The 144,179-nt window shown below is 43.1% G+C and overlaps 1 protein-coding gene across 1 annotated transcript; it reads right to left on the bottom strand.

The window, feature by feature from the left end:
- Positions 1–17,875: 17,875 nt before the first annotated feature.
- Positions 17,876–20,698, bottom strand: LOC121545099 (transcription factor SOX-11). The gene has a single exon (XM_041855490.2). It carries the CDS (start codon positions 20,555–20,557, stop codon positions 19,490–19,492), a length of 1,068 nt encoding a protein of 355 aa, XP_041711424.1. The 5' UTR covers positions 20,558–20,698; the 3' UTR covers positions 17,876–19,489.
- Between the last annotated feature and the right edge of the window lie 123,481 nt (positions 20,699–144,179).

The raw sequence follows: 144,179 nt of genomic DNA, 5'->3' as shown, positions 1-144,179 counted from the left end.
ACACCATACCTACTGTGAAGCATGGGGGTGGAAACATCATGCTTTGGGGCTGTTTTTTCTGCAAAGGGACCAGGACGACTGATCCGTGTAAAGGAAAGAATGAATGGGGCCATGTATCGTGAGATTTTGAGTGAAAACCTCCTTCCATCAGCAAGGGCATTGAAGATGAAACGTGGCTGGGTCTTTCAGCATGACAATGATCCCAAACACACCGCCCGGGCAACGAAGGAGTGGCTTCGTAAGAAGCATTTCAAGGTCCTGGAGTGGCCTAGCCAGTCTCCAGATCTCAACCCCATAGAAAATCTTTGGAGGGAGTTGAAAGTCTGTGTTGCCCAGCGACAGCCCCAAAACATCACTGCTCTAGAGGAGATCTGCATGGAGGAATGGGCCAAAATACCAGTAACAGTGTGTGAAAACCTTGTGAAGACTTACAGAAAACGTTTGACCTTTGTCATTGCCAACAAAGGGTATATAACAAAGTATTGAGAAACTTTTGTTATTGACCAAATACTTATTTTCCACCATAATTTGCAAATAAATTCATTACAAATTACAGGCCTCTCTCATCTTTTTAAGTGGGAGAACTTGCACAATTGGTGGCTGACTAAATACTTTTTTCCCCACTGTATGTGCCCACTGATACCCCAAACACCTTGTGTGTTGAAATCAATGGTCATCCCATGATACAAGATGCCCTCATAAATCATGGTTTGTTGGTCTTTTGTCAGGAGGCAGGGGCCTTTTGGTAGCCTAATTATTTCAGCACTCTGTCGCTGAAAAGAAGACAGGGCAAATCAAGACAGGGGTTCTACTACTGAAAAGCAGTCATGAATGTGGTCTGATTTGGACTGGGGGAGGGTTGAGCAGGTGGGTGGTTCCAGGGTCACTGGAGTAGGGTTTGTGGTACACAATATCCCCACAATACAATATACCCATGTGGCATTAAAATGCAACAGAGGATGCATTTAAAAGGGACAAGTCTGCTTCCTGAAATGTCTCAAAGGCAACTGTATTTGCTAATGTGATCAGTCTATGACTTCTAGCTCGCTAGCATTCAGTCTTGTATTCAAGCAACAACTTCAGCACACTGTGAATGTCTTCCCTACCATATCACTGCTCCAACCCTCATGTGCAGTGTGTCTAAACAATCAGTACAAGTTAGGGCACAGTGCACTGATTACCAGATCTCAGACTGAGTATGCAGGCCTTTGTGTTCAACTGAAGGTTCCCCATTACCCTTACATTCCACCCGAAGTGACCTCACATCTGGAGGAAAAGCCCAAACAAGAGGTAGGTGAACTGTACGATGCATGCAGGGCGAGGAAGAGGAAACTTTGCAAAATGGAGCGTCTCTCTAAGTGCTCGGTGTATAGTATTGGCTTTCAGTGTCATTAACTTTTCAGCAGTAAGCAGGTTTCTGTCGCCACTGACCAAATTGCTTTAAATGCATAGCAATTACACGGTCCAGGCTGGTGCTTAAAGGATAAGGAAAGTATAGTTTCTGTAGTACAAACCTTTGTAATGGGATTAATGGTGAGTAGCGTTGATGAAGGAGCTCTCTCTGTTACTGGGAGGTGGATTAGTTTCCCAATGATATACTGTACCTAACCAGTTGGCCCACATGATAATGACTAGATTACCCTTTTCTAATTAACCAATCTGAAAGGGTATGTTAATAATGCATAGAATCACAGTGGTAGGCTCCATTTTTTTTATTACATTCTCCGCCTTCCCATTTTTCGGCTGGGGCCGAAGGTGAACGCACCTTCTCGTTATTCATTTTAAGAGTTAAAATATGTTAGCTGGAGGCTTAAACATGTTTAAGTCATGCTGGGCTTGTCAGGGAAGGCATGTTGGTCCTTGCCTTTGATATATATTTGCGGCATAATGTGGTCGGGTTTGAAAACCAATGAGCGGTCTTCGTTTGATCCCAGTTGCTTCCCTCCGTCGTCTCGCCACACACTAAAAATAGCTGCCGAGCATCCTGTCACTGAGGTGAGGGAGCCAGAGCCATGTAACGTGAAGTAGACACAGTCCACTGGCCTTATAAATAGGTTTAAAATTGACTCTTTCACTTGTACTTCCTCCTCATAGACGGGACAATTCCAACTGAGCTTGATAACAAAAACACAATCCAAAGCTCAAAAGTCTATAGCCTATATGCTTACTACGATATGATAAACACTGCAATATGAGAAGATATATTCTTATTCCTTTAGTGGTGTTTCTGTAAAACAGTTTTGGAAAGTGCTAGACAAAATAAGGCATTCAAAACACTATCTAGCGGTGGTGTCCATTTCTTGCTGTAGTGGGGGTTTGGGGCCTGTGAGTATTCGTAATGACACCTCAGCGAGGTGCTCAACCAAGCAAATGAACAACCCAGCCCAGCTGGGTCCATGCAGCATGTCTCAACTTTACAGGCCCTAGAAGAACACCAGTCCCCACAGGCCCAAGACAATCTAAAAAACACCCCTGAATCACCTCCAAGCCTGCAGCTGCCCCTGAGTACTGCACCACTACATTTGTGCCAGTGTTGCGTTTACTCCTGTCTACTGTCAGTATGACCAGACTGCATGTTATTCTAGTCTAGTCTGTAAAGCTGAAAAAGTTATAGGAACTCGGGGGAGCCAATAAAAATCATCTTGCAAATCCTGTTAAGAGGAGATGGGAGCCGCCGACTGAGCTCTGAACTCCCCGAGATACCGAAAGATCTGCTTGTTTGTTTTCCTGCTTCTCTTGAAGGTGTAGCTCGTGGGCTGCAATGTATATTTGATTAATATTACATTTCTTCCATAATGGATATAGATTTGCCATACTACATATGAATTGTTCATCTGCAACCCGTGCGTTAGTTAGTGACACATTTATTTAAATTTCCCTCCCAAAAAGCAATGTTGGGGATGTGTTTGGGGTTCAAGGAGGGAGTGGGGAGACACAGAGAGAGATTTAGAGAAGGAATATGGTATTTTCTACTTATACTGTGTCTTGGCAGTTTCATCGTTTTCCCATCATTTTAAAATAACATTGGAAGTTATATATGCATCACTTGATGCACAATGAACATTAGGTTTTAATTGACTTTTTGGCAACCATTGTCATCACTTTGATGATGCAATGGTGAGAGAGGGTATTATCATGTACAGTGAGCTCCAAAAGTGATGGGACAGTGACACATTTTTTGTTTGTTTTGGCTCTACTCCAGCACTTTGGATTTGAAATGATACAATGTGCAGACTGTCAGCTTTAATTTTAGGGTATTTTCATCCATATCGGGTGAACCATTTAGAAGCACTTTTTGTACGTAGCCCCCCGATTTCAGGGGACCAAAAGTATTGGGACAAATCCACTTATATGTGTATAAAAGTAGTCAAAGGTTTAGTATTTCGTCCCATATTCCTAGCACGCAATGATTACATCAAGCTTGTGACTCTAGAAACGTGTTGGATGCATTTGCTGTTTGTTTTGGTTGTGTTTCAGATTATTTTGTGCACAATAGAAATGAATGGTAAATAATGTATTGCATCATTTTGGAGTCACTTTGATTGTAAATAATAATAAAATATGTTTCTAATCACTTCTACATTAATTTGGATGCTACCATGATTACAGATAATCCTGAATGACTCGTTAATAATGATGAGTGAGAAAGTTACAGACTCACAAATATCATACCCCCCAAAAAATGCTAACCTCCCTTATATTGCAATGGTGAGAGTCTTGGGGGTATGATATTTGTGCATCCAACAAGTTTGTAGAGTTACAAGTTTGAAGTAATCATTGCGTGCTAGGAATATGGGACCAAATACTAAACTTTTGACTACTTTAATACACATATAAGGGAATTTGTCCCAATACTTCTGGTCCCAAAAAATGCTGTAATTTCTAAACTGTTCACACAATATGGATGAAAATTCCCTCAAATTAAAGCTGACAGTATTCACTTTAACCTCATAGTCATTGTATCAATTCAAATCCAAAGTGCTGGAATACAGAGCCAAAACAACATAAAATGTGTCACTGTCCCAATACTTTTGGAGCTCTCTGTATAAAAGTGGTTGGCTTTTCCTTAGCTAATGACAGAGAGGCAGATGGGGAGGCCCTTTTCACCTGTTTAGTGGAAATGTGATTACTTTAACAAAAGGACACATTGGTATAATTGGTGACAAATGACTATCTGCATGTGGCATCCCTTAAAATAGCTTGGCTCGCTCAATATCCTTTTAAATGATGCAAATGACAGAAAAATGGCTAGCTATTTTGATTGTATGTGTTTTAATACCGCTCTCTTTCAATTATAGAACGCCACGTGAAATCAGAAGCATAAACCTACCATGAGGAGTCTGCTGATCCAGCAATAGCCTTACAGACCGACAGCATAAAATGCTAACAAGAGAGTGGGAGAGAAAAACATGTCCATTTTTAGCTCCCTCTCTCAACATTCAATATTAAACGACGTGTTTTTTTTTTGGAGACATGGGGGGTGCTATCAAAAACCGTGTAGCGTTGCATTCATTAAAAAACCCAGCCCCTCTAGTAACCAATGCTTCCTGTAAAGTGCCCTGGGGGATTCAGTGTGCTAATTATTTACTGAAGCAGCTGAGACGTTTCCAATGAGACCCCGTTCTGATGCTCACTGTGAAGGAGGTGCCCTAATGGGGTAACCTGGGTAACACATGAATTGAAGGAGAAAGAAGAGGGACACTGGGGATTACAATGGTCACTATGCAGAGAGGGGTGTCCGGAGAGAGGGCTTGTGTGGTGGTGAACATGGAGGGGAGGGGCCACCAGGGGCCCGACAGGGGCCACAACACAGTATTAGATTACAGATGAATATGAATGGCTAACTGGCTGAAGGCTTCGGGCAAAAACTGCATAGCCTTAAGCTTTTTGTCCTAGTCTACATGACTTAAGCCTGAGTGAGAGGGAGGAGAGCCGGGGTCCTGGATGTTTTTAGCCGTTATCACTAGTTAGAGATAGAAGAGCCTCTAAATCAGGGAGGAAAGGAGGTGAATACCATGAGAGGGGATTTTCAAAACATAGGCCTACAATCGCAAGCTTGGCTGTGGGTGCTGTGATCATCTTTGCTGAACTAGCAGAATTGTGAAGAAGCACTTAAAACATTCACTCAGGAATCTAACTGAAACGAGGTCTTCTGTCCAAGCTATAGTCTGTCACTTTAGCTGAGTAATACAAGTTCCTTCCCTCCTCACCTTTCATATCCTCCCTCCCACCCAAAAGGGGGGCATGGGTGGGGGGGGGGGGGGTGGCATGTGGAATCTGGGCAACCAGCCAAACAGACTTTCCTGCAGCAAGCAGATAAACACATACAAGAGTAGTCTAGTGAGCTCTAAAATACTAATATTCCACTCAATTTGATTTGAGAGGGCCAGCATTATCTGTGGATTTTAGCTGTTGAGTTTTAGATCTATTTTTAGTTCAATGGTTAACATACTGCTGAAATACCTAAAGCTATTCGCGACCCAACAAAATGTAACTCAATAAGATTCTAATCTGGATTAAAATACAACATTAAATCTGAGTTATATACCATATATAACATTCTAACTGGGATATTGGACTAATATTGGGGATTAATGTGTGTTTTATGGAGATTAAAGTATACACAGCGTCATGTTGGAAAGTGCAAAAGGCTGTGGGGGTTGCTGTAAAGCTGTAAAATAAACATAGAGCACAGTTTTACAATTCCAAACAAGGTTCCACAAACCCCAAACTGACCACAATCAAGTCAACCAACTTGTGTTATTGCTTCCCAAACAAAACTAGATTACATTGTAAGCTTGGAGGTTAATCAGTATGTAGTTAACATTAATGACTCCGATGCTTTTTTCTCTTTTTATGGGGAGTTAAAAATCTCCTTCTCAGCAAACCTTATCACACACCGTGCAGCTAACTTCCACATAGCCAAGTCCCAGATTCTATGTAAAGGGACATGTCTGTTTGGGACTTGATTAAATCTAACGGAGAACTATGGTGAAAAGAAGCAGGTGTGCTGTAGTCATTACAGGGAGCTCCTGTCTTATCGATAGATAATTCAAATGACTGATGCATGACCTCTGCAAAAATATATGTGACCTTTACCAATGACATTTCACCACCTGTCAAAGTGGATTCTTACAGCTGTGATTGAACTGTTACTGGTGTGTCCTGTATGACAATTGGACTGTCACCTCAACCACCCAACACAGCCTATTTCCTTCCTGCTACTTCTTTATAACGGTCAGTTAGCACAAGATGGCGCCGGAGGAGAAGGCTGCCGTTTTACGGCCCCCTAACCAATTGTGCTTTTATGTGTGTTTTTTCGCGTTATTTGTAATTTATTCTGTACATAATGTTTCTGCCACTGTCTCTTATGACCAACAAGAGCTTCTGGATATCAGGACAGCGATTAATCACCTCGTATTGGACAAATATTATTTCTTCAACGAGTCGGACGCAAAGAAAATTCTACAGACACCGGACAAGGCCCAAATCCCAGTAATTCGCATGAGAAAGAGACAGAGATATCGTGGAGGTAGCTCGGGCGCCAAGGAAAGGATCCGACAGCGAGCGAGTAAGCTGCCTCTTCCATCAGTCATATTAGCCAACTTACAATAATTTGAAAACAAAATGGACGACCTAAGATCAAGGATATCCTACCAACGGAACATTAAAAACTGTAATATCTTATGTTTCACAGAGTCGTGGCTGATCGACGACATGGATAACATACAGCTGGCGTGATATACGCTACATCGGCAGGATAGAACGGCTGACTGCGGTAAGACAAGGGGTGGCGATCTGAGTATATTTGTAAACAACAGCTGGTGCACAAAATCTAATACTAAGGAAGTCTTGAGGTTTTGCTCGCCTGAGGTAGAGTATCTCATGATAAGCTGTAGACCACACTATTTTCCAAGAGAGTTTTATTCTATATTTTTCGTAGCTGTCTATTTACCACCACAAACCGATGCTGGCACTAAGATTGCACTCAATGAGCTGTATAAGGCCATAAGCAAACAGGAAAATGCTCATCCAGAGGCAGCGCTCCTAGTGGCCGGGGACTTTAATGCAGGGAAACTTACATCTGTTTTACCTCATTTCTACCAGCATGTTAAATGTGCAACCAGAGGAAAGAAAACTCTAGACCACCTTTACTCCACACACAGAGATGCGTACAAAGCTGTCCCTCGCCCTCCATTTGGCAAATCTGACCATAATTATATTCTCCTGATTCCTGCTTATAAGCAAAAACTAAAGCAGGAAGCACCAGTGACTCGGTTAATAAGGAAGTGGTCAGATGACTCAGATGCTAAGCTACAGGACTGTTTGCTAGCACAATATAACATAATATAATATAATAATAATATGCCATTTAGCAGACGCTTTTATCCAAAGCGACTTACAGTCGTGCGTGCATACATTTTTGTTTATGGGTGGTCCCGGGGATCGAACCCACTACCTTGGCGTTACAAGCGCCGTGCTCTACCATCTGAGCTACAGAGGACCACGGACAGACTGGAATATGTTCCGGGATTCTTCCGATGGCATTGAGGAGTACACCACATCAGTCACTGGCTTCATCAATAAGTGCATCGATGACGTCGTCCCCACAGTGACCGTACGTACATACCCCAACCAGAAGCCATGGATTACAGGCAACATCCGCACTGAGCTAAAGGGTAGAGCTGCCGCTTTCAAGGAGCGGGACTCTAACCCAGACGTTTATAAGAAATCCCGCTATGCCCTCAAACGAACCATCAAACAGGCAAAGAGTCATGTGATCATACTCTCCATAGCCGATGTGAGTAAGACTTTTAAGCAGGTCAACATTCACAAGGCTGCAGTGCCAGATGTGACCAAGACAAAGGAGATGATTGTGGACTACAGGAAAAAAAAGAGGACTGAGCACGCCCCCATTCTCATCGACGGGGCTGTAGAGGAACAGGTTGAGAGCTTCAAGTTCCTTGGTGTCCACATCACCAACGAACTATCATGGTCCAAACACACCAAGACTGTCATGAAGAGGGCACGACAAAGCCTATTCCCCCTCAGGAGACTGAAAAGATTTGGCATGGGTCCTCAGATCCTCAAAAAATTCTACAGCTGCACCATCGAGAGCATCCTGACTGGTTGCATCACCGCCTGGTATGGCAGCTGCTTGGCCTCCAACCGCAAGGCACTACAGAGGGTAGTGCGTACAGCCCAGTACATCACTGGGGCCAAGCTTCCTGCCATCCAGGACCTCTATACCAGGCGGTGTCAGAGGAAGGCCCTCAAAATTGTCAAAGACTCCAGCCACCCTAGTCATAGACTGTTCTCCCTGCTACCGCACGGCAAGCGGTACCGGAGTGCCAAGTCTAGGTCCAAAAGACTTCTCAACAGCTTCTACCCCCAAGCCATAAGACTCCTGAACAGCTAATCATGGCTACCCGGACTATTTGCTCTGCCCCCCCCACCCCATCTTTTTATGCTGCTGCTACTCTGTTAATTATTTATGCATAGTCTCTACCCACATGTACATATTACTTCAACCACCTCAACTAGCCGGTGCCCCCGCACATTGACTCTGCACCGGTACCCCCCTGTATATATAGCCTCCCTACTGTTATTTTATTTTACTTCTGCTCTTTTTTTCTCAACACTTTTTTGTTGTTTTATTCTACTTTTTTATTAAAAATAAATATACTGTTGGTTAAGGGCTGTAAGTAAGCATTTCACTGTAATGTCTGCACCTGTTGTATTCGGCGCATGTGGCCAATAAATTTGATTTGATTTGATTACCAGGACGTGTACTCCGAGCATGCGCTGACCAACTGGCAAGTGTCTTCACTGACATTTTCAACATGTCCCTGACTGAGTCTGTAATACCAACATGTTTCAAGCAGACCACCATAGTCTCTGTGCCCAAGAACACTAAGATAACTTGCCTAAATGACTACCGACCCGTAGCACTCACGTCTGTAGCCATGAAGTGCTTTGAAAGGCTGGTCATGGCTCACATCAACACCATTATCCCAGAAATCCTAGACCCACTCCAATTTGCATACCGCCCCAACAGATCCACAGATGATGCAATCTCTATTGCACTCCACACTGCCCTTTCCCACCTGGACAAGAGGAACACCTATGTGAGAATGCTATTCATTGACTATGGCTCAGCATTCAACACCATTGTGCCCTCAAAGCTCATCACTAAGCTAAGGACACTGGGACTAAACACCTCCCTCTGCAACTGGATCCTGGACTTCCTGACGGGCCGCCCCCAGGTGGTAAGGGTAGATTACAACACATCTGCCACACTGATCCTCAACACGGGGGCCCCTCAGGGGTGCGTGCTCAGTCCCCTCCTGTACTCACTGTTCACCCATGACTGCATGGCCAGGCACGACTCCAACACCATCATTAAGTTTGCCGACAACACAACAGTGGTAGTCCTGATCACAGACAACGATGAGACAGCCTATAGGGAGGAGGTCAGAGACCTGGCAGTGTGGTGCCAGGATAATAACCTCTCCCTCAACGTGATCAAGACAAAGGAGATGATTGTGGACTACAGGAAAAAAAGAGGACTAAGCACGCCCCCATTCTCATCGACGGGGCTGTAGAGGAACAGGTTGAGAGCGTCAAGTTCCTTGGTGTCCACATCACCAACAAACTCTCATGGTCCAAACACACCAAGACAGTCATAAGAGGGCACGACAAAGCCTATTCCCCCTCAAAATATTTGGCATGGGTCCTCAGATCCTCATAAAGTTATACAGCTGCACCATTGGGAGCATCTTGACTGGTTGCATCACCGCCTGGTATGGCAACTGCTCGGCCTCCGACCGCAAGGCACTACAGAGGGTATTGCGTACGGCCCAGTACATCACTGGGGCCAAGCTTCCTACCATCCAGGACCTCTATACCAGGCGGTGTCAGAGGAAAGCCCTAAAAATTGTCAAAGACTCCAGCCACCCTAGTCATAGACTGTTCTCTCTGCTATCGCACGGCAAGCTGTACCGGAGCACCAAGTCTAGGTCCAAAAGGCTTCTTAACAACTTCTACCCCCAAGCCATAAGACTCTTGAACAGCTAATCATGGCTACCCGGACTATTTGCATTGTCCCCACCACCACACCCCACCCCCTCTTTTACGCTGCTGCTACTCTGTTTATTATCTATGCATAGTCACTTTAACTCTACCCACATGTACATATTACCTCAATTACCTCAACTAACCGGTGCCCCCACACATTGACTCTGTACCGGGACCCCCTGTATATAGCCTCCCTACTGTTATTTTATTTTACTGCTGCTCTATTTTTTACATATCAATTTTTTACTTAACACTTTTTTTTCTTAAAACGGCATTGTTGGTTAAGGGCTTGTAAGTAAGCATTTCACTGTAAGGTCTACACCTGTTGTATTCGGCAGATAAAAATTCATTTGATTTGATTTGAATAACCCAACACTGCTAATAGAAAAACAAGGGAGGACACAAATGTCATGCAAAGTGTGATGTATATTCACAAATGAATCTGCTGGCATATAGAATCAAACCCAAATTCCCCCAAAATGAAGAATAATGTATAGGCCCCGTCTCTGAATCACAAAGTACAATTTTTGCCAACAAGAAATACAAAAATGATGAGAAATTCAAATAATCAAGCCGCAAGTGATCAAATAAGGATTCATCTTACCAGCTGCCACCATCCTGACACACCTCACTCAAACCAGGAAGTGTCTATGGGTGTAGCTAGGGAAAGAACATGGCACCTTCTGGGTTACATCTTCAACAAGATGCAAGACATAATAAAAAATTGTGACTGGATACTGCTGCTGCCTACAGCCCAGGTGGGTTGCCCAGTAACTCCTCTGCTTTATTTCTTTGGCCCGTCAAATCCAAATACAGCGTAGCCCTTTCCTGCAATCGCATGACCAAATCTCCCTCTAGTGGCCTCATGGGTGGAATGTGATTAATATTTTTCATAATTTCATAATTAATAACAAATAATGGTTTTAACCAGACGACAATCCGGTGCTTCTATGTCAAACGGTTTTGTTATATTTCAGTCTTCTGTGTGTATTATTGAGATTATAAAGTGTAATATTGGGTGGCAAACTCAAAATGTAATACATTTCAACACTATATCTGACATGGTACAGGTGTCTTCTTTTTTTAAGCCCATAACCATGTGTATGAGGTGTATATTCTTTTGTTTCAAAGTAGATTTGTTTAAGACTACCAAGAAACCCTCTGTGTGACCCTGATTTAGTCCACTGCAGTAAAAGGTTAACCCGTTTATATTGAGAGTGCATTTCTGTCTGCGTTGTGCTGGCTTGGGGAATGGGTCTTCACCTTCCTACTCACAAATGTGAAGAGATGGCGATGGTAAATATCACTGCTACAGATGGGACTGATGCTCTCTCTCTCTCTCTCTCTCTCTCTCTCTCTCTCTCTCTCTCTCTGCTCTCTCTCGCTCTCCCTATTTCCTCTCTTTCCACCTATCCCCTCGCTCTCGCTCACTTCCTGCCTCCCACATGTCTCTCTCTCCCTCGCTCCCTCCATCTCTTTCCCTCTCTCTCTCTGCCTCTCTCTCCCCCCCTCTCTCTCATCGTCTCCCATGCAGAGAGAGAGGGAGCAGCAGAAAATGGATACCCATCAACAGAAGGAAAGGCCTGGGGCCAAGATGAGAGCAGTGGACACTGGCCTGTTATACAGCCATTTCCACAGACAAATTCTCTAGGACTATTTACGGGGGACATTAAAGGTACAGATATGAGCTCGTATATAAGGTTACACAATAAATTAGCGTCCAAATGCATATTCTCTATACTAAAAATGGATCCTGGAAAAATCATGAACTACCTGGGACAATAGGGATCAGTTGCCTCTGTTGTTGTTGTTGCATCATCGCAGTTAACTGTCAGGCTCGGCTGCAGGGAAAGGAAATGCAAAGTATTGACTGTATATAGCAGCATGGTGAGCCTAAATACCATCATGTAGAGAGGCCTGGAGGGGTGTCATCCTCATTAAAACACAGATTTGAAGAGGGCACAAATCCTGCCCATTCGTCAATTCTACCGACACCAAACATATTTATCTTTAGGCAAACAGCGCTGTGTGTTGTTCTGAGACCTTTAGCTGTGGAGGCTACGCTACTGTAGCTATTCCCACAGCCATGTTTTATTGGACCATCCCCGCTGAGAGAAGGGGACATGTGAAGCCACAGCACAACAGGGGTCCTCCTGGGTCTCTCTGAGCTAGCCAGATAGGTGACGTAATGCACTTTTCTGCTACAGCACAGTGCATAGCAAAAATGGGAGGGGAAAGACTCAGAGATCTGTGCAAATCATCAAATATACCTTAAAATGACCTGATTCAACAGCAACAGAGTATGACAGAGATGAGCCACCTAGGGTTTGACTGAGCCTCTGGGCCGAGACAGTGATGAAATTGTTCAGATGTCCGCTTTAAGTAACTTGGCAAATCAGAAAATCACCCATCAGCCCCTCAGTTCTTTGGCAGAGGGTTTTGTATAGGTGTCACGTACAGCGTTTGGCCATGACATACAGGGTTATATGAATGATTTAAGAGCTCAAGGGATTGGAAATTACTTTCTTTTGTCACAGCCATTTCTCCCTGCCTGGAGTTTGCCTCGGATGGTATCTCATTCAATGTCTCCTGAGCATTCTAGATTTCCATTTATTTATTTAAGGAGGAAATAGAAGGGAAATTTCAACGGGTCACTAATTTCATTTCACCGTGTACCAATGGCATTAGCCCAGAGCAGATATTTCAGAGAAACACAAAATCAATGTTCAGATTCTATTGGGAATTGCCCGGGAATCCATTAGTACCTTTGACCAATAGGTCAGGTAAAGTAATAGCTAGATAAATGTTTTATTACAGATTTGCAAACTGACTTAATGGGAGGGCTAAACCTGAGCAGTCACGCATGGCAAATATTCATCATTAGATTCCATTGGTGTGATTTGCACAGATCAGTTTTAGCCTTGCAGGGCTCTTCCTGACTTCTGATAGGTTACTGGTGAGGTTTTGTACCCACCTGTTCTCAGTGGTGACAAAGGCAGCATCTCCATGGATTTATAGTCATCCATGTCAGACACCAGTACTCCACACTATGAAAAGTGAAAACCAACAAATGTCATCACAAATTAGTTTTGATATTTCAAAATGTTGATAATTTATTTTAGCATTCATAAAATGTTGTGTGCTATGTGTATGGATTATTGCTGAGCTATACACTCAGTGACCAGCTCATTAGGTACACCCATCCATTCCGGGTAGGACCCCCCTTTGCCTCCAGAACAGCCTGAATTCTTCGGGGCATGTAAACGTTGCTCAATTTTTATGAAGGGACTTAACGTGTGCCAGGAAAACATTTCCCACACCACTACATCACCGCCACCAGCCTATACCTTTGACATCAGGCAGGATGGGGCCATGGACTCATGCTGCTTACGCCAAATCCTTACTCTACCATCAGCATGACGCAACAGGAACCGGGATTCGTCAGACCAGACTCTGTTTTTCTACTCCTCAATTGCCCCAGTGTTGGTGATCGCGTGCCCACTGCAGCCACTTTGTCTTGTTTTTAGCTGATAGGAGTGGATCCCGGTGTGGTCGTCTGCTGCAATAGCCCATCCGTGACAAGGACCGACGAGTTGTGCTTTCCGAGATGCCGTTCTGCACACCACTGTTGTACTGCGCCGTTATTTGCCTGTTTGTGGCCCGCCTAGCGGCTGTTTGCTTGCTGTTTTCGCCCACAGGACTGCCGCTGACTGGATGTTTTTTGTTTGTCGCACCATTCTCTGTAAACCCTAGACATTGTCGTGCATGACAAGCCCAAGAAGCCGGCCGTTTCTGAGATACTGGAACCAGCGTGCCTTGCACCAACGATCATACCATGCTCAAAGTCGCTTAGGTCACTAGTTTTGCCCATTTCAACGTTCAATCGAACAGTCACTGAATGCCTCGATGCCTGTCTGTCCCCTTTATATAGCAAGCCACGGCCACATAACTCACTGAGCTAACCATTTTCATGAACAGGGTGGTGTACCTAATAAACTGAGTGTACATTGCATAAACAGTTTTGAGCGAGAAGGCCTTATTTCCCTTGGCTTCAATTAAAGTAACCTAAGCAGTAAAGCAACAGTCGTGCTATTACAGTGCCTTCAGAAAGTATTCACACCCCTTGACTTTTTCCACATTTTGTTGTGTTACAGCCTGAATTTTAAATGGATTAAATTGAGATTTTGTGTCTCTGGCCTACACACAATACCCCATATTGTCAAAGTGGAATTATGTTTTTAGAAATGTGTACAAATAAATTAAAAATTAAAAGCTGAAATGTCTTGAGTCAAGTATTCAACCCCTTTGTTATGGCAAGCCTAAATAAGTTCAGGAGTACAAATGTGCTTAAGAAGTCACATAATAAGTTGCATGGACTCTGTGTGCAATAATAGTTTTTAACATGATTTTTGAATGACTAACTCATCTCTGTAACCCATACAATTATCTGTAAGGTTCCTCAGTCGATCGGTGAATTTCAAACAGAAAGACCCGAAAGGTTTTCCAATGCCTCGCAAAGAAGGACACCTATTGGTAGATGGATAAAAATACAAAAAGCAGACATTGAATATCCCTTTGAGCATGGTGAAATTATGAATTACACATTGAATGGTTTATCAATACACCCAGCCACTACAAAGATACAGGCGTCCTTCCTAACTCAGTTGCCGGAGAAGAAGGAAACCGCTCAGGGATTTCACCATGAGGCCAATGGTGACTTTAAAACAGTTACAGAGTTGAATGGCTGTGATAGGAGGAAACTGAGGATGGATCAACAACATTGTAGTTACTCCACAATACTAAACAAAATGACAGAGAAAAGGAAGGAAGCCTGTACAGAATAAAAATATTCCAAAACATGCATTCTGTTTGCAATAATGCACTAAAGAAAAACTGCAAAAAGAATTGCACAGAAAAATTAATTTATGTCCTGAATATAAAAGTGTTATGTTTGGGGAAAATCCAACACAACACATCACTGAGTCCCACTCTTCATATTTTCAAGCATGGTGGTGTCTGCAACATGTTATGGGTATGCTTGTCATCGACAAGGACTAGGACGTTTTTTAGGATAAAAAGAAACGGAATAGAGCTAAGCATAGGCAAATCCTAGAAGAAAACCTGGTTCAGTCTGCATTCCAACAGACACTGGGAGACAAATTCCCCTTTCAGCAGGGAAATAACATAAAACACAAGGCCAAATATACACTGGAGTTGCTTACCAAAACAGCACTGAATGTTCCTGAGTAACCTAGTTACAGTTTTGACCTAAATCGGCTTGAAAACCTATAGCAAGACATGAAAATGGCTGTCTAGCAATGATCAACAACCAACTTAACAGAGCTTGAAGAATTGTTTTATGAATAATGTGTAAATGTTGTACAATCCAGGTGTGCAAAGCTCTTAGAGACACCCAAAAAGACTTTCAGCTGTAATCGCTGCCAAAGTTGATTCTAACATGTATTAACTCAGGGGTGTGAATGCTTATGTAAATGAGATATTTCTGTATTACATTTTCAATAAGTTTGCTAAAAATGTCTAAAATCATGTTTTCACTTTGTGATTATGGGGTATTGTGTGTAGATGGGTCTTCAGTATACCCCCCTACCTTGTCACAACACAACTGATTGGCTCAAATGCATTAAGAAGGAAAGAAATTCCACAAATTAACTTTTAACAAGGCACACCTGTTAATTGAAATGCATTCCAGGTGACTACCTCATGAAGCTGGTTGAGAGAATCCCAAGAGTGTGCAAAGCTGTCATCAAGGCAAAGGGTGGCTATTTGAAGAATCTCAAATCTCAAATATATTTTGATTTGTTTAATACTTTTTTGGTTACTACATGATTCCATATGTGTTATTTCATAGTTTTGATGTCTTCACTATTATTCTACAATGTAGAATATAGTAAAAATAAAGAAAAACCCTTGAATGAGTAGGTGTTCTAAAACCTTTGGCCGGTAGTGTATATTTAATCAATTTTGAATTCAGGCTGCAACACAACAAAATGTGGAATAAGTCAAGGGAATCGTTTCTGAAGGCACTGTATATATATTCTCCCTATTCATCAACCAGCAGAGCAATCAAGTTATGTATTTGACAGTACATGTTTGTGTTTATACTGAAGTAATCCTACATAGTATATTTCATGTGGGTTTTTAGTTGAATGAGAACTTTATTCTCAACCTCTGTTGCTGCCAACAGCCTTTCTACATGTATGTTATTGATCATACTGCTCAACCGTCAAATCATGTGTATTTCTGAATAGTCTTACTTTTCTCCCTATGGATCTGGAGTCATGAGTGATGCTTATGTTGTTGTTATTATTACGCACACATAAATCCATATCAGATTTGACATAGGCCTATCAATAACTGACATAGGCCTATCAATAACTGACGTAGGCCTATCAATAACTGACGTAGAACTATCAATAACTGACATAGGCCTATCAATAACTGACATAGGCCTATCAATAACTGATAGGACGCTTTCCCCCATGCTTCAATATTTGTTTACAAATGAAATTGTGAAGACAACTTGACATTTTTATAACATAAATGCCAATGCTTTTGAACATATTTCAGTTTGCCCGGTAAACAGCAATGCTAAACAACTGTTGAATTGATGCATGCAGCGTTGAGCGTTCTATTCGTTTACCTCTTGCAATGTAATAATTTATATTCTAGGATGAGATGTTGTGTTTTAGCTCAGATGGGGAATTCTGAATCAGGCATTGAGAGGGAGCGAACTGGCCAGTAGGCACTAGGCAGGCACACATGTTGAGAGGGCCTTCTCTGGTTACCAACACCATTTCAAAGAGGACACACAATCTCACCAATCACATTGCACAGCATGCTGGAGAGTGATTTTCAATTTCTTAAAGCTACGGTGTCCTTATAGGCACAGTATGCATGTAACAGGAGAACTAGGTTAGGAAGAACATATATGCTGAGTGTTCAAAACATTAGGAACACCTGCTATTTCCATGACAGACTAACCAGGTGAATCCAGGTGAGAGCTATGATCCCTTATTTATTTCACCTGTTAAATCCACTTCAATCGGTGTAGATGAAGGGCAGGAGACAGGTTAAAGGTTTGAGACATGGATTGTGTATGTGTTCCATTCAGAGGGTGAATGGGCAAGACAAAAGATGTAAGTGCCTTTGAACGGGGTATGGTAGTGGGTGCCAGGCGCAACGGTTTGAGTGTGTCAAGAACTGCAATGCTGCTGGGTTTTTCACGCTCAAGAGTTTCCCATGTGTATCAATAATTGACCACCCAAAGGACATCCAGCCAACTTTACACAACTGTGGGGAGCATTGGAGTCAACATGGGCCAGCATCCCTGTGGAATGCTTTCGACACCTTGTAGAGTCCATGCCCCGGCAAATTGAGGCTGTCCTGACGGCAAAAGGGGGTGCAATTCAATATTAGGAAGGCATTCCTAATGTTTTGTACACTCAGTGTAGATTGCAACATATTTCAAGACTGTAGTTTGCATGTATACCTTTTCATTTTATTCAATGTGATTTTACAGTTTGAGTCCATTTCAGTTGAGTTTGGCCAATATGCAATGTTGTTATGTACTCCTCATTACTATTCCTATGGAATATGCATATACCAAACAAAATTGTTGTTGTTCCCATGCAATACAATGTATATGTTTTCTATGGCCATAAGGCTGTCTGTTCTGACAAAAATATGCATCTAACATTTTCTGTCATGACACCTTTTCATGATCAGCAAAGTAGCACGTGTACATAATTTATTATTCACAAACTGAAAGGACAGTTGATGGTGGTATGTACTTGTTTATTAAAAGATGTGTCAAAGAGAGATTCACACTTGGAACGTGAAATAACTACTGCCATGAACCTTTTAACATTTTCCTGGCATATAATTAGGTCATATTCCAAACATTGTATTCAAACAGACTTCATATGTAAGACCCACATAAAAATAAACAATATCTTTCTGAAGTGCAAAAAAAATACAGGTTTATGGTTAATGTTTAAGAAAAGAAGGCAGTCTTCAGTTTAAAATAAAACGTTTCATTTCATGAAACAGGACTATGGAATGTTATTTTTTGCTTGCTTGTTTGACTTTTGCCAGACCACCCACATAAAAGTCCCTTGCAGTACTTCTCTTTTTTTTCCTTCCAGAAGTTTGGGGTTTTACACAGTTTGGTTGAGATATGTTTTGGATATGCCCAATATGCACACTAGTGGGTCAAATAACATTCAAATTGGTATCTTTGTTTTGTCTTTTAAATGTATCACACCACACGGCCATATTAAGTCATTTTGTATCAGTTCCAGCTGATTTATTTATTTTCTGTCAAGGCAGACTTCCGCATCATGACAGGTAATGATGTTGACAGTGCACAAGGCTGTTTTTTCATCACTTGCTACAAAAATGCAGATGGTCTGTATTTTAAGAGTATATATTGCACAAAAAATGAGGGGGGAAAAACAGTATGTGCCATAAAAAATACCAAAATCCAGTTTCACACCTGCGATTTGGGACCCATCCACATATCACGAGTATGATATACATAAACTCCTAACTTTACTATATTACAGTACATATACAATCTTGAAACTAGTCCCAGCACTGAGGTATGTTGTCCCCATGATGCCATTGTATTGTCTACAAATACTGAACAAATCTGCTCTACAACTGTACAAAACCTTAAAATCCACAAGGCATTTTGATGCAAGTTTTAATTTAACTTAATCCTTAAAACCAGGACTCCCTTGCATGCTAAAACAAATGATAAAGGGAAGAAGTGCCTGAAACTCACTGAAAGCACAGTAAGAACGTTCCCTTTTAACTGTACAAAAATATGCCTGAAAATATCTTACTTTTCTTTTAAAAAGATGAGGTCTGTTATGTATCAAAATGTTTCCTCCACACCTGTATTCTGAAGAGGTTTAGGCTGCTTAAATTTCAAATCAGGAGGTAAACTGAATCAGTTACAAAAAAAAAAACGTTTGCGGCATATAGAAATTACATAAAACCGTTGTAAAGTAACATCCTGAACATTGTCAGTTCACAGATTTGCTTTAGGTCAGTCCACAGTCCTACGTGTTCAGCTCCCTGCAGTTTTAAGAGGATAAGATGCATAGAAGTTCACAGATTTTTCCCTTTGTGGTCCGTTTTAGTTGAATAGTAATTGTAGACCTACAGAAAAATCCATAAAACCCTGTCATGCTGTCAGAAAAACGTCTGCAGACTTTTTTTTGCTACAGTAGGCTACCAGCTTCATAAGCATCTCATTCCTCAAACCTCACCTCGTCTCCTCCCCCGGACCCCTAGAAACCACAGAGGAGGCAGGGCTATAGGAACAACTTGAACAGGACATATAATTTCATTTGTCATTCTCTGTTATTACTCGGATCTTTTAAATTTAGTATGTGAACACCAAGTCAGAAAAGTTCGCCTCCAACCAGTCCCCTGCTATCATTTCACTGAGCTCTGGTGTGCAATAGTCTGGAAATTCAAAGTGAGAGCCCAGACTGCCCTCGCTGAAAGAGTCCAAATCTTTATCCACAAGAGAGAGGGAGAGATTTCCTGAATTCGTGTTGCCCAGCTCCTGCCCGTGAGCGCTGGGGGCGAAATTTAAACTGAAGTCAAAAAGCAAGTCGTCCGCGTCCTCACTGGAAGATGTGGAAACAGACCTAGAAGATGCTGGTGAGACGGAAGCAGGGTACATTGTGCTCTGCTTAGTAATGTTTTTGAAATTGTAAAACAGTCTGTTCGGTGCCGCATTCCGCACTTCTTCATACATGCTGGTCCCCTCGGACTCAGCGGAGGAGCTCAAAGTTGGGCTCGCGGGAACTTTTGCTACATTATATGGCCTCATCTGCTCCTCGTCCTCCTGTTTAATCCGCATACGATAGGCCTCCTCGTATTCATCATCGTCATCATCATCTGTGAGTTCAGTTTTAACCGTCTTTGTAACTTTTGGGAACACACAGTCATCTCCGTAGCTGTGAGACGATTTAGAATGGGTCTTAGCCTTTATTTTGGAGCATTTCTTACCGGGAGTCTTTGCCATTTTGCTGCAAGATTTCTCAGGAGATGGTGCTGATGGTTTTGAACTGTCGAGCTTTGGCTTTTTCTTGGGTCTATACTTGTAATCGGGATAATCAGCCATGTGTTTTAACCGGAGCCTCTCTGCTTCCCTGATGAAGGGAATCTTTTCACTGTCCTTTAGCATCTTCCATCGCTTTCCCAGCCTTTTGGAAATCTCTGCGTTATGCATGTCCGGAGACTGCTCCATGATCTTTCTTCTTTCAATTTTGGACCAAACCATAAATGCATTCATAGGTCTCTTTATATGACCGGTTGCTGTCTTGCACCAGTCTGGGTTTATCGGCACCGGGCTGCAAGCCATAAATTCGCTCTCCTCTGAATCTGTAGCCTCCCTTGACATGCTGCCCTCCGTCTCGCTGTTGTCGGTGTGCTGCACCATGGTCTCTTTTTAAAGTTATCTTCCCCCAGACGTTGCAGTTTCTAACACCCCACTGCCAAGTCTCTGTATTCGCTTAACCAATGTGTCCACGTCCTCTGTGTCTCAAGCTCTGCTCTCTTTTCCAGAGTTACAAACTGCCTTCTTAACTAGTTATTAGCTTTTTCATGTCCATTACGTCATTGATAAGTATCCAATCACGTCCCCTCCATTCCGCCCAACAGACTCCATACAGTCCCTTAACCCTTTAGAACGCCCTTCCTAGCTCTCATTGGAGGTGGGATTTGGAGGTAGGTAGTGTGGTACAGTGTCTGGACCCATGCTGCGCGAGACATGCATATTAAACATACACTTAGCTCACAGTGCTCCGAACATGAACAAGCAATAAGGAGCGCAAATGATAAAACTCTCCGCGTGTATGGCTTTAGTTGTGCTGAAAGAAATTCAGTCAGATTGTCAGCAAGGAAAGAGTAGGAGATATGCACAGCAGCCTAGTAATAATGTATCCGACTCACGCGCCTAGAAAATGTATCCATTTACAGTTGTTGTTTCTTTTTTTCTCCTAAATTGAATACACTGAAGGTGGCGCTTGGACACTGTTGCAGCGCGCGGACTGGATACATTGTAACATCAGTGGCGCGTGGACCTCAGTAGCCTTTATCAGCGATAGTGTAATTCACAGTTATTAGGCTACATGGCAATAACAGAATCACACGTTTTCAGGCCTTGTTAATTGCATGCTGCTGTTTATTAAATTTAATTAATTAACAGAAATCTCATTAGTTCACCTGTTTTATGATAATTTGTTCTAATAATTCACACTATGATGAGCAATGCACTTTTTGTTGATTTTATAATAATAATACTTTTGTAAATACTGTTTAGTAATCTAATATTAATCAATTGATACCCACTCTAAAAAAAAAAGTAAGATAATATTTCAATCAACCAACTGTATCTAATAAATTGTTATAAAGAGCGTCATGTTGACGCTATTGCTCTTTAGCATAACGTTGACGTGGTCTGACGCCCGTCTAGGTGCATGCATGCACTAAACACCCTGCTCCGACACCAACGTCTGTGCTCCCTCTCTCCCTCCTTGTTGAGTTTGCTGTGTCAAGAGGCAACAGTACAGTGTCGGTCTCCCTCCCTGCTAGTGCTCGGCTCAGGCTGCACCCCCGTTGTCGGGCTCTGGGTGGCAGCCAGCAGTGCTATTGGAGGTTGGGGCCTGTTTTTTTCCCTCGTCCCCTAGAGGGCAATCACTTACCCTTTTGAAACCCTCCCCCACCCTGCACCTTTCCATGAGCTGGGTCTTATGAAGTGTCACCACTGAGAGAGAGAGAGAGAGTATATATACACTGTATATATACATAATATGACATTTGAAATGTCTTTATTCTTTTGAAACTTCTGAGTGTAATGTTTACTGTTAATATTTATTGTTTATTTCACTTTTGTTTACTATCTACTTCACTTGCTTTGGCAATGTTAACACACGTTTCCCATGCCAATAAAGCCCTTAAATTGAAATTGAAATTGAATTGAGAGAGAGAGAGAGAGAGAGAGAGAGAGAGAGAGAGAGAGAGAGAGAGAGAGAGAGAGAGAGAGAGAGAGAGAGAGAGAGAGAGAGAGAGAGAGAGAGAGATATGTTAACATACGTTTCCCATGCCAATAAAGCCCTTCAATTGAAATTGAATTGAGAGATGCTTTATCATGACCACCATGTTTTTCCACATTTTGTCTGTAAGGTTACTCCGTCGAGCAGTGCATTTCAAACATAGATTCAACCACAAAGACCAGGGAGGTTTTCCATTGCCTGGCAAAGAAGGGCACCTATTGGTAGATGGGTAAAACAAAACATAAAAGCAGACATTGAATATCACTTTGAGCATGGTGAAGTTATTCATTACACTTTTGATAGTGTATCAATACACCCAGTCACAACAACAGGCGTCCTTCCTAACTCAGTTACCGGAGAGGAAGGAAACCGCTCAGCTGATTTCACCATGAGGCCAATGTTAACTTTAAAATAGTTACATAGTTTAATGGCTGTGATAGGAGAAAACTGAGGATGGATCAACAACATTGTAGTTACTCCACTATGGCAAGACTTGAAAATGGTTGTCTAGCAATGATTAACAACCAATTTGACAGAGCTTGAACATTTTTGAAAATAATATTGTACAATCCAAAGATTCACAGCTGTAATCGCTGCCAAGGTGATTCTAACATGTATTGATTCAGGGGTGTGAATTATATATTTTTGTATTTCATTTTCAATACATTTGCAAACCTTTCTAAAAACATGTTTTCACTTTGTCATGATGGGGTATTGTGTGTACATGGGCGAGATGTTTTTTTAAAATTCACACTGTAACACAACAAAATGTGTATAACAAATGTGCACACTATACACTCTTAGCAAAAAGGGTTCCAAAGGGGTTCTTTGGCTGTCCCCATAGGAGAACCCTAATTGGTTCCAGGTAGAACCCCTTTGGGTATAAATGCTTGGTTACACAGTTTCTTTGAATAACAGTCTCCAGTATCAACATTTCCAAGGAAACAAAGACAGGGAGATAGGAGAATCTGTAGAAATGCTGAGATAAAAGGACATACTCTTTGCCAGAATTCAGCCAGCCTTCACAAGACCATAACATATGCAAATATGTCCCCTTTTGTGTTTCACTAGCATATTGTATGTTCTATGGATGGTCTTAAACTGCAGTAATTTATGTCTGAGATTATATGAACATGACTAGGCATTCAAACATACAGTGCATTCGGAAAGTATTCAGACCCCTTGACTTTTTCCACATTTTGTTACGTTAGAGCCTTATTCTAAAATTGTTTTTTTTTTTTTATCCTCATCAATCTACACACAATATCCCAGACAAAGTGAAAACAGGTTTGTGCAAATGTATATATCTAAAATAAACAATAAAAACATTATTTCATATGCATTCATAACCTTTGCTATGAGACTCAAAATTGAGCTCAGGTGCATCCTGTTTCCATTGATCATCCTTGAGATATTTCTACAACTTGATTGGAGTCCACCTGTGGTAAATTCATTTGATTGGACATGATTTGGAAAGGCACACATCTGTCTATATAAGGTCCCACAGTTGACAGTGTATGTCAGAGAAAAAACCAAGCCATGAGGTCGAAGGAATTGTCCGTAGAGCTCTGAGACAGGATTGTGTCGAGGCACAGATCTGGGGAAGGGTACCAAACATGTCTGCGGCATTGAAGGTCCCCAAGAACACAGTGGCCTCCATCATTCTTAAATGGAAGAAGTTTGGAACCACCAAGACTCTTCCTAGAGCTGGCCGCCCAGCCAAACTGAGCAATCGGGGGAGAAGGGCCTTGGTCAGGGAGGTGACCAAGAACCCGATGGTCACTCTGACAGAGCTCCAGAGTTCCTCTGTTGAGATGGGAGAACCTTCCAGAAGTACAACCATCTCTGCAGCACTCCACCAATCAGGCCTTTATGGAGCGTGGCCAGACAGATCCCACTCCTCAGTAAAAGGCACATGTCAGCCCACTTGGAGTTTTCCAAAAGGCAGCTAAAGACTCTCAGACCATGAGAAACCAAGATTGAACTCTTTGGCCTGAATGCCAAGCGTCACGTCTGGAGGAAACCTGGCACCATCCCTATGGTGAAGCATGGTTGTGGCAGCATCATACTGTGGGGATTATTTTCAGCGGCAGGGATTGAGAGACTAGTCAGGATCGAGGGAAAGATGAACAGAGCAAAGTACAGAGAGATCCTTGATGAACACCTGCTCCAGAGGGCTCTGGAACTCAGACTGGGGCGAAGGTTCACCTTCCAACAGGACAACGACCCTAAGCACACAGCCAAGACAACGCAGGAGTGGCTTCGGGACAAGTCTCTGAATTGCCCAGCCAGAGCCCGGACTTGAACCCGACCGAACATCTCTGGAGAGACCTGAGAATAGCTGTGCAGCGACGCTCCCCATCCAACCTGACAGAGCTTGAGAGGATCTGCAGAGAAGAATGGGAGAAACTCCCCAATTACAGGTGTGCCAAGCTTGTAGCGTCATACCCAAGAAGACTTGAGGCTGTAATCACTGCCAAAGGTGCTTGAACAAAGTACTGAGTAAATGGTCTGAATACTTATGTAAATGTCATATTTCAAAAATTTCTAAAAACCTGTTTTTGCTTTGTCATTATGGGGTATTGTGTGTAGATTGATGAGGAAAAAATAACATTTGATCAATTTTAGAATAAGGCTGTAACGTAACAAAATGTGGGAAAAGTCAAGGGGTCTGAATACTTTCTGAATATCTGTATCCATTCATCATGATCAATATTTTCTACCAGGTCTTCCTCAAGACCCCTGTCACCATCTGATCCTCCTAAAATGAGGCATGACAAAGAATGACCTTGGTGTACATTTATACATTATATTATCCAAAAATAGAATCAATGGATGACCATTATTCCCAGATCCCGGACTGTAGCTTTAAGCTTAGGCTGTAGGTCTACCCATCAATTCAAGATGGAACTTTGTATCATTCACTGATATTGTTAATATACTGCAAAATTAAACTGAGCTCCGTAGACTGGTCTTCCCTGGCTGTCTGATCCTGCTGGGTCCCCTGTCACCATCTGATCCTGCTAAGATATGATGAGCGTAGTGTTGTGTACTGACTGCACTAGAAGCCTGCATTGCCACAGGATGCCTGCGGGACCTGCGGGTCCCGACAGAGATCATTGCGGCGCGGTCTGCATTTTTCACGCTGCAGGTGGGAGCGGGCGGTCAGACAGACAATGAAAATATTTTTGGGATGGAAATATTTTTGTTGTCCCACAGATTATTTGGAAACTGTCCTCTTTCTACTTTGTATGCTTTAGCCTGCCTATTGTTTTAAAAGCACATATTTTTCGCATTATTCACAATTCACTGCTTCAACTTCAGTAGCCTACCTCTCCTAGTTGGGTGTGAGAGTTCAAGTGCCCCTAGTACGTGTGTTCTCAATGAAATAGAGTAGGCTGCCTACATGGGCAGAGAATCACGTGGCAGTTAACTTTAATATGAATTAACTTAAATATGATTAGACTGTAGTTTACTACAGTGTCTGTAAATAAATATTGATAATGGAAAGAAGTGGAGGGCGCTCAACCAACGTGAGTCGAAGTACAATCCAAAAAATGTAATCATCATTGAAAAGGAAAAGGCACATCGCGCACATAGGTTAGGCTACTATTGTGAGCGAACGTTGTGCCTTTTCATTTTCAATGAGTATTGATTACCCATTTATTTGTCTCTGCCTGCAAATCGTCCTCCTAAAATGTAGGCTATATCCTATAGGCCTATGCAAAATGTAGGAAGTGTCACTGTCATCATTCTTGCTGCTTCCAGTTCAGTAGCCATACCTGCGAGATCAGGTGCACATGTGGTCTCAATTAAATAGAGTAGGCTACTGTATAGCCTATGCATGGGCGGAGAAGCAAGGGGCAGTTATCTTTCCAAGGAAATGTACTTCCTAAATAGGCCTATGATTAGGCTATAGTTTAGCACATTGCCTAGAAATAGGCCTAAATATTGATCACCCATATTTCTCAGTCTGAAAATCTTCCCACTCCTAAAAGGTAGGCTATAAAAATAGCTCAAGAGAAAGTGCAAGTCTCTCCAACTCTGCTCTCTTCAAACTACATCTAGCAAATTGGCTGATATAGCCCAGTAATACAATATTGTGCCATGTGATAATCTCTGGTAATTTCTTAAGTTATTTTTGCGCATTTGATATTGCCTATAGGGCGCAACATTGCTGGGACCATGGCTGGCAAGTGAGCTCCATCACATACACCTAAAATAACATTGCGGGACTGTGGTTGGGTTTTGGACCAGTTCTTGCGGTAGTCGGACAGAAAGCCAGCGGGTGTGGGCGGGATAAAGAAATCGGTCTTGTCCAGACCTCAACTGTGCACCATAACAGTGATGCCTGTAATGTTAAAGCTGTTATTACTGTCAGAATGAAAAGTAGGGAATTAGTTAGGGAAACTGACAGATCAATAATGTTACATTGCCATACTGACTTATAAAACTCATATTGCACTGAAAACACGTCAGAATATCAATATTCAATCATTTGGCAGATGGTTTCATCGTTTGATTCAGGTCTAGTGTGATTGAGCAAAAATAATAGCTAACATTAGCCAACTTTTGGCCAGCTCTCTTTAACGGTACATCAACTGGCAAAAGCTAGCCAAGTTAATTTACTTCTGAAACTGGACAAAACAAAGGCTACAAAACATTTCCATACAAACAACAACTGTTAGATAGTAATAATAGCTGCCTCATATCGCTATCTGACAGATAACTAGAGGCTAGAGCTGACCTGGCTGTGGTAGCTACAGTGGTTTGCGGAAGTATTCACCCCCTTGGCATTTTTCCTATTTTTAAGCCTTACAACCTGGAATTAAAATTGATTTTGGGGGTGGGGTTTGTATCATTTGATTTACACAACATGCCTACCAGTTTGAAGATGCAAAATATATTTAGGTGTGAAACAAACAAGAAATGAGACAGAAAAACTGAAAACTTGAGCGTGCATAACTATTCACCCCCCCCCCCCCCCCAAAGTCAATACTTTGTAGAGCCACCTTTTGCAGCAATTACAGCTGCAAGTCTCTTGGGGTATGTCTCTATAAGCTTGGCACATCTAGCCACTGGGATTGGTGTACAGCAATCTTTAAGTCATACCACAGATTCTCAATTGGATTGGATTGCACACAGGTGGACTTTATTTACATTAAATTACATTTAAGTCATTTAGCAGACGCTCTTATCCAGAGCGACTTACAGTTAGAGTGCATACATTATTTTATATATATATATATATATATATATATATATATATATATATTATTATTTATTTTTTTCATACTGGCCCCCCGTGGGAATCAAACCCACAACCCTGGCGTTGCAAACACCATGCTCTACCAACTGAGCTACATCCCTGCCGGCCATTCCCTCCCCTACCCTGGACGACGCTGGGCCAATTGTGTGCCGCCCCATGGGTATTTAACTAATTATGTGACTTCTGAAGGTAATTGGTTGCACCAGATCTTATTTAGGGGCTTCATAGCAAAGGGGGTGAATGCATATGCGCGCACGACTTTTCCGTTATAAATGTTTTTGATTTTTTTTTAACAAGTAATTTTTTTCATTTCACTTCACCAATTTGGACTATTTTGTGTATATCCATTACAAGAAATCCAAATAAAAATCAATTTAAATTACAGGTTGAAATGCAACAAAATAGGAAAAACGCCATGGGGGATTAATACTTTTGCAAGGCACTGTACTAGCTAGCATAGCTTATTCATTCACCTCAGTCTAGAGGGGATGAAACATTAGCTAACGTTACATGTCAGTTACTAGCTCAGCACTGCGGATAAACACTAGTTTAGTTTTTTTTCTATTAAGTTAAACAGCAGTTACCTTTCCAGCTACATCAGTCAACTAAATAGTAGCCAGTTTGTGCTCTGCTTGCTTTTACAACTCGGTGAAAAAGCGCAACACATACTCACTGAACTATGCTCAACTCTCCCTTGCTTCTCCAGCCAGCCTTCCAGAAGCTTTGCCGTCACACAGCCTGTCAGCCTGCTCTATTGTGTCCGAGCAGTCCTAAATCCAGCCGGCTGAACACTCCAAACTGCCTATCCGACAGCTTGGAGGCGTTCGCATGGTCCTAAAGCACACTGTTGCCGCTTTTTGTCACATTGCAATGGTAAAACTGGGGGGTGGGGGCAAAAAGGCAATTTTAGAATGTGGAGGGGACATGAACCCCCGGTCCCCAGTAAAAGTTGCACCCCTGGTGAAAACCCATACTAAAACAAGGTTTTCAATATAACATGTTCAATATTAATTCAAGTAGACCACATGTATTTTACATTGCATGAAGCCAATATTGAATCCATTCACATGCACACCAAAAGCAGGTGCTCTCTGATTTCCTACACCACATGGCCGAAAAATAAGAAACATAGATCAAATATAATCACCCTGATACTATAGAAAGACTTCATCATGCAGTTAATCTCTGGACTCACAATGCACCAGGCCTGATGATGTTTTCCTACAGAACAGAGCATGAATCATAGCACTGCATAATGGCTAGCATGTAGGGCGGCCGGCCTTCTCATTAGCATGTCTCATTATTGGCTGTGAATGAGGTGCTGGTGTCAGCCCAGGCAGGGGCTATGACTCATCCCTGGGAGGGTCTCAGCGCCATTCATGGCTCAGTGAGATACCATAGGCTGGGAGACCCGGTGGTGGTGACTTACCCGGTAACAGTGACAAATACCATAATGATCAGTGAAGCTATAAGGAAAGGACAGATATACATCATAAACTGTGCTGCTAGTGTTTTTTTTACCCATAAGAATGATTACTTTTCAATTATGATTTAAAATGTATAGAAATAAAAAAGGGGGGGGGTAGTAGTTAGAGTAAAACATCGATAAAGCTGTTTTCTCACTTCATGATTTCCAGCGCCTGAAGTTGAACGCTAATGTTTATTTGTCGCTTTCGTGTTCAGGAGGGAGACAACTACAACCTTTTTAATTCCAAAAGCAACGGAGTGTTGAATAAATTGAACGTTTTCCTGTAGTTCAGTTGGTAGAGCATGGCGCTTGCAACGCCAGGGTTGTGGGTTCGTTTCCCACGGGGGGCCAGTATGAAAATGTATGCACTCACTAACTGTAAGTCGCTCTGGATAAGAGCGTCTGTTAAATGACTAAAATGTAAAATGTAAATGGAACACTGAAAGCGTCTTTTTTTTTCAAGAGAAAAAATTATTCCCCCATGCTTATCTAAAAGGCCCCTGAAGCAGCTGCTGCTCTCACAAAGGAGCGGTGGAGCATTGGATCAATACTAACCCTGACAAGGGGCTATCTGATGCTCAAAATGCACAAGATCCATCTCCTCTGCATAGCGTCCAGATAGGTATGTGCTTCTGTGAGCCTCTATCTGATGGGTTCACAATGGACGTGGTGGAGGTGGGTGGAAGAGAGTTGTTTTGGTGCAGTATACAGATGCAAATTAACTTCGCACTTGACAGACTCATTCTTTAATATCGCATCTCATTCAAAGGGTAGAGTATTTATTGCTGTGTGTGGTGTGAATTGTTTGTTTTCAGGACAATACAGTGGAGTCACTTAATGGTAATCTGATGGTATGCATAAATCTCATGAAGATAGTCCTCTGAGGGTATTAATGTCTATGAAAACTGCTGATACACATCTGTAAGGACAATGTTAATTACTGTAGTAAGTTACCCCTACTGCCTCGGTTCACACTGGAATTCAGATCTTTTTCATGGTGTTTGTGGCAATGTATTTTATTAATTGACGCTGTATACACAACTACTAAACAAAATGCCTTACTTTCACTGAAAGAAGGGGTTCTTCACATTACTTTGACCTGTCTAGTTGTTTCAAGATGTAAGATGATACTAAAACTAAAAGCTGCCAAACATTAATTCCAGTGTCTGTCACTGTGGTTGGTTGAATTACTTACAAGCCAGTACACAATGTTTTCCTCAGTCTCACTCCAGATAATAGAGAAACCGCTCACTATGAGAAGGATTTCAGTGAAGTTTTGGTTATTTTTGAAATAATTGTTTCGATGTCTCACAATGAGATTTGCTCAGCGGATCACTGACGGCTCGAAGAACCAATCACACAACGTCTGTTGGAGACAAACAGGTAGAGTGGTAAATGAGGTGAGTCTAGGGCTGTGGCGGTCATTACATTTTCTCAGCCGGTTATTGTCATGCAAAAGTATGCCGGTCTCATGGTAATTGACCGTTAATGAACATAAACACATTTAGCATCTCCAGGCCTCCACACATACAAGCCCTTTAGAACATCTACATTTAAAAAAGTATAATAATTAAATTTAATATACACCATCACAATAAATCCATGATTTATTTTAGTCAGGTCTAAAGACACATTATGATATGAAGAAAATGGATTTCAGAAGAACAGAATATGAGTTGGCCTACTGTAGGCCTATGTTATCTGGCTATGCTCCATGCCATAGCCTGTAGGCTTGTTCATTTAGCTGACAAGATATGCTTAGTGATGTGCCATTATTTTATTTTATCTGATGTTATAGCAAGAAGAATATAATTGAACATAGCTGAATAAAATAGAATGGATAGTTTTCCCATTACAGAGTGAGTTGCTATGTTGAGTTAAAAGTCATCATTTGAAACAGGTCCTACTGTATATGCTAGATTTAGAGTTACTTGGCAATTTAAGTTGCGAATGATACAAACCTTAGAATGTCTTAGAAACCAAAACATATATGGGCTGCATGGTCCGACTGTAGGCTATTGATGATTTGAGAAAGTAGCAAAAAAAGCTTGCGCTCTGTTCCTTGCCTTTGGCTGCACAGCTGTTCTCTCATCAAGTGATCATATTTTCACCCATCAGACTATTCTCAATTTAATATTAGTCTTTACTAATATGGAACATTTGTTTTGATTTAGAATGGCCCATTTTCAAATGGGCAGGAACAGGGGCATGTGAAAAAATACATGTCATCTGTATGCACTCAAATAGTGAATGGAGGCCGTACCCTTTCCTGCCAGTCCGTTTTGTAGGCTACTTCGGTTTTATAGCGGAGCATGCGCTTAATATGAGCAGCTGAGAAATAAATATACATTTAAGAACACTTATTTCACTCCACGCATCAACCACTGTTTCAGGAGCATACTCATGCTGCCCGACAGATGATATTCTGCCCAAACTCTGTATGCCATAGGCTCTCAAACCTTGTTCCTGTAGCTACCCAGTGCTTAATTTGGGAAACCAAGTGAAAACTGTTTGGGAAAATCAATAGTAACATGTTTTCGCAATAAAATATACACTATATATACAAAAGTATGTGGACACACCTTCAAACTAGTGGATTCTGCTATTTCAGCCACAAACATTGCTGACAGAGCACACAGCCATGCAATCTCCATAGACAAACATTGGCAGTAGAATGGCCTTACTGAAGAGCTCAGTGACTTTCAACGTGGCACCGTCATAGGATGCCACCTTTCCAACAAGTCAGTTCGTAAAATTTATGCCCTGCTAGAACTGCCCCGGTCAACTGTAAGTGCTGTTATTGTGAAGTGGAAACGTCTAGGAGCAACAACGACTCAGCCGCGAAGTGGTAGGCCACACAAGCTCACAGAATGGGACTGCCGAGTGCTGAAGCACGTAGCGCATAAAAATCATCTGTCCTCGATTGCAACACTCACTACCGAGTTCCAAACTGCCTCTGGAAGCAGCGTTAGCACAAGAACTGTTCGTTGGGAGCTTCATGAAATGGGTTTCCAAGGCCAAGCAGCCGCACACAAGCCTAAGATCACTATGCACAATGCCAAGTGTTGGCTGGAGTGGTGTAAAGCTCGCCGCCATTGGACTCTGGAGCAGTGGAAACGCGTTCTCTGGAGTGATGAATCACGCTGGCAGTCCGACGGACGAATCTGGGTTTGGCGAATGCCAGGAGAATGCTACCTGCCCAAATGCATAGTGCCAACTGTAAAGTTTGGTGGAGGAGGAATAATGGTCTGGGGCTGTTTTTCATGGTTCAGGCTAGGCCCCTTAGATCCAGTGAAGGGAAATGTTAACGCTACAGCGTACAATGACATTCTAGACGATTCTGTGCTTCGAACTTTGTGGCAACAGTTTGGGGAAGGCTCTTTCTTGTTTCAGCATGACAATGCGCCCGTGCACAAAGCAAGGTCCATACAGAAATGGTTTGTCAAGACCGGTGTGGCAGAACTTGACTGGCCTACACAGAGCCCTGACCCATCGAACACATTTGGGATGAATTGGAACGCCAACTGTGAGCCAGGCCTAATCGCCCAACATCAGTACCTGACCTCACTAATGTGCTTGTGGCTGAATGTCATAACTGGCTTCCAGTTGAAGCTCGCATCTGCTACAAGACCATGGTGCTTGCCTACGGAGCTGTGAGGGGAACGGCACCTCCGTACCTTCAGGCTCTGATCAGTCCCTACACCCAAACGAGGGCATTGCGTTCATCCACCTCTGGCCTGCTGGCTCCCCTACCTCTGCGGAAGCATAGTTCCCGCTCAGCCCAGTCAAAACTGTTCGCTGCTCTGGCACCCCAATGGTGGAACAATCTCCCTCACGACGCCAGGACAGCGGAGTCACACCACCTTCCGGAGACACTTAAAACCCCACCTCTTTAAGGAATACCTGGGATAGGATAAAGTAATCCTTCTACCCCCCTTACCCCACCCCCGCAAAAAAATAAAAAATAAATGATTGTAAAGTGGTTGTCCCACTGGCTATCATAAGGTGAATGCACCAATTTGTAAGTCGCTCTGGATAAGAGCGTCTGCTAAATGACGAAAATGTAATGTAAAATGAATGGAAGCAAGTCCCTGCAGCACTGTTCCAACATCTAGTGGAAAGCCTTCCCAGAAGAGTGGAGGCTGTTATAGCAGCAAAGGGGGTACCAACTCCATATTAATACCCATGATTTTGGAATGAGATGTTCATTCTTTTGCAGCTGTCCACATACTTTTGGTCATGTAGTGTAATTAGTGTATTTCACTAAACTGTTGACAGCCCATCTGCGAGCTCAAGAAAGGAATAAAGGAGAGAGAGGGGAGATGGAAATGCATGGTGGTGAGATATTCTGTATTTATTTTTATTTATTTTATTTTACCTTTATTTAACCAGGTAAACCAGTTGAGAACAAGTTCTCATTTACAACTGCGACCTGGCCAAGATATAGCTGAAGGTAATATGTCACTCAATTAATTATGAAAATATAAAAAATGCCCTGTTACTAGGCTATTCAAAATCAAATACAAATTCACTAATTGTATTCTAACTGTAAGCCGCCCTCCACAAACAATGAACCAACAGCATCGCCTAGGGATATACATTCTCTCCCAGACTCATGGATAGACATTTTGGAGCATAGCATAAGGTAACCAGTCCATCCAGTATGCATAATAATATAGTCCACACTCAAAGGCAATTACTCGAATTTGTTTAACTTTGGAGTATAGGCTAGTCGCTAGATCAATTATGTACCAAATCAGTTTTATGTTTTTTCTGCCATGCATAATATGCAGTAGGCTATGTATTGTATAACGGCAAAATCATAATTTAAATTGTAAACAAATTGTCGGGCTTGGGCTCATAAGCCTATGCATATGCATAGGCTCTAATATGCATATGAGTGATTTTAATTAATCATCACCTCAGAAAGGCCATCCATTTTGTTGTGTTAGTCTTTGAAACAACATACACAACTACCATGTTTTGCACTGTTTCAAACTGCTGTTGAACTTCTTTCTTCAAATTGATCATCACAGTCATGTGAGTTGATAGGCCTACTGTTTTGATGATAAGTATTTGATATGATATTTGGTTAGAGGGACAATAGAGCCCTGAGAGGCCATTAGGACCTGATGGTAGTTAGCAAGTTGGGTACAACCAAATCATGTCCAGAGTGAACAAAAGGAGATTACTGTGACTCAACGGTCACATGGAATTTTACTGCGGTCCTGACTCATGTGGTGTTAATATGGTCACCGCAACAGCCCCTCTAATCCTTATAATGCTTCACTTGCCCGCCCACTGGTCATTATCGCCTCTCTTCCTTGTGGAAGAAATCACTGAAGCTCTCCTCAGCACAACTAAACCCCTGTCTTCCTACTGAACTGTTCTCAGGCGAGCCGTGAGGTTAAAGTTGCCGAACGTAAGACCTCAGCTCCCGTCGACAGTGTTGAGTACTGAAAAGTTTTTGCTTCGAGTATAATTTTTTTTCTACTCCTCAGTCTCTGGTGGTAGCTAGCATCACATGGGTAGCTATCGAGACGCCGCAAGGCTTTAGTTATATATAGTTATTTTATATTTTATATTTTTTATTATTCTCCCCTAATTGAATTAAAATCATGGACAACAACACTTAGGCTTCTACTTCCAGCTTATACATACTATATACATTTTACGTACACAGTATATTTTACATAAGTTATCTTTTGTTTGATTTTAGTCCCACCCTTTAGCTACCCTCAAACCCTCCCATCTAGCTCTGAGCACCATCCAGTTTTGATTTCTATTTGCCATATATTTTTCAACTGTGCTGTGACTTCTCAGATCACCTAGCAGTGCTATTTGCAGAGTTAACTCCAGGTAAATGTTACAATTCTTCAGCCATTCCTGAACCTGCGACCAAAAACAAACTAAATATGGACAGTACCAAAACAAATGATCTAATGATTCTGTCTCTTCACAGCAAAATCTGCAGAGCTGGGATGATTGTATCCCCCATATATACTGTATATAACATTCTATTGGTTGCAAGAATTTTGTACAATAATTTAAATTGAAAAACTCTAAGTTTTGAATCCGGCGACGTTTTGTGTATCAGTTCCTAAACCATGTGCCATAGAATCAGTACACTGAAAATCTCTTCCCAACTAATTTGCAATCTGTATGGCACACAGAGGAAGGGGAGGACCATCCTCCTTAGTGAATTTCATAAAAATGGAAATTGTAAAACATAAAAAAAGTTATCCTTTTTAGATAAAACTATAAATATAATCACATCTCCAAATAACTGATTAAAACACACTATTTTGCAAAGAAGGTCTACAGTAGCCTTAACAGCATTCTGTAGGGTAGCACCATGGTGTAGTCGGAGGACAGCTAGCTTCCGTCCTACTCTGGGTATATTGACTTCAATACAAAACCTAGGAGGCTCATGGTCCTCACCCCCTTCCATAGACTTACACAGTAATTATGACAACTTCCGTAGGACGCCCTCCAGCCTATCAGAGCTCTTGCAGCATGAACTGACATGTTGAACTGACATGTTGTCCACCCAAGGATCAGATAATTAATCTAGTACTGAAAGCATAAGCTACAGCTAGCTAGCACTGCAGTGTATAACTTGTGGTGAGTAGTTTACTCAAAGAGAGAAAGACAATACTTGAACAGATTTGAACAAATTCATTCATTCCAAAATGAAGGAGAACCAACAGAGAAATAGAGAGATTTTGTAATTTCTTTCACGTTCAGTTTAACTTACTTAGCTAGCAAATGCAGCTAGCTAGTTTAGCCTACTGAAACACCCTGCTCAAAGAGAGGGATGCTATGTTAGCTAGCTGGCAATGACTTTCCAACACAACACTGGAACTCTTCCAAGTCAAGGTAAGCTTTTGGTATTACAAATATATCGCCACCGGGGCTCGCCAGTGTAACTGCTTACTGACTGTACACTAACATTACTGCATGATTGTAGCGGGTTTACTAACGCGTTAGTTCTATTAGCTATGCTGACTATGACGTTACTAAAGCTAATATGGTGGCAACGATGTAGGCTGTGTGCAGCGGTTTGGCTTGAAAATGTTTTTTCGCCAGGTCACATACAGCTGATGTGTTGTACATTGAAGTCCACAAGCGAAGGGAAGAGGTGAGAGGAGGAGTGTGCATAGACATGAAAAGGAATACAACGTGGCTGCTATGAAAGTGAATTGTATTTACGCGTGATCAGGGATGTATTCCTTCCGACGATTCTGTTGAAAAACGTTTCTTAAACGGAAGCAAACGGAACAAAACGGGAATAAACATACCTGAATTTGTCCAATAGAAACTCTCGTTTGCAACTGTTGGACTAATTGTTGGATTACACCCTATATCAGCTAGATGTGTGCAAGGCAGTATTGAATGTCACTGTCTATCCATGTGTCACTGTTTTTGTGTCACCTCAAATTTGTCTCTCGACCTGTGTGCACCTACGCTGTAAACTTTCATTCATAGGCTAGGTTGCAGCAACCTCATGATGGGTAAAGGGAAACATTTAGTATCATGTAGGAGCCTAAACCTATCACTTTTACATTGAACTGGGTGAATGGAATATAAATGAGAATCATCCAATATGCTGTAATATTAATAAAGCCATGCTCATGAAAAAGAAAAATCCTACCTCATTTTATATGGCACTGACCGCCACTGATGGCACAGCTGTCATTTTTTGGTCATTAAATGAAACTGGTATACTTCTTTATTGATCACAATTTTCTTTAACCAATTTTGGTCTTTAATGCAGTGCCGGCAGACAAGTTCCTTACTTTCTTCCCCTTTCACTTGCCTCTTCCATTTTTGCGGTAATGTTGCAATTAGTTGGTTGTAATTTTGGATAGAGCAGACATTTCCATATATTTTGGTTAGCTGCATGTGTGACATAACTCCACCAGTCCTATTTATGATATAATTTGCAAAGATTATAACGTAAAAAAAATTATAATCTGAAAATAATGTTTTTTTATCAATTAGTATATTTGAGTTTAACGATAATATTTGTTGTAATATTTATTCTGTCTTTAAAAATAGCAATATTGTTTAGATTATTTCATTTTCAAATACCCGAAAGGGAGAGATTGTAATCTGAATAAAGGGAAAAAGGACATTCTTGAACACAGGGTGAGACATTCTTACTAATCTGCTAGAGAACCAATCCAGATTTAAGAATAGCTTTTGTATGACTGAAGCCTTTAGTGAGAGGTCTAATGCTTTAATATTTAATAATTTCTGCCCTCCGAATTCATATTCATTATACAAATAGGCCCGTTTAAATTTGTCTGGCTTGCCATTCCAAATAAAACGGATAATCTTTTGCTCATATTATTTATAAAATCAAGTTGTTAGGTGTAGGCAGGGCCATAAACAAATAGGTAAACTGGGTTATGATTAAAGTGTTAATCGTTGTGATTTTTCCACAAATAGACTGGTATTTCCCTTTCCATGTTAGCAAAATCTATTTTTGCTAACTTTCTATTAAAATGTATTGTAGTGAGATTATTTATTTATTTCGGGATATGAATACCTAGTATGTCCACTTCACCGTCAGACCATTTTATTGGTAAACTACAGTGTAATGTAAAAGTTGTATTTTTTAGTGAAACAATACGTTATATAGTGCACTTATCATAATTTGGTTGTAATCCAGAAAGGTTAGGAAAAGTATCTAGACCCTCTATGAGGCTATGGAGGGATCCAAATTGTGGATTTAAAAGAAAACGTTAATCATCAGCATACAATGACACCTTTGTTTTTAAACCCTGGATTTCTAGCCCCTTGATATTATTGTTGGATCTGATTTTAATAGCTAACATTTTGATGGCCATAATAAATATATATGCCAATAGTGGACAACCTTGTTTTACTCCTCTTGACAGTTTAATCGTTTCTGAGAAGTATCCATTATTTACTATTTTACACCAAAATTGAAATATTCCAGGCATTTATATATAAATTCCAGTCGTACTTTATCAAAAGCCTTTTCAAAGTCAGCTATGAATACCAGGCCTGGTTTCCCAGATTTTTCATACTGTTCTATTGTTTCCAGTACTTCTCTTATATTACCTCCAATGTATCATCCATGTAAAAAACCTGTCTGATTATGATGAAAAATATCCGACAATACCTTTTTAATTCTATGCGCTATGCATTTTGCAAGAATTTACGTGTCACGTCACTGAAGTGTAAGGGGCCCCCAATTTTTTTTATGGACTGGATCTTTATATTTACCACTTGGGTCCTGTTTCAGTAATAGTGAAATCAGACCTTTTTGTTCAGTATCTGATAATCTACCATTTTTATAGGAGTGATTAAAACATGCTAATAACAGTCCTCTGAGTACATAAAAAAAAGGTTTGATATACCTCAACTGGTATCCCATTCAGCCCTGGAGCGTTCCAGAATTTAAAGGCTTTAATTGCATCAAGAAGTTCCTCCTCTGTCATTTGACCTTCACATGAGTCTTTCTGTGAAGCTGTTAATTTTACATTATTAATAGAAAACAAATCCTTACAATTCACTTTGGTTAGTGGAGATGGAGGAGACTGAAACGAAAACATATGCTTAAAGTACTTTGCTTCCTCTTTCAAAATATAGTTAGGTGAATCATGGGTGACGCCTTCATTTGCAACAAGTTTCAGTAAATTATATTTGGTAGCATTTCTATGTTGAAGATAAAAAATATATCTGGTGCATTTTCCCCCATATTCCATCCAGTTCGCTTTATTTTTTATAATATATTACACATTTTTCTTGAATAAGTTCCTCCAGTTCTTTTTGTTTTTCCTCTAACTTATTCTTTGCCTCTATGGTACAGTTTTTATTGCAGTTTTTATTGTACTGTAAGTCCCTCGATTTATTTTGTTAATATTAACTATTTTGACCTAAATAGTTTTTGTTTTAAAGATGAGTATTGAATTACATGGCCTCTAAAGGCACATTTAAAAGTGTCCCATAAAATAAGGGGATCTGCTCTACCTTTAGTGCATTCGAAAAGTATTCAGACCTCTTGACTTTTTCCACATTTTGTTACATTACAGCCTTATTCTCAAATTGATAAAATTATTATTTTTTTCCTCACAATACCCCATAATGACAAAGGCGAAAACAGGTTTTTAGAAATGTTTGCACATTTATTAAAAATAAAAAACAGAAATACCTTATTTACAGTATTCAGACCCTTTGCTATGAGACTCAAAATTGAGCTCAGGTGCATGCTGTTTCCATTGATCATCCTTGAGATGTTTCTACAACTTGATAGGAGTCCATCTGTGGTAAATTCAATTAATTGGACATGATTTGGAAAGGCACACGCCTGTCTATACAAGGTCCCACAGTTGACAGTGCATGTCAGAGCAAAAACCAAGCAATGAAATCGAAGGAATTGTCCGTAGAGCTCAGAGACAGGGTTGTGTCGGGGCACAGATCTGGGGAAGGGTACCAAAAAATGTCTGCAGCATTGAAGGTCCCCAAGAACACAATGGCCTCCTTCATTCTTAAATGGAAGAAGTTTGGAACCACCAAGATTCTTCCTAGAGCTGTCCACCCGGCCAAACTGAGCAATCGGGGGAGAAGGGCCTTGGTCAGGGAGGTGACCAAGAACCCGATGGTCACTCTGACAGAGCTCCAGAGTTCCTCTGTGGAGATGGGAGAACCTTCCAGAAGGACAACCATCTCTGCAGCACTCTACCAATCAGGCCTTTATGGTAGAGTGGCCAGACAGAAGCCACTCCTCAGTAAAAGGCACATGACAGCCCACTTGGAGTTTGCCAAATGGCACCTAAAGGACTATCAGACCATGAGATACAAGATTCTCTGGTCTGATGAAACCACGATTGAACTCTTTGGCCTGAATGCCAAGCGTCACGTCTGGAGGAAACCTTGCACCATCCCTACGGTGAAGCATAGTGGTGGCAGCATCATGCTGTGGGATGTTTTTCAGTGGCAGGGACTGGGAGACTAGTCAGTATCGAGGGAAAGATGAATGGAGCAAAGTACAGCGAGGTCCTTGATGAAAACCTGCTCCATAGTGCTCAGGACCTCAGACTGGGGCGAAGGTTCACCTTCCAACAGGACAACAACCCTAAGCACACAGCCAAGACAACAGAGGCCAACAGGGGGGGGAGCGGTCCTTCACTGCTGCTGCATCGAGGTCCCTCCCACCTAATTCCTCTGGGGGAAAGAAAGGGTATCCGACCTAGGGGTACGTTCCCAGCGACAGATAGAGGCAGCCAACAGTTCATTCCATGTCCTGGCCTGCCTTCTCTCAGGTGGAGCACAGACTTTGCTCCCAGAGACACAATTGTGCTCCTAAACCCTGCCCCTCATGCAGTGCCTAATCTCTATGCATCCGTTCACAGGAAGGGGGAGGGGGGTCTCACTCAAACCCAGAGTGCCCCCCATGCCACAGCTCTCCCCTCAGTGCTTTCACAAGTGCCCGAGGTAGGAAGACAAATGACCAGTTGCCACCAAGCCCTGTCTCCAAATCCCAGTGTTTTAACAGTTGCCTTTGTAATAAAAAATGATCTGGCGCATCCAGGCATCTTGCCAAGTGCACAGAGCAAAGAATATGACAAAGGGGCAACTCGCTCTAATGCCACCAGACACCACTGGTGAGCAAGATTCAGAAGACTTGTAGGCGATTCGCCAGCCCTGGGTCTTGTCCACAGTCACAAAGGGGTACACACCGCAGTTCGCTATGAAGCTACCCAGTCTCAACAGAGTTCTGGTTTCAATAGCGACTGGCGACTCGGCTTGCACACTAGAGCAGGAAATCTCCTCTCTATTAAGCAAAGGGGCTATCAGAGTAATACCACGCTGCAGAGAGCCAAACCTTGGCTTCTACTCCCGATACTTAATGGTTCCGAAAAGGGGGGGGTGTGCCCCATTCTGGACCTACGGGTCTTAAACAGCTTCCTGAGAAAAACCCACCTCACCGAGTTAGGTTACAAGATCAACCAGAAAAATAGCTGTTTGTTGCCCACACAGAAAATGGAATACCTAGGCATCAAGCTGGATTCTCTCTCTTATCGGGCTACACTATCGGACAGCCACATCACATCGTTCTGACAGTGCCGCTCCCTGTTCAATAAGGGGCACTTGGTTACACTCAGAACATGTCTCAGAGTGCTAGGGTTGATTGTGTCCACCATCTCAGTTGTACCGCTAGGACTACTGAGAATGAGAGACTTCCAGCACTGGATATCTACCCATCGCCTATGTCCACAACGGCACCTCTATCGAAAGATAACGGGGACCACAGACTGTCTCTCTGCTCTCTGTTACTGGAAGAGCCCCTTGAGCTTAGTTTCAGGCATTCCCGTAGTAATAGTGTCATCGAGGAGGGTGATGACGACAGATGCGTCACTCACAGGCCGGACACTGAAGGAGCTGCAAAGCTCACAGCGGAGATTGGAGTATCTGTCCATAGGACCACTTCAAGCCGTACACTCCACAGAGCTGGGCTTTATAGAAGAGTGGCCACAAAAAAGCCATTACTTAAAGGAAAAGTAAGCAAACACGTTTGGTGTTCACCAAAAGCCATGTGGGAGACTCCCCAAACATATGGAAGAAGGTACTCTGGTCAGATGAGACTATAATTGAGCTTTTTGGCCATCAAGGAAAATGCTATGTCTGGCGCAAACCCAACACCTCTCATCACCCCGAGAACACCATGGTCTAGTCAAAGCCCAGACCTCAATCCAATTGAGAATCTGTGGTATGACTTAAAGATTGCTGTACACCAGCAGAACCCATCCAACTTGAAGGAGCTGGAGCAGTTTTGCCTTAAAGAATGCCAAAAATCCCAGTGGCTAGATGTGCCAAGCTTATAGAGACATACCCCAAGAGACTTGCAGCTGTAATTGCTGCAAAAGGTGGCTCTACAAAGTATTGACTTTGGGGGGTTAATAGTTATGCAAGCTCAGGTTTTCAGTTTTTTTGTCTTATTCCTTGTTTGTTTCACAAAAAAAAATATTTTGCATCTTCAAACTGGTAGGCATGTTGTGTAAATCAAATGATACAAACCCCCCCCAAAAAATCAATTTTAATTCCAGGTTGTAAGGCAACAAAATAGGAAAAATGCCAAGGGGGGTGAATACTTTCGCAAGCCACTGTATCTGTATGGAAACAAATGGTTTGTTTTTGAGAAGTGGTGTGACTGGAAACAGATAATTCCTTACCAATGCTCTGTATCCAAGGTTTTATGCTTCTTGCAGGACCTTTTTGACAGTTCTCCACTGTTAAGGTCTATTAAGCCGCTATCTCCCAACACAGTAGGGAAACACCCTCTGTACACCCAGTTTCCAAGCTTTTAGCCCCATCTTGGGATCTGTCTATTGTGAGTGAGGTGATTTCCAACAACCTTTTGAGCCACTGGAAAGCTTTGCTGATTTCCCTTACATCCGCAAAGCGAGTGAGTGAACTGCACTCACTGTCAGTCCACCATTCGTGCCTACGTTTTCTCCGGGGTTGTCCAAGATAACATTGTTAACCAACCCCGCATTTATGCCTAAGGTCAGCGACAATTACAATTGTCTCGCCTTAGAGCTTAAGTCTTTCCACCCGCCGCCCTTCACTTCTGTGGATGAAGAGTACCTCCACCATTTATGTCTGTATGCGTTTGTACATCTACTTGGATAGAATGAGAACATGGCGTAACAGGGACCAACTCTGCGTGTCTTGGGCGCCACCCTACAAGAGTGGGCCCCTCTCTCCTCAATGGCTATCCCATTGGATATTATATTGGCTTAAAATAGCAAGGGTTTCAGTCCCCGGAGGGCCTGAGGGCTCATTCCACCAGAGGTATGGCCACCTCTTGGGCACTGTTCAAAGGCATCTCTTTTCAAAAGATTTGCGAGGCAGCATGTTGGGTCACCCTTCATACATTTATGAGGTTTTACCGACTGGATGTCACTGCACCTTCATTGGAGCATATTGTCCTCAGTGTCAGAGCCTCTGTGGGGTGATGCTGTTGGGACGACCTCTGGCTTCGGAGAGCATGTCTGTGATACCGGAGTTGGCCATATCCCATTGTGAGACATCAAAACAAGTATTTGAAATATAACTTAGTGTTACTTGCATAACCCTGATTCTATGATAATATGAGTGAGCTGTCTCACCGCATTTCCATGCTCCCAAGAGCTCAATGAAGAAAGGCTTGTTTGAGAATGACCAGTGGGCGGGTGAGTGGCACCTTATAAGGACTGGGGCTCACCTCATTCGCCACTCGACCTGTCTGTCTCCAACAGACGTGAAGTGCTTGGCTCTTCGAGCCGTCAGTGATCCGCTGAGCGAATCCGATTGTGAGACATCTCACTCATATTATCATAGAACCGGGGTTACGCAAGTAACACTAAGTTTGACCACTTTAAGTGTTGGGCTCAAGGACAGAGACCTATTTTGCCATGTTGTTGTCTAACATTCTCGAGTCAATGCAAATGTATCTCTTTAGGTTGTCAGATTCTTTGTTGTTCTCCTTGATGTCTCCCCTCTCTCAAGGTCCTGATGCTTAGCAGATACTTGACACTGGAGTATATTTTCATGAATGTAAACTGCTGACGCTAAGCACTCCCTGGAATGTTTGTTGCACAAAGCACACAAACACAATCAAGGGCCAACCGCGGCCTGAATCCTGTGTGCACTTGCCCTTGCAAAACACTCCCTCAGCTCAGAGGTCAGCCACTCAGGAGTGCCCCATGCATTTCTTTATTTATAATTTAGAGGTAACCTACACTGTTAAATGTAAAATCACAATGATAAAACACACCCAAACACTTGAAGGAATTGCTCTAGAGTAGTAGGCCTGCATCGTACAGTTAGCCACAGTGAGCCACTTTTGGAATTCACTAAGAAAACATATTGAGGTTCCTTTTTCAGCATAAAGCCTTTCTTGACGTTACACCAGCTCAACTCTAACCAGGCTAGTGGAATCCAGAGAGGCTGTGGGAGGTGGTGAGATCATTGCAGAGCAGTCATGGCTTAAGTTCCTAAGCACATTGTCACGTCACCTGTTGTCATCCCCCTAAGCTGTGCTTGCTGAGGTCCTTAATTATAAATCAGCATAAAAAATGGTGTTTACTGTATTGTACAGCCAACGATTTGTGTACACTGTCTTGGGCTAATAAACATTATTGAGAATCCCTTCAGGGCCCCTAGCGCTGTGTAAGGCTGTGTGTAATGAGAGTGTGTTTAGTCTAGAGACTGGGACAAATGCTGATGGATTGTATGGCTGCAGGTCAGACTCCCTTCTCTCTCTTCGTAAGGACATTTGGGGAAACTTTTTTTCACTTGCAAGTTTTACTTGTGTGGAGAGTATGCATAAAACTACTCCTTGTTACGTTATTTTACAAATGTAATGCATTTTAGTTGATTTTCAGTTAGGGAAGTTTGTTTGAATTCCCTATAAGAAGATTGTGGCATAAGATTTAACCGACCAATACTGAGAGTGTGTGATTTGTGATTTGTTTATAACATTTTTACCAGGCGGCTGCAAATCATGATTTCTAAGAAGTGCAGAACTGTTTCTAGTCAAACCGTGAGCCTCACCAGCCCATGCATGTCCTCTTCAGCTAGATAAGATTGTGTTCAATACAGGCCAGTCAGTGTGGAGAGGAGAAGAGCGCAGAGGGGCCTCCAATGTGGTTAGTCACTCTCAGACATATCCTGTATTTAATGTTTTACTGGTTTATGATCTTTGCACCACAAGCCCAATTGTGACAGTTCAAAGCAGCCCCTCAGAATCGACGGCCTTCAAGCTAAGCTCAGGCAACACTATGTTCGGTCCTCTACCCCCTGTCATTAGTGGTTCTAAATAACCCCAAATTAGACTCAACATTTGGTAGCAATATATATTTATGTATTTTTTTAAATAATGAATAATGATATGGTGTACGTAAGACATTGCATTGTTTTATCACACTTTTTTGATTATACGCAGATGCTGCAGGTTCTTGAAATATTGTGTATAATTTCTTGTTAGCCATTGTTAATCTTCATATCATGTTACTGTATATGTGTTGATTTAGTTTTGTAGGCTACACAAGCAATGATAAAATATTGGGGTCACATGACTACTGTTGGCCCCCATGATGCAATGGGCTATCTGACTGCCTGCATCTAAGGCCTAGCATACACATTCTGTTCCACCCACAATGTAATCCATTTCACCCATGTACTGGCATTGTACGTGAACCATTTGATCAAATTTTATATGAGCCTACAATGACCACAGTATGTAAATAAAAACGTAACTATCCGAATGCAGTTTTTATAGGCTAGTGTTGTTATTGCTTGGTGCTATAAGAGTTGTTGTAGAAACCAAACAAACAATAAAATGTAAAACATGAAATATAGAAACTACTTCATGGGACTTCGATCAAATGCTCAACTCCAGCATCAAAACATGAGAGATGTGCTTATAATCAGTTTATGAAACAATTTACTTATTTATTGGATTATTTAATGAGTAATGTTACACCACATGATTGAACATACAGCAACAACATGCATTTTAGGTATATCCCCACACATTAATAATTGACAAAACTGGAAATATATAATCATTTTGCTATTAAAAATCTTAATACCGAGAGAGCCGCATCTAAAGCGGGTGTCTTTAATAAGAATGAAAATCAGAAGGAAATTACAACAAAATAATGACATGGGATTAGAATAAGGATAAACAATCAAAAACACAAAAACATACTTTAGTAACTATTCAGGGAGCAGGCTGGAACCTTGAGAACAACAAAAACAAAACAGACCTAAAATAGAGACAAACACCTGAAAAGACAATCTGAGCATTCAGTCTTGTTTGAGCATTGACCAGATAAGATTGCTCAAAGTTATCAGCACAAGATGAATTCCCAGGGGAGCTCCAAAGAGGACTTTCATCAATATGCTGAGAGGGAAAGAGAATCAATGGCTCCGTCCCCTGCCAAGACATACAACCCACCAACAGCTCAATTCAAATGAGTGACATCACTAAAAGGGTCCTATTTAAATGAAAACCAATAACTGGATTCTCAGAATATCAGTCAAAAGTTGATATCTGTTTTACACTCTAAAGATGTTACTGTAAACAGAATAGGGTGCAGAAATCTATATTTTTCACAGTAGATGGTCTCCTTCTAGACACCATTTGTATAAGGCTCTCCTAGTGGTTTTGCTTTTAATGCTGGATGTCATTTGATGTCAAATAATATGGCCTGTTTTTCCTGCGTGGTATGTAACATTTTACCCAAGATACATGCGCAATATGCTACTATTTTAAAGAGAACATTACCACTTTTTTTATATATATTTTTTATGGTTATAGGGTCAGTTCCATTCGACTAAGTATTATATATGCACATATAGACTGGTATTTTCCACCTTTCCATATCAGAGGTCCTCACTCAACGTGTCCTCTCCATAGGACGATCCACTGCCCTTTCCTTCATGTCTCTTAAGGATTTCTCAGGCAGGCTTCAAGGCGGATTTTCATAAATGTCCTCTTTTGCAAATCCATTCGCAGTTCCACACAATATGTTATGACAGCTATCTTTATCTGAAAAGTAAAGGTCATTGGAGGAGAGTTAAGGAAGGGAAAGGATCATCTGTCTCCATGCGACAGCACTTAAAAACGATCAAAAAAAAATCTATATACAGTTTGATAATGAGTGTTTCAGACCAAAGAAATGTATCCAGTTGCACGACCTCATTCTGGGTCATTTTATCGAGTGGATGAGGTCAGGTAGGCAGGAAAGATGTGTAGAGGGTGAATTTTGAGTATGTCACAGGTGAACAGTTTTATGATAACACAGACGACATGTAGCATAATATAGATAGTCAATTGCTAGATAGTTGTTGTTAGCTGATGTGACGACATCATCCCTGTTCAAAGGCAATAATTGTTCAATTCTACCTGAAATCAGAAATCCCCCTTTCCTAAACTCAATTCCCACTTCTGGGACATTTCAAGAAAGTTTTGGTGTCGATGGAAATGCTGGAGATTACAAGAAAAGTGTTACAAAGTCTGATGATGCTAATGAAGAAGGAATGCATCGTTTTTGAGAAAGCCAAGAGATGGAGATTTGTAATTAAAGTGCGAGCAGATTACCAACTTCTCTTATTCCAGAGACTTCCTCTTTGATATCTGCATGCTAATCTCAAAACTCACAAGAGGGTTTTGTGAAAAGTCCATATTCGAATAAGGGAAAAAAAGGGGATTAGCTTCATCCACATTTTAATCATTTAAACTCCTGACAACGGAAATTGTTTAAATGTGAATAGGTTTTCCTAGCAAATGTGTTCAATGTGACCACAGCACTGTTTAATGGTGTAATGACCCAAGAGGCTCGTAGTTGGTGCTCGGGGCTTTCCTCATGAAAAGTAGCAATAAACATCTGTGTTCAATAAATATTCACATTTTGAGTTGATTCTTTTCCAGGGTTAAACATATGATTATTTCCAGTGAAGTCATGTTATGAGTCCCAGTTGATGATGCTGAGGCCCAAACAAGTCCACAAACCCCCGCACTTAGGAATTAATATCCCCTGAAGTTTAATACAATTGTTGTGGTGAAATATGTCTATTTATCACTTTGATGCAAATACATTATTTCATTTAGCCTTGAAGATACTTTCAGGGATAAAATTCACAGAACATCTAGCCCTCCTGTTGAACCTGAAGAGGACCCACGCATAATTGACACCTCATTAACAAAGGTTATCAATAATGCTGCACTTTGTGTGGTACACTAAATCGTTAGCCCGAAATAAAATTATTTTCACATTCTAATTACGCTTTATACAAACAGGTTGGAGCAGAAGAACTTGACAAATATCCACAGGAATCGTTCCTGAACTGTTTGATATAACAAGCTGATTGCATAAATATTACATTGGCTCTTAGACTCAACACACAGTCTCACTGACTGAGAGGCTGGCGATCTATAACTTTCAACACCATGCTTGGGAATCAACCACCAACCACCTCACAGCAGGAGAGGTAGCTACATTTAGAGCTTTTAACAGCTTCTCACACTGTCATATATACAGATATCTACAGTATGTGACCTGGATGATCCCTATCTGTCTGTCACTGGGTATAGCCTAATCTTACTTTTGAGACTAAATGCTGGGAGATCTTAAAGCCAGTGGACCACTGATACCTTAATCATGCATAATCTCACTAGTCACAGCTTGGGGGGGACATGTGGATGGATACATCACCCCAATTAGTGGTAGCCCTAGTTTTAAAACCTGTCATTAGACCATGTAACTAAACTGTCAGTCATCAGATCACATCCAATGTGCTGCTGTCTCCTCTCGCTGGCAGCCTTAAGCCTGTACAGAGGTCACATATAAGCACACAAACACATTCAGGCTGGTAGACACACAAATACACACATAAACACATAAACACACACCCACACAGTGAAAACTGTGACATTTTAATGTAATATCTATATAGCATTTTCAGTCAAGCAAATTGGGTGTAAGCCACAGTGCTCAGGGCTGTATACTTCTAATACGCTGACACACTGTGTGCATGGCACTCCTCTAAGCATTCCTCTCCAAGCAGAGGGAGAGTTGCCTCAGCCACAAAGTACCATTCATGTTATACAGCAGAGCACTCAGAGATATATTTTGGGATTTCTTACAGAAATATTAATAATAAGTTATTGGAGCCTATCCTTTCTTAAAGAACGAGGTATGTACTTGTAGTTAAATGTAAGTATATCTATCAATACGGTATGCTGATGTCATCCCGCTGGTCTTTTAAAGACGATGTGGTCTTTGCTGGTCGACAGAAGAGCATTAAGCGTTATCTTCGCTAGGTGCATACCATTAAGCCCGGAACAATAAGACAGGGTCAAGGATGAACTTGAATGACAGGCCAGGATGAATATAATTTTCAGGGGAAACGATAAAGAGGTGTCTTGTTCGGCGCACTCAAAACAGAATCATAATTTTTCTAGTGGGGTCATAGGCTCAACATATTTTCATTCTTCATCTCCATAGTAAGGCGAAGAGGGGTCACATAAAGGAGGACATTGACCACAGCTGAGAGATTGATGGTCGGAATGGACAGGCCAAGAGGACCTCCGCTAAGTTAAGGCACCCATTCAACGTTAATGAAAAAGAGGTACAGTAAATCATCTTACGGACTAATCTATTAGCGATAATGAATTCACGCTGGCACGTTTAACCTTAGTTTTGCAATTCATTATATCTGAGATTAACAAGGAATGGAACTTAAGTGAACTGTCGGCTGGGAATTATGTCGAAGGGGCTCGTTGTCAATCACTGTATTGTGTTCCAATGGCTCCCCATTTAGAAAGAGAGGAATTAAATAAGATTTTCTGCAAAACGGCTTGCCCATTGACTGCTTCTCCTCGCTCTGACAAGATGGTTAACTCTTCATTACCTGAATTAAAGGCATCCATCTCTTCTGGCTTCTGCCATATTGCAGTGACCTCTACCTGTCAAAACTTTAATGTACGCCGCTTGAGCGATGGATGATACCCCGAACCCCATTGTCAAAATTATCAAGTGACTGTCCAACCCACTCCAATTCATCTCTATCTCCAGGGCCGACGCCACTGGCCATTATTTAACAATTGCATCACACGTACTAATTTAATCTCATAGAAATTAGAAACAACCTCTTAATTAAATGCCTGGAAGTGTTGGGAGAGTTCACAGGGCTCACCCCCAAAGATTTTAACGTGGCTTCGTTAATATTCCTATATGACATGTTGTTTCAGGGCTCCTCCAAGGCTCCAACAGACACTGGAGCGGGGGTATAGGATCCATATACTGTATGATCCATCAGGAAGAGGTGAGAAGAAAAACATGTTGATCTGGTTAACCTCTATGGGATCGGTGTCCCGTATACGGGACGGTTGAGCTAACGTGTGCTAATGTGATTAGCATGACTGTTGTAAGTACCAGCAAACTTTCCAGGACATAGACATGTCTTATATGGGCAGAAAGCTTAATTCTTGTTAATCTAACTGCACTGTCCAATTTACAGTGGCTAGTACAGTGAAAAAAGACTATGCTATTGTTTGAGGAGAGTGCACAACAACAAAAACGTATCACGGCAACTGGTTTGATACATTCACCTCTGAAGGTAAATAATGTACTTACATTCAGTAATCTTGCTCTGATTTGGCATCCTGAGGGTCCATTTTTATATTAAAATGTAGGAACTGGGTTCTACAGTTTGAACCCTTGCTCTCTCTGGCTCCACACCCACCCCGCCCAGCCATCTAGTGAAAGTTAGTGTATAAGCTAATGATCCATCATTTATGACATTCCTGGGAGTGTGTAAACTTACATTTTGTATTACCATATAATTGTTGTATGTTCTCTATAGTAATGTACTTGAAAATGTAACAATTGACCAATTCGGCACATTTGGGCAGACTTGATACAAAATAGTCCAGTATTGCAATGCTTCACTGGATCAATCTGAATCTTTGCACACACACTGCTGCATTTAGTGGCCAAAATCTAAATTGCACCTAAACTGCAATATTATATTGTGGCCTTTCTCTTGCATTTCAAAGATGATGGAACAAAAAAATAAATAGAAAACACATGTTTTTTTGTTTGTATTATCTTTTACCAGATCTAATGTGTTATATTCTCCTACATTAATTTCTCATTTCCACAAACTTCAAAGTGTTTCCTTTCAAATGGTATCAAGAATATGCATATCCTTGCTTCAGGTCCTGAGCTACAGGCAGTTAGATTTGGGTATGTCATTTTAGGCGAAAAATTGAAAAAAAGGGTCAGATCCTTAAGAGGTTAAAAAGCAGAAGGTTATAATAGTACAGTGAAGGATAAAGCATCCTGGTGTTTGTAGTCATAGTATGAATACACTTATTACATCATTTTGGTTCTTGATTAAATCAATGCTTCCATGCAAATTATTAACTAAGGTGTACTAATCATGATTCTTTGTATGTTCAAGATTGGCACAATGCATACCTGTTTGTGAGGGAGCCTTTGTTGACAGAAAAACACAGCCCTCTCTCAGGCTCAACCTAGTTTTTTCCCTATTTGCATCACCTTTACACAAATGTAAATATTCAAGCACATGCCACCCGTCATCCATAATGCATGGTAGAAGTGGTCCCAGGCTTGTCTGACCTCTTGTTCCCCCGTTTCTCTCCCAGACAGATGCAGAGAGCACTCCATGCACAGTTCACTTCCTGAAAAGGAGAGTTATGGCTTCCTGGGAGAGGCATGCTGGAGGCAGAGACGTCCCCAGGAGCCAGCAGGAATCAGGAGGAGTAGACAGGTACCTATGGAGAGGGCCCGTCCCGGATCTCTCCTCTCTCTCAGAGTTCCACCGTGTACCTGTCAAGGGGTCAGGAGGGCAGAGGAGGTTCAGATGGTGTGTCACCCCGGTGACAGGTTCCGGAATGTGTGTGGCTGGGGAGGGTGTGTGTGTGTCGGTGTGTGTATGTGTATATCTGTGTATGTGTCTGTGTGAGTGTCTGTGTCTGTGTTTGAGTCAAGTAAGATCTTGTAGAGGAGGTATGAACAACAACACTGCAACCCAAAACTGCAGACCCAGAAACCAGAGCAGACAGATGGATAGAGAGAGAGCAGCTCTTGCCTGCCTGGCATAAAAATGATGAGCTTATCATACCCAAGGAGGTGACCGTTGCATGTAACAGCCCATTCAGGCTTATGACTCAATCAGAGCGGCTTATGGCGCTTAGGTAACTATTTAATCAGAGAGTGGATGTGTCAATAGAAGTCGACAAGAGATTAATTATAAGTCTGAGGATGACTTTAGCTCACTTTTTACTGGTCCTCCCACCCAGTGGCTTGCGGCAGCAGCAGCAGTGGCTGATGGGATGACTGCGGTGGGAGAGTGACAGCTCTGGCGGAGCAGGAAGAATCACGAGAGGGCTAACACTCTCTCCCCAGCCAGTGATTGGTATTAATACCGATGCATTCCTTGATTAAAACGTTTAATTAGCCGTATTAAGGCCACGTGGCACTTAGCGTGAAGAGAGATAGAGGAGAAAACATCACCACCAACCACCCTTTCCCCATACGGGATCTAGGGCCATCATAGATATCACTGGTGGCTGACTGGGGGTGTCTTTAGCGGTAACTCCTGTAGCTCTGGCGGCGCGCTAGGACAGCTATAAGGGAAGTTAGGCCAGTCGCAGCACAGAGAGTGTGCATGAGTCAGTCGTCAGTCAGCCCATACTTGGTAACCTGCTATTATTTATAGCAGCTTTTGGGGAGGATGAAAGGAGGACTGGAGGACTCTCGCTGAACGTTATCACCTCACGGCTGATTAGTGATACCTGACAGGGGCTGACGTTGACTTTTACATTGAGATCTGTTCCGATTAAAGAGGGCAATAAAACTAACGCAGTGCCATATTCGTTTTGGCCGCTGCTCATCCATTCATGTTGCTTGTTTTGGCTGGGAAGAAACAGGATGTATGATTTATAAACTGGGGCGGAGAGTAGAATGAGGGGCGAGTTGAGACGGATGCCCAATTCCAAAGTTGTTGTTAACTACCAAAAACAGGTTACGAGCCCAGATAGAGAGAGATAAATGGCAACAAAAAAAAACAAGCGAGGGGAAGCTAAGTATCTTTGTAAATGCTAACGTGGAGAGGAAGTTACTAATTATCACCCCAGTGAGACTTGTGACCTCTTCTGGGTTCTTTCCCCTCCTTTCTGAACAGGAACTAAATTACACACCGGGAGAAAATATGTCTCCCCTCAATGATTGTAAAAGCTTTGTGATCTCTCATTACTTTGACATCCCTAAGAAATACAGTGAGCCTTCACACTACTGTGTTCCTGTCATTAAAGAAGAAGAGCAAAGCAAAGCAGAGAGAAGCGGTAGCAGGGGGATAGGGAGGGGAGTGGCTTGGTACAGGGCTGTCAGAGAGCTGGCTATGTGGAGGCGAAGCCAGAGACAGGCAGCCCTAGGCAGCACTAGGCAGGCAGATGGAGGGGGTGGGCAGTGGTGGTGGTGGGGCAAGGGCCCCCTATCCCTAATTCTCAGCTGTACTATGTATGCTATGTATAAAATGCATTGGCAGGGATCCATGTCCTTCAACTCCCTGTGTACCCACTCTCAGCTCCACCCTGGCCAGCTGTGTCTGTGCTAGCTCACTGGGCCCCAACAGTGGGGATCAAAACAACATGTGAACCAGTCGTGACACGGACCCTCCTTGTCAAAACATGTGAACAGCTCGCGACATGTCTTCTCAATATCACTGGGGGCGAGGTGTGTGTGCGTGTGTGGGTGCACTCAAATGTATGTGTGTGTGGGTGCACACATGCCTGTGTGTACGTGCCTGAGCACAGACGCTGTGGCGACTGTCCTATCAACCAAGCGATGGCTAACGTGTTAGTCAGCCATCATATTACACTGTGATTGCACCACACAAGTATCGCTTTCACTCATGATAGAAACACAACGTGAACCAACATGAGACGTCCAGCCTTCTGTATGGATCAAGAGAGAACTCAGAGGATTATATATATATAGGCCCTGTTGGAATACTCATAAAATGCATACTGTCCTCCCTTCCTGATCCCCTTCCTGATCACTGATCTGACATTAAATCATTGGTGAAAGCATTGCAGTGGAAAGGTTGCTTACACCTATCTAGTCATGTCAGATCAGTGATTACTTCAAGGAAGGGAGTAGTTTATGAGTATTCAAACAGGACCATAGACTGTGGACTTCACATAGGCTACAGAGGTTTGAGACTCATGCATAAGGATATTGGATATTGCTGGTTACCTTCCCACCCATGGGAACTATAGGCAGGAAATGTAGCGCACTCAGTTTGATTGTCTTGGAACAGAGAATGTGCAGGGACGCTGATGGAATGGTAGAACCATCAGATAGCATAGACCTGCTTGTTTTCTCAGTCTATACAGGTGTTTTCAATGAAGGATCCCATTGTATGGGACAGTATTTAAGATGTAAGGATATAAGTAGAGAGAAAGGGGAAAGATAAATAAGGAGAGAAAAGGATGAGAAAAACATCAAAGCTGAGACAGATGAAGTCTCAATAAATTCTTAAATGTTTTGATACTTCTAAATGGATTGAAGCAACAGTCTTTTGATGGAAATATTGTCATGAATATCCCTATTATAACGACTTGATGTCACGCCCTGACTCAGGGGACGCTTATATGTTGAGTCAGGGTGTGTATATTCCTTGTTGTGCTTTTTCTATGTGTGGGATCTAGCATGTATAGATCTATGTTGGCCGGTGTGGTTCCCAATCAGAGGCAGCTGTCGCTCGTTGTCTCTGATTGGGGACCATACTTAGGCAGCCTATTGGCACTGTCTAGTTGTGGGATCTTGTTCTGGTTAAGGTATGTTGTGTGGTCTACCTTGGACTTCACGTTTCGTTTCCGTTGTTGTTTTGTCGTGTGTTTAACAGTTAAAATAAACATGTACGCATATCACGCTGCGCCTTGGTCTGACCCGTCATTCAACGAACGTGACACTTGACCACATCAACACACCATGTATTTCTGAGAAACTTCGGTGTCCATCAAATTTTAATTCAAAGCTTTATATGGATGTAAATATAATAATAAAACTTGGACAGTACACCGGTATTTGTAATTTCTATTCATTCATATACAGTGGGGTCCAAAATGATTGGCACCCTTGATAAAGATAAGCAAAAAAGACTGTATAAAATAAATACAAATACTGAGCTATATTGTATGCAAAAATTAGGAAATTATATTATTTTATACTAACATAATTTAGATTTTGTTTAACAAGTAAATAAAAAATTAAAAAGGGGTCCGAATTATTGGCACCGTTGTTTTCAGTACTCCGGTACCCTCACCTATCGAGGATAACGACACTGAGCCTTTCTCTAAAATGTTTTATGAGATTGGAGAACACATTGGGAGGGGTTTTAGACCATTCCTCCATGCAGAATCTTTCCAGATCCTTGATATCCTTTGTCTGCGCTTATGGACTGCCCTCTTCAATTCAAACCACAGGTTTTCTATGGGGTTCAAGTCTGGAGACTGAGATGGACATTGCAAAATGTTGATTTTGTGGTCAATTAACCCTTGTCTTGCTGGAAGATCCACTTGAGGCCAAGTGTCAGCCTCCAGGCAGAGGCAACCAAGTTTTGAAGAAAATGTCCTGGTACTTGGTAAAGTTCATGATACCATTGACCTTAACAAGGCCCCAGGACCAGTGGAAACAAAATAGCCCATAACATCAAGGATCCACCACCATATCTTACCATAGGTATGAGATACTTTTCTGTATATGCTTCTGTTTTCAAACGCCAAACCCACCACTGGTGTGCATGACCAAAGAGCTCTATCTTCATGTCATCTGACCATAGCACCGATTCCAATCCAAGTGCCAGTGCGTTATTCAAACTCCAGGCGGTCCTATGGTCAGATTACATGAAAATAGAGCTTTTTGGCCACGCACACCAGTGGTGGGTTTGGAGTTGAAAAAAAATAAGCATATGCAGAAAAGTACCTCATACCTACTGTAAAATATGGTGGTGGATATTATTACAGCCTTATTCTAAAATGGCTGCCAAAGGTGCTTCAAGTACTGAGTAAAGGGTCTGAATACTTTTGTAAATCTGATATTTTAGTTTCTTATTTTTAATACATTTGCAAAAATGTCTAAAAATATGTTTTCGCTTTGTCATAATGGGGTATTGTGTGTAGATTGATGAGTAAAAATAATTTCATCCATTTTAGAATAAGGCTGGAATGTAACACCATTTGTAAAAAGGGTAGGGGTCTGAATACTTTCCGAATGCACTGTTTGTGTATGTATATATATATATATATATATATATATATATATATATATATATATATATATATATACAGTGAGGGAAAAAAGTATTTGATCCCCTGCTGATTTTGTACGTTTGCCCACTGACAAAGACATGATCAGTCTATAATTTTAATGGTAGGTTCATTTGAACAGTGAGAGACAGAATAACAACAAAAAAATCCAGAAAAACGCATGTCAAAAATGTTATAAATTGATTTGCATTTTAATGAGGGAAATAAGTATTTGACCCCTCTGCAAAACATGACTTAGTACTTGGTGGCAAAACCCTTGTTGGCAATCACAGAGGTCAGACGTTTCTTGTAGTTGGCCACCAGGTTTGCACACATCTCAGGAGGGATTTTGTTCCACTCCTCTTTGCAGATCTTCTTCAAGTCATTAAGGTATCGAGGCTGACGTTTGGCAACTCGAACCTTCAGCTCCCTCCACAGATTTTCTATGGGATTAAGGTCTGGAGACTGGCTAGGCCACTCCAGGACCTTAATGTGCTTCTTCTTGAGCCACTCCTATGTTGCCTTGGCCGTGTGTTTTGGGTCATTGTCATGCTGGAATACCTATCCACGACCCATTTTCAATGCCCTTGCTGAGGGAAGGAGGTTCTCACCCAAGATTTGACGGTACATGGCCCCGTCCATCGTCCCTTTGATGCGGTGAAGTTGTCCTGTCCCCTTAGCAGAAAAACACCCCCAAAGCATAATGTTTCCACCTCCATGTTTGACGGTGGGGATGGTGTTCTTGGGGTCATAGGCAGCATTCCTCCTCCTCCAAACACGGCGAGTTGAGTTGATGCCAAAGAGCTTCACCCAGTTCTCCTCTGAATCATTCAGATGTTCATTGGCAAACTTCATACGGCCCTGTATGTGTGCTTTCTTGAGCAGGGGGACCTTGCGGGCGCAGCAGGATTTCAGTCCTTCACGGCGTTGTGTGTTACCAATTGTTTTCTTGGTGACTATGGTCCCAGCTGCCTAGAGATCATTGACAAGATCCTCCCGTGTAGTTCTGGGCTGATTCCTCACCGTTCTCATGATCATTGCAACTCCACGAGGTGAGATCTTGCATGGAGCCCCAGGCCAAGGGAGATTGACAGTTCTTTTGTATTTCTTCCATTTGCCAATAATCGCACCAACTGTTGTCACCTTCTCACCAAGCTGCTTGGTGATGGTCTTGTAGCCCATTCCAGCCTTGTGTAGGTCTACAATCTTGTCCCTGACATCCTTGGAGAGCTATTTGGTCTTGGCCATGGTGGAGAGTTTGGAATCTGATTGATTGAGTGCTTCTGTGGACAGGTGTCTTTTATACAGGTAACAGGCTGAGATTAGGAGCACTCCCTTTAAGAGTGTGCTCCTAATCTCAGCTCGTTACCCGTATAAAAGACACCAGGGAGCCAGAAATCTTTCTGATTGAGAGGGGGTCAAATACTTATTTCCCTCATTAAAATGCAAATCAATTTATAACATTTTTTACATGTGATTTTTTTGTTGTTATTCTGTCTCTCACTGTTCAAATAAACCTACCATTACAATTATAGACACATAATTTCTTTGTCAGTGGGCAAACGTACAAAATCAGCAGGGGATCAAATACTTTTTCCCCCCACTGTATATATATATATATATATATATATATATATATATATATATATATATATATATCACTACCAGTCAAAAGTTTGGACACACCTACTCATTCAAGAAGGAAAGAAATTCCACAAATTACAGTGGCTTGCGAAAGTATTCACCTCCCTTGACATTTTTCCTATTTTGTTGCCTTACAACCTGGAATAAAAATTTAGGGTTTGTATCATTTGATTTACACAACATGCCTACCACTTTGAAGATGCAACATATGTTTTATTGTGAAACAAACAAGAAATAAGACAAAAAAACTGAAAACTTGAGCGTGCATAACTATTCACCCCCCAAAGTCAATACTTTGTGGAGCCACCTTTTGCAGCAATTACAGCTGCAAGTCTCTTGGGGTATGTCTCTATAATCATAAGCATCTTCACAAGGTCCTTTGCTGTTGTTCTGGGATTGATTTGCACTTTTCGCACCAACGTACGTTCATCTCTAGGAGACAGAAAGCGTCTTCCTTCCTGAGCGGTATGACGGCTGCGTGGTCCCATGGTGTTTATACTTGCATACTATTGTTTGTACAGATGAACATGGTACCTTCAGGCTTTTGGAAATTGCTCCCAAGGATGAACCAGACTTGTGGAGGTCTACAATTCTTTTTCTGAGGTCTTGGCTGATTTCTTTTGATTTTTCCATGATGTCAAGCAAAGAGGCAATGAGTTTGAAGGTAGGCCTTGGAATCCATCCACAGGTACACCTCCAATTGACTCAAATGATGTCAATTAGCCTATCAGAAGCTTCTAAAGCCATGACATCATTTCCTGGAATTTTCCAAGCTGTTTAAAGGCACAGTCAACTTAGTGTATGTAAACTTCTGACCCACTGGAATTGTAATGCAGTGAATTATAAGTGAAATTATTTGTCTGTAAACAATTGTTGGAAAAATTACTTGTGTCATGCACAAAGTAGATGTCCTAACCGTCTTGCCAAAACTATAGTTTGTTAACAAGAAATTAGTGGAGTGGTTGAAAAACGAGTTTTAATGACTCCAACCTAACTGTATGTAAACTTCCGACTTCAACTGTATATATATATAGTTTTGTGACTTTTTCTTAACTCTCTAATAATAAAGTCTTGCTTTTTCTTTGGCTTTCACTTCCTTTTCAAGTGGAAATGTTCTCAATTGTGTGTGAACCAAATGTGAATAGAAATTACAATACAGTGCTATAATGTCCCCATAGGAAGAAGATGAGTTGACAGCTGAGGGTGGGTTTCAGTGTTCCAAACAGGGTCAGGTCTTGGTGGTGTGCCGCTGCACCTTGGTGTATAACCACGACAGACGGAGACCATGTGAGTGACAGGTACAGGCAGAGGAAGCTCCCAAGGTTACGTCATCTACTGTAAATAAATTTGACTTACAGCTAAATCATATCAGATCTGAAGCATTTCTTGTTTATCGTGCTGGTGTTTCTCCAATTGTGTTATAGTCCTATTTCTTGAATCCAGTAATAGATGTAAATAGGATTCAGAATGCATCAGAGTAGCCATTCTTGTGTGTTATAATGTAGGTTAGGCTCTGGCCCTAGATCTATGCCGACAATTGTATACCACCTAAACAATGATGTCAGGCACTTTTTGCTTGTACATGTTCATATCAAATCAAAGTTTATTGGTCGCGTTTAATATAGTGTTCAGTATTTGCTCTACTGGTATGTCACGTGCATTTCATAAAACCAATATGTTGTTATAGTCACATAATACAGTAAGTAATATGTCACCAAAAGTGACATACTGTAAATAATATGTCATCTTAAGCGACATAACTACAATGGTTTTATGCAATTACAGTATTTTTGACATATTGTAATGAGACCGGGAAAAAAAACTATGATACTCAATCACCTCATATTGCATCACCTTCTATAATTATATTAGCGTAAATTTAAACACTAGTCCTATAGACATAACTAAATCAACATTTGATTGTCCATTCTACGTAAAGGTCATGAATGCCTAGATAAACATTGAAAGGGCTATTCCAAGAAGTCTTTGTGAGTGATGGAGATTCCCATCTATTATATTCTATGGTTATGAGAAAACATTGCCTGAATGACCTGTCTATTATTATTTGTACTAATGAATAATAATTACAATAATTTCTTTACCTAAGCCATAAACCTTGACATTTGAGGCTATATTCTCAAAATATTGCACTGAATAGGACTCCACTGACCATATGTCACATGGAAAATGATTATTACGTTTGATTCATGTGTAGCATTTACAATTAGAGCGATATAATTGAATACAGTGGCCATTTTGGCAGAGCATACATGGTGAGCAAAAGGCCAGCTGCATGCAGGCTCATGACTCCTGCTTTCGTAGGCTTGGACCAAAAACGTAATGCATGTTGAAAGTCTTTTCCCTCCCATTGTTTACCTTGAATTCCCCAGATGTTCTAAACATGTGGAAGTTTTATATGGTAGTTAATGGGCGGTCACGTTTGAACTGCCTCTCCCTCAGAAACAATTAATAAACCATAAACAGCCTAATCTCTTCTCAACAGTGTATTTGTTTCATACCATTTCCACGCTGAGAAGAAAGGCTCTCGTTCCCGGGAGTTTATTTAACTTACAACTCTACACTGTGGTTGAGCAAATAACCCTTCAGCCTCTTGACCAACACGAGAGAGCGTTATGGCAGCTGACCGTAACTGGACCATGGTAACCTCATGTCCTCGACTCCTGTTATTTGCTACAGTACATGAACACCTAATCCACGCCATAACAATAGGTTTTTTCAAGTGGAAACTTGTCCAAACGTGATAGAAGTAAATATAGCTATAGCCGACTGAAGGGCAGTGGGTGAGAAGATGTCTGGTTCAGTGTGCCATTAAAGGATCCATTGAGCACAGGAATTCAGCTCATGTAACCCACAGCCAATTGTAAATGTATGATTAGATCACAACCTTGCGGACTACTTTAAAGTTCAGGGTTCACATGCTCTATTTAACTTCATTGGCAAGGAACAATGTGGGTGCTGTACCAATTCTATTCCTTGAATAGGCCGTTATTTTTTGTATAGCTTTTCATTGCAAATTAAAGGGAAATAAATGTTTCACAACACTTTTCCCTTGTTGTAGGGAAAAGGTAATGAAATAATACAATATTATGACATATCATGTTATATCACGATGATGAATAATTTGCCTTTTGAAATTTAGAATAAAGAGTATATAACATTGTAATTTATGATAACACAAGTCCTCGCCTTTCAGGTAAGTACCTTAAAGGGGCAATCTGCAGTTGCTACATACATTTCTTGTCTTAAATTCTTGAAGAATATAATTTATAAATTCCTCAAGAGCTTAGTTCAACTGTCAAAATCAGAACCCAAAATATAAGCTTGTTTTACTTCTATGTTGGTAAATGTAAACAAACAATATATATACCCAGCAAACCAAAATTGGTTCTGTGAAGGTTAAATGTGTTCAGAAACGTTCTTGCAACATCAGGAAAATGTTTTATACAAACATTCTATAATCATCAGCACGACTGGACAAATGTGTTATCAAAAACATTATTTGAATGTTTTTGGGATGTTATCGTCCTAATGTTAGATAAAACCCTAACTAGAACTTAATGGACATCTTAGCTAATGTTCTGAGAATGCTCCCGGTTTGCTGGGTAGCCTCAAAACTTGCTTAAAACTATCATTTGTATATCTTGGATGGTCAGTCATTGCATCCATAGCTCTGTCTATTACTTTTCTCCAGGCCCATCCCTAAGCTTTTTTTACCAAATCAGAGGTGGGGTGACTGTTTCAACTAAGGATTGCCCCTTTAAGCCTTGTCTCACCCCTCAGAGCTATTATTTGTACTTCTATTACACTTGGTTTACCCTACCATGTTGCTCTAGTGGGGGTCAAAGGGCACCCATCCATTAGAAAGACGTCAGCCATCACTGAGTATCTGTGACCCTTCGTCTGGGCCTCACCTTTCATCTGTCTCTCTGATTAGTTTGGCCTTATGAAAGGGACTTAAAAAATGAAACGCCAACAGACCAATCCCCCAGGACAGGACTCTCTGCTCCTCTTCAACAACATATACATTCTAGGTCTGCAGTGCACAGGCTAGCCCAGCACAGGCTAGCCCACAGCAATCCCACATCAGCCCAACTTGGTCAAGCCCAGCACTGGCTAGGCCACACCAGCCCAACACAGGCTATCCCACAACAAGCCCACATCAGCCCAACACGGGCTAGCCTACACCCGCCCTCAACAAGCCCACACGAGCCTCACATGGTCTAGCCTACACCAGCCCAACACAGGCTAGCCCACACCAGCCCAACACGGGCCAGCCCACACCAAGCCCAACATGGGCTAGCCCACACCAAGCCCAACACAGGCCAGCCCAACACAGGCTAGCCTACAGCAGCCCAACACAGGCTAGCTTACACCAGCCCAAAGTGTGTGCCCCCAGGCCTGGAGGGAAGCAAAAGTAATTCCGCTACCTATGAATAGTAAAGCCCCCTTTACTGGCTCAAATAGCCGACCAATCAGCCTGTTACCAACCCTTAGTAAACTCTTAGGGAAAATGTAGCCAACCAGATACAATGCTATTTTACAGTAAACAAATTGTCAACAGACTTTCAGCACGCTTATAGGGAAGGACATTCAACAAGCACAGCACTTACACAAATGACTGATGATTGGCTGAGCGAAATTGATGATAAACATATTGTGGGGATAGTTTTGTTAAACTTTTGACATTATCGATCATAGTCTGCTGCTGGAAAAACGTATTTGTTTTGGCTTTACACCCCCTGCTATAATGTGGATAAAGATTTACCTGTCTGAACAGAATTCAGAGGGTGTTCTTTAACAGCACTATCAAAAAGGCAGGTCCTACAGGCCCTAGTTTTTTCGCAGCTGGACTACTGTTCAGTCGTGTGGTCAGGTGCCACAAAAAGGGACTTAGGAAAATTGCAATTGGCTCAGAACAGGGCAGCACGACTGGCCCTTGGATGTACACAGAGAGCTAACAATAATATGTCAATCTCTCCTGGCTCAAAGTGGAGGAGAGATTGACTTCATCACTACTTGTATTTGTGAGAAGTATTGACATGTTGAATGCACCGAGCTGTCTGTTTGAACTACTGGCGCACAGCTCGGACACCCATGCATACCCCACAAGACATGCCACAAGAGGTCTCTTCACAGTCCCCAAGTCCAGAACAGACTATGGGAGGCGCACAGTACTCCATAGAGCCATGACTACATGGAACTCTATTTCACATCAAGTAACTCATGCAAGCAGTAAAATTAGATTAAAAAAAACTGATACAAATACACCTTATGGAACAGCGGGGACTGTGAAGCAACACAAACATAGGCACAGACACATGCGTACTCACACACGATAACATACGCACTATACACACACATACACATAGATTTTGTATTGTAGATATGTGGTAGTGGTGGAGTAGGGGCCTGAGGGCACACAGTGTGTTGTGAAATATGTGAATGTATTGTAATGTTTTTGAAATTGTATAACTGCCTTAATTTTGCTGGACCCCAGGAAGAGTTGCTGCTGCCTTGGAAGCATCTAATGGGGATCCATAATAAATACAAATACAACATGTGCCAGCCAAACACCAAGCCCAGCAAGGGCTAGCCCACACCAAGTCCAGATACTTCATAATGTAGAGGTGAGGGCTCATTAAAATATTTGGGGGTGTGGTTTGCAAATACCCCAAATCATGTTAAGTAAAATAATTATACAATATAATAATTGCTGACACCATTCAAACCAATGAGGGTTCGGAACTTTAAAGCAAATTATTCTGGAATCCTCTTTTTTCAGATCCTTATAGTTATAGTTATTTTTGTGAAACCGTTACTGAGAGTGTTGTTCCAGTTTAAGTGTTTGTTGTGTGACAGCCAATGATTAAGTAATTAAAAATATTTAGATAAGTGCATGTGACATATGAGAAACTGAAGTTTCTCCGGTAAAAATCAATATATGATAGTAAAAACTTTGTCTTTCTGATACAATGTAATAGACAGCCGATCCAAAAGGGTGGGCTTATTTCAGGCAAAATGAGGGCTGCCCTTGGGGCCACCTACCTTGGGGCCAATGTGGAGCCGATGAGCAGAGGTGCATCGACCCAATGTGGGCAGCTTGCATGGATGTGGAAGTATTCAAGATGTTAATAATTGTGCAGGTAGTGGTAATGAGAAGTAAGTCCAATCAATATTACATAATAGATGGAATGGTTCAGAAATAGTCCTCACTGACTCACTCTCTGCATCTATTTCAGAGCACTGAAGTGGCCAGTCTTTATTAATAGAGAAGTGTGAGTACATATTTTAGTTGATCTATCAACAATGTCAATCCTTTAACACTAGATTCTGACTTAATACTTTGACTTAGGATATGTTGAATTCATTAAATAATATGTTTTCCTGAATTGTGAAGTATGAAATATATACAGTGTGGAAAGAAAGTATTTAGTCAGCCACCAATTGTGCAAGTTCTCCCACTTAAAAAGACGAGAGAGGCCTGTAATTCGCATCATAGGTACACGTCAACTATGACAGACACAATGAGAATTTTTTTCTCCAGAAAATCACATTGTAGGATTTTTAATGAATTTATTTGCAAATTATGGTGGAAAATAAGTATTTGGTCAATAACAAAAGTTTCTCAATACTTTGTTATATACCCTTTGTTGACAATGACACAGGTCAAACGTTTTCTGTAAGTCTTCACAAGGTTTTCACACACTGTTGCTGGTATTTTGGCCCATTCCTCCATGCAGATCTCCTCTAGAGCAGTGATGTTTTGGGGCTGTCGCTGGGCAACACGGACTTTCAACTCCCTCCAAAGATGTTCTATTTGGTTGAGATCTGGAGACTGGCTAGGCCACTCCAGGACCTTGAAATGCTTCTTACGAAGCCACTCCTTCGTTGCCCGGGCGGTGTGTTTGGGATCATTGTCATGCTGAAAGACCCAGCCACGTTTAATCTTCAATGCCCTTGCTGATGGAAGGAGGTTTTCACTCAAAATCTCACAATACATGGCCCCATGTTTCCACCCCCATGCTTCACAGTAGGTATGGTGTTCTTTGGATGCAACTCAGCATTCTTTGTCCTCCAAACACGACGAGTTGAGTTTTTACCAAAAAGTTCTATTTTGATTTCATCTGACCATATGACATTCTCCCAATCCTCTTATGGATCATCGAAATGCACTCTAGCAAACTTCAGATGGGCCTGGACATGTACTGGCTTAAGCAGGGGGACATGTCTGGCACTGCAGGATTTGAGTCCCTGGCGGCGTAGTGTGTTACTGATGGTAGGCTTTGTTACTTTGGTCCCAGCTCTCTGCAGGTCATTCACTAGGTCCCCCCGTGTGGTTCTGGGATTTTTGCTCACCGTTCTTGTGATAATTTTGACCCCACGGGGTGAGATCTTGCGTGGAGCCCCAAATCGAGGGAGATTATCAGTGGTCTTGTATGTCTTCCATTTCCTAATAATTGCTCCCACAGTTGATTTCTTCAAACCAAGCTGCTTACCTATTGCAGATTCACTCTTCCCAGCCTGGTGCAGGTCTACAATTTTGTTTCTGGTGTCCTTTGACAGCTCTTTGGTCTTGGCCATAGTGGAGTTTGGAGTGTGACTGTTTGAGGTTGTGGACAGCTGTCTTTTATACTGATAACAAGTTCAAACAGGTGCCATTAATACAGGTAACGAGTGGAGGACAGAGGAGCCTCTTAAAGAAGAAGTTACAGGTCTGTGAGAGCCAGAAATCTTGCTTGTTTGTAGGTGACCAAATACTTATTTTCCACCATAATTTGCAAATAAATTCATAAAAAATCCTACAATGTGATTTTCTGGAATTTTTTTTTCTCAATTTGTCTGTCATAGTTGACGTGTACCTATGATGAAAATTACAGGCCTCTCTCTAACTAAATACTTTTTTTCCCCACTGTATGTGCTTTAACAATTCCTCTGTGAGTTTGGCATATGTACAGTACCTGTACTCAATCCCCAAAGTTTCCACACAGAAAAAATGTTATGCATACTATAGTCTACAGTACAGTATATGCCATCTTGAAGGGTTGACAGGACTCATATGCAAATAAAAGAATGCTCATCAGAAAGCTATCTGTCATGCTGCTTGAATCATATGCAAGCTAGCTGGGTTAATTGGTCACAGGCCTGCGAGGTCAATGGAGTTTGATTGGGACACGGTATGGTGCCTCTGTTTTCCAGAGAGCTGAGTGCTCTCACTCGCTCTTCCTGATTTCGCTTTCCTCTTTTTTCTCCCTCTTTCCTTTTTTTCTCTCAAACCTTTCTGTCTGGAGAGACAACTCTCCTCTCTCCCCTAATTTATTTCTCTCCCTCTCTGAATTTCTCTCTCCTACCTCCCTCCCTCTCTTTCAATCTTGCTCCCTCTCTCTCCCTCTTTCTCTCTCTCCCCTCCCTTCCTCCCTCCCCCTCCTCCTCCCGCCCTCTCTCCCTGTCCTCTCTCCCTGTCCTCTCTTTGGCCTCAGCCTGGGGCCTTCTGCTTGTTGAAAGGTAACAGAATCTACTAGAATGACCTGCTGAAAAACGTGGAGTTGATTCACTGACGTCCTATCAGGGAGAAGCAGCACAGAGGATAGGCCTGTGTTTCCTTCCCATGCTGAAGGTGTCCATTACTGACTCCAGTGTCTGTAAAATGGGCATAGAGGCAGTGAGCCAGAGAGGCCTGTCTTATAAAGGAAGAGACAGAAGAGAGATGACAATTGTTCAGTATTTAAACATTTCCAAACAGTTAGCAAGAACCGAGGCACCTGCTCCTTGTGCTCTTCAGTTGAACGTTTGAAACATATGGCGTTGTTAGAGAGAATATACTTGAATATACAAGTTCAGCTGGTGCACTGTAGATTTTAACACTTCTCAGTGAAATCAAAGGGTTGGCGTTCCTCATCTGAGTAACTCGGTTCCCCTCCGTTTCCCTTCCAAGGTGAAAGATGTGAGCCTGAATTCCGTCTCAGAACAGAAACGAGAATGGCAAAATACCTGCAGCAAGTTTCCCACCAGAAACATCTTTCATCTAAGTGTTTTGGCACTGTGGTGGGGGAACCACATTGTTTGACCATAACTTAGGTATGCATAATCCTCTTTCATCGACACCATCAAACAAAAGGAGGATCTGTCCAAGTCGAGGGGGAGAGTTGGAGACTTTGCCGACATAAAAGGATGGCGGCGGAGCGGTGCGTGTTTGTACCAACATTTGTCACCGTCCGTATTATCCATAGCTTCGAGTCAAAACAAGACAGCTTTCCTGAGAAGGGCTGCTGTGCACGACACGCTGCCCTCCACTGTTGTTCTACTGTAGAAGCCAGGCAGGCGTGCTGTTGAGACGGCCCTCCTCCTCTCTCTCTCTTTCTATAGGGGCTTTCACACTTTTACTGGGCTCGCCAGCACTCATCCATCCCCCTGTAAAAGGAGTGAGTTTGGTGCTGGTACCCCTCTCTCTTTCTCCCTCGCTCTCTCTTTCTTTCTAGGTTTCTCTCTCTTTCACTCTATCTCACTCGGTGCAACGGGTTTGAGTGCTTCCAGCTGCTGACATTGAATACTGCCTCCCACACACACTCTTTGAGAAACATGCATGCACGTCGCGCACACACACACACACACACAGACACACACACACACACACACACAGACACACACACACACACAGTAGGACATACATTAATGGAAGCAGGGGCACACGCACACACTCATGGACAGGCACACGCACTCTCACAGACACAGGCACAGTAGGATACGTGCATATACACACACACACTTCTCTCAGTGAAACGCCTGCCAGTTGTTCCTTTCTGCCTCTATGGGCCCCTCGCCCGCCTCTCCCATACCCACCTCCACCCAGCCCCCCATCGACCCTCCACTCTCTTTACCTCCAGACTTAAAGGATGTGAGTGATGATTTATAGAGCATGTCCAATTGGTTGTGTTTGTCAGAGCCTGGCATCCATTTTTTCCCCCTCTCCCTCAGACGATGAGGGTCGCAGGCGTGTTTGGTAGGTAGCCAGCCAACGAAAACACCTCGCAGCATGCAGACCCCCGAAAAATCGCCAGCTAAGCAAAACAGGGAGGAGGAATGCAGTCCTTGTCAAAGAGCGGTTTTTGCCATGGGCCGGGCTCTGTGTATTTCACTCTAATTAAAGACTGGCTGTGTGTGGATATGGACCGGACCGGGCCTCGTGAAACACTAGAGCCTTCAGTCTTCAGTAACAGCCAGCAGCATGGGCTGTCAGGTCTTTCATCATATTATGAAATCAAGAGGAAACGGCCAGAGCAGAGAAGACCTGTTGTTGTGTATAAGATTGAAGTAGCCTAGGGAAAAAATGGTAATGCAACGCATGGGGGGCGGTGGAGGGCAGTGGAGGGGAGTGGGGGTCTGGAGGGGTGTAACTATAGCTGCTAAACTTGCATTCAGGCCTTTTTGAGGGCTCAGATCGGGGGAATGGCGGCTACTTAGGGCTGGAGACAGAGAGGGCTTTAAGCCTCTTTGTCAAACTCCTTAGATCTCAGTGGACTGCTGTGAAGGGAACGAGCGCTACAGCTGTCTAGCAACCAGAAACCCTGATACCCATGATACTGGGGATAGGGTTTGCTTTAGGTGTTTGTCTGTGTGTACACACATACTGTTCCAGGTGGTGTTACATACACACGCTGTCTGCAAGCGTATTGGATCTGTAAAAAAAATATATATATATACAGTATATTGTCATGGTAGCACTGACATTTTTTGCCAATAAGTACACACACTTGTCAGGATATTTCCATATGTAGGGATATACAGTCCCAGTCAAAATTTTGGACACACCTACTCATTCAAGGGTTTTTCTTTATTTTTTACTATTTTCTACATTGTAGAATAATAGTGAAGACATCCAAACTATGAAATAACAAATATGGAATCATGTAGTAACCAAAAAAGTATTTAAAAAATACAAAAAATACATATACAGTGGGGGAAAAAAGTATTTAGTCAGCCACCAATTGTGCAAGTTCTCCCACTTAAAAAGATGAGAGAGGCCTGTAATTTTCATCATAGGTACACGTCAACTATGACAGACAAATTGAGTATTTTCTTTCAAGAAAATCACATTGTAGGATTTTTTATGAATTTATTTGCAAATTATGGTGGAAAATAAGTATTTGGTCACCTACAAACAAGCAAGATTTCTGGCTCTCACAGACCTGTAACTTCTTCTTTAAGAGGCTCCTCTGTCCTCCACTCGTTACCTGTATTAATGGCACCTGTTTGAACTTGTTATCAGTATAAAAGACACCTGTCCACAACCTCAAACAGTCACACTCCAAACTCCTCTATGGCCAAGACCAAAGAGCTGTCAAAGGACACCAGAAACAAAATTGTAGACCTGCACCAAGCTGGGAAGACTGAATCTGCAATAGGTAAGCAGCTTGGTTTGAAGAAATCAACTGTGGGAGCAATAATTAGGAAATGGAAGACATGCAAGACCACTGATAATCTCCCTCGATCTGGGGCTCCACGCAAGATCTCACCCCGTGGGGTCAAAATGATCACAAGAACGGTGAGCAAAATCCCAGAACCACACGGGGGGACCTAGTGAATGACCTGCAGAGAGCTGGGACCAAAGTAACAAAGCCTACCATCAGTAACACACTACGCCGCCAGGGACTCAAATCCTGCAGTGCCAGAGGTGTCCCCCTGCTTAAGCCAGTACATGTCCAGGCCCGTCTGAAGTTTGCTAGAGTGCATTTGGATGATCCAGAAGAGGATTGGGAGAATGTCATATGGTCAGATGAAACCAAAATGTAACTTTTTGGTAAAAACTCAACTCGTCGTATTTGGAGGACAAAGAATGCTGAGTTGCATCCAAAGAACACCATACCTACTGTGAAGCATTGGGGTGGAAACATCATGCTTTGGGGCTGTTTTTCTGCAAAGGGACCAGGACGACTGATCCGTGTAAAGGAAAGAATGAATGGGGCCATGTATCGTGAGATTTTGAGTGAAAACCTCCTTCCATCAGCAAGGACATTGAAGATGAAACGTGGCTGGGTCTTTCAGCATGACAATGATCCCAAACACACCGCCCGGGCAACGAAGGAGTGGCTTCGTAAGAAGCATTTCAAGGTCCTGGAGTGGCCTAGCCAGTCTCCAGACCTGAACCCAATAGAAAATCTTTGGAGGGAGTTGAAAGTCCGTGTTGCCCAGCGACAGCCCCAAAACATCACTGCTCTAGAGGAGATCTGCATGGAGGAATGGGCCAAAATACCAGCAACAGTGTGTGAAAACCTTGTGAAGACTTACAGAAAACGTTTGACCTGTGTCGTTGCCAACAAAGGGTATATAACAAAGTATTGAGAAACTTTTGTTATTGACCAAATACATATTTTCCACCATAATTTGCTAATAAATTCATTAAAAATCCTACAATGTGATTTTCTGGAATAGTTTTTCTCATTTTGTCTGTCATAGTTGACGTGTACCTATGATGAAAATTACAGGCCTCTCTCATCTTTTTAAGTGGGAGAACTTGCACAATTGGTGGCTGACTAAATACTTTTTTCCCCCACTGTATTTGAGATTCTTCAAATAGCCACCCTTTCCCTTGATGACAGCTTTGCACACTCTTGGCATTCTCTCAACCAGCTTCACCTGGAATGCTTTTCCAACCGTCTTGAAGGAGTTCCCACATATGCTAAGCACTTTTTGGCTGCTTTTCCTTCACTCTGCGGTCCGACTCATCCCAAACCATCTCAATTAGGTGGAGGTCAGGGGATTGTGGAGGCCAGGTCATCTGATGCAGCACTCCATCACTCTCCTTTTTTTATTTATTTTTATTTTTGTATTCTTGTTTTTTTAGGGGTATATCAGCTTAATATTGCAGATAGATTGTAACTTCCATAAATGTAATTGTCTGCATCACTTCCAATCCCCCATGTTATATATATATATATATATATATATATATATATATACACACACACATGTACATACATATACACACATGTACATACATACATACATACATACATACATACATACATACATACATACATACATACATACATACATACATACATACACATACATATCCTTTAAAAAAAAAATATATTCCCCTTTATTACTTTCCAACCCCACCACCCTTTCCCTAATTGGAATAAACTAGTGAACAACAATGATTAGGCCTCTACTTCCAGCTTATACTTACTATATACATTTTATGGACACAGTCAATTTTACAATAATTATATTTTGTTTGTTTTTTCTCCTGAACTTCTTCTACTCTCAACCTCTCCGATCATTTTCATGATGTCCATCCGGTTTGCTTCTATATGCCACATCTTTCTAACTGTGCTCTTTCACAAAAGCTCTCAACCTATAACCTTATTATTACATTATTTATTTTATGTCATTTAGCAGACGCTCTTATCCAGAGTGACTTACAGTTAGTGAGTGCATACATTTTCATACTGGCCCCCGTGGGAAACGAACCCACAACCCTGGCATTGCAAGCGCCATGCTCTACCAACTGAGCTTCAGGGGACCCAGTATGCTTACAGTATTAGTTATCTTGTTATTAGTTGTTGTTAGTTGTTAGTTGTTATTAGTCCCATCCTTCCACTCCATTCAATACCACCCATCTATCTCTTAACACCATTCATATAGGATTTCTATTTGCCATATATTTGTAAACTGTACTGTGATGTTTTACAAAAGTTCTGAACCTTTCTATTGTCATTGTTTATACAGATTGTAAATTGAAAATAAATATTTTTGCTAAAAGTATTATTATATTATTGATCGATTGACTATGACTTTTCAGATCACCCAGTAATGGTATCTGCAAGGTTAGCGCCAGGTAAATATTGCAATCCTTTAGCCATTCCTGGACCTGTGTCCAAAAACAAGCTACAAATGGACAGTACCAAAACAAATTATCTAATGATTCTGTCTCTTCGCAGCAAAATCTGCAGAGCTGGGAAGATTGTATCCCCCATATAAATAACATTCTATTGGTAGCAAGAATTTATATAATAATTTAAATTGAAAGATTCTAAGTTTTGAATCCGGTGTCGTTTTGCGTATCAGTTCATAAACAGTATGCCATGGGATCGGTACGGCAAAAATCTCTTCCCAACTATTTTGTAATCTATATGGGACGGCTGTCAATCCTTTGGTTCTTAAATGAAACTGGTATACTTTTTTATTTATCACAGTTTTCTTTAACCAATTATGTTCTTTAATGCAAGGCCAACAGACAAGTTCCTTACTTTCTCCCCCTTCCACTTTCCTCTTCCATTTTTGCGGTAAGTCTGCAATTATTTGGTTGTAATTTTGGGTAGAGCAGACATTTCCATATGTTTTTGTTAGCTGCATGTGCGACATAACTCCACCAGTCCTACAGATGATATCATTTACGAAGATTATACCTTTTTTAAACATTTTGACAAAAAAAAATAGTTTTTTTGTCAATTAGTATATTTGAGTTTAAACACAATATTTGTTGCATTATTTGTTCTATCATTTCTGGAGGATTAAATTGAAATTGCAACCAACTTTCTATGGCTTGTTTTAGAAATAGTGATATTTGGGAGATGATTTCCTTTTCAAATAACTGAAAGTGAGAGGTTGTAATCTGAATAAAGGGAAAAAGGCCATTCTTGAACATTTGGTGAGACAATCTTACTAATTTGCTAGAGAACCAGTTCGGATTTAAATATAACTTTTGTATGACTGAAGCTTTTAGTGATAGGTCTAATGCTTTAATATTTAATCATTTCTGTCCTCCGAATTCATACTCATTATATAAATAGGCCCGTTTAATTTTGTCTGGCTTGCCGTTCCAAATAAAATTGAATATTTTTTTTCATATAATTAAAAAACTGTTCGCTAGGCGTAGGCAATACCATAAGCAAATAGGTAAACTGTGATAATACTAAAGAGTTAATTAGGGTGATTTTTCCACAAATTGACAGGTATTTACCTTTCCAAGGTAGCAAGATCTTATCTATTTTTGCTAACTTTCTATTAAAATGTATTGGAGTGATATAATTTATTTCCTTTGGGATATGTATTCCGAGTATATCCACATCACCATCAGACCATTTTATTGGTAAACTACATGGTAATGTAAATTTTTTATTTTTTAGTGATCCAATAAGTAATATAGTACATTTGTCATAATTTGGTTGTAATCCAGAGAGGTTAGAACATTTATCTAGATCCTCTATGAGGCTGTGGAGGGATTCTAGTTGTGGATTTAAAAGAAAACATTAATCATCAGCGTACAATGACACCTTTGTTTTTAAGCCCTGGATTTTTAATCCCTTGATATTGTTGTTGGATCTGATTTTAATAGCTAACATCTCGATGGCCATAATAAATAGATATGCCGATAGTGGATAACCTTGTTTCGCTCCTCTTGACAGTTTAAAACTTTCTAAGAAATAGCCATTATTTACTATTTTACACCTAGGAGGCCAGGTCATCTGATGCAGCACTCCATCACTCTCCTTCTTGGTAAAATAGCTCTTACACAGCCTGGAGGTGTGTTGGGTCACTGTCCTGTTCAAAAACAAATTATAGTCCCACTAAGCCCAAACCAGATGGGATGGTGTATCGGTGTAGAATGCTGTGGTAGCCATGCTGGTTAAATGTGCCGTGAATTCTAAATAACTCACAGACAGTGTCACCAGCAAAGCACCCCCACACCATAACACCTCCTCCTCCATGCTTTACGGTGGGAACTACACATGCGGAGATCCTCTGTTCACCCACACTGAATCTCACAATGACATGACGGTTGGTACCAAAAATCTCCAATTTGGACTCCAAACCAAAGGACACATTTCCATTTCCATTCCGGTCTAATGCCCATTGCTCGTGTTTCTTGCCCCAAGCAGGTCTCTTCTTATTATTGGTGTCCTTTAGTAGTGGTTTCTTTGCAGCAATTCGACCATGAAGGCCTGATTCACACAGTCCCCTCTGAACAGTTGATGTTGAGATGTGTCTGTTACTTGAACTCTGTGAAGCATTTATTTGGGCTGCAATTCCTGAGGCTGGTAACTCTAATGAACTTATCCTCTGAATCAGAGGTAACTCTGGGTCTTCCATTCCTGTGGCGGTCCTCATGAGAGCCAGTTTCATCATAGCGCTTGATGGTTTTTGCAACTGCACTTGAAGAAACTTTCAAAGTTCTTGAAATGGTCCGTATTGACTGACCTTCATGTCTTAAAGTAAGGATGGACTGTCGTTTCTCTTTGCTTATTTGAGCTGTTCTTGCCATAATATGGACTTGGTCTTTTACCAAATAGGGCTATCTTCTGTATACCCCCCCTACCTTGTCACTACACAACTGATTGACTCATACGCATTAAGAAGGAAAGAAATTCCACAAATTAACTTTTAAGAAGGCACACCTGTTAATTGAAAAGAATTCCAGGTGACTACCTTATGAAGCTGGTTGAGAGAATGCCAAGGGTGTGCAAAGCTGTCATCAAGGCAAAGGGTGGCTATTTGAAGAATTTGTTTAACACTTCTTTGGTTACCACATGATTCCATATGTGTTTTTTCATAGTTTTGATGTCTTCACTATTATTCTACAATGTAGAAAATAGTAAAAATAAAGAAAAGCCCTTGAATCAGTAGGTGTCTCCAAACTTTTCACTGGTACTGTATATTGATATAAAAGGATACACATAGAGTCCACCACATTTGCCTACAAAACATCATCATGAATCACTCTGAGATTTCTCATAGAATGTGCACCAAAAATATGCAAAATTTTCACATTCCCTTCATCTGTCCCCGAAATGATACACCATCGTCTGTCTTATAAGCCTACTCATCACAAGGGTACTCCAGACAGAGCTGCAGACATTCTAGACTCTGCCAAAGAACCGTAGCTCTTTCTATGAAAGTCACACCTTAGCTGGAATGCTGCTGCGGCAGAAGCCTGGAGACACAGAGGAGTTTTATGAACTCATCCCACACTGCTCCAAATGAGCCATGGTAAATTCCTCCCTGCCAGTCAATCCCCGGGGAGGCAGTAAAAAAAAAACTACTATATTTCGGGGTAGACAGCGCTCAAACTGACAGCAACTGCTGCGACAGCAAAGTCAGAGGGCTGCCGAGAGAGAGAGAGAGAGAGAGAGAGAGAGAGAGAGAGAGAGAGAGAGAGAGAGAGAGAGAGAGAGAGAGAGACGAGAGAGAGAGGCCATGTCCAAATATCCATACTTGCGTCCTAGATAGTAGGCCGTTTGAGTATGTGAAAAAATAATGTTTAATAGTATGTGACATTTCGAAAAAAAATCTATTATACTTTAAATGCCCGGATGTCATATGGGGATGCACTACCGAAATCAACGAATAGCAGGAAACAACGCATTCGCACATGACGCGTTCTCAGAATGCGAAAATAGAAAGTGTTATAGTATGTGAATTTTTGAAAATCTAGTATGCTTTATATGCTAGGATGTTATACTCATTTTGGCTTTTCATCTAGTGGAATTCGCTGCACACGTTTCAGGAATTTCACAACCACAATGCTTTGGAACAGGGGGGCTGCAGGTTTTGATCTCTTTAAGTAAACAACAAACCAACTTGGAAGATGGAGAATAGTGAAGCTTCTGTGATGGTGTTTTTTTTTGTTCTCCTTAAAATGATGACGACTATTTCATCGTAATGTTACATCTTTGAAAACAGATCTGCAGCCTGCTGCCTGCCGTGCCTTTAGCCAGCTATGTGCTTTAAGAGGACTGGAAGTTATAGCTGTTCGAACAGTAACGTTAGTTACAGGGTTACTTGCTTGCTGTTGAGTGAAAACTTCATATTAAACATTAGCCTAGTTAGCTAGATAGCTAGCTAGCTACTTGTTGTAAATACAGGGCTTGTGTTCAAACTGTTACAGGGTCTGATGACAATACCAGGCATTTAATTCAGTGGCAAATACGGCAGGTGAAATGCCGCAAAAAAAAGGTTTTGAGTAAGTCATGTGGCCATTGTTAGCGATCTTGCCACTGCTCTAAGCACTGCCACTAGCTATAGCATATGTTAGTAACGTGGTAGCCTTCATTCCTATATTCCACAGCGGTGCTGGTCCCTACACTTCTCTTTTCTTCTAGTTCTCCGGATTTGTCCTGTCGGTTTATCTGTGTTAAATTGATTGTAATGTTCATGCTATGCAATATTAGTTTCTAGCTGAACTGGTACAGCCTGAATTGGTCTAGCTAGTTTCATTACACATAATCTGTTATGGTGAAAGTAATGGTAAACTGCACTTGTTACTGTTTCACCTTGGCACTCCAATTTTATAAGGTATGTGGCAGTCTAGCTAAATACAGAAAGTTCACACAACTGTACTTTGCTCATGTTTTGATTAATGTTGTACTTCATCTTATGTCTTTTCAGGATCTACAGTGGGGAAAAAAAGTATTTAGTCAGCCACCAATTGTGCAAGTTCTCCCACTTAAAAAGATGAGAGAGGCCTGTAATTTTCATCATAGGTACACGTCAACTATGACAGACAAAATGAGAAAAATATTCCAGAAAATCACATTGTAGGATTTTTTATGAATTAATTTGCAAACTATGGTGGAAAATAAGTATTTGGTCAATAACAAAAGTTTCTCAATACTTTGTTATATACCCTTTGTTGGCAATGACACAGGTCAAACGTTTTCTGTAAGTCTTCACAAGGTTTTCACACACTGTTGCTGGTATTTTGGCCCATTCCTCCATGCAGATCTCCTCTAGAGCAGTGATATTTTGGGGCTGTCGCTGGGCAACACAGACTTTCAACTCCCTCCAAAGATTTTCTATGGGGTTGAGATCTGGAGACTGGCTAGGCCACTCCAGGACCTTGAAATGCTTCTTACGAAGCCACTCCTTCGTTGCCCGGGCGGTGTGTTTGGGATCATTGTCATGCTGAAAGACCCAGCCACGTTTCATCTTCAATGCCCTTGCTGATGGAAGGAGGTTTTCACTCAAAATCTCACGATACATGGCCCCATTCATTCTTTCCTTTACACGGATCAGTCGTCCTGGTCCCTTTGCAGAAAAACAGCCCCAAAGCATGATGTTTCCACCCCCATGCTTCACAGTAGGTATGGTGTTGGATGCAACTCAGCATTCTTTGTCCTCCAAACATGACGAGTTGAGTTTTTACCAAAAAGTTCTATTTTGGTTTCATCTGACCATATGACATTCTCCCAATCCTCTTCTGGATCATCCAAATGCACTCTAGCAAACTTCAGACGGGCCTGGACATGTACTGGCTTAAGCAGGGGGACACGTCTGGCACTGCAGGATTTGAGTCCCTGGCAGCATAGTGTGTTACTGATGGTAGGCTTTGTTACTTTGGTCCCAGCTCTCTGCAGGTCATTCACTAGGTTCCCCCGTGTGGTTCTGGGATTTTTGCTCACCGTTCTTGTGATCATTTTGATCCCACGGGTTGAGATCTTGCGTGGAGCCCCAGATCGAGGGAGATTATCAGTGTCTTGTTTGTCTTCCATTTCCTAATAATTGCTCCCACAGTTGATTTCTTCAAACCAAGCTGCTTACCTATTGCAGATTCAGTCTTCCCAGCCTGGTGCAGGTCTACAATTTTGTTTCTGGTGTCCTTTGACAGCTCTTTGGTCTTGGCCATAGTGTAGTTTGCAGTGTGACTGTTTGAGGTTGTGGACAGGTGTCTTTTATACTGATAACAAGTTCAAACAGGTGCCATTAATACAGGTAACGAGTGGAGGACAGAGGAGCCTCTTAAAGAAGAAGTTACAGGTCTGTGAGAGCCAGAAATCTTGCTTGTTTGTAGGTGACCAAATACTGTTTTTCCACCATAATTTGCAAATAAATTCATAAAAAATCCTACAATGTGATTTTCTGGATTTTCTTTTCTCAATTTGTCTGTCATAGTTGACGTGTACCTATGATGAAAATTACAGGCCTCTCTCATCTTTTTAAGTGGCAGAACTTGCACAATTGGTGGCTGACTAAATACTTTTTTCCCCACTGTACATGGAGTGTGAGCTGGAGGGGCAGCTGTCACCTGCATGGGTGAAAAAGAAGTGGGAGAATCATAAGCAAAATACATGGTACGCTACTGTATGTTAGCTTGACATTTATTGTACTTGGCTAATAAAGTTATTAAGTTTGCCGATGACACGACAGTGGTAGGCCTGATCACCGACAACGACGAGACAGCCTATAGAGGGGAGGTCAGAGACCTGGCCGTGTGATGCCAGGACAACAACCTCTACAAAGGAGATGATTGTGGACTACAGGAAAAAGAAGAGGACTGAGCACGGGAGGGATTTTGTCCCACTCCTCTTTGCAGATCTTCTCCAAGTCATTAAGGTTTCGAGCCTGACGTTTGGCAACTTGAACCTTCAGCTCCCTCCACAGATTTTCTATGGGATTAAGGTCTGGAGACTGGCTAGGCCACTCCGGGACCTCAATGTGCCTCTTCTTGAGCCACTCCTTTGTTGCCTTGGCCGTGTGTTCTGGGTAATTGTCATGCTAGAATACCCATCCACGACCCATTTTCAATGCCCTGGCTGAGGGAAGGAGGTTCTCACCCAAGATTTGACGGTACATGGCCCTGTCCATCGTCCCTTTGATGCAGTGAAGTTGTCCTGTCCCCTTAGCAGAAACCCCCCCCCCAAAGCTTAATGTTTCCACCTCCATGATTGACGGTTGGGATGGTGTTCTTGGGGTCATAGGCAGCATTCCTCCTGCTCCAAACACGGCGAGTTGAGTTGATGCCAAAGAGCTCCATTTTGGTCTCATCTGACCACAACACTTTCACCCAGTTCTCCTCTGAATCATTCAGATGTTCATTGGCAAACTTCAGACGGGCCTGTATATGTGCTTTCTTGAGCAGGGGGACCTTGCGGGCGCTGCAGGATTTCAGTCCTTCACGGCGTAGTGTGTTACCAATTGTTTTCTTGGTGACTATGGTCCCAGCTGCCTTGAGATCATTGACAAGATCCTCCCGTGTAGTTCTGGGCTGATTCCTCACCGTTCTCATGATCATTGCAACGCCACGAGGTGAGATCTTGCATGGAGCCCCATGCCCCATGCCAGATTGACAGTTATTTTGTGTTTCTTCCATTTGCGAATAATCGCACCAACTGTTGTCACCTTCTCACTAAGCTGCTTGGCGATGGTCTTGTAGCCCATTCCATTCTTGTGTAGGTCTACAATCTTGTCCCTGACATCCTTGGAGAGCTCTTTGGTCTTGGCCATGGTGGAGAGTTTGGAATCTGATTGATTGATTGCTTCTGTGGACAAGTGTCTTTTATACAGGTAACAAACTGAGATTAGGCGCATGTGACAAATACATTTTGATTTGATTTGATTTGAACAACACTTTACCATCTATTTCCTATGCTTCACTGGCACATTCATGTAAGTATGTTAGAAAGGTGCAAGTATTCCAGAGAAATGTAATTGGCATAATACCTTTTACATGCCTTTACATGTAGTGTATGTTTGATGCTGAAAGCTATCCTTTTCCATATTTTTCAGGAGTTGAAAACTCCCCCCACTGGAGTCGGGGGCTGCCACTCCATCACCCCACCGGTCATCATCTCCTCCTCTCCCTCCCAGAAGGGTCCAGATGTGGAGGCAGGAGAAGTAGGTGACTGCCAGGGAGGCACGCCTTATGGACATTTTAGAGGCCATGATTAAGAAGTAGTTTTATGTATTTTGTATGTAATTTATTTATAGCTATTAATTTATTCATTTTCTACATTTTCTAGTCCTTTTTTTAAACCCAAAGTGGATTTCTGTTTTCTCATTGAAAAGTGTTTCTTGTTTGTAATAAACATTTTTATTTGATGCCGGTACATCTACTGTTGGTGTGTTTCACTTTCAACATTTCAACATTAAAAAATGCACTGCACATCTGAGCTATGTTGTTGCAGGTAACAATTAGATCATTTGAAAGAAAAAAGAAACCCACTGTCACAAAGCTGATGTGGATGCGGTGTAGGAGTCAGGCGCAGGACACAGAAGCTCAGTCAAAACGGCTTTACTAGTTTACCACGACAATGCAAAAATAACGGGCCTCGAACACAGGAGGCGAGCGATTACGCAAACAGTGCGTAAATACACTAACAACAAAATACAATGTACACCAACGGACAGGCGGACAACAACACACAACTGCAAACAAAACCAAAGGAAACTTATAGGTGACCAAATCAATACATAAGACGAAACAGGTGCACCAACAAGACAAAACCAAACAAACATAGAGAACATCAAGCGGTAGTAGCTAGTACTCCGGGGACGACGAACACCGAAGCCTGCCCGAACAAGGAGGAGGAGCAGTCTCGGCGGAATTCGTGATAGTACCCCCCCCTTGACGCGCGGCTCCAGCCGTGCGCTGACCCCGGCCTCGAGGAGACAGGCCAGGAGGACGTGGAGCAGGGCACGTAGGATGACTACGGTGGAACTCAGTCAGGAGGGATGGATCTAAAACGTCCCTCCTAGGCACCCAGCACCGTTCCTCCGGACCGTACCCCTCCCACTCCACGAGATATTGTAGACCCCACATCCGACGTCTCGAATCCACGATGGACCGGACTGAGTACGCCGGAGCCCCCTCGATGTCCAGTGGGGGCGGGGGAGTCTCTCTTATCTCGCTGTCCTGGAGTGGACCAGCTACCACCGGCCTGAGGAGAGACACATGGAATGAGGGGTTAATGTGATAATCATTAGGCAGTTGTAACTTGTAGCATACCTCGTTCAGTCTCCTCAGGACTTTAAATGGCCCCACAAACCGCCGACCCAGCTTCCGGCAGGGCAGGCGAAGGGGCAGGTTTCGAGTCGAGAGCCAGACTCGATCTCCAGGTGCGTATACTGGACCCTCACTGCGGTGGAGATCGGCGCTCGCCTTCTGTCGACGGATGGTCCGCTGCAGATGGACGTGTGCTGCGTTCCAAGTCTCCTCCGAGCGCCGAAACCACTCATCCACCGCAGGAGCCTCGATCTGGCTCTGATGCCATGGTGCCAGAACTGGCTGATACCCTAACACACACTGGAAAGGGGTCAGGTTAGTAGAGGAGTGGCGAAGAGAGTTCTGAGCCATCTCTGCCCAGGGGATATACCCCGACCACTCCTCCTGCCGGCCCTGGCAATATGACCTCAGAAACCTACCCACATCCTGGTTCACTCTCTCCACCTGCCCATTACTCTCAGGGTGGAACCCCGAGGTAAGGCTAACCGAGACCCCCAAACGTTCCATGAACGCCCTCCAGACTCTAGAGGTGAATTGGGGACCCCGATCAGACACTATATCCTCGGGAACCCCGTAGTGCTGGAAGACGTGGGTAAACAAAGCCTCAGCCGTCTGTAGGGCAGTAGGGAGACCCAGCATTGGGATGAGACGACAGGCCTTAGAGAACCGATCCACAACGACCAGAATAGTGGTATTCCCCTGAGAGGGGGGAAGGTCCGTTACAAAGTCCACCGAGAGGTGAGACCACGGCCGTTGTGGAACGGGCAGGGGTTGTAACTTCCCCCTGGGCAGGTGTCTAGGCGCCTTACACTGTGCGCACACCGAGCAGGAGGAGACATAAACCCTCACGTCCCTAGCCAATGTTGGCCACCAGTACTTAACACTAAGGCAGTGCACTGTCCGGCCAATACCTGGATGTCCAGAGGAGGGTGACGTATGAGCCCAATAAATTAGACGATCGCGGACCTCGAGCGGCACGTACGTCCGACCCACTGGACAATCTGGGGGAGTAGGGTCGGTGCGTAACGCCCGCTCAATTTCCTCATCGACCTCCCATACCACCGGTGCCACCAGACAAGACTCCGGCAGTATGGGAGTGGGCTCAATGGACCTCTCCTCTGTGTCATACCGCCTGGACAGGGTGTCTGCCTTACCGTTCTGGGACCCTGGGATGTAGGTTATCTTAAACACGAACCGGGTCAGAAACATGTTCCACCTAGCCTGACGAGGGTTCAATCTCCTAGCTGCCCGGATGTACTCCAGGTTACGGTGATCAGTCAGAAGCCAATGCCTCCACACCTTTAGAGCTTGAACCACGGCTAACAGCTCCCTGTCCCCTACGTCATAATTCCGTTCCGCCGGGCTGAGCTTCTTAGAATAAAAAGCGCAGGGACGGAGCTTAGGAGGCGTGCCTGAGCGTTGCGACAGCACTGCCCCAATACCGGCCTCTGACGCGTCCACCTCTACCTGGAACGGTAAAGCGGGGTCCGGATGCGCCAGCACCGGAGCCGAAGTGAACAGGTCCTTCAGTTTACCAAACGCCCTGTCCGCTTCAGCCGACCACTGCAACGCACCGGGCCCCCCTTCAACAGGGAAGTGATGGGAGCTGCTACCTGTCCAAAACCCCGGATAAACCTCCGGTAGTAATTAGCAAAACCCCAAAACCGCTGCACCTCTTTAACGGTGGTTGGAGTCTGCCAATTACGCACGGCTGACACACGGTCAACCTCCATCTTCACCCCTGACGCGGACAACCGATGACCCAAGAAGGAGATGGACTCCTGGAAAAACAGACATTTCTCTGCCTTGACATACAAGTCATGCTCCAACAGCCTACCCAACTTTCGGCGCACCAGGGCTACATGCTCGGCTCGTGTAGAAGAGTACACTAGGATGTAGTCAATGTACACTACCACACCCTGCCCATGCAGGTCCCGGAAGATCTCGTCCACAAATGATTGGAAGACCGAAGGAGCATTCATTAACCCGTATGGCATGACGAGATACTCATAATGACCCGAGGTGGTACTAAATGCTGTCTTCCATTCATCTCCCTCCCTAATGCGCACCAAGTTGTAGGCGCTCCTGAGGTCCAGTTTTGTGAAGAAACGCGCCCCGCGTAATGATTCCGTCATACTCGCAATCAGAGGAAGAGGATAACTGTATTTAACAGTAATCTGATTGAGACTACGATAATCAATACACGGGCGCAACCCTCCATCCTTCTTCTTCACAAAAAAGAAACTCGAGGACGCAGGGGAAGTGGAGGTCCGTATGTATCCTTGTTTCAAGGACTCGGCTATATATGTCTCCATAGCCGCCGTCTCCTCTTGAGACAGAGGATACACATGGATCCCGGAAGTGCCGCACCTGCCTGGAGGTTTATCGCACAATCTCCCTGTCTATGAGGTGGCAATCGCGTCGCCCTAGTCTTGCTAAACACTAGTGCCAAATCCTCATACTCAGGGGGAATGTGCATTGCGGGCACTTGGTTCGGACTCTCCACCGTGGTCGCCCCCACGGAAACACCTAGACATCGCCCAACACACTGGTCAGACCACTCCTTGAGAGCCCTCTGTTGCCACGAAATGGTGGGGTCATGGGCGATTAACCAAGGAAGCCCCAGCACCACGGGATACTCAGGAGAGTCGATCAGGTACAACTGAATGAATTCCTCATGACCCCCCTGCGTCTTCATCTTTAGTGGTGCTGTGACCTCCCTAATCAACCCAGATCCCAACGGACGGCTATCTAGGGCATGGACAGGGAAGGGTGCATCAACGGGCAGGAGGGGAATCCCTAACTTAGCACAACATTTCCGATCAATAAAATTCCCAGCCGCGCCTGAATCGACTAGCGCCTTATGCTGGGAATGAGATGCAACCTGAGGAAACACCACAGGTATACAGAAGTGAACAACAGAGAGCTCTGGGTGAGTGGGGCGCCTACTAACCTGGAATGACTCCCAAGTGCGTGACCTGTTGCCCCGACTCCCTGGAGACCCTCCCCAGCACCTAGCCGCAGTGTGTCCTCCACTGCCACAGTTGGTGCAGGGGACGGCCCCCCTCGGGTTCTCTCTCCACCTCTCTCTAGCGCCAGCACCCCCAAGCTCCATAGGGCTCGGCTCGGAGGTGCTGGAGGATGAAATAGACGGCCCCAACTCGGGACGTCCGCGGGTGGCCAGCAGGGTATCCAGACGGATGGACATGTCCACCAGCTGGTCAAAGGATAGATTGGTGTCCCTGCAGGCCAGCTCTCGTCGAACGTCCTCACGCAGGCTACACCGATAGTGGTCGATGAGGGCCCTCTCATTCCACCCTTTATCCGCCGCTAGAGTCCGGAAGTCCAGGGCGAACTCCTGTGCACTTCTCTTCCCCTGTCGGAGGTGGAACAGACACTCCCCCGCCGCTTTACCCTCAGGAGGGTGATCGAAAACAGCCCTGAAGCGGCGGGAGAACTCTGCATAGCTGATGGTGGCGGCGTCTATTCCCCTCCATTCGGCGTTGGCCCACTCCAACGCCTTGCCGGAGAGACAGGAGATGAGGGCGGAAACGCTCTCGTATCCCGAGGGCGCCGGGTGTATGGTGGCCAGGTAGAGTTCCACCTGAAGGAGGAACCCCTGACACCCGGCTGCGGTGCCATCATACGCCCTCGGGAGCGAGAGCCGAATCCCACGGGACTCCGGAGCTGGTATGGTGGGGCTGGCCGATGGTGGTGGTAAGGCAGGAGGAGGTGTGGGCACGCCTCCCCTTTCCCATCGGCGCAGGGTGTTCATCACCTCCTGCATGGCGGAGCCGAGTTGCTGGATCCTGGCGTCCTGGCAGCTGACCCGATCCTCCAGCGACTCGGTCGCCGCCGCTGCTCCTGCTGACTCCATAGTATGGTGTGTTGTTCTGTCACAAAGCTGATGTGGATGCGGTGTAGGAGTCAGGCGCAGGACACAGAAGCTCAGTCAAAACCGCTTTACTAGTTTACCACGACAATGCAAAAATAACGGGCCTCGAACACAGGAGGCGAGCGATTACGCAAACAGTGCGTAAATACACTAACAACAAAATACAATGTACACCAACGGACAGGCGGACAACAACACACAACTGCAAACAAAACCAAAGGAAACTTATAGGTGACCAAATCAATACATAAGACGAAACAGGTGCACCAACAAGACAAAACCAAACAAACATAGAGAACATCAAGCGGTAGTAGCTTGTACTCCGGGGACGACGAACGCCGAAGCCTGCCCGAACAAGGAGGAGGAGCAGTCTCGGCGGAATTCGTGACACCCACACACTGGTCTTGCTAATATCACTTTTTTATTAAAGGTTAGGTGTTGGCCTCTTGACCTTTGTCAGAGTATCCACTTTATGTTTAATTATTATTTTGGGTATAGGGGATGTCACTTGTTTTCAGGGAGGGTTTAGTTAAAATATATTTTGTTGAAGGGCGGGCCATCCATTTTCATTTCAGAGAGGTCCGATTTTCTCCAGGTAACCCTTATTATAAATAACGTACACTCGCTAAACTAAATAAACCATATTTTGTCATGAACCCTGCATCCTGAGTCGGTTCCTGCCTGTGTTGCCATTTTTCTGCTCGGAATCTCCAGTTTCCTGAGGGTTCTTGAACGCTCCCTGCCTGGTTGCCGGGCGACGTTGCTAGGCGGGAGATCTCCCGATTAACCGCACCTGCATCTCATCTGCGATCTGCACACCTGGTCCTGATCATCACCTTCATAAGCTCTGACCTGACATCCATTCCCTGCCGGATCGTTAGCCATGAACAGTATGTTTGTCAGTGTATCAGCCTTGGAGTTTCTAGCGTTAGTTTTGTTGTTTTGCACCTTGTTGGCTTGCCGTGTACTTACCTCCGTTTTGTTTCCATCTGCAGTCAATTTCCCGGAACCTTCACCCAACCCCTGCCTGGTTGTCGGCGGCTGCCGAGCCATTATTGGATCTGCCACTGCACCTCCACCAACTCATCTCCGCCGCCCGCTCTGTCCCCTGGATTATTCTGCATCGTTTTTTGAATCTGTTAAATAAATACTCACCTTCGTTTCAACTCACCTTGTCCTGGTCTGCTTCTGGGTTCTGGCTTAGTAAACCATGACATCTTTGGTATAATAATAATTTATTACATTTCTATAGCGCTTTTTGTAACAATCTTAAAGCACATCAAAGAGTAGCCTAGCTGTAATTGGCGAGGTCAACCAAGTCTTTGAGAGCATGCATCCTCCAAAGATGGAGAGGGACAGAAGAAGGTGGTCAGGGAGATGGTTGATAAAGATAGAGTCTGGGAACCAGTCATGTAGCCACTGGATTTCTCCTTTAAAATGTATGGCACCAACTTGGGTGATGCCTCAGCAGCTCTGGGCGCCAGAAAGCTCACCACATACAGTTCAGAGTAGTAGCCAGTCATCCTCATTACGAGCCCTCTGCCTCAGCACTGCATTCCTCTACTGCATCTCCTATTGCTCTTAAGCTTCAGGTGACTCTTCAATTGATACATGCGTAGGCCTACGGTACACTCAAGTTTACTCCAAATACTCTGTTCCATATGCTAGCTACTTAGTTAACGTTAGTCCAAAACAACAACACGAAAGATCACTGGGCTGGGCTACAGGCGATCCTGTCCGGATCATATGAAGCTGTAAAGTATGGTGCGTTCAAGACCAAAGTGCTCTGACTTCTCCGACCTGAAGATCACTGACGTCACGATTCTTCCCCTGAGATTGTTTTGTTTCCGAATTCCCAGTTGTCTTGAACACACAAAAAGTAGTATGTTTCGGCCTTGGAATGCTGCATACCTTTTACTAAACAGTATGTGCTAAATAGTACATAGTACTATTAGTACACAGTATGCAGATTAAGTAAGTTGTAAGCAAGCCAGATTTCGGACACGACCAGAGAGAGAGAGAGAGAGAGACAGAGCGACATAGACAGAGAGAGAGAGACAGACAGAGAGAGAGAGACACAGACAGACAGACAGACAGACAGTGAGACAGACAGACAGAGAGAGAGAGAGAGCGAGAGAGAGAGGCTTCATGTCTCAGACAATCAGAGTGAAATTCAGACAAGTTGGTTCTCCTCGGTTTAGATGTTTGGATTGGAATAACAATGATGGTGTCCATACCTGAGGGTCTGGATTCTAATTGAAGGACCTTTGGGCCTGGAGGCCCAACTGAATGGAATGGCAGGGTACGGATGGGGAAATTGTGGAAGAAACCTTGGCATGTCCTTTTGTTGAAATTGGTTATTATCAGGAAATAGGGATAGCTAAACATGTATCAGTATTACCACTTTTACAGGGATGTTACTTTTAATGGCATAACCAAATAACACCTTACATGAAAAGTACACTATATATAAAAAAGTAAGTGGACACCCCTTCAAATTAGTGGATTCTGCTATTTCAGCCACACCCACACACAGCCATGCAATCTCCATAGACAAACATTGGCAGCAGAATGGCCTTACTGAAGAGCTCAGTGACTTTCAACGTGGCACCGTCATAGGATGCCACCTTTCCAACAAGTCAGTTCGTCAAATTTCTGCCCTGCTAGAACTTGACCCGGTCAACTGTAAGTGCTGTTATTGTGAAGTGGAAATGTCTAGGAGCAACAACGGTTCATCCGCAAAGTGGTAGGCCACAAAAGCTCACAGAACAGGACTGCCGAGCGCTGAAGCACGTAGCGTGTAAAAATCATCTGTCCTCGGTTGCAACACTAACTACCAAGTTCCAAACTGCCTCTGGAAGCAACGTCAGCACAATAACTTAATCAGGAGCTTGATGAAATGGGTTTCCATGTCCGAGCAGCCACACACAAGCCTAAGATCACCATGCGTAAAGCCAAGCGTCGGCTGGAGTGGTGTAAAGCTTGCCGCCATTGGACTCTGTAGCAGCGGAAACACGTTCTCAGGAGGGATGAATCAGTCTTCACCATCTGGCAGTCCGATGGACAAATCTGGGTTTGGCAGATGCCAGGAGAACGCTACCTGCCCGAATGTATAGTGCCAACTGTAAAGTTTGGTGGAGGAGGAATAATGGTCTGGGGCTGTTTTTCATGGTTCAGGCTCCTTAGTTCCAGTGAAGGGAAGTCTTAACGCTACAGCATACAGTTACATTCTAGACGATTCTGTGCTTCCAATTTTGTGGCAACAGTTTGGGGAAGGCCCTTTCCTGTTTCAGCATGACAATGCCCCCGTGCACAAAGCGAGGGCCATACAGAAATGGTTTGTCGAGATCGGTGTGGAAGAACTTGACTGGCCTGCACATAGCCCTGACCTCAACCCCATTGAACACCTTTGGGATGAATTGGAACGCCGATTGCGAGCCAGGCCTAATAGCACAACATCAGTGCCCGACCTCACTAATGCTCTGGAAGCAAGTGATGGCTCAATGTTCCAACATCTAGTGGAAAGCCTTCCCAGAAGAGTGGAGGCTGTTATAGCAGCAAAGGGGCGACCAACTCCATATTAATGCCCATGATTTTGGAATGAGATGTTTGAGAAGCAGGTGTCCACATACCTTTGGTCATGTAATGTATGTGAATACAAGACAGATGATATGTACATTGACGTGTAAAGTATCAACAGAACAAGAAGAGATTATCTGGAAAGATCAAATTTCAGGTTAGGGACCAACAAAAGCTTAGCTGCTCCTATTAGACAGACCCTACAGTCAGACAGACTGACATAGACAGAAAGTAATCTCTATAAGATTCAAGACCTAATAACACAGTGATAACAGGTGACAGATTAGGGGAAGGAAATGTTTTCATTCTTTTTGACTTTACAAGAGGAACAAAACATGAATAACCTTTCCATATAGTCATGAAGGGTATCACCATCCACCATCTGTCCTGCTTGTCACTTTAACACACTTAACCTCCAACACCTTACACATACTTGCATTTTGGCCTTTTATAGTGGTCTTAAAAATGTAACAAGAACAACTTGAAATGGTACAGCAGACGTTTGACAAAATCCACATTAGATAACAAAAGGTATTCCACATTAGATAACATGATCAAATACTTTTACCTCTACTCTAAAGCGGTTTCGGTTACTAAGGTTATCTGAAGAGTTCTGGACTGGGTTTCTAAGATCAGCCTCCCTGTCTTGTGTGTGTGAGCTCCATAGAGCATCATGTCTTTAAGGCCAAGCAGCCATGAGAATAATGACCCCGTTGATTCCTGCAAAAAAATCTAATCAAAAGTTATTTGTCACATGTTTCGTAAAAAAAAGGTGCATACTAACAGTGAAATGCTTACTCACGGGTCCTTTTTCCAACAATGCAGAGTTAAATATAAAGGCAAATATAGATTATTATAAATAGTGACACGAGGAATAAATACACAGTGAATAATGAATATTAATAACGAGTAAAAAAGAATATAGCTATTGTCACGTTGAATAATGATAGAAGACAGGTGCAGGAATACATAAGGTACGTCGTGGAAAATGACGGGGTCGAAGCCCAAAACAAACACGTCTATGCATAAAACAGGGATGTAACCCAAACAAAAGAGCGAGGTGTAAACCTCTAAATAATACACAGGACGAGACACGTAATAACAAGTGCACAATTACACGGTATGTAAACCGTAATACAATGTACAGTAACACGTAGCATGAAAGCCGATACAACAGAGCACAGGTACTCATGAGACCAACGGACATGGGACAATAATCGACAAGGACAATGGGGAACAGAGGGCACATATATACACATACTAATCAGGGGAAATGGGAACCAGGTGTGCGTAATGAGACAAGACAGTCCGGGGTTGGTGGTAATGAACCAGGTCAGTGATGCCTAGAAGGCCGGTGTCGTAGACCTCCGGAGTATGTGAATGGAATGAGCAGCAGTACCGGGGGGATCCGTGACAGACACCGGCCTCGGGGACGACCACAGGAACGTGGTGCGGGTCGATCAGGGTGCCGACGGTGAAAATCCCTGGTTAGCGAAGCGTCCAGGATGTCCACCGCAGGAACCCAGCACCGCTCCTCTGGGCCATACCCCTCCCAGTCGATGAGGTACTGGAGACACCCCGCCCGACGCGTTGATACGGAACGGAGGGATGATGGGGGTCTCCTCTCCCTGCCACTCCTCTGCGTCATAGAGGCGAGACAGGGCGTCCGCCTTCACATTCTTTGAGCCTAGCCTATAGGAAAGCGTGAATTGGAACCTGGCAAAGAATTGAGCCCACCTGGCCTGTCTCGGGTTTAGCCTCTTCACTGCCCTGATGTAGTCCAGGTTGCGGTGGTCCGTCCACACCAGGAAAGGGTGTTTGGACCCCTCCAGCCAGTGCCTCCACGCCTTCAGAGCCTTCTTGACCACAAAGAGTTCCCGGTCCCCTACGTTGTATTTCCTCTGGGCGGGGCTCAGCTGCTTGGAGTAGAAGGCGCAAGGCCGCAGTTTTGGAGGGGTTTCCGGTGTGCTGGGACAGCACTGCCCCGACTCCTACTTCGGAGGCATCCACCTCGACGATGAAGGGGAGTGAGGGGTCGGGATGTGCCAGCACGGGAGCAGTGGTGAAGCGTGCCTTCAGTGTCTCGAACTTCCTCTCCGCCTCCGCCGTCCAACGAATCCGCTGGGAACCTCCTCTCAGCAGGGAGGCGCGACCACCGTGCTGAAGCCCCGGATGAACCTCCGGAAATAGTTGGCAAACCTCAGGAATCGCTGGACTGCTTTCACGGAGTTGGGGATGGGCCATGACCTGACTGCGCTGATGCGTTGCTCCTCTATCTCCACTCCCTCCGTGGATATGAGGTAGCCCAAAAAGGACACGAACCGCTGGAAAAACTAATATTTTTCTTGTTTAACATATAGATTATCCTCCAACAGTCTTCCCAGCACAGACCTGACCAACAAGACATGCTGGGCTCGGTCAGCAGAATAGACCAAAATGTTGTCTATATAAACCACTACGACCCGTCCCAGCATGTTCCTAAACACTTAGTTAATAAAGGCCTGGAAGACTGAATGAGTATTAGACAGGCCAAAGGGCATTACGAGATACTCATAATGGCCCGTGGTCATGGAAAAGGCCGTTTTCCATTTGTCGCCTGCACGAATGCGCAACAGATTGTAGGCTCTCCTCAAGTCCAGTTTCGTGAAGTACTGCGCCCCGTGCATTTGTTCGATGATGGTTGAGATGAGGGATAAAAGATAGCTGAACTTAACGGTGGCTTTATTCCGTTTTCGATACTCAATGCAGGGGCGCAGTTCCCCATCTTTCTTCTTAACAAAAAATAAGCTTGACAAGGCTGGTGAGTGAGAAATTACCCCTTTCTCCACAATAGGAGCAGAGTCCCAGATTCCTCCTTTTCCTACGCTCTGCCTCGGTCTTACCACGTTGTGTCATTAGCAAACTTCTGTATACCCCCCTACCTTGTCACAACATAACTGATTGGCTCAAACGCATTAAGAAGGAAAGAAATTCCACAAATTAACTTTTAAGAAGGCACACCTGTTAATTGAAATGCATTCCAGGTGACTACCTCATGAAGCTGGTTGAGAGAATGCCAAGAGTGTGCAAAGCTGTCATCAAGGCAAAGGGTGGCTATTTAAAGAATCTCAAATATAAAATATATTTTGATTTGTTTAACACTTTTTTGGTTACTACATGATTCCATATGTGTTATTTCATAGTGTTGATGTCTTCACTATTATTCTACAATGTAGAAAATAGTAAAAATAAAGATAAACCCTTCAACGAGTAGGTGTGTCCAAACTTTTGACTGGTAGTGTATGTATAGGGGTAAGGTGACTAGGAATCAGGATATAAGATAAACAGTGTAGCAGCAGCTTGTATGTGAGTGGGTGTGCATGTGTGTAGAGTCAGTATAAATGTATGTGCATATTATGTATGAGTTAGCAGATGATGGAGTGAGTTTTTGTGTGTGAGTGTGTAGAGCTCTGTGAGTGTGCATAGATAAATAAAATGATCAATAAGAATACAAGGTTAACTCAGATAGTCTGTGTAGCTATTTTGTTAGCTATTTATCACTTGCTGCTCGGGGATAGAAGCTGTTCAAGAGTCTGTTGGTGCCAGACTTGATGCATCGGTACCGGTTGCCACGAGGAAGCAGAGAGAATAGTCTATGGTGGTTGGAGTCTTTCATGATTTTCCAGGACTTCCTACCACACCACCTGATATAGATGTCCTTGATGGCAGGGAGCTCGGCCCCAGTGATGTACTGGGCTGTCCGCACCACCCTCTCTAGCGCCATGTGATCGAGGGCGGTGATATTGCCATACCAAGCAGTGATGCAGCTAGTCAAGATGCTCTCAATGGTACAGCTGTATAACTTTTTGAGGATTGGAGGGCCCATGCCAAACCTTTTCAACCTCCTGAGGTGGAAGAGGTGCTGACCATTTTGAGCCTTTAATGATTTGGTCACAGAGGAACTTGAAGCTCTCAACCTGCTCCACTGCGGCCCGTTGTTGTGGATGGGGGTGTGCTTGTCCACGTTGAGGGAGAGGTTGTTGTTCCGGCCCCACACTGCCAGGTTACTGACCTCCTCCCTGTAGGCTGACTCATCGTCACCAGTGATCATGCCTACCACCGTCGTGTCATCAGCAAACTTGATGATGGTGTTGGAGTCGTGTGTGGCCACGCAGTTGTGGGTGAACAGGGAATACAGGAGGGGACTAAGCACACACCCTTGTGGGGCTCCTTTGTTGAGGGTCAGCGTGGCGGAGGTGATGTTACCTACCCTCACCACCTGGGGTCGGCCCATCAGGTAGCTTAGTGGTTAAGAGCATTGTGCCAGTAACCGAAAGGTCGCTGGTTCTAATCCCCGAGCCGACTAGGTGAAAAATCTGTCGATGTGCCCTTGAGCAAGGCACTTAACCCTAATTCGCCCCCATTCTCATCGACGGGGCTGTAGTGGAACAGGTTGAGAGCTTCAAGTTCCTTGGTGTCCACATCACCAACGAACTATCATGGTCCAAACACACCAAGACAGTCGTGAAGAGGGCACGACAAAGCCTATTCCCCCTCAGGAGACTAAAAAGATTTGGCATGGGTCCTCAGATCCTCAAAAAATTCTACAGCTGCACCATCGAGAGCATCCTGACTGGTTGCATCACCGCCTGGTATGGCAACTGCTTGGCCTCTGACCGCAAGGCACTACAGAGGGTAGTGCGTACGGCCCAGTACATCACTGGGGCAAAGCTTCCTGCCATCCAGGACCTCTATACCAGGCGGTGTCAGAGGAAGGCCCTCAAAATTGTCAAAGACTCCAGCCACCCTAGTCATAGACTGTTCTCTCTGCTACCGCACGGCAAGCGGTACCGGAGTGCCAAGTCTAGGTCCAAAAGACTTCTCAACAGCTTCTACCCCCAAGCCATAAGACTCCTGAACAGCTAATCATGGCTACCCGGACTATTTGCACTGCCCCCCACCCCATCCTTTTTACGCTGCTGCTACTCTGTTAAGTATTTATGCATAGTCACTTTAACTTTACCCACATGTACATATTACCTCAACTAGCCGGTGCCCCCGCACATTGACTCTGCAACGGTACCCCCTGTATATATAGCCTCCCTACTGTCACTTTATTTTACTTCTGCTCTTTTTTTCTCAACACTTTTTTTGTTGTTGTTTTATTCTTACTTTTTTTGTTTAAAATAAATGCACTGTTGGTTAAGGGCTGTAAGTAAGCATTTCACTGTAATGTCTGCACCTGTTGTATTCGGCGCATGTGACCAATAAAATTTGATTTGATTTGATTTGATTTAATTGCTCATGTAAGTCGCTCTGGATAAGAGCGCCTGCTAAATGACCCAAAAAAAAAAAAAAGTCCAGGATCCAGTTGCAGAGGGAGGTGTTCAGGCCCAGAGTCCTAAGCTTGGTGACAAGCTTGGATGGGACAATGGTGTTGAACATTGAGCTGTAGTCAATGAACAGCATTCTCACATAGGTATTCCTCTTATCTAGGTGGGTGTTGGCAGTGTGGAGAGCAATTGAGATTGCATCGTCTATGGATCTGTTGGGGCGGTATGGGAATTGGAGTTGGTCTAGGGTGTCTGGGACGATGGAGTTAATGTGTGCCATAACCAGCGTCTCAAAGCACTTCATGATTACAGAAGTGAGTGCTACAGGGCAGTAGTCATTGTGGCATGAAGCCTTAGAGTTCTTGGGGACAGGAATGATTGTGGTCATCTTAAAACATGTGGGGATTACAGACTGGGACAAGGAGAAGTTGAAAATTACTGTGAATATACCTGCCAGCTGTTCTGCGCATGCTCTGAGAACGTGCCCTGGCATACCGTCGGGCCCCGCGGCCTTGTGGGTGTTGACCTGATTACAGACCTTTTTCACGTCGGCCTCAGATAACGAGATCACCCAATCCTCTGGGTCGGTGAGGGCCCTCACACCCGGCTTGATGTTGTTGTCAAAGCGTGCATAAAATGCATTGAACTCGTCTGGTAGAGAGGAGGATGGAGTTATGGTCAGATTTGCCAAAGGGAGGGTGAGGGAGGGCCTTGTATGCATTTCTGTGTGTGGAGTAAAGGTGATCTAGAGTTTTGTCACCTCTATTTGCACAGGTGACATGCTGGTAAAAATGAGGTAAAACGGATTTCAGTTTCCTGCATTAAAATCAACGGCCACGAGAAACGCAGCCTCGTAATGTGCATTTTCTTGTTTGCTTATGGCCTTATACAGCATGTTGAGTGCGGTCTTAGTGCCAGCATCGGTTTGTGGTGGTAAATAGACAGCTACGAAAACAATAGATGAACTCTCTTGGAAAATAGTATGGTCAATTTTCTAACTCAGGCGAGCAAAAACTCGAGACTTCCTTAACATTAGAGATTGCCCACCATACCAGCCCACTATGTAGTAGCCATTGATTTCCCATGCTATTTCATAAATATGTTTATCAATGTGTTCCATGCCAGATCCTCCTCCAAATCTGCACCTCAAAGACAACTATTCAAACCAACGTATTATATATACTTAATCTAATACAGAATTGGCGTTATAGGTCATAGTGCAATTAAAGAGGTGAATGATGCTGCTGCCTCTCTAGGGGCACTTCCTGATGAGAAGCCAGAACTGGGATCTGTAAGGAAGACATCCTTATTTTAATCCCCTAAACTGTTTTACTATTTGAATCTTGTATGTTTGTCAGAACTGTGATTATCCCCTAGTCCAGGGGTGTCAAAAATTCCATGGAGGGCCGAGTGTCTGCGGGTTTTTGGTTTTTCCTTTCAATTAAGACCTAGACAACCAGGTGAGGGGAGTTCCTTATTAATTAGTGACCTTAATTCATCAATCAAGTACAAGGGTTTAGCGAAAACCCGCAGACACTCGGCCCTCCGTGGAATGAGTTTGACACATCTGCTCTAGTCCCTTAGGGGAGATCCATGATATTAATATAGAGGTCTTTGGACAGTTTTTTCACAAGATGGATCTGTCTGGTGTAAATCTGCAAGAGGTGTACTGCAGGGGAGGTGCCACAGCTGTACTACTAAGTGATGAGTGGGGGACGGCCTGAGCCCAATGGAGGGAGCAGCAGGAAGACCTCCTGTTGCTGACGTGAGCCGTGGAGGAGCTGCTGCTGTGGCCTCAATGTTTTGGAGTAGTCCTGTGAAGGTGGAGGCTTCCGGGGAATCGAGAGGTGCCTGTGGCCCAATCGGGGCTACAGTTCGGGAATGCACAAGGATCTGCTGGTACTGCAAGGGCTGAGCTGTGTGGGTCCTGGAATGGGAAGCTCCACAGTGGGGCCGTATGCTGGGGAAGTCAGCGGTTGTCCCTGAGGGATAGTGTGTATGTGTTTTGGAGGATCAGTAGCCATCTTGCCAACTTTGAACTTTGAATTGTTTGAACATGACAGGTTTGAATGACATTGCTTTCTTTCATCAGCACAGTGCTCAAAACTGCGTTTGGGGGGCTGGAAGAAGGGGAGGGTAATGTGAGGAAGACATCCTCACTGGACGCTCTTTTAATCCCCTAAACTGTTTTACTATTTGAAAGTTGTATGCTTCACAGTTTTTACCTAGGCTCAGTCTCAACCCACTATTCATATCCAATCAGTATCACGAGATTTCTATTGTCAGTTACACCCTAATCAACTTAATTGTCTTCACCTGTTAATTTTGCAGGGCTGGTGGCAGCCATTTTGTGTTGATTGGCCACACCTTTCCTTGATTGTTTGTTTCTCCTTCAAATTGAGCTGTGTAGAGTAGAATGGAAAAGACTGCTCGATTTACCTGTCTGTTTTTAAATACATATCTGTAATTTTGGCAAAGACTCTCAATCCTTTTTATTTTAAACCTCTGAAGTGCACCGAGCAAGGCCAGCTCAGTCACAGGGGCATTATCATTCCAGCCATCACCCTGCACCAGATGTGCTGCTGTTTTTAGGTCCGGAAGGAGGGGTGTCTGACCCTACTCACCCTGGGTCTAATGAAAGATTGACTGACTCTTGAGCTGTATTCTCCTCCAAACTATATATTGCCAGATGCAGAGGTTATATAAGTCATATAGGAGTCAATGGAAGGATACAGTATTGCATTAAATCAAATCAAATCAAATTAATTTTATTGGTCACATGCGCTGAATACAACAGGTGCAGACATTACAGTGAAATGCTTACTTACAGCCCTTAACCGTGCATTTATTTTTAACAAAAAAAGTAAAAATAAAACAACAACAAAAAAAGTGTTGAGAAAAAAAGAGTAGAAGTAATAACAGTAGGGAGGCTATATATACAGGGGGGTACCGGTGCAGAGTCAATGTGCGGGGGCACCGGCTAGTTGAGATAGTTGAAGTAATATGTACATGTGGGTAGAGTTAAAGTGACTATGCATAAATAATTAACAGAGTAGCAGCAGCGTAAAAAGGATGGGGTGGGGGGGCAGTGCAAATAGTCCGGGTAGCCATGATTAGCTGTTCAGGAGTCTTATGGCTTGGGGGTAGAAGCTGTTGAGAAGTCTTTTGGACCTAGACTTGGCACTCCGGTACCGCTTGCCGTGCGGTAGCAGGGAGAACAGTCTATGACTAGGGTGGCTGGAGTCTTTGACAATTTTGAGGGCCTTCCTCTGACACCGCCTGGTATAGAGGTCCTGGATGGCAGGAAGCTTGGCCCCAGTGATGTACTGGGCCGTACGCACTACCCTCTGTAGTGCCTTGCGGTCGGAGGCCAAGCAGTTGCCATACCAGGCGGTGATGCAACCAGTCAGGATGCTCTCGATGGTGCAGCTGTAGAATTTTTTGAGGATCTGAGGACCCATGCCAAATCTTTTCGGTCTCCTGAGGGGGAATGGGCTTTGTCGTGCCCTCTTCACGACTGTCTTGGTGTGTTTGGACCATGATAGTTCGTTGGTGATGTGGACACCAAGGAACTTGAAGCTCTCAACCTGTTCCACTACAGCCCCGTCGATGAGAATGGGGGCGTGCTCAGTCCTCTTTTTTTTCATAAAGGGTATAGGGTTTAACAATGTTACAGTTATAGGGTGACATCTTAAGCTGCATTTACATAGGCAGCCCATTTCAGATATTTTTTCCACTAATTGGTCTTTTGACCAATCACAGATCTTTTTCAGAGCTGATCTGATTGTTCAAAAGACCACTTAGTGGGAAAAGGAAAATATCAGAATTAGGCTGCCTGTCTAAACGCAGAATTGGAATCAAGCATTGCTGGATTATATATCAAGCCTTCGCTTTTGTCTGTGTCTTTCCTCTATTGGAAAGGATCAGTATGTGTTTGGAACCCTATGAAATCGCATCTGTATATCAGAAGGGAGGGGACCCCTTTTTCCACCAGTGGTTCAATGTGAAGTCCTTGGTCAATCAACCTTTTGTGTGGCATTGTGCATCACTTCAGGGGCAAATAAATCAACCCAATCCCCAGTCATTGTCCTCCTCTGCTCATGCATACACTCAACATGCTGGGAATGCATAGATATGGCATTTGAGTGAAACCCTCGGCATAGGATGAAAAGACACCCGTGAGATATTAATCCTTACTTCATCATCATCATACAATGCAATTAACGATGCAATTAACTTAGTTGTTAGAGATCATTGAGCAAGGCAATATCAATGTTGTGTGTGGGTACACGCATATGTAGTGGCATACAAGGACTCTTACAAGGACTTTATAAACGCAAATGTTATTCTATAGTACACAGGAAATGATCATGCTGGCTCTCCCAATACACTATCCTCTGATTCCATACAGCGTATGTATTATTTTGTTCAATTTATAGGCAAATGAAAAGTAACATTTGGTATAATATGATGACATCAATGACCATCTGGTCATCTAGGTGCCAGTTAGACAACCTTGTGCTCCAGCAAGTGTATTTCCCAACAGGTGCAGAATGTGTACTGCCAATTTTCATCTTGTAGCTGTGTCATGGATCATTGTGTGTGTAAAAGACGAAGGGAAATGTAAATACAGTCAGTGGGGGTAAATTGACTTGAAGGTAGGCGTATTTGTTTGCAAATTATGTGCGCTCCCATATTCAAAAACAATATCCTAATGATTATTTTGTCATGGCAATAAACGATGTAATATAATGTGTTATTTTCAGCTAAATATATGTATTTTCAACATTCAACTGTCAATTGTCAATCAACAACCTCTAAAGTGTCTTTCAGCAACCCAGTCTGCTCCAGGAGGATTGACTTCAACAACAAAGTCAGATGCCGTGCAGGTGTTTGTACACATGCTTATACACACACTCTCATTCAAATGCACACATGTGCACATACATGAACACACAAACACATACACACATGTAAATAGTGCCATACATGCACTCAAACATATTCAGTTGGCCTTGCTGTTATGATTGTTGTAGTCCTTGATGTCTTTTGTTGTTTGCTTTGTTGTTTTCTGTTTTCCTTTGTCTTTCTTTTTTTTGTCTTTAGTTAATTTTGTTGGTGCATTGTGGGACAGGGGCTCTTGTGGGGAGGGGGGGGTCTTGTGGGTGGGGAATAATTCTTCTCGGGGGTTCACGGATGGTTGAGGGGCAGCTCTTGGGGCTGGTGTCCTGGTGGTTGGGAGCTTGGGCCGGTGGCTGATGGGTCGCTGGTTCGGGTCCCCGATTTTGACCTTATGGGAGATCTGTCGACGTGCTTTTGAGCGGGGTGTTGACCCTGGTTGCTTCTGTGGGTCGCTCTGGATGGGAGTCTGTTAGATCACTAATGTGATGTAGATGTTGAGCGGCTTCACTGCAAGTAGATTGTATGTTTTAAATATTCAATATAACAATTATAACAATCTTACCTTTCAGCAGACTCATCACAGACATAAAACCCTACCTTCCCATAAACCAAGCCACAAAACACTAATACACCCTGTTTTTAGCCTTAGTCTCTCCAAGCACAATTATCCATGATCACACAATTAGCGTTTGATTTTACGACCCAGACCTGGTGCAGTGCTGCAGGGAAGGGAAGGTCCAGGACTAAGTAGTACACACACAAACACACATAAACATGTACACACACACTCTACGCACGCATACACAACACTGCTCGTGGAACAGTTTCATTTCAATAGTAACGTTTTCATTTCTCAAAGTCATTGTCACGTGGTTAATCCTAAAAATCGAAAAGTTAAAATTAAACTAATGCCAGAGCACAAGCCTCTGCCATATGGACACAGTGATACACCGTAATCCATTGGCGGCTAAAGAAATGAGCGCATGGAACTCAGAGATAGCCTATAGGCCAATGCAGCAGTAGGCCTATAACTTCCATTGTCAACTAAGTAAAATACATAGGCCTAAAGCCGACAAATAAAAATGGTAGAAAATATCCTAATGAAAATTCAGGTTCTTTCAATCGCATTCATCTCTCTACTCCATCTGTCTGCCTCCCTTTTTATCTGTCTTGACTTGAGCTATTGCTAGTGAAGTGCAACATTGTATCAAATCAATCAACTGGATCTGGCCTGAAGCTGTTGCTAGCAAACTTGCAACATTGTATCAACTACCCTATTCTGGGCCCTCAGAGTTCCCTTGCCAGCGAGCTAGGGACAGACAGCTGTTTTTGTGCAAGGGAAAGAGTGTTTAGGTATTTTATGACATTTCCACTGGATATAGGCTATGGGATTATCAGATCATGACATATAGCTCTTTCACACCGGGGCTTGGTGATTATCGAGGCCGGGAGAGTGTTGGAAAGATTTTTCAAATACTGTGAGGAACTATTATCATACACAATGGATGTTAAAAAAAACATACACTATATATACAGGTTTATAAAGCACACAGCCATGCAATCTCCATAGACAAACATTGGCAGTAGAATGACCTTACTGAAGAGCTCAGTGACTTTCAACGTGGCACCGTCATAGGATGCCACCTTTCCAACAAGTCAGTTCGTCAAATTTCTGCCCTGCTAGAACTGCCCCGGTCAACTGTAAGGGCTGTTATTGTGAAGTGGAAACGTCTAGGAGTGGTAGGCCATACAAGCTCACAGAAAGGGACTGCAGAGTGCTGAAGCTGTCATCAAGGCAAAGGGTGGCTATTTGAAGAATCTCAAATATAAAATATATTTTGATTTGTTTAACACTTTTTTGGTTACTACATGATTCCATAAGTGTTATTTCATAGTTTTGATGTCTTCACTATTATTCTACAATGTAGAAAATAGTAAAAATAAAGAAAAACCCTTGAATGAGTAGGTGTTCTAAAACTTTTGACCGGTAGTGTCTGTAATGAGGAATTCATCAAAATAAACTATCAAAGGGCAAACAATTCACACAATAAAACAATGAATGCCCAAGAATTGGCAGGAGTAAGTTGAGCGCATTCTGGAGAACTGAGTGGATGCATTCTGGAGAGAGACGCGCTATATCTTAGCCACACACCCCTCCCTTCTTTTTGTCTCAACATTTTAAATTATACTCAAGACACATTATCTTCACACATATTTTAGATGCTTTTCACTGACAGCCACAACTCAATAATCAGCTAGGCCTATTGCCAAGCGAGCTGCCCAAATTGCAGGCGTCCCAAATAGGCATATGCCTGCATGCTTGTGATTTGAAACAATCCACAGATATTTTTTAAAAGAAGCTAATGATCCTCTGTGGCTAAGTCATGCTCTCTGGTGAAGTATTTTGAATTATTTTATTTAGACAGGAGTAATTATATAGTTTTGGTTAACCATACTTAAACATACTTTAGGGGAAGCCAGCTTCTGAACAGTGCACTGCACCCGCCTACTTTCCTTTTCCAATTCGCATGTGGCTAAAATCAGAGATCTGTATATATCTCTCAGTATGAAAAATGTATGCACTCACTAACTGTAAGTCGCTCTGGATAAGAGTGTCTGCTAAATGATTAAAATGTTTTTAAAAAAAATACTAAATGCTAGCAATGGGAGTCGTTGTCCCAAAGGCGGCAAGGCATGTGACAAGCTTAAGTCTACATATTTAGCCCATAGAAACAAATTGGGCTTATTCTGGACAGATTTTGGTGAGAGTGATCCCTCACGCTTTGCCTCTTCCTCTCTGCTGAAACTATCTCACTGGAGAAAGCATCCTTGCGAGTGGAATAGCGCCCCTCTGTCTTACTATGTGTAACACATGTACATGATGCTGTCTGGACAAAATTAGTATAACATGCCATACTCTTTTCGTCCAGACAGCATGACACACATGGTCTACAAATACTGAGACAGAGGGGTGCTGTGTTGCTCGCTCTGATGCTTTACCTGAGATTGATGTGTCTTTCTGTCGGTGCGCGTCTCGGTCAAATAAATGATCAATATTTCAATATTTTTTGGGGATGGGCAAGGAGGCCCATAACGCTGACCCTGACACACACACACATCCCTCCCCTCCGGCCTGTCTCCCCTTGCCCTTGGCTGTTTCCCAGATTACAGATGATGTTGTGACAGGCTGAGTTACTGGAGGTGAGCCTGTGTGATGACAGACTAGGGCCTTTATCAGTGACCAGCACACTGCCAGCTTGCTTTTTAAAGATTGCCCCAGGTTGAAAACCTAAACTGCCTCCCTGCCTGTCTGCCCGTCTCTTTACATATTTCAGAAGTTTTAACCCCTGCTGCTCTGCGGGGTTGCTGTAATTGGCCCATTTCCTGCTTATGAAGTGCCTGGTCTGTTTTAATTGACTAGGCCCTTTATTGGCTTTGAGACGGTTCAAATGGGAACCAAATGCAGAGGTACAGAGGAAGCTAGCACAGGCTATCTGATACACACTGAGAACAAACCGCAGGATGCTAACAAGAAATTCCAGGAATCAGAACTGAAGTGGTTAGCATGTATACAGAGGATTAGCAAATGGAGATGTTGTCGGGGACTCCAGCATGTAAGCTGTGTGTTCTTAGCAAATATACCAGACATATCTACAGATGTAAGCCATAAACATGTCTCTTTTCTTATATGGAGCCAGATTAGTCCTTTTTTTAGCATCAACTGCATCTTCAGTTGATTGATGTTGTTGTTGTTTTTATTCAATGAGGAAGGATATGAAATAGGACCCTTATTTGGTCCGGTTTTATCACAACTTTTCAAACTAACGACATACACCAAAATCTATATTCTGGTCTTTGATGTTTTCATGGATAGAGCAAATAGCCTATCAATGCAAAGTATAAACACTCCTGAATGCAAAACGTCCTTTGAGGTTTGTAATGGCATCTGTAGTATGAGTGAAGTGTGTTTGGTGAAATTGCATTTGTTTCGCTTCCACACTGTTTTTACCAATGATAAAATCAACCTTTCGAAACTGTAAGCTTTAAGCACCACATATGGAATTTGGAAGAAGGCAAATAAAAAGCCACCTATTCCAGATACAGTAGCCGGAGACAAAAGTCAATAGTAGTGGTAGGGGTCCAGTTGAATGCCAGGTGACATTATTTGACATTGTTTAACCGCTCCATTTATTGTATTCTGAGAATGGTCCCCCCTAGTTCTGGCCATGAAGTAGGGACCATTGTCCAGGCTGTTTAGGTTGTCCAGGTGCACTGTGCTGCTGGAAGCTTCCTGTCTCCCCATTAGACTTTTCAATGACTCTGGCATGGCAGGGATTGTCGTATCCCACGGTGCATCTGAAAGGAAGCAGCAGCCTTGTGTAAATGTCAGAGAGGTGACTTGTTTTTAACTCTTCACAGGCAGGCACTCACTGGTATGTGTGTGTGTGTGTGTGTGTGTGTGTGTGTGTGTGTGTGTGTGTGTGTGTGTGTGTGTGTGTGTGTGTAGCCTAATAAAGCTTTGACCGTTACTGTGTTGCCCTCACTTTACCATGCAAGCCCCATTTAAACCAATGTTTGACTGTTGCTGTTTTAGGAGAAGCCTACCTCTGGAGATTTTTTAAAAATGCTATAAAAGTGAGATTTCAAAGTGTACTATTTCATTGGAGTATGTGATGATTTTCGAAAGTGTTAATAAGCTTACTTACTTACGCAGTCTTGAATAAATGTGATATTAGCTGCACAACAAGTAAATGTGCCTAATTAATGACTAAAACATGAAGGAAAAGAACAATAGAATGGGAGCCAAAAAGGAAGCCACAAAAGTACAACTGTGTCAGCTTCAATTACCCCAGCCTGAAAAGCAGGAACAGCCAGAACTGATGATGTCTAATTTGTCCTAGTTGTGCCCACCTTTCCCACATGTGTGCAGTGCTCATAGCTTTCAGCACCGGCTTTTCCAAATATACACACTTTCCCCACATATACCCTTAAGGAAAAGATGTCCTGGATTTTCATTCGGGAACGTATTTATCTAGGAAAACCATCTCCCAAGTTTCCGCCACACATGCATGTAACACCCCCACTTCCCCTCTTCTCCACACCCCGACTGACGATTAATTAGTTATATAGGAATGGGAAAAGACACACATTCACACTCTCTCTTCCTCAGTTCCTCTCTCTCTCTCTCCCTCTCTCTCTCTCGCTCTCTCTCGCTGTCTCTCTCTCTCACATGTCACACACACACACACACACACACACACACACACACACACACACACAGACAGTCTCCATGCTACATTTCAAGCCCTACCCTGTAGAGAGCAGCTCACATATGCTAGCCAGTTAGCGGGGTATTTTTGTCTGTGTGAGTGGGCAGCGGTGTCACTCACAGTGCTTTGAGCTCAGCCGTGGGAGAGAGCTGTGAAAGACAGTTACTAACAAGCAGAGAAATCCCCTCTCTCCCCACGTCCCACTACCAGATGGCTAATCTCCCCAGAATAAGAAACACACTCCTTAATCAGATTTAGAAGAAAACATCACACCGCAATAATGAAAATGGCCCATGGTCACCAGTCCCCGACAAAGAGGTGACTACAAAATAAAATATGGTCTCATTTTAATAATTTGACACATTTCAATATATTTAGTGGCTCTCAAAAATGCTTAAGGGAGGCCACTAAAACTGAATAAAACATCTCCCACTTTTGCGCTGAAGAGCAGAGAATCACAACAACAAAACAATTATGTTTTGACCCAGATGTGATAACATACATAAAACCAGCGCTTGACCAAAGAAAACATAGAAAGCTAGCTAAACACAATCTTCATGCCTGTGTCTACCTGTGTCTGCCTGTATTTACCTGTGTCTAGGTCTACCTGTGTTCCAGAATTATGACAGATTTTGATTCCTCTTGGTATGGTGCCAGTGTGTTGCCCGAGGATGCCCGTAGGTGTCTGAGGCAGCGTCTTCCATTAGCTACCTGTGTAGGCCCGCTCCTCTTGTTCCTCGGAGACACCCTTCTACTGATGTCTACTGCATTCTCACAGATCCCAGAGCCGATCCTAGATTCCCAGAGATCCCACAACAGCCAACGTGCATCTGAAGCCTGCGATCTGTCGCGGGACAGTAAGGGATAGGAGCGCCGCCACCATTCCTCTGACCACTTAGCCTCTTGCTGTCACTCAGGCAGCATATGATTGGCTGTCAACGTGGGTGGCATCTCCACACAACCTGAGAACATGAGGAACGTGATCCGGAATAAGGTGTTAGACACTGACATTGCTGAAGTCAAGAATCTCATTCATAATAACAATGTAGTGTTGCTCATGCTAGCTAATAGAACATTGGTTTAGGGACTACAATGGCTAAATGTCACAATTTTGACATACTCTGATGAGACCATGTTATGTTTAGAGTAGTGTCAAAAATGATGTATGTTTAGTCATGTTTTTTAACTGTGGTCATACTTTGAGTTAAACTCCATCTCTAATTAACTGCTTAACACACACACAGTAAACACAACAACATGTATTGATGTATGGTGCAATACCTCATTGTATTTACACTGGTTAGTGGGAAATGCTTCATTTGTGGACACCAGAAATCAGCAACAGCTGTTTCACAGAGACACTAATGATGCCATGCCCAGAATCATCACTAGGGAGCTGTAAACTGCATGGGCTGTCACTCAACCGACAGAATGGCAGCGGCAGGACCTCTGTTTGGGGAAGTCACCTGTCACTCATCTCTTCGGCCATGGGGGAACAGCTGGGCCAGCCAATCAGAGGCGGTCCCAGCACAGCAGGTCCCGAAAGCAGGAAGAGAGGAACCATCTGGTAGGAGGGCGGGAGAGGACGACTCTATGTGGACAGCAAAACAGAGAAAGTGACACACGGTTGAGGGCATTTGGATTCATCTTGTTCATCAATGCTGTTGTTTATTCTTATTCTGATTCTAGTCAGATGTTTTTTGTAATAGACATGTTACGCACTCCATGCTAGACTTCAGTGATAGACCTCCCAGTGGTGGAGTGTGTGGCCAGCATTAGGATGGTGTCCAAAACGTGATGTCACAATACTCCCTTTGATTAGTGGCACGTACCATGCATCAACACATAGCACCCTTATCATTGTGGTATCATGTAATTTACCACCATGACATTTCCAGCTGAAGGATATTATTGTGTTGACAACAGAGGTATATTGGTCATAATGGAATAGAAATAGTATAATTGAAAATGTTGACAAAGAATACATTTCGGGTGAAAACCCATTTGAGCATGTTCTGCACAGAGTATTTTCTCTATATGTAACAGTGGTCATTATTACTTTGATAAGAGACAGATCTGCTCAGAGATAGGTCACAGGAAATGGGATTGAATGGGAATTTGTGCGCTACATTTACTTAATCATCAACGTGATTTATAGTGGTTAACACCTCATAAAAATAGGGGCCGCAATTACTGTGGAAAATTAGAGGGCAGCATTACCATCATGATAATAAGTAGTGAATATAATTACATTTATCGCCGTATTGTCACAGAGATTGATAAATTCACGCTCAATCTCGTTAATCTCTCAATAACATCCACCGCAGAATTTCACAATTACCATTTTGGTATAGCCCTGACGAGAGAGAGAGAGAGAGAGAGAGAGAGAGAGAGAGAGAGAGAGAGAGAGAGAGAGAGAGAGAGAGAGAGATGGGTAGAGACAGATATATATATATATACAGTACCAGTCAAAAGTTTGGACACACCTGCTTATTCCAGGGTTTTTCTTTATTTTTACTATTTTATACATTGTAGAATAATAGTGAAGACATCAAAACTATGAAATAACACATATGGAATCATGTAGTAACCAAAAAAGTGTTAAACAAATCAAAATATATTTTATATTTGAGATTCTTCAAATAGCCACCCTTTGCCTTGATGACAGCTTTGCACACTCTTGGCATTCTCTCAACCAGCTTCATTAGGTAGTCACCTAGAATGCATTTCTTAAAAGTTAATTTGTGGAATTCCTTTCCTTCTTAATGTGTTTGAGCCAATCAGTTGTGTTGTGACAAGGTAGGGGGGGTATACAGAAGATAGCCCTATTTGGTAAAATACCAAGTCCATATTATGGCAATAACAGCTCAAATAAGCAAGGAGAAACGACAGTCCATCATTACTTGAAGACATGAAGGTTAGTCAATACGGACATTTTCAAGAACTTTGAACATTTCTTCAAGTGCAGTCGCAAAAAACATCAGGCGCTATGATGAAACTGGCTCTCATGAGGACCGCCACAGGATGGAAGACCCAGAGTTACCTCTGCTGCAGAGGATACGTTCATTAGAGTTAACTGCACCTCAGCCAAAATAAATGCTTCACAGAGTTCAAGTCACAGACACATCTCAACATTAACTGTTCAGAAGGGACTGTGTGAATCAGGCCTTCATGGTCGAATTGCTGCAAAGAAACCACTACTAAAGGACACCAATAAGAAGAAGACAACTGCTTGGGCCAAGAAACACAAGCAATGGACATTAGACTGGTGGAAATGTGTCTTTTAGTCTGGAGTCCAAATCTGAGATTTTTGGTTCCAACCGTCGTGTCTTTGTGAGTCGCTGTGTGGGTGAATTGATGATATCCGCATGTGTAGTTCCCACCGTAAAGCATGGAGGAGGAGGTGTTATGGTGTGGGGGTGCTTTGCTGGTGACACTGTCTGTGATTTATTTAGAATTCATGGCACACTTAACCAGCATGGCTACCACAGCATTCTGCAGCGATACGCCATCCCATCTGGTTTGTGCTTAGTGGGACTATCATTTGTTTTTCAACAGGACAATTACATTTTACATTTTAGTCATTTAGCAGACACTCTTATCCAGAGTGACTTAGAGAGAGCATACATTTAAAAATATATATTTTTTATTTTATTATTATACATTTTTTATACTGGCCCCGCGTGGGAGTCGAACCCACAACCCTGGCGTTGCAAACGCCATGCTCTACCAACTGAGCTACATCCCTGCCGGCCATTCCCTCCCCTACCCTGGGCCAATTGTGCGCCGCCCGTGGGTCTCTCAGTCGTGGTCGGCTACGACAGAGCCTGGATTCGAACCAGGATCTTTAGTGGCACAGCTAGCACTGCGATGGCCCAACACACCTCCAGGCTGTGTAAGGGCTATTTTACTATTTTACTATTTTACCAAGAAGGAGAGTGATGGTGTGCTGCACCAGATGACCGGGCCTCCACAACCCCCCAACCTCAACCAAATTGAGATGGTTTGGGATGAGTAGGACCACAGAGTGAAATAAAAGCAGCCAACAAGTGCTCAGCATATGTGGGAACTCCTTCAAGACTGTTGGAAAAGCATTCCAGGTGAAGCTGGTTGAGAGAATGCCAATAGTGTGCAAAGGGTGGCTATTTGAAGAATCTCAAATATAAAATATATTTTGATTTGTTTAACACTTTTTTGGTTACTACATGATTCCATATGTGTTATTTCATAGTTTGATATAATAATAATAATAATAATATTAATATGCCATTTAGCAGACGCTTTTATCCAAAGCGACTTACAGTCATGCGTGACCACTTCATAACCACTTCATATGTATATAGTGTATTATAGTCAAGGCCTATCCTATTTAACTATTGCTGTACAAATACTATTCTATCCACATACTATCCATAATTTCCGTAATGTCTATACATGCCATCATATACATATATATACACACACAGCTGAACAAAAATATAAATGCAACATGCAACAATTTTACTGAGTTAAAGTTCATATAAGGAAATCAGTCAATTGAAATAAATTCATTAGGCCCTAATCGATGGATTTCACATGACTGGGAATACAGATATGCAAAAAGTAGGGGCATGGATCATAAAAATCAATCAGTATCTGGTGTGACCACCATTTGCATCATGCAACGCGACACATCTCCTTCGCATAGAGTTGATCAGGCTGTTGATTGTGGCCTGTGGAATGTTGTCCCACTCCTCTTCAATGGCTGTGTGATATCTTCACTATTATTCTACAATGCAGAAAATAGTAAAAATAAAGAAAAACCCTTGATTGAGTTGGTGTCCAAACTTTTCACTGGTACTGTATATATATATATATATATATATATATATATATATATATATATATAGAGAGAGAGAGAGAGAGAGAGAGAGAGAGAGAGAGAGAGAGAGAGAGAGAGAGAGAGAGAGAGAGATATGCTCCTGTCCATCTCAAGTAGGTTTTCAACCCTATTCCCAGCAGAGAGGATATAGCAGATAATTACCAACTCTAAAAAATTTGTCTTTGTGTGGTGCTCTGAAAGGAGAAACTCTCGAGCATTGAGGAGATAAAGGCCAAAACAAAAGGGTCCTGAATTGGACCAGGATTAGCTTTAATGGTGGTAATTACCAGAGGGGATAACATCATGGCCCTCTATGCCCATCACAACGGGCCTCCTATCACAGGGCGGATGTCAGGAGAGAGGGGGAACAACACGTGAATCAGCTAGGGCCTCTATCCTGGTCGGCTGTTTCGCCAACTGGTACACATTCATTGGTAAAACACTTGCACGAGCCCATCCATGCCTGGCTTGCCTGCCCTCTTTGCACTAAAAGCTTCATCTCACCGCCCAAATAATGGCTTGTGCATAAAACAAGAGGCACTCCAACACTGTTGCTTCTTGAATTACAATCTGGGCTGATGGCACAGATAAGAGCTACCCTGAATTATATGACGGCAGAGAGCTTGTGCTCAGCCTTAGTTTATATAGGAAGTGCTATAGGAAAGTCAAGGCACATCGGGCGCCTGCGATAAAATGTTATTATCCAAAGGCTATTGATGGTGATGAGGTCTGATGCTTAAAAACAAGAGGAATTAAAATACTACATGGCTTTAGCCTACAGCTACAATATATACAATACAAAAGGGGCCCCCAGCCATTTCTTCCTAACGAAGACAGAACCCATAAAAGCTGTGGGACATTGAGCAACTCACAAGGCTGTAATTTATCTGCTTTTAAATCTCGGGTTCGTCACTCTAATTTGAATGGAAACCGTTTACCCCCCCTCAGATGTTGCATACTGAATCCAAAGTAGTTCTTTTCTCCAGCTATGTGTTACCGGACAGATTATACCCTAGCTCTCCTCACTACCTGTGGTTTAGCGCCCTGCCCATTTCCCATCTCTGAAGGACCAAGGTGTGCAAGGTTTGCTGACCTGTGGGCGTGTTTCTTTCCTGCAAGCTGAATCAATGAAAAATCAACCATCAAGGTTTAAGCTGCAGAATCCATAGATATCTTTTCCCTGTCTAGTTATCCCTCTGTCCATATGTCAAATATAATGTATGCTGTATATATTGTCAAGGAGTAAATGCTAGCAGATTTCAGTGTATTGTTTCTATATTAATGCCAAACGGATTCATCAGAACATACACTGTCGGGCCACCAAGGTTATACCAGTCAGCAGTTAAAGCTTTCTATCTGTAACCTATTGGAATTCAGGGTAAGATTACTAGGATGTTGACCTGTGTCACTCCAACATCAGAGACAACCTAAAGCACAGGTCACAATGTGTTTAATTAGATTTTTATGCCACTACAGAGCCACTCATGGAGGTGAATAGAACAGCCATTCAAAATCCCATGCAACAAGAGCCTCATTGGAAGCCAATCTATATCCTTTAGTTATAGATCTTTATCTTATCTATCTATAAATCTGGAAGCATCATCACATTTCCAGGTCACTAAAGCACATGTATGACCCCTTGTATTTGTCGAGTGTGGCTCTTTCTTTGCTCTACAATGAGCCCAGGAAAATATATTATCTCATTCACTTCAAATGTACCACGTTTGCAACTACTCGCTGTAGTGAAAATATGCTTCTAATGTAAACGATTTGTGGACAGACAGCTATTTGAATAAGAAGTCTTGCAGTAACATTGCCATTACAATAAGACCTTCAGGTATGCTTTCTAACATTGATGTAGGTATGAAGAAGAATGATGCTAGGATAGATAGAGTATCACTTCCCTGCATTACATCAACATTACACAGCCCACACGCCAGTTATTTGTGCAGACTAAATTCTTTGAGGTCGACATCAAACATGGACCACATGTCTCCTCTTACATAAGGAAGTAAATATGGAACCCCCCCTCCCCGACTCCTCCCACCACCCACCCCATCGAATAAGTTTGTGGTTAGCATATTTCATTTCAAAAGTACCAGTAATGTTTCTAATGTGTGCGAGTCACAGGCACGATAAATTAACACACCGCAAGCTCTTGTCATGGCCTCATTTGACTGGCCCCCCAGACACAATCTGATACAGTCGTACATTTTCCCCTGACGCTCCTCCAAAAACCCATAGCCCCCACCTCCCCCCGCGCGACACCCCTAGTCGTCCACTTCTGGGCGTGGGAGATAAAACATATGAAACACAATACACAAGCATTGCCTTATCATTCTGGAAGCCATGACAGGGAAAATGGAACATAGTAAGCATTTTATGATGTACACCACTGTCTATTTCAGCAGGCATCTTGTAGGCTACTACTATTTGTAAGTGTGTGTAGTATCATACCACCCTCGGGTGATCGCGTGCTTGAAACAGTTCCAGTGAACACATTTCCATGTGATTTACAGTACATGAATAAAGCACATCGGTAAGTCATTTGGATGCCATGATTGTTGTATTGTATAAGCATGTGATGTAGACGTCTAGTGTGAATGCACGCACATCCTCTCTCTCTCTTTTCCTCTCCTCCTCTTACACATACACACACACGCATACACACAAACACACACCAACCTTACACACATGCGTACACACACGTACACACGCAATCCCGCCCCACCGTCCCCACACACACAAACATTATAGAGGCAATACACCCATAAAGTTAAAATGTCTCCACACACTCCACCCTTTTGTTGCTCTTCTTTGTCCAAGTTATTACCCCAGGTATTGTCTGGCTCAATTGGTACGCTTATCAAGTGCTGTAGTCTAAAGTTGATTCGACACTCGACTGGCAGCTTCATGAAGATTGATATCCCGCTCTAACACCACCCAAATGAACATATTTGGAAGTGCTGCGGCCACTGTCCCCTTAATGTTAGCCTCCTCTTTGAGAGGACGGCAGAGTCATCCAGATTCCACGACCACATCCCAAGTTGTTGAATTGCTATCTTTTGAGCGAATTGAAGCTGAGTGTCCAGGCTGTCTCTTAAATGGCACCTTATTCCCAATATAGTGCCCTATTTTTGACCAGGGCTCTGGTCAAAAGTAGTGCACTATAAAAGGAATAGGGTGCCATTTGCATGCTGAGAGTGTCCAGGCATGCTTCTGGTATGGGGATGTTCCCTCTTCTCTCTGTAACCTCACCCTGCAACCTGTCATAAATGACCTTTCCTGGTGTAATGGCTCCACTCCTTTCACAGAGGATGCACATAAGGCCTTCTAGCGTCTCTCCGAGCCATTGAGCCCTGAATGGTACGGTATTAAACTCCATGACCTTTTGCAACACTGTCATTATCACCTAAAAGGTGCCCCACCCTCTCTCTTGAGCCTCCTCTTAGTGTGTCATTTTTACTGGCCCCTGTTCCAGAAAGTTTTATTCTCAGTGGTAAACAAGGACCAGGAGGATGGAGGGCGTGACCTCGTTCCCTTCGGATGGATGCCCACTGGTGAAACGATGATGGAATGTTTACAGCTGGTTACATAAAGGCCAGTTTGCTGCTCTAAACATTATATGTATGACAACACTGTCCCATTTGGCTGATTATAGTGGGTCCATTTGATGGGTGTCTGGACTCTCTCCGCATCCTGATCCCATTCACTCTCTCCCTCTCAGTAATGAAAATTAAAGTTTGTCTCGATGATATCCAACTGCCAAGACAGTCACTGTCCTATAGGGTCACACAGGATCACAGTGTGCTATACAACCACCGAATGCATTCACACTTAACTGACTCATTTAATTTGCTGTGCTAGACTAAACAAAGGCTTTCATTGATATCGCCATATCGAGTCCACCTGGATCCAGTTAGTGCCTAGTCCACAGACAGTGTCCACCATCGCAGCCCTCATTCAGATCTAATGATTTACAGCATGTCGGCGGCTAGTCTTCACACTATCTGATTGGTCCCCCCATGCTCATTAGAGGCATATATTTTTAATCGCTGTTTACCCAGTCAATAGCTATGCTAATCACTCCTGCACAACATCAAGCCGGCACAATATTCCCTCTCTCGTGGGGACCTGACCATTGAGGTGGCGACACAGGCCCATTCCTGGTTTTTCGTGTTTTAATCAAAAGGACAAGGTTCACGCTCCTCTAAGGCTCTGTATTCACCTTCAAAGACCTTCATTAAGGAGAGGCGCCCAAATGGGGCTACTGTGTAAACATCTGTTATTGGAAGGAATCACGTCAAGGCAAACATGCACTATTTCATGGGCAAATAGGTAGAGTGCCTTTCGGGATGAGACCAATCGAGTCAGTCAAGAAATGAAATCATTTCATTATGATAATCGTCGCCATGATTAACATACAAATGGTATAATTCAACAACCTAATATCATCATGCACTCTCACCCTATCCCCTTTATTTTATGATGGCATATTTCTAAAAAAATCGTAAAGACATAAGGGACGTGAGTGACAGCCAGTTTAATGCGACTGGCGCCACACGCGGAAGTGTCACACACCCATCGGGCCACTCTAGGAACAGCAGTGGTGTTCGTTATGAAAGTGGGCCATGCAGTTGCAGCCATGCAAGGCCTTGCTGATGGACGGTGGTGGTGGTGATAGGGGTGTTGGTGCTAGGGCTCCTATGCTCCAGAGTCATCGGGCAGATGTGACCTCGGCAGCACACAGAGGCTCTTTGTGTCCCAGGGATTTAGAGTCCCCCGGGCCTCCTGCTTTTAAATATTAACAGACCACTGTCGAGAGAGAGCAGAGAGCAGAGAGCAGAGAGAGAGCAGCAGGCCCAGTACAGCACAGCCTAGCGAGAGAGAGAAAGAGAGAGATAGAGAAAGAGGAAGGAAGAGAGAGAGCATCAGGCCCAGTACAGCACAGTACAACACAGCCCAGCGAGAGAGAGAGAGAGAGAGAGAGAGAGAGAGAGAGAGAGAGAGAGAGAGAGAGAGAGAGAGAGAGAGAGAGAGAGAGAGAGAGAGAGAGAGAGAGAGAGAGAGAGAGAGAGCAGCGAGAGAGAAAGAAAGAGCAAGAGAGCACAGAAAAGCACAGCACTACCTCTTGTCTCTCTCTTGTTACATGCAACATTGACTGGGCCCCACTCGCTCTCCATACATATGATATCAGAGAAGCCCCATACTGTATGGGGGATGGCTGCCGTTTTACAGGCTCCTAACCAACAGTGCTATTTTGTTAGTTCTTTCGCGTTGTTTGTAACTTATTTTTTTACTTATTGTGTACATAATGTTGCTGCTACCTTCTCTTATGACCGAAAATAACCTCTGGATATCAGAACAGCGATTACTCACCTCGCACTGGACAAAGATTTTTTCTTTAACAAGTCCGACGCGAAGGATAAACTGCTTTCTCAGGAACGGGCCCAAATCCCCGTCATTTGCGTTAAGAAAAGACGGAGAAAAAGGGGGCGGAGGTCGGGCTGACTTCTGAGAATTCGTAGGCGAGTGAGTAAACCTCCACTACCATCCATTCTATTGGCCAACGTGCAATCATTGGAAAGCAAAATGGATGATCTACAATCAAGACTATCCTACCAACAGGACATTAAAAACTGTAATATCTTATGTTTCACTGAGTCGTGGCTGAATGACGACGCGGATAATATAGAGCTGGTGGGATTTTCCATGCATCGGCAGGACAGAGAAGCTACGTCTGGTAAGACGAGGGGCGGGTGTGTGTGTCTATTTGTCAATAACAGCTGGTGCGCAATGTTTAATATTAAAGAAGTCTCGAGGTATTGCTCGACTGAGGTAGAGTACCTTATGATAAGCTGTAGACCACACTATCTACCAAGAGAATTCTCATCTATATTATTCGTAGCCATCTATTTACCACCACAAACCGATGCTGGCACTAAGACCGCACTCAACGAAGTGTACAAGGCCATAAGCAAACAAGAAAATGCTCATCCAGAAGTGGCACGCAAGCTGCACAGTGACGCGAGCCTACCAGACAGGCTAAATGCCTTTTATGCTCGCTTCAAGGCAAGCAACACTAAAGCATGCATGAGAGCACCAGCTGTTCCGGACGACTGTGTGATAACGCTCTCGTTAGCCGATGTGAGCAAGACCTTTAAACAGCTCAACATTCACAAAGCCGTGGGGCCAGACAGATTACCAGGACGTGTACTCAAACCATTCACGGACCAACTGGCAAGTGTCTTCACTGACATGTTTCAAGCAGACCACCAGAGTCCCTGTGCCCAAGGAAGCGAAGGTAACCTGCCTAAATGATTACCGCTCCGTAGCACTCACATCGGTAGCCATGAAGTGCTTTGAAAGGCTGGTCATGGCTCACATCAACAGCATCATCCCGGATACCCAATAACCACTCCAATTCGAATATCACCCCAACAGATCCACAGATGACGCAATCTCTATTGCACTCCACACTGCCCTTTCCCACCTGGACAAGAGGAACACCTACAGTGGGGAAAAAAGTATTTAGTCAGCCACCAATTGTGCAAGTTCTCCCACTTAAAAAGATGAGAGAGGCCTGTAATTTTCATCATAGGTACACGTCAACTATGACAGAAAAAATGAGAAAATAAATTCCAGAAAATCACATTGTAGGATTTTTTATGAATTTATTTGCAAATTGTGGTGGAAAATAAGTATTTGGTCAATGACAAAAGTGTCTCAATACTTTGTTATATACCCATTGTTGGCAATGACACAGGTCAAACGTTTTCTTTAAGTCTTCACAAGGTTTTCACACACTGTTGCTGGTATTTTGGCCCATTCCTCCATGCAGATCTCCTCTAGAGCAGTGATGTTTTGGGGCTGTTGCTGGGCAACACGGACTTTCAACTCCCTCCAAAGATTTTCTATGGGGTTGAGATCTGGAGACTGGCTAGGCCACTCCAGGACCTTGAAATGCTTCTTACGAAGCCACTCCTTCGTTGCCCGGGCGGTGTGTTTGGGATCATTGTCATGCTGAAAGACCCAGCCACGTTTCATCTTCAATGCCCTTGCTGATGGAAGGAGGTTTTCACTCAAAATCTCACGATACATGGCCCCATTCATTCTTTCCTTTAAACAGATCAGTCGTCCTGGTCCCTTTGCAGAAAAACAGCCCCAAAGCATGATGTTTCCACCCCCATGCTTCACAGTAGGTATGGTGTTCTTTGGATGCAACTCAGCATTCTTTGTCCTCCAAACACGACGAGTTGAGTTTTTACCAAAAAGTTATATTTTGGTTTCATCTGACCATATGACATTCTCCCAATCCTCTTCTGGATCATCCAAATGCACTCTAGCAAACTTCAGATGGGCCTGGACATGTACTGGCTTAAGCAGGGGGACACGTCTGGCACTGCAGGATTTGAGTCCCTGGTGGCGTAGTGTGTTACTGATGGTAGGCTTTGTTACTTTGGTCCCAGCTCTCTGCAGGTCATTCACTAGGTCCCCCCGTGTGGTTCTGGGATTTTTGCTCACCGTTCTTGTGATCATTTTGACCCCACGGGGTGAGATCTTGAGTGGAGCGCCAGATCGAGGGAGATTATCAGTGGTCTTGTATGTCTTCCATTTCCTAATAATTGCTCCCACAGTTGATTTATTCAAACCAAGCTGCTTACCTATTGCAGATTCAGTCTTCCCAGCCTGGTGCAGGTCTACAATTTTGTTTCTGGTGTTCTTTGACAGCTCTTTGGTCTTGGCCATAGTGGAGTTTGGAGTGTGACTGTTTGAGGTTGTGGACAGGTGTCTTTTATACTGGTAACAAGTTCAAACAGGTGCCATTAATACAGGTAACGAGTGGAGGACAGAGGAGCCTCTTAAAGAAGAAGTTACATGTCTGTGAGAGCCAGAAATCTTGCTTGTTTGTAGTTGACCAAATACTTATTTTCCACCATAATTTGCAAATAAATTCATTAAAAATCCTACAATGTGATATTCTGGAGAAAAATAATCTCAATTTGTCTGTCAAAGTTGACGTGTACCTATGATGAAAATTACAGGCCTCTCTCATCTTTTTAAGTGGGACAACTTGCACAATTGGTGGCTGACTAAATACTTTTTTCCCCACTGTATGTGAGAATGCTGTTCATTGACTACAGCTCAGCGTTCAACACCATAGTGCCCACACCTCCCTCTGCAACTGGATCCTTGACTTCCTGACGGGCGGCCCCCAGTTGGTAAGGGTAGGCAACAACACATCTGCCTCGCTGATCATCAACACTGGGGTCTCTCAGGGGTGCGTGCTTAGTCCACTCCAGTACCTCCTATTCACCCACGACTGTGTGGCCAAACACGACTCCAACACCATCATTAAGTTTGCTGATGACACAACAGTGGTAGGCCTGATCACCAACAATGATGAGACAGCCTATAGGTAGAAGGTTAGAGACCTGGCAGTGTGGTGCCAGGACAACACCTTTCCCTCAATGTGAGCAAGACAAAGGAGCTGATCGTGGACTACAGGAAAAGGTGGGCCGAACAGGCCCCCATTAATATCGACGGGGTTGTAGTGGAGCGGGTCGAGAGTTTTAAGTTCCTTGGTGTCCACATCACCAACAAACTATCATGGTCCAAACACACCAAGACAGTAGAACAACACCTTTTCCCCCTCAGGAGACTGAAAAGATTTAGCATGGGTCCCCAGATCCTCAAAATGTTCTACAGCTGCACCATCGAGAGCATCCTGACCGGATGGATCACCGCCTGGTATGGCAACTGCTCAGCATCTGAGCGTAAGACCCCACAGAGGGTAGTGTGTATGGCCCAGTACATACTGTACCTGGGGCCAGGCTTCCTGCCATCCTGGACCTATATACTAGGCGGTGTCAGAGGAAAGCCCAAAACATTTTCAAAGACTCCAGTCACCCAAGTCATAGACTGTTCTCTCTGCTACCGCACGGCAAGAGGTACAGGAGCGCCAAGTCTAGGACCAAAAGGCTCCTTAACAGCTTCTACCCCCAAGCCATAAGACTGCTGGACAATTAATCAAATGGCCACCCGGACTATTTCCATTGACCCCCCCCATAATTGTTTTTACACTGCTGCATCTACCTACATGTACAAATTCCCTCGAATAACCTGTACACCCGCACATTACATTTTAGTCATTTAGCAGACGCTCTTATCCAGAGTGACTTACAGTTAGTGAGTGCATATATTTTCATACTGGCCCCCCGTGGGAAACGAACCTACAACCCTGGCGGGGGACTACATTGACTCGGTACCGGTACCCCCTGTATATAGCCTCGTTATTGTTCTTTTATTGTCTTACTGTTTATTTGGTAAATATTTTCTTTACTCTTTCTTGAACTGCATTGTTGGTTAAGGGCTTGTAAGTAAGCATTTCACGGTAAGGTCTACACCTGTTGTATTTGGCATGTGACAAATAAAGTTGGATTTGATTTGATGCAGTAATAACTGGACACAAGTATCAGTAAGGCCCTTCACACTCACTCACATGTTATGTTAACAGGGCCCAGCAGCACTCTTCATACATTACAAAGCTCTATGTGTTTGCTTTGTATACATCAGATCTGTCGCTATACTTCCCGATGCAGTATGATGTACAGTACCAGTCAAAGGTTTGGACACACGTACTCATTCCAGGGTTTTTCTTTATTTTTATAATTTTCTGCATTGCAGAATAATAGTGAAGAGATCAAAACTATGGAATAACACATATGGAATCATGTAGTAACCAAAAACGTGTTAAACAAATCAAAATATATTTGCCTTGATGACCCTTTGCCTTGATGACAGCTTTGCACACTCTTGGCATTCTCTCAACCAGCTTCATGAGGTAGTCATCTGGAATGCATTTCAATTAACAAGTGTGCCTTCTTAAAAGTTCATTTGTGGAATTCATTTCCTTCTTAATGTGTTTGAGTCAATCAGTTGTGTTGTAACAAGGTGTCACGGTTTCGGCCGAGACTGCTCCTCCTCCTGGTTCGGGCAGGCTTCGGCGTTCGCCGTCCCCGGAGTACTAGCTGCCACCGTTGTATGTTTCGTGGTGTGATTGCTTTAGTCTGTCTTGTACACCTGTGTCTGTTTGTGTTCTGATTACGTGTCTTATAAGTTCCCTGTTTTGTATTAGTTAGATTGTGTGTTGTTGTTTGCCTGTCGTGTGGAGCTGCGTGTTTGCGCTCTGTTAGTTTCGTTTATTGTTTTACGCATGTTGCGTAATTCCCTCGCCTCCGTTTGTTTTCGAGGTCGTGTATTGTTTTGTTGCACTTTGGACTAGTAAAGTCTTTTGGACGAATCCTCTGTGTCCTGCGCCTGACTCCTCCACCACATCCACATCGGTTCTTTTGACAGAACAACAACACCAACTATGGAGTCAGCAGGAGCAGCGGCGGCACCCAAGTCGCTGGAAGAGCGGATCAGCTATCAAGACACCATGATCCGGCAACTTGGGGCCGCCATGGACGAGGTGTCCAACACTCTGCGCCGGTTGGTGACTGGAGAGGTGCCTACGCCTTCTTACTCCATCCCATCACCAACGGCCAGTCCTCCTCTCTCAGCACCGGAACCCAGTGGCATTCGGCTCTCGCTCCCGAGGGCATATGACGGTTCTGCAGCCGGGTGTCAGGGGTTCCTCCTGCAGGTGGAACTCTACCTGGCTACCATACACCCAGCGCCCTCGGGATACGAGAGCGTCTCCGCCCTCATCTCCTGTCTATCCGGCAAGGCGTTGGAGTGGGCCAACGCCGAATGGAGGGGAATAGACGCCGCTACCATCACCTACGTGGAGTTCTCCCGCCGCTTCAGGGCTGTCTTCGATCACCCACCTGAAGGGAAAGCGGCGGGGGAGCGTCTGTTCCACCTCCGACAGGGGAAGAGGAGCGCACAGGAGTTTGCACTGGAGTTCCGGACGCTAGCGGCGGATGCGGGGTGGAATGAGAGGGCCCTCATCGACCATTACCGGTGCAGCCTACGAGAGGACGTTCGTCGTGAGCTGGCCTGCAGGGACACCAACCTATCATTCGACCAGTTGGTGGACATCTCCATACGTCTCGACACCCTGCTGGCTACCCGCGGACGTCCCGAGTGGGGGCCGACCATTCCCCCCTCCAGCACCTCCGAGCCGATTCCCATGGAGCTCGGGGGTGCTGGCGCTAGAGAGAGGAGGAGAGAGAACCCGAGGGGGGCCACCCCCTGCACCAACTGTGGCCGTGGAGGACACACCGCGGCCAGGTGCTGGGGAGGGTCTCCTGGGAGAGGGGACAACAGGTCACGCACTGGGGAGTCATTTCAGGTGAGTAGGCGCCCCACTTACCCAGAGCTTTCTGTTGGTCACATGAGTATTCCTGTGAGATTTCCACAGGTGGCACCTCATTCCCAGCATAAGGCGCTAGTAGATTCAGGCGCAGCTGGGAATTTTATTGATCGGGCATTTTGTTATAGGTTTGGAATTCCCCTTCGGCGGTAGAAGCCCCCTTTCCTGTCCACGCCTTAGACAGCCGGCCGTTGGGGTCGGGGCTGATCAGAGAAGTCACAGCACCACTTACTATGACGACGCAGGGGGGTCATGAGGAGATCATTCAGTTTTATCTGATTGACTCTCCTGCGTACCCCGTGGTGTTGGGGCTTCCCTGGTTAAGAACCCATGATCCTACCATTGCGTGGCAACAGAGGGCTCTTATGGAGTGGTCTGCCCAGTGTGTAGGGAGATGTCTAGGTGTTTCCTTAGGGGCGACCTCGGTTGAGAGTCCGAACCAAGTGCCCGCAATGCGCATTCCCCCTGAGTATGAGGACTTAGCACTCGTGTTCAGCAAGACAAGGGCAACACGGCTACCACCTCATAGACAGGGGGACTGTGCGATAAATCTCCAAACAGGAGCGGCTCTTCCGCGGAGCCGTGTGTATCCCCTGTCTCAAGAGGAGACAGCGGCTATGGAGACTTACATAGCCGAGTCCTTGGCACAGGGATACATACGGTCCTCCACTTCCCCGGTTTCCTCGAGTTTCTTCTTTGTGAAGAAGAAGGACGGGGGTTTGCGCCCGTGTATAGATTACCGTAGTCTCAATCAGATCACGGTTAAGTACAGTTACCCTCTTCCACTGATTGCGACTATGACGGAGTCATTACGCGGAGCGTAGTTCTTCACAAAGTTGGATCTCAGGAGCGCGTACAATCTGGTGCGCATTAGGGAGGGGGATGAATGGAAAACGGCATTTAGCACCACCTCGGGTCATTACGAGTATCTCGTCATGCCATACGGGCTAATGAATGCTCCTTCAGTCTTCCAATCCTTTGTTGACGAGATTTTCCGGGACATGCATGGGCAGGGTGTGGTAGTGTACATCGACGACATCCTAGTGTACTCTTCTACACGAGCCGAGCATGTAGCCCTGGTGTGCCGAGTGTTGAGAAGACTGTTGGAGCATGACTTGTATGTCAAGGCAGAGAAATGCCTGTTCTTCCAGGAGTCCGTCTCCTTTTTGGGTTATCGGTTGTCCGCGTCTGGTGTGGAGATAGAGGTAGACCGTGTGTCGGCCGTGCGTAATTGGCAAACTCCAACCACTGTAAAAGAGGTGCAGCAGTTCTTGGGTTTTGCTAATTACTACCGGAGGTTTATTCGGGGCTTTGGACAGGTTGCAGCGCCCATTACGTCCCTGTTAAAGGGGGTCCGGTTCGTCTGCAGTGGTCAGCTGAGGCGGACAGGGCATTTGTCAAACTGAAGAACCTGTTCACCTCGGCCCCGGTGCTGGCGCATCCGGATCCCTCTTTACCATTCCAAGTAGAGGTAGACGCGTCCGAGACCGGTATTGGGGCAGTCCTGTCACAACGGTCCGGCACGCCACCTAAGCTCCGCCCCTGTGCGTTCTACTCTAAGAAACTCAGCTCGGGCGGAGCGCAATTATGACGTTGGGGACAGGGAGCTGTTAGCTGTAGTCCAGGCCCTAAAGGTGTGGAGGCATTGGCTTGAGGGGGCTCAACACCCTTTCCTCATTCTGACCGATCACCGTAACCTGGAGTACATCCGGGCAGCTAGGAGATTGAACCCTCGTCAGGCTAGGTGGAACATGTTCCTGACCCGGTTTGTTTTTAAGATCACATACATCCCAGGGTCCCAGAACGGTAAGGCAGACGCCCTGTCCCGGCGGTATGACACAGAGGAGAGGTCCATTGAGCCCACTTCCATACTGCCGGAGTCTTGTCTGGTGGCTCTGGTGGTATGGGAGGTCGATACGGAAATCGAGCGGGCACTGCGTGCCGACCCTACTCCCCCCGAGTGTCCTGTGGGGCGGAAGTACGTTCCGCTCGAGGTTCGTGATCGTCTTATTTATTGGGCTCATACATCACCCTCCTCTGGACATCCAGGTATTGGCCGGACAGTGCACTGCCTTAGCGTAAAATACTGGTGGCCAACGTTAGCTAAGGATGTGAGGGTTTATGTCTCCTCCTGCTCGGTGTGCGCCCAGTGTAAGGCGCCTAGACATTTGCCCAGGGGTAAGTTACATCCCCTGCCCGTTCCACAACGACCATGGTCCCACCTCTCGGTGGATTTTGTGACCGACCTACCCCCTTCCCAGGGGAATACCACCATTTTGGTCGTTGTGGATCGGTTTTCCAAGGCCTGTCGTCTCCTCCCAATGCCGGGTCTCCCTACTGCCCTACAGACCGCCGAGGCCCTATTTACCCACGTGTTCCGGCACTATGGGGTCCCCGAGGATATTGTGTCTGACCGAGGTCCCCAGTTTACCTCCAGAGTCTGGGGGCGTTCATGGAACGCTTGGGGGGTCTCGGTGAGCCTTACCTCGGGGTACCACCCAGAGAGCAATGGGCAGGTTGAACGAGTCAACCAGGATGTGGGTAGGGTTTTGAGGTCCTATTGCCGGGACCGGCCGGAGGAGTGGTCCAGGTATATCCCCTGGGCCGAGATGGCCCAGAACTCTCTCCGCCACTCCTCCACCGGTTTAACACCTTTCCAGTGTGTTTTAGGGTATCAGCCGGTCCTGGCACCGTGGCACGAGAGCCAGATCGAGGCCCCCTGCGGTGGATGAGTGGATTCGGCGCTCGGAGGAGACGTGGGGACGCTGCCCATGTCCATCTGCAGCGGGCCATCCGTCAACAAAAGGCGAGCGCCGATCGCCACCGCAGTGAGGGACCGGTGTACGCACCGGGAGATCGAGTCTGGCTCTCGACTCGAAACCTGCCCCTCCGCCTGCCCTGCCGGAAGCTGGGTCGGCGGTTTGTGGGGCCCTTCAAAATCCTGAGAAGATTGAACGAGGTGTGTTACAGGTTACAACTACCTATTGAATACAAAAATATTAACCCCTCGTTCCATGTGTCTCTTCTCAGGCCGGTGGTAGCTGGCCCACTCCAAGAAGATGAGATAGGAGAGACCCCTCCGCCCCCTTTGGACATCGAGGGGGCCCCGGCGTACAGGGTCCGGACCATCTTGGACTCGAGGCGCCGGATGAGTGGTCCCCAGTCAACAGCGAGTTGCAGTAGTCCAGATGGGATATGACGAGTGCCTGGATTAGAACCTGTGCCACTTCCTGTGTGAGGTAGGGTTATACTCTACTGATGTTGTAGAGCATGAACCTGCAGGAGCTAGTCACTGCTTTGATGTTTGCAGAGGAGGACAGGGTGTTGTCCGGGGTCACACCAAGGTTCTTTGCACTCTGGGAGGGCAACACTGTGGAATTGTCAACTGTGATGGAGAGGTCTTTGAGCAGGCAGGAAGAGCAGCTCCTTCTTGTCGAGGTTGAGCTTGAGGTGGTGGGCCGACATACAAGCTGAGATGTCTTCCAGGCACGCAGAGATGCGTGTCGCCACCTGGGTGTCAGAAGGGGGGAAGGAGAAAAGTAATTGAGTGTCATCCGCATAGCAATGACAGTAAAGACCATATGAGGATATGACGGAGCTGAGTGACTTGGTGTATTGAGAGAAGAGGAGAGGACCCAGAACCAAGCCCTGGGGGACACCAGAAGTGAGAGTACGTGGTGCAGACACAGATCCTCTCAACGTCACCTGGTAGGATCGGCCTGCCAGGAAGGATTCAATCCAAGAGTGTGCAGAGCCTGAGACGCCCAGCCCTGAGAGGGTGGAGAGGAGGATCTGATGGTTCACGGTGTCGAAGGCAGCAGATAGATCTAGGAGGATGAAAACAAAGGAGAGAGAGTCTGCTTTGGCAGTGCGGAGACACAGAGGAGAGCAGTCTCGGTTGAATGACCCGTCTTGAAGCCTGACTGGTTAGGGTCAAGAAGATCGTTCTGAGAGAGATAACGAGAGAGTTGATCAGAGACATCAAGCTCAAGTGTTTTGGAAAGAAAATAAATAAGGGATACAGGTCTATATTTTTTACGTCAGATGAGTCGAGTGTTGGTTTCTTGAGGAGGGGAGCGACTCGGGCCATTTTGAAGTCAGAGGTGACGCAACCAGTGGTCAGGGAAGAGTTGATGAGGGAAGTGACTTATTCCACATTTTGTTGTGTTACAGCCTGAATTCAAAATTGATTAAATTATATTTTTCTCTCACCCATCTACACGCAATACCCCATAATGACCAAGTGAAAACATGTTTTTTTAAATGTTTGCAAATTATTTTTTTTACAGAAAAAGCATTTACGTAAGTATTCACACCCCTGAGTCAATACTTTGTGGAAGCAGTATTACTTTAGTGCATTGTTGCAAACAGGATGCAGGTTTTGGAATATTTGTACTCTGTTCAGGCTTCCTTCTTTTCACTCTGTCAATTAGGTTAGTATTGTGGAGTAACAACAATGTTGTTGATCCAACCTCAGTTTTCTCCTATCTCAGCCATTAAACTCTGTAACAGTTTTAAAGTCACCATTGGCCTCATGGTGAAATCCCTGAGCGGTTTCCTTCCCCTCCGGCAACTGAGTTAAGAAGGACGCCTGTATCTTTGTAGTGATTGGGTGTATTGATACACCATCCAAAGTGTAAATAATAACTTCATCATGCTTAAAGGGATATTCAATGTCTGCTTTTTTATTTTTAGCCATCTACCAATAGGTGCCCATCTTTGCGAGGCACTGGAAAACCTCCTTGGTCTTTGTGGATGAATCTGTGTTTGAAATTCACTGCTTGACTGAGGGATCTTACAGATAATTGTATGTGTGGGGTACAGATGATGAGGGGTCAAATGTTGAACCCTATTATTGCACACAGGGTGAGTCTATGCAACTTATTATGTGACTTGTTAAGCACATTTTTACTCCTGAACTTATTAAGTCTTGCCATAACAAATACTTGACTCAAGACATTTCAGCATTAAATGTTTTAATAATTTGTACAAATTACGATAAACATAATTACACTTTGACATTAGGGGGTATTGTTTGTAGGCTGTAACACAACAAAATGTGGAAAAAGTAAAGGGGTGTGAATACTTTCTGAAGGCAATAATAGATTGTCCCATTTCACTCTGCTGTAGGACACCATTTCAGTTGGGGTCAACACCCTTACAACAATTTAGCTTATGTCCAGTGATGCGTCTATTGTTGTCATTTCACAGTGTGTGTGGAATTCATGTTTCAATACACTGTTTTGAAAACTACTAAGCTAAGCGTTCTTTTCTTTAAATGTTTAAAGTTATAAACCATATAGACCTATATAATTTAAACTAATCTGCATTCACAGAGGATAATTTCTTCGGCCTGTAATTTCATGATTATACACAGCCATGATTCAAGATAAAGATGATTCACTGATATTTGGTTCATTGTTGTTAATAGTAGTGATGCAACATTTACATTAAGAAAATGAAACTGCACATTTACATATATTATTAATTTACAGTACAAGTCTAAAGTTTGGACACACCTACTCATTCAAGGGGTTTTCTTTATTTTTTACAGTTTTTTACATTGTAGAATAATAGTGAAGACTTCAAAACTATGAAATAACACATATGGAATCATGTAGTAACCAAAAAAGTGTTAAACAAATCAAAATATATTTTATATTTGAGATTCTTCAAATATCCACCCTTTGCCTTGATGACAGCTTTGCACACTCTTGGCATTCTCTCAACCAGCTTCACCTGGAATGCTTTTCCAACAGTCTTGAAGGAGTTCCCACATATGCTGAGCACTTGTTGGCTGCTTTTCCTTCACTCTGCGGTCCGACTTATCCCAAACCATCTCAATTGGGTTGAAGTCAGGGGAATGTGGAGGCCAGGTCATCTGATGCAGCACTCCATCACTCTCCTTCTTGGTAAAATAGCCCTTACACAGCCTGGAGGTGTGTTGGGTCATTGTCCTGTTGAAAAACAAATGATAGTCCCACTAAGCCCAAACCAGATGGGATGGCATATCGCTGCAGAATGCTGTGGTAGCCATGCTGGTTAAGTATGCCTTGAATGCTAAATAAATCACAAACAGTGTCACCAGCAAAGCACCCCCACACCATACCACCTCCTCCTCCATGCTTTACGGTGGGAAATACACATATGGAGATCATCCGTTCACCCACACCGCGTCTCACAAAGACAGGGCCGTTTGAACCAAAAATCTCCAATTTGGACTCAAGACCAAAGAACAAATCTCCCCCCGTCTAATGTCCATTGCTCGTGTTTCTTGGCCCAAGGAGGTCTCTTTTCCTTATTGGTGTCCTTTAGTAGTGGTTTCTTTGCAGCAATTCGACCATGAAGGCCTGATTCACACAGTCCCCTCTGAACAGTTGATGTTGAGATGTGTCTGTTACTTGAACTCTGTGAAGCATTTTTTTGGCTGCAATTTCTGAGGCTGGTATCTCTAATGAACTTATCCTCTGAATCAGAGGTATCTCTGGGTCTTCCATTCCTGTGGTGGTCCTCATGAGAGCCAGATTCATCATAGCGCTTGATGTTTTTTTGTGACTGCACTTGAAGAAATTTTAAAAGTTCTAGAAATGTTCAGTATTGACTGAACTTCATGTCTTAAAGTAATGATGGACTGTTGTTTCTCTTTGCTTATTTGAGCTGTTTTTGCCATAATATGGACTTAGTCCTGTATACCCCCCTACCTTGTCACAACACAACTGATTGGCTCAAACGCATTAAGAAGGAAAGAAATTCCACAAATTAACAAGGCACACCTGTTAATTGAAATGCATTCCAGGTGACTACATTTTAGCAGACACTCTTAACCAGAGCAACTTACAGTTAGTGAGTGCATACATTATAAATTTTTTATACTGGCCCCCCATGGGAATCAAACCCACAACCCTGGCATTGCAAACACCATGCTCTACCAACTGAGCTACATCCCTGCCGGCCATTCCCTCCCCTGGACAATGCTGGGCTAATTGTGTGCCGCCCCATGGGTCTCTCAGTCACGACAGAGCCTGGATTCGAACCAGGATCTCTAGTGGCACAGCTAGACTAGCCTTAGACCACTGCACCACTCGGGAGACTACCTCATGGCATACTTCATGACTACCTCATGAAGCTGGTTGAGAGAATGCCAAGAGTGTGCAAAGCTGTCATCAAGGCAAAGGGTGGCTATTTGAAGAATCTCAAATATAAAATATATTTTGATTTGTTTAACACTTTTTTGGTTACTACATGATTCCATATATGTTATTTCATAATTTGAATGGCTTCACTATTATTCTACAATGCAAAATGCAATGGGGTGTCCAAACCTTTGACAGGTACTGTATATGTATGCTGTGATGGGTGATTTGAAGGAGTCACAGAATACAGAGTTTATTCCGGAATACAGAGTTACGCAGAATAGCGTCAAACAGTCCAGTGCGCAAAACAGGCGCACTGGAACAAAACAGGCACACAGGGAAAATATATCCCGGCAATACAAAATACGCAGAGCTCAACCGAGCTACACTCACATTATACAACCACCCACAAGGACAAGGGGGCAGAGGGAACACTTATACACGTACTAATGAGGGGATATGACCCAGGTGTGTGTAATAGACAAGACAAAACAAATGGAATGATGAGATGAGGAGCGGCAGTGGCTAGAAGGCCGGTGACGACGAACGCCAAAGCCTGCCCGAACAAGGAGAGGAGGCAGCTTCGGAGGAAGTCGTGACATATGCAATGTAGGCACTTAATGTTTGCTCATTTCAGAAAAGTCTGTATAAGACAATGGTAAATCTAAGCAGGAAATAGAAGAAGCACAAATCCACACATTAATAAAATATTGTTGTTTGTTATCTCGCATCCCCTTCGACGAAGAGAAGTATAATTGTTCACCAATGAGCCCCCTGTTCTTGAGGACTAGCCCAGGCCCTGGTTTATTAAATTATTACCCTTGCTTCGCAAATACAATTTCCTACATAAATCCACTCAAACAATCATTCAGACTGTCAGGACCAAGAGTGGCTTTCTCTATCCTATCAGCTTCAGACCCGGTTATGCAAATCCTCTTTGCCACTGTGTTCGATATCTATTGAGATGCTTCAATTGTGCCTTGTTTGGCCTTAAATCCGCCCGCTTGTCTCTGTATTATTCTCAGTCCGTGATAAAAGTGACACTAAGCATCAAGCCATCACCAAGTCAGTAATCCATTATCAAAAAGAGCATGCCAATTTAACTAAGCCCACGACACTGACCCTCTAACCTTGACCTTGTAAATAGCACAATGGTGGGGAGGCCACAGTTTGTGCATTGCATATCTGCTTGGGAGAACACTGGACAGGGCTCCTATGGTCTGTCTCTCTCTAAGCCTGTATAGGCTGAATTCAATCAGATCCAGTAGTAGGACTATAGGGTCTGAACCAGAAAATTATCATAAGGTTAGCTAGCTGTGCTGATGTGTTTCAGACCCAGTAATGCTCTGGAAGCAAAGCATCCTGATAGCAGAGGCCTGAATTATCCTGCTTTTCAGCTAATTCGGTGGGATAAACATCTGTAATAAGTTGACTCAAATGGAACCCAACTTAAAATTGAGTTTCAGCTTGATCCCAAACAGCTATTTGAGGACCCGCTATGGCCTACTTGCACAGGGGGTCTCTGTGGCCTTGGCTGAATGGGAATCCCAAATCTTAAGGGACAAAAGAGTCCCTTAACAATGTCCACCCAATACAATGGTACCCAGGGAGCAAAGGAGCACTCCCTATTTCTCTGTGTGTGAATGACCATTCCGCATTCCTCTCTAGCCACCATGCACCATGCACTAGGCGCAATGAACAGGACTGACATGTCTTTACAACTGCTGTACCAACACATTACCTGATCCATCTATCCATGTATCTATGCTTTTATCAATCTATGTTTCTATATCTACGTTTCTATATCTGTTTCTATATCTAAGTTTCTATATCTGTTTCTATATCTATGTTTATCTCTCTACAGTGCCTTCAGAAAGTATTCACACCCCTTTACTTTTTCCACATTTTGTTGTTACAGCCTGAATTTAAAATAGATTAAATTGAGATTGTGTGTCACTGATCTACACACAATACCCCATAATGTCAAAGTGGAATTTTGTTTGTAGAAAATGTTTGTAATTAATAAAAATGTAAAAGCTTAAATGTCTTGAGTAAATAAGTTATGGCAAGCCTAAATAGGTTCAGGAGTAATAATTTGCTTAACAAATCACATAATAAGTTGCATGGACTCATTCCGTGTTCAATAGTAGTGGTTAACATGATTTTTGAATGACTACCCAATCTCTGTCCCCCACATTGGTAGATGTGGGGTCCAAAAAAAAGCAGATGCTGAATATCCCTTTGAGCATGGTGAAGTTATTAATTAGGCTTTGGATGGTGTATTATTACACCCAGTCACTACAAAGATACAGGCATCCTTATTAAATAGTTGCCGAAGAAGAAGGAAACTGCTCAGGGATTTCACCATGAGGCCAAAATTTTAAAACCGAGGATGGATCAACAACAATGTAGTTACTCCACAATACTAACCTAAATGACAGAGTGAAAAGAAGGAAGCCTGTACAGAATAAAAATATTCCAAAACATGCATCCTGTTTGCAACAAGGCACTTAAGTGTATGCACGCACGAAAAAATGTATGCACGCACGACTGTAAGTCGCTTTGGATAAAAGCGTCTGCTAAATGGCATATTATTATTATTATTATTTAAGTAATATTGCAAAAAAAACTGCAAAGGACTTAACGTTTTGTCTTGAATACAAAGCGTTATGTTTGGGGCAAATCCAACACAACACATCACTGAGTACCACTCTTCAAATTTAAAGCATGGTGGTGGCTACATCATGTTATGGGTATGCTTTTCATCGGCAAGGACTAGGGAGTTTTTTAGGATAAACGGAAACAGAATACAGTTATAATCACAGGCAAAATCCAAGATGAAAACCTGGTTCAGTCTACTTTCCAACAGACACTGGGAGACAAATTCACCTTTCAGCATGACAATAACCTAAAACACAAGGCCAAATCTACACTGGAGTTGCTTAACAAGCCGACATTGAACGTTCCTGAGTGGCATAGTTAAAGTTTTGACTTAAATTGGCTTGAAAATATATGGCAAGACTTGAAAATTGCTGTCTAGCAATGATCAACCATCAACTTGACAGAGCTTGAAGATTTTTTGTAAGAATAATGTGCAAATATTGTACAATCCAGGTGTGCAAAGCTCTTAGAGACTTACCCAAAAAGACGCACACCTGTAATCACCGCCAAAGGTGCTTCTACAAAGTATTGACTCAGGGGTGTGAATATTTATGTAAATTAGATATTTCCATATTTCATTTTCAATAAATCAGCAAAAATTCTGAAAACATGTTTTCACTTTGTCATTATAGGGTACTGTGTGTAGATGGTTGAGAAAAAAATATATTCAATCCATTTTGAATTCAGGATGTAACACAACAAAATGTGGAATAAGTCAACGGATATGAATACTTTCTGAAGGCAATGTATCTATCTGGCTGACAGGCTGTCTCTATATTTACATAAAGCACATTTGGAAATTTGCAATAAAACATAGAATGGAATGGTACGACACATAAATGCACATCAGTGGGTCACAAGCTAACAACACTGACACACATTTGGCACACATGCTACCTCTCTTTACATGCTACACATCAGCCCCATGTCAAGTGGAATGGGTGGACATAACACATGGGGCAGTATCCTGGGTTCACACAGAGGACAGGGGAGTATGGGCCCTCTCAGGGTTAGAAGTAAGTAACTCTGATGATTCCATCAAGCCTGGCAATGAACTTAACACCAAAATCTTTAAATCAAACAATTTACATCTAGGGCCAACAGTAATAACAAGAATGAGCTAGGATTTCAAAGTGTACAATAACTTTACCAACATACAATAACTCAGTGATAACAGGGCATGCGTGGGATTCTGAGTAGAGGGAGGTTGGGTGTTGTCATCTCTATAGCATGGGTTGTGAAGAATAAAAACAAAACAAAAAAGACTAGTTGGCCTTAATTTCTAATTGACTGGGTTAGGCCTGTGTTAATCCCACTGAGCTTCAATGGCACATCATTTCATACACCTGTAGGAGAGGATGAGAACAAGCACTCATTAAAACCCCATCCTCCCGTTGGTGGAACCCTGTTGAGCAGCTTTAAAGAGCAGACCCTCATCAGAATTATAGGTGGCAAATACAGTAGCAGGGGGAAATTGGACTTGAAAAGAAGTGTCTGTCTCACTATTTTTAAAGACTTCCTCTTAATACCTTTTTTTCTCTTCGTACTCTCAAACAAAATGGCTTCCCGTGTTGTACACAGGCCTTTGAAGGTGATCATTGATGGGCCTTGCATGCGGTTATCTTCTCAGGTCCTAACTTGACGCCTGTGTACTGTTTTCATGTGCTTGTGTTGCATGCCAAGTTAGCCGAGTTAGTGTGGTGGAAATGTTTAATCTAGAGCCAAGCGTGTTGATTTTTTATCCAAGGGATCTTGCTATTGACACACTTGTTGAATTATGCAAGGGTACGTGAAAACAACAGTAATTAATGAGGCAGTCTAGACAGCGCAGGTGAGTGCAGGTAGGGTAGACAGAGCAAGTGTTTGGTGGTTGGAGCCATGTTCTTCCCCTTTATGTTAATTTATTCATATAAGTAAATACAGTGCTTTCGGAAAGTATTCAGACCCCTTGACTTTTACCACATTTTGTTACATTACAGCCGTACTCTAAAATGATTAAATTGTTTTTTTCCCTCATCAATCTTTATACAATACCCCATAACAACAAAGCAAAAACAGGTTTTTAGATTTTTTTGCAAATGTATAAAATAAATAAATATTGGAAATATGACATTTACATAAGTATTCAGACCCTTTACTTAGTACATTGTTGAAGCACCTTTGGCAGGTATTACAGCCTCGAGTCTTCTTGGGTATGACGCTACAAGCTTGGCACACCTGTATTTGGGGAGTTTCTCCCATTCTTCTCTGCAGATCCTCTCAAGCTCTGTCAGGTTGGATGGGGAGCGTCGCTGCTCAACTATTTTCAGGTCTCTCCAGAGATATTAGATTGGGTTCAAGTCTGGGCTCTGGCAGGGCCACTCAAGGACATTCAGAGACTTGTCCCGAAGCCACTCCTGCGTTGTCTTGGCTGTGTGCTTAGGGTCGTTGTCCTGTTGAAAGGTGAACCTTCACCCCAGTCTGATTTCCAGAGCGCTCTGGAACAGGTTTTCATCAAGGATCTCTGTACTTTGCTCCGTTCCTATTTCCTTCGATCCTGACTAGTCTCCCAGTCCATGCCGCTGAAAAACATACCCACAGCATGATGCTGCCACCACCATCCTTCACCGCCTTTTACTGAGGAGTGGCTTCCGTCTGGCCACTCTACCATAAAGGCCTGATTGGTGGAGAGCTGCAGAGATGGTTGTCCTTCTGGAAGGTTCTCCCATCTCCACAGAGGAACTCTGGAGCTCTGTCAGAGTGACCTTCTGGTTCTTGGTCACCTCCCTGACCAAGACCCTTCTCTCCCCGATTGCTCAGTTTGGTCGGGCGGCCAGCTCTAGGAAGAGTGTTGGTGGCTTCAAACTTCTTCCATTTAAGAATGATGGAGGCCACTGTGTTCTTCGGGACCTTCAATGCTGCAGAAATTGTTTGGTACCCTTCTCCAGATCTTTGCCTCGACACATTCCTGTCTCGGAGCTCTACGGACAATTTCTTCAACCTCATGGCTTGGATTTTGCTCTGACATGCACTGTCAACTGTGGGGTCCTTAGAAAGACAGGTGTGTGCCTTTCCAAATCATGTCCAATCAATTTGATTTACCACAGGTGAAATCCAATGAAGTTGTAGAAACATCTCAAGGATGATCAAAGGAAACACGATGCACCTGAGCTCAATTTCTATTCTCACAGAAAAGGGTCTGAATACTTATTTAAATAAGGTATTTCTGTTTTTGGTTTTTAATACATTTACAAACATTTCTAAAAAACTATTTGTGCTTTGTCGTTATGGGGTATAGTGTGTGTAGATTGATAAAAAAAATAGTATTTAATCGATATTAGAATAAGGCTGCAACGGAACAAATGTGGAAAAAGTCAAGGGGTCTGAAAACTTTCCGAATGCACTGTACACATGGTGTATTTATGCAATTAAGGCACATATAATATTCTTTATTTTAACACACATATATATATATATATATATATATATATATATATATATAAATTGGAATACCTGAATTCCCAGCAAAATTCCTGAACTCCATTCATAAATAATAATAATAAAACAGCACCAAAATAAAGATTCACTGCCATGTTTTTTTAACGGACAAGAAAGAGTAAAAATATTGAATAAATGGAGTGGACTATTGGTCCAATGCAGCATATACTGTACCTTCAGGCCATGAACATCTAAAAGAGCCTGTGTCAGAGATCATGAATGCCATTTTGATTACTTATGAATCTCATTGGATTTATAATTATTAGCTGTGTGAGGGTTATGGCTCACCCATACTAATGGACTGGGGTAGTCCATTGTATAGCCCACATAGTTACAGTAAAATGGAAGAAGCATACTGGAGCTCACAACTACCCCTATAGATATAGTAGAGCCATTATAGACCTATATGCTTAATCAACTATCCACCAGCCATTCAAAACTGCAGGCCATGGCCGTGTGCACTTTCTTTTCCTAATCTGATTTCTATCCATAAGCCTTTAAATTATTCCATAACTCTAAAAGTAGCTTCACTATCCTATCATCAATCAGCGATTTGATTTTTCATATGATACTTGTTAGCGATGCCAAAAGTTGTAAAGAAAGGGGGGGAAAGAAAGAAGATATTATATCAAGGGATTGACACCCTTCCCTTACTCCTCCTTGTCTCCTACAGTATAACATCCCTATGTCTAGTGTCTATGCCCTCAAAACAGCATCAATAAAATAAGTGGGTGCAGACAAGGGAAGGCATGAGCTGATTTTCAATGGGATTTAAGCAGAAGAGACACAGGGGCAGAAATCTTTTCCCTTTTGTCTGCTGTTGAAATGGGTCTGATGAGGCGCGAGCTGGAGGCTCTACTTGTCATAGAGGTCCTGATCTCTTGTGAGAATTGATTCCCATCATTTCGAGCTCTGCACCGAATCAGGGTATATTCCTGCCCGGGAGAGCAAGATGAGGGCCAAATGAAGTGAGACCAACTTACAAGAAAGTGCAAAAAAAATGAAAGGAAAAAAACCTGAGAGGTTTCCTTCAAATGGTCAAGCTCAGTGTGTTTTCACTGTATTGGCTTGGTTTCTTTTAACAGAAGCCTTTTGGTTTGTCTTAAAGGCCCAGTGCATCAACAACTTGATTTTCCTGTGTTTTATATATATTTCCACACTGTGAGATTGGAATAATACTGTGAAATTGTTAAAATTATGATAATGTCCTTTTGGTGGAAGAGCTGTTGGAAAAGACCGCCTGAAATTTCAGCCTGTTTTGGTGAAATGGAGTTTTGGGGGAATCCACTGTGACATCACCATGTGGTACATTAGTTAATAAACCAACAAGAAAGAGAGTTCAACACCTCTCTGCCAATAACAGCTCATTTTCAGTTTTCCCCTCCCCACTTAGACCACTCCCAGACAGTCCTAGCAAAATTCTTGCTTGCGAAATTGCCCTTTGCTAAGAAGCTATTTTGGTTAATTTTTTACCATGAAAACAATCACAGTAAGGTACTTAATTGTTACCCAGAAAGTATTTGATAATGAGATAAAAACGTCTGCATTGGACCTTTAACATTTTCTCTCTCTGCAAGGCATTTCATCTGATTATGAGTACTTTGCAATCTGCGACAGCATGATTAATGCTTCACTTTCATGAGGAGAATTTTAACAGCACCTCTTCAGCGCTCAATGCACACCCAATTATGCGTCTGAGCCAGTAACCTTGAATTTATGTCGCCATGGCAACAAAACTGGTCATGCATTATGGATTGTCATTGAAATTCTACACCCCTACCTAACATAATGAGAGCCCAGGACTTAATCAAATCAGCCATTCTGTGTGACACAAAGTGAAGAAGTAGCTCTCATTGTTGGGCGCCCTGCAGAAGGCAGCAGGCCTGACGGGGCCGGCAACTGTAGAGCTGCAGCCTGATAGATGGCTCCCATATATATCAGTGAACATATAGACAGATGGTCCTCAATGCCTGGAATTTCCAGGCCAGGAAGCAGCTGTTCAGGCTAACCTCTGCTGTCCGTCTCACCTTGTTGTCATGGAACATTGAGCAGAGAAGGAGAATGTGATGGTGGATGGCTACACTGTGTAGGGTTGTAGATGAGTATAGGATCACTGGGACTGGGGGGCTGTGGCCTGGCTGGATTTCGAATGAAGAATTTACACTGGGTGGCACTTTTTGTCTCTCCTCTCTCTCTCTTCTCTTTCTTTCTGTCTCTCTCTCTCTCTCTTTTGGCTCCCTATTTGATTTTTGTGGCTTGGCTGCGGAGTTGCGTGGTAGTGAAGTAGTAGTCTCTTTCTCTTGCCCACGGCCGGGAAAAGAAGCAGAGAGGCACAGGATTAATCCACTTTTCTTCTCTTTCTCTCCCTACCTCCCCCTCTTTCTTCCTCTCTCTCTTTTTCGCTCATCCATTCCCTCTCTTCGCTGCTCAGTCGCGGCCCTCTGACAGATCACGTAATTGTAGTATATCACTGTGCTGGATTAATACAATCTATTTTTCATCTCCTCCTGGCTCCTTCCCCTCTGCACCCCTCTCTGTTGCTTCTCTGAGCCCCATCCCTGGCTATTACATAAAGTATTGATTGCTCATGTATTTCTCTCATTGCATGTAAGCATTTTTATTAGCCAAAAGGCAAGTCGAGGAAACCAGTCTCTCCTCAAGTGCTTTTAGTACCTCAGCAGTTTTTCTTCGCACTCCCTGGTTTTTCCCTGCATCATCCCTGCAGACTGGAGTAGGAGGAGAGACTGATGAGGACTACTGAGGGTTGAATGGAATCACCAGGCATGACCGTAGCTTCCTGTTGGTCAAGGGCCTGTCTTTGTCACTGTGTAAAGGTGGGCCATTGATTATTCCATCACACACTCTCACACACGCGCACGCACGCACACACACACACACACACACACACACACACACACACACACACACACACACACACACACACACACACATACACACTCCACAGCATAGCAGTATGTACAGTATGCACATATGGGAGGTTCCTCATCCTCACATCATTCATAAATGATACACAATATTCAGTATTCTAAATGAAGCTAAATTATACCTGCAGTTGATAAACAACCAGATCAGCCCTAATTGGATGACAGCCCAGTTGTCGAATATGTCTAATACGTCCAACATGTCTGCTCATCTCCAATTACCATGTTGTCTATGAGTTACAGTAGGAGCACCCAGAGAGTGGGAGACAGACGTCATGTGAAATGTTTCTGGATGTTTGCGGATGTGCTTGATGAATCCTGCTCATTCTGCCTGATGACACCCCAGCTTCTCTCTCTCTCTCATGTGTTATGCATCACATATGCTTCTGGTGCCATCTGTCATAAAGTGTATTCTTAGCCTCTCTATCTCCTAGGATTTGGGACACTTAGGAATTCATTGCAGGAAAGGAGGAAAAAGCGTTAATTTAAGTCCATTCCTCATAATGGATTATAAATTATGTGTGTATTTTTGTGATTGGAGTGTCCCAAATGCATTATGGATATTGCAGTTCACTGAAAGTATCATCGTTATATTTAGTTGACACTGAAGTGACTATGAGAGTGTCGGTCTCTGTCATAGAATAGGGATGTATATTCTTCTCTATTAGCTTGGGACAATTTATAAGCTTACGTAGCCTTTTCCTGCAGTCAATGACCAAAAGCGCCCTCTTTGGCCTCATGGGTGGAATGTTATTAATATTTTTCATAATTTCATAATTAATAAAGATTATTTCAAAAAACACTTTGAAAATCTGGTGTTTCTATGTCAAACAGTTTTGTTATATTTCAGTCTTCTGTGATGTATATAAAGTGTAATATTGGGATGCAAACTCAAAATGGAATACATTTAAACTCTATATCTGACATGGTACAGCTATACTTTTGTTTCAAAGTCGATTTGTTGAAGACTACCAAGAATCACTCTGTGTGACCAGGATTTAGCCCACTGCAGTAAAAGGTTTATAAGACTGGCCCAGAATGGTAAAGCAGTCCACAGATTACTTTTAAGTGTACAGTATACTGTATGCTGTGACCACAAAGCACAATGAGTGATTCCAAGAAAGTCCCACACTTTGCATTAACTAATGTAATTCAACTAAACAAGAGATGTTATTTTTGGAGTCACACAAATAAATAAATAATCACTCATTAATTATGTGCCACATGCAATGCTTGCATAATCCAAAACAGATGCATGCATTGAGGGTAAACGCATATCATCTATTCTATACCATGGGGGCACAATGTATGACACACGTGCACATACAGTGGTCCATTGTTACCATGCACTGTGTACATTCAGCGCCATATTAGGTACACCACCCCGTTCATGAGAATGGTTCGCTCCTACAGACAGTGAGTCACGTGGCCGTGGATTGCTATATAAAGCAGGCAGACAGGCATCAAGGCATTCAGTTACTGTTCGATTTAAATTTAGAATGGGTCAACGGTACAGGCTGGTGGCAGTGGTATAATGGTGTGGGAAATATTTTCCTGGCACACTTTAGGTCCCTTGATACCAATTGGGCAAAGTTTGAATGCCACACCTTGTAGAATCCATGCCCCGAAGAATTCAGGCTGTTCTGGAGGCAAAGGGGGGTTCGACCTAGTACTAGATGGCTGTACCTAATAAGCTGGCCATGGAGTGTATGAACTGTATAGAAGCTGACTGCACTGCATAAGGACAATATATCAACCACTAGTAGTAAAACATCTTTATGTTCTTATGCAAGTGTGCAGAAAACGAATGCCTTTTACAGGAACCTTCCTTTGACGGCTATAGCGCTGGTTTAGCAGAAGTAGCGCAGGTGCAGTACCCGGCCGAATTTGCATGGACTTAATGATCAAATCAAATCAACGTTTTTTGGTCACGCACACAGGTTAGCAGATGTTATAGTGAGTGCAGCGAAATGCTTGTGTTACTAGCTTCTAACAGTGCAGTAAAATGTCAAATCAAGAAATCAAGAAATGTCTGAATGAATCCAATTATCAAGTAAAATTAGAGTGTATCAGTAATCCAAATGCAATTTCTGCGTATATACTATAAACAGTATAAACAGTGTAGCACAAATGCAATGTAAAGTAGTATATATATATATATTAGAATGAGCTATGTATGAGGTACTGTATGTATATATATTATGTAAACGGTATAAAATAAACGGGAAGTGTCCAGTGTTTAAATTGAGGTGGGTAAACAACAATCTAATGTCCAAAAGCGCTTGGTGGTCAACAAATAATAGCAAAGACGTTTTGAGTGAAGAAAGTAAAGAAATAACACTAAAAACAAAAAATGCAAAGTTATGTAGGAGCGGGCAACAAGGCAACCGTCTCTGTTGGCACCGTCATGATGCATGCATATGCAAAGTAGCATTTTAAACAATGTTGATTACCTCCTATGTATTCATAGACCAACAGCCACACATGTCTGACATGCCACTTTTGCACGTCAATTTCGCCACAGAAAAGGCAGCCGGCGCTATCTACCGCATGAGTTCATCATCACTGTTTCTACTGGTGTTAACCCCTAGAGTCGTGCCCCCGTGGAAATCTTATTAGCATAATAAAAAACTCCCCATAAATATCTGTCTGTTTAAGATAGAGATTTTTGTGTTTTGCATGGGCTGCATCTCAATCCACTGCATCTGCTGGTGTCGGCCTTCTGCATCTGCGATGGAAGGTAGCAGAGCTACAGTGGTGTTTGTTAGAACAGGAGACATCACGAAAATCGGTCGTCTCATGAAAATGTCTGTAGCGTCCGAATGGTTTGGGAAGATGATACTCTAACAAACAAAAATGGAAAATGTAATGACGCACACAAGCGTCTGAAGTCGGTACCTCCGATCTGCCAACGTCTGTCTGTAGACTCCGAACAGTTTGGGCTACACTAATATGATCCCACCTTCGAAAGATGAGACTCTCACAAACACGTACATTTAGTTTATATATATATATTTTTTTGTATTAACCCATCCACCACCCCCCCTCCTTTCAGAGGACACATATCTTTTTAGTTTTTTACAGATTTTCTGCTACATATACATACATTTTACATATATATTGTACATATACATTTTGCATACACATTTGACATACAGTACATGGTACTTTTATATACAGCAATCACATAACAATAATACATTACTGAACATAAACTCTTTAATCCCACCCTTCAGCCACTCTCAGCCCATCCCACCTATCACCATAGACCACCCTCGTTTGGTTTCCATGTGCCATATATTTTTCAATTGCACTGTGATGTTTTGCATACATTTTGAACCTTTCTAATCATATAGTATCCACAGATTGTGAGCCAAAGTTGAAAACCTTTCCTACGAGTATTACTATTTTATTTATTTACTGACTATGGCTGTCCAAATCGCCCAACACTGCTATTTGTAAGGTTCATTTTAAGTGAATGTTGTGATTTTTTAACCATTCCTGAACCTGTGACCATAAACAAGCTACATAGTGGCAATACCAGAATAAATGATCTGGTGATTCTAGTCTCTTCGCAGCAAAATCTACAGAGCTGAGATTGTTTTATGCCCCATATATATATAGCATTCTGTTGGTGGCAAGAATTTTGTATAATAATTTAAATTAAAAAACTTGAAGTGTTGAATCAAGTGTTGTTTTTTGTATCAGTTCATAAACCATGTGCCATGGAATCAGTACATCAAAAATCTCTTCCCATTTATTTTGCAACCTGTATGGTGCAGCTGTCAACATTTTTGTCCTCAAATGAAACTGGTATATTTTTCTATTTATGCCAATTATTTTCAGCCGTACATGTTGAATGCCCTTCCCTATAAGCGTGCTGAAAGTCTGTTGTTAATTTGTTTACTGTGAAATAGCATTGTATCTGGTCAAACACCATTTTTTCCAAAAGTTTACTAAAGGCTAATTGGTCAGCTGTTTGAGCCAGTAAAGGGTTCTTTGCTATTCTTGGGTAGCAGACTGACTTTTGCTTCCCTCCAGGCCTGAGGGCACACACTTTTTTTTTGGGGGGGGTGAGGGGGGATAGATCAGCTTAATATTGCAGATAGATTGTAACTTCCATAAATGTAATTGTCTGCATCACTTCCAATCCCCCATGTTTTTTATATATATATTTCCCTTTATTACTTTCCAACCCCGCCACCCTTTCCCTACTTGGGGTAAACTAGTGAACAACAATGCTTAGGACTCTACTTCCAGCTTATACAGTGGGGGAAAAAAGTATTTAGTCAGCCACCAATTGTGCAAGTTCTCCCACTTAAAAAGATGAGAGAGGCCTGTAATTTTCATCATAGGTACACGTCAACAATGACAGACAAATTGAGAAAAAAAATCCAGAAAATCACATTGTAGGATTTTTAATGAATTTATTTGCAAATTATGGTGGAAAATAAGTATTTGGTCACCTACAAACAAGCAGGATTTCTGGCTCTCAAAGACCTGTAACTTCTTCTTTAAGAGGCTCCTCTGTCCTCCACTCGTTACCTGTATTAATGGAACCTGTTTGAACTTGTTATCAGTATAAAAGACACCTTTCCACAACCTCAAACAGTCACACTCCAAACTCCACTATGGCCAAGACCAAAGAGCTGTCGAAGGACACCAGAAACAAAATCGTAGACCTGCACCAGGCTGGGAAGACTGAACCTGCAATAGGTTAGCAGCTTGGTTTGAAGAAATCAACTGTGGGAGCAATTATTAGGAAATGGAAGACATACAAGACCACTGATAATCTCCCTCGATCTGGGGCTCCACGCAAGATCTCACCCCGTGGGGTCAAAATGATCACAAGAACGGTGAGCAAAAATCCCAGAACCACACGGGGGGACCTAGTGAATGACCTGCAGAGAGCTGTGACCAAAGTAACAAAGCCTACCATCAGTAACACACTACGCCGCCAGGGACTCAAATCCTGCAGTGCCAGACGTGTCCCCCTGCTTAAGCCAGTACATGTCCAGGCCCGTCTGAAGTTTGCTAGAGTGCATTTGGATGATCCAGAAGAGGATTGGGAGAATGTCATATGGTCAGATGAAACCAAAATAGAACTTTTTGCTAAAAACTCAACTCGTCGTGTTTGGAGGACAAAGAATGCTGAGTTGCATCCAAAGAACACCATACCTACTGTGAAGCATGTGGGTGGAAACATCATGCTTTGGGGCTGTTTTTCTGCAAAGGGACCAGGACGACTGATCCGTGTAAAGGAAAGAATGAATGGGGCCATGTATCGTGAGATTTTGAGTGAAAACCTCCTTCCATCAGCAAGGACATTGAAGATGAAACGTGGCTGGGTCTTTCAGCATGACAATGATCCCAAACACACTGCCCGGGCAACGAAGGAGTGGCTTCGTAAGAAGCATTTCAAGGTCCTGGAGTGGCCTAGCCAGTCTCCAGATCTCAACCCCATAGAAAATATTTGGAGGGAGTTGAAAGTCTGTGTTGCCCAGCGACAGCCCCAAAACATCACTGCTCTAGAGGAGATCTGCATGGAGGAATGGGCCAAAATTGGGCCAGCAACAGTGTGTGAAAACCTTGTGAAGACTTACAGAAAACGTTTGACCTGTGTCATTGCCAACAAAGGGTATATAACAAATTATTGAGAAACTTTTGTTATTGACCAAATACTTTTTTTCCACCATAATTTGCAAATAAATTCATAAAAAATCCTACAATGTGATTTTCTGGATTTTTTTTCTCATTTTGTCTGTCATAGTTGACGTGTACCTATGATGAAAATTACAGGCCTCTCTCATCTTTTTAAGTGGGATAACTTGCACAATTGATGGCTGACTAAATACTTTTTTTACCCACTGTACTTACTATCTACATTTTATGGACACAGTCATTTTTACAATAATTATATTTTGTTTGTTTTTTTCTCCTGAACTTCTTCTACTCTCAACCTCTCAGATCATTTTCATGATGTCCATCCGGTTTGCTTCTATATGCCATATCTTTCCAACTGTGCTCTTTCCCAAAAGTTCCCAACATACAACCTACATACTTATTATGGACACAGTATGCTTACATTATTAGTTATCTTGTTATTATTTTGTTGTTAGTTGTTATTAGTCCCATCCTTCAGCTCCATTCAACACCTCCCATCTATCTCTTAACACCATCCATATAGGATTTCTAATTGCCATATATATTTCAACTGTACTGTGATGTTTTACAAAAATTCTGAACCATTCTCATTGTTTCTACAGATTGTGAATTAAAAATAAACATTTTTGCTAAAAGTATTATTATATTATTGATTGATTGACTATGTGTTTTCAGATCACCCAGTAATGCTATCTGCAAGGTTAGCTCCAGGTAAATATTGCAATCCTTTAGCCATTCCTGGACCTGTGTCCAAAAAAAAGCTACAAATGGACAGTACCAAAACAAATGATCTAATGATTCTGTCTCTTCACAGCAACATCTGCAGAGCTGGGAAGATTGTATCCCCCATATAAATAACATTCTATTGGTAGCAAGAATTGTATATAATAATTTAAATTGAAAGATTCTAATTTTTGAATTCGGTGTCGTTTTGCGTATCAGTTCATAAACACTATGCCATGGGATCGGTACGTCAAAAATCTCTTCCCAACTATTTTGCAATCTATATGGGACGGCTGTCAATCCTTTGGTCCTTAAATGAAACTGATATACTTTTTTGTTTATCACAGTTTTCCTTAACCAATTATGTTCTTTAATGCAAGGCTGACAGACAAGTTCCTTACTTTCTCCCCCTTCCACTTTCCTCTTCCATTTTTGCGGTAAGGCTGCAATTATTTGGTTGTAATTGTAATTTTGGGTAGAGCAGACATTTCCAGTCCTACCGATGATATCATTTACGAAGATTATACCTTTTTTTAAAATTTTGTCCCAAAAAAAAGTTTTTTTGTCAATTAGTATATTTGAGTTTAACCACAATATTTGTTGCATTATTTGTTCTGTCGTTTCTGGAGGATTAAATTGAAATTGCAACCAACTTTCCCTCCAGGCCTGAGGGCACGCACTTTCCTGTTGACTTAGATTGAAGAGATGGCAATATCAAGACAAGCTATGGTGACAAAACATTTTAGAGCATTTGCAGCACGCTGGTTTTCACAGCATTTCTCTGTTATTTTGAGATAAAGGTGCAGCAAGAGGGGGAAATGGTCTACAATGCTGGCCATATCAATATTTTTTAATTTTGAAGTTTCTGAAGTGAGATATTGCTGTAAAGGCTAGCATGAGGGACAAGAAGTAGCTATCCACAATGAGGTTCATTTTGAGAAAAGTCAGGTAACCTTGTAAGCTACCTAGGTACAACCAACTATGTAGCTACTAGCTAGTTCAATTTCTCTCACAATTATAAAGCCAACAAAATGTTAGTAAAAACAGTATATTATTAACCTAAAAAGTGAACCTTGTTAGCCTAGTCGCTAGCTTATCCAGGGTCAGTGATACATAAAGGAACCATGTACTGTCTATCTATGGGAACAACTGCAATAACTTTGCTAGGAATATTGCTAAAAGGAATGAAATAAAATTAACCTCATAAAATGTTACCTGTAATGCTCATCTCCTGTAGCTTAATTGTCATCTCCTTATTTTCATACTGTACCTAAATTACAAGGGTTAGATTTGCACTAAACAATTGTATATGTCAGCACATAAAAGGCATGTACATAATTCTGGTATATGATTGTCCTCATACATTGTCTAACGGTAGCTAACGCACTTTTGTACATCGTACAGAGTCAGCGGGGTCAGTTTTTTCAACTTTTCTCCAATACTATTGGTCCATTACCATGTCAATCAACGCTGAATCGAAACTTAGTTCACACCCCGGATTTTGATGCCAACACAGTCCCATTAGTTTTAATTGCAGCCTCATTTGAATGCTGCGGTTGCCCACATATGTACGGAACTGAGTTAGCTACCGTTACTGGTATCATTTTAAATTAAGAACATATAGCTCATCATGTAAACAATGTGTGAGTTTAGCTATTCTCTGCTTCAGATGACACATGCCCTTAAGGCCAGTAATGCCATCATACTGTAGGCCTATGGCTGTATTGGCGGTGCATGCTATATGATAAGCTGCAAACTTGATTCACAGAGCTGATTTACTAAGAGAGAGTGACAATCAAATAAAACAGTTTGGAGATCTTACAATTAGACAAAAAATATATGTTAATTTGAGAATACAACACAGACACATTAGAGACAGACCCACTTTCCCTCTATATTGCAGGATTGTGATATGTGATTTAATCAACATTGTCACGAACGTTGAGAGACGGGTCGGACCAAGGTGCAGCGTGAAAAGCATACATGTTTATTAAATCAAATAAACATTCAACAAAACAAGAAAACAACATAACTTGAAGTCCAAAGGGCTATACACATACCAGCCTAACAGGAAACACAAACAAGATCCCACAACCCAGGCAGGAACACTGGCTGCCTATGTATGATCCCCAATCAGAGACAACGAGCGACAGCTGCCTCTGATTGGGAACCACACCCGGCCAAACATAGAAATACAAATACTAGAAATTCCCACACATAATATTCACACCCTGACTCACCAACTAGCCAAGTCTATGTCAGGGCGTGACAGTACCCCCC

This window comes from Coregonus clupeaformis, chromosome 29 (assembly GCF_020615455.1).
Source record: "Coregonus clupeaformis isolate EN_2021a chromosome 29, ASM2061545v1, whole genome shotgun sequence".
In the NCBI taxonomy this organism is placed as follows: Eukaryota; Metazoa; Chordata; class Actinopteri; order Salmoniformes; family Salmonidae; genus Coregonus; species Coregonus clupeaformis.
Note: the sequence above shows the minus strand (reverse complement) of the source record. Positions and strands in the feature narration are given on the sequence as shown.

What these genes read in the sequence shown, in the direction of transcription:
- LOC121545099 (XM_041855490.2), bottom strand. Translation starts at nt 20,557, where the DNA reads ATGGTGCAGCACACCGACAACAGCGAGACGGAGGGCAGCATGTCAAGG.